This window comes from Quercus robur, chromosome 12 (genome assembly GCF_932294415.1).
Source record: "Quercus robur chromosome 12, dhQueRobu3.1, whole genome shotgun sequence".
NCBI classification, from domain to species: Eukaryota; Viridiplantae; Streptophyta; class Magnoliopsida; order Fagales; family Fagaceae; genus Quercus; species Quercus robur.
Window position 1 is genome coordinate 41,425,109 of NC_065545.1, and position 144,179 is coordinate 41,569,287.

Consider the following 144,179-nt stretch of genomic DNA (forward strand, 5'->3'; position numbering starts at 1 on the left):
TCCTTTCCACACCTAAATTCTCACCATGCTTATGTATCAACTTTTAATTAGATTTTAGCTTTTTTAAGTAAATGTGGTGGACCCATGTGAAGAGTTGACACATAAGCAAGATGTGAATTTGGGTGTAGGAAGTGGTGTGCCCCTACTCCCTAGTTAGCATTACTCGTATACATATTCCTAGATCAAATAATATCAATTACCCTTAACACAGGCATAATAAGAGCCTCTCAAGTCAACTATCTTAGCGTATATATAGGGTGCCTCTACACAATTGAAATACACAGACGTCATATACAGATTCTTTTTTCTTAATCTCAACATAGTGTCAAAGCCACGACTTTGTGGCCTTCAATAGTTTTTGCTTGTCATTGTGCAACTTTGCTCATCACGGGTCAAAATATCAGTTCCTTGTCCTAAGATTGACCAAAGAAAGCAAACCAGAGTCAATTTCGTGCCCTCACGTGCCTCCAACAGCCTTGGTGAGTCATGTCACGTCTCCTCTCGTAGCCTCTCTTTTATTGTCAAAATGACAAAGCCCTAAACTACTTAATCTGATTACCTAAATACCCTTATATTAAATATGAAAAACCCAAACTACCCTTAAATTTAGTAATAAATAATAGTCCAACTTTCACATGCATTAAAAAAAAAAGTTCAAAATATAATTAAATTATTTTCAAAAATAACAATTTTCATTACAAGAATCCCATTAAATGCTCAAATTAAATCTGTTATCAATTTTTTTTTTTTGTTAATTACAAAAAATTAATTTTTCATGGGTAAAATACACAAATTACACTCACTATCAAAAAAATTTATTAAATTATATGGGTCCAAAAAAATCATAAAAATTACTTTTTTAGCAATGGAAAGCATAATTTTTTGTGCGTGTGAAAGAAGACATAGAGTCGTTTACTAACAATTTTTTAAATTTCCCCTCAAAAAAAAAAAAAAACAATTTTTTAAATATGAACTCACTCTAATGCAGAGAAGTTGACTTGACAAATGGCCAAATCAAAGAGTGAATTGTTGTCAAGCTAACATTGGTTATCGATCTAGTTAGTAGTAGGTTAGTCTTTTTCAACTCAGTGAACCTGACCAAGATGCTCTTGCAAAGCGATAAGCTTTTGTCAAATGGGAAATGATATGTTTATAATATTTTCAAAACTTTTTATCAACAAATCTTAAATGACAAGTTGTTACTGGTGGGTAAAAAATTAATTCAGTGATGGGCTCAAATTAGAACTAATAACAATTTACCGCCTAAGATTTGTTATGAAAATGTTGTGAATATAACAGTTCTCTTATCGAATTGATTGATATGATAGGTTTGGTCTTTGTCTTTGAGCGAAAAAGTAGCGAGGGTGGTGGAGGTGCAAGTCCCCACTTGAGCTGCATTCATTCGTGAGAGAGAAAATAGTGAAAAAGATGTGAGCTATGAGGTAGCGGAGGCTCAAGCTATGTGCCAACAATGGAGGTGTGAGCAAGTTCAAGTTGGAGAGAGAGAGGGAGAGTAAAAGCAGGAATTATTAAGTATTTTCAGAGTACAGTAACATGGTGCTTCCTCTTTTTACATTTATGGTAGGGTTCATCATGAATGTGAGAAGAGAGAGCACATGTCATCATAATCTGAGAGTAACTAAAAATTACTCATGTAAAAAATAGAAATGAGAAAAGAAGATATAAGATAGAAAGGGGAAAAGGTGGTAGGATTTGATGAAAAATGTATGGGAACATCAAACAACATCATTTTCTACTTAAAAGCTAATATCCACTAGGCTACATGCTTTTGTTGGTAAAAAAATGGACAATTAATATATTTAAATACAATTAGGAACTATATTTGTTGTTGATGATGGAATTAGGAACTAGATTTATTAAAAAATGTTCATGATATCATCATGGTTCAAACCTTGAAACCTTTCCCTTTTTGGTTCTTTGAACGATTCAAAACTATGAATTTTATAAATTCAAATCAGAAAACAATACAAGAAGTTCAGATGGAGAAATTATTCAATGTATTGGAGGTCAATAAATACGTACTCCCCTCATTCACATAAATAATGGGTCTCACTACGAATAGACAAGAGATTCTCCATCCAAACATTTAATAATGACCTTCTAAAGCTCTTCTAATCAGAACATGTGCTTAAGGCATTTTCTTGACACTTTAAATAATGAGTAAATTTATGCCAAAATCACGCTTTTACACCAGATTGTGTCTTTGTCATAAGATATTCATTAATAGTAAATCTTGGTGTAGGATCATTTAGTATTTCCACCCACAGCACATAAGGACAACAAATTAATAACAATTCATAATAAGAGAGTTAAAGTCATAACTTACAAAAATTAAAATATTTTTAATTTCTTATAATAATCAGTGGCAACTCCAGGAATTTTTTTCAAATTGTTCCTTAAGAAGCATAAATTATACAATCTAATAAAAAGAGAAATTCATATATTAACAATAACAAAAATAAAAAACATACAAATACATAAAGTTTACAATTGCCTTCTATAAGTTTTCATATTTTAAAATCGTTGCATGATAATCTCATTATCAATACTACAAACTGCATCTCTTTCAATGTACACAACCAAGCAATCATTCATCCAATGAAAATAAAACAAATTATGAAACAAAATTTAATTTTATTGGCATAAAAAAATTAAATAGTAAAAAAACTGAGGGTATTCCTAAATTTTTTTTTTAAAGAGTAGACAAATAAAATTTTTTAAATTATTATATATATTTATATAATTCACAATATTAAGAACCACCCTAGCCTTAAGGACCACCTTAAGGTCAAGGTGGTCCTTAAGGCCAGGACCACCCTAACCTTAAGGTGGCCCCGCCCTAATAATAATAGTATTATTTTTTTTTTTTTTTTTTATGCGAATAATAGTATTATTAGTTGTATATAATTTGCACAAAATCATAAATACACATTGAAAATACAATCCAATCATATACCATATCAATATTTAGCTTTCAAAATCAATTTGTTTTGCCTCAAGTTGAAACAAGGTGAGATTGTCATTGTAATGGCTATTGCCCTTAATGGCAGGCTCCTATATTGTCTCCGCTTCCCTCGTAGCAGCCGCCAGCCACCAGCCGCAGCACAAAGGTCAGATTTGCTCTGAAAATATTAAATACCTCGAAACTTCGAATTTCGTGACTGCCCTCAAATTTTGGAAACCGCCAACTTGGAATTGGTTACGAACACGATCTTCATTATTTATTGGTCTTTACTCGTATTCTTGAGTTCCAAGCAAACTTGACTTGGTCCCCAAGAACTTGCCTACTTTTCTTGACGTCTTGATTCTCTCTCTCCTCACAATTACCAACCTACCCTAACCCCCACTTCACAACGTTAAATAGGCCAAGGGTAAATGAGTCAATACAGTTAAATCCTACACCAGCATCAACTGTCTAGCAACTTCAAAATGTCATTCGGCTGACAATATGACACGTGCTGTGATAATAACCGTACACGTGTCCCTCTTCCCCTACGAACTAACCTATAATTCGCTTAAACCCTCGTGAACTAACAAACCCCAGAAAAAAAAAAAGCAAACACAGACAAAGAAACAAAACCAAAAAAAAAAACAACCTAAAACCTCTCCAAGAATCTTGGTTCGGTTTCTAGAGTGACGGTGACGATGATGATGATGAGGCAAAGTGGGAGCAGGATGGCGGGTGTGGCGGGTTTGGGGTCGAGGCTTTTTTCTACGTCAGTTATTAAGGGTGTGCATGAGTCGAGTCGAATCGCCAAACCATCTTTGTTGGCGAAAGAAGTTGTGGATACGTTTGTGAGGGCTAGGCCTGCGGCGGCGGTGTTTCGCGGCGTTAGGCAGTACTCTAGTACGGTGACGCTGCAAGGAGAGGCCGAGAAGGAGAAGAACAAGGAGGAGGAGGAGAAGAAAGTGCAGAATGTTAATACTGCTGCTGACTCTGAGAAACAGAAAGGAAATATTGTGAGTTATTGGGGCGTGCCGCCTAGCAAAGCTGCTAACAAGGATGGCACCGATTGGAAGTGGACTTGCTTTAGGGTATCTACATCTTTCTCTCTCTATACACGATCTTTTTTAATATTTGATTATTTCTTATTTAGTCTTACATCACATGGCTCCACGATAGTAATCAGTAGTTTTGAATCCAAAATCTCATAGATCTTATAATATAAAAAACCAAGTTATTTTAGGGTTTTTCTTTGTTGTTGTTGTTGTTTTTTTTTTTGTGATATTGTTATTAATTGTTCATTACCTTACACACGCGTATTCCCATTTGGCTGGTCTTGAGTCTTGACCAGCAAGTAGGTGTGGTCTTGAGTACTCCACACGTTCCACGCCGTCACGGGCGTTTAGCTTTAAGAAAGCTCCAATATTTGCTGTCTATATGAAATATAGTGATAGGAGTAATAAATTTTAAAGGGTAAAAAAATATTACTTTTATTATATAATAATAGGAGTAATAAAAAAAAAAATTTAAAACCCACAATAACCAGAATAAACATGTTTATTTTAGAGAATTTTGTCATTATTAATAATATTTTATTTAACATAACATTATGATTCTTTTTTTTTTTTTTTTGTAGAATAAATTTCAGTTTCTTTTATAGATTTGTTAATTTTATCGAGAAAAAAGAAATTGGTATTGATTTGAGAATGGTATTGTGTTTTGATGATGATGGAAGCCATGGGAGACATACCAAGCCGATCTTTCAATTGATCTGAATAAGCATCATGTGCCCATAACATTCTTGGACAAATTGGCTTATTGGACCGTCAAATCCCTCAGATGGCCCACTGACTTGTTCTTTCAGGTATCATTTCCTCTTTCTTTCTTTTTTCTTTCTTTTTTTTTATAGAAAGTTAATTATAAACCATATGTTGTTGTTTGTGACGTGCTAGAACTGGAAGCCAATTATTCTTTTCTGGCTAAAACTTTGGTGCTATTGTGTTTGGTTATCCTTAGGAACTAAGGAAAATTAGGTTTTTTTTTTTTTTTCAATTTTTATATCCTAAAGTTTGGGATTAATGCATGATAGATCGCAACGTTTTGTAATTCAATATATAGCCATTTTCTTAAAAAATCAATAATCTACTACTCTTTAAAATTTTAATTGTTTCTTCAATCTTTTTTGTCATGGACAATCTGGCTTTTTTTTTTCCCTATGTTTTTGGATCTTAACCGGGATGTTCAATTGTTACTTACAAATGGCTGATGGGAAATTTAAACTTTGATTTTTTTTATAAAAAAGATGTGATAAGGTTACTAAATTACAAATCTTTAGCCGTTATTAACAATTTAACATGAACATAATTGGGTGTGCTAGTAACACCGATTGAATCCAAAATTTTGAACTTTGGTATACTTCTAAAGCAGTTTAACTTAACAAATTGCGTAAATAAATTATATCTGAGGTAGGCTGATCTAACATGATAAAAGGACATGTTAGCAATGATTATGTTAACGAGGAAGAGTATAGGAATTGTTTTTCCCAGCCTAATTTTTCTAATTTTATCTCACAATCAAAAAAGATTTAATTGAGTTTTGATGTATCCTGCTTCTGATGCATCTTCTCATGCGTTTATGGCTTAAATTTTTCTGGAGTTGAAAATTGAAACAGGGGAGTCGAATATACTTCTTGTATTTATGCATATTTGTGTATGTTACAGAGAAGATATGGATGCCGGGCAATGATGCTTGAAACAGTGGCAGCAGTACCTGGCATGGTGGGAGGTATGCTATTGCACTGCAAGTCACTGAGGCGATTTGAGCATAGTGGTGGATGGATCAAAGCACTGCTGGAAGAAGCCGAGAATGAGCGTATGCACCTCATGACCTTCATGGAGGTAGCCAATCCTAGGTGGTATGAGCGTGCCCTTGTGTTTACTGTCCAAGGTGTTTTCTTCAATGCTTACTTCTTAGGCTACTTGATATCCCCCAAATTCGCTCATCGTGTGGTGGGTTACCTTGAGGAGGAAGCAATTCACTCATACACCGAGTTCCTCAAGGAATTGGACAAGGGTAACATTGAAAACGTTCCTGCTCCAGCCATTGCTATTGATTACTGGCAGCTGCCTGCTGGCTCAAACTTACGCGATGTTGTCATGGTTGTAAGAGCAGATGAGGCTCACCACCGTGATGTTAACCACTTTGCATCGGTAAGAAAATCATCTTAGTAATTACCACTTGTTACTGATTTGATAAATTAATCATTAGCTAGCTTACATAATGATTTTATTCTATTGGGTTATTCTTAATGTTTATGGTCTTTTTGTTATAATGATTTGCAGGACATACATTATCAGGGACGTGAGCTGAGGGAGTCACCAGCTCCAGTTGGTTATCATTGATCAGCTTTCTACAATTTGGGAGATGAGAAAGTCCAACAATTATCAAACATAAAATCAAGTTCTTTTTTGAAGTGATAATGGTATCTGCTTATGGTCTGTTACCAAATATAATTTTGTTGTAAGTACATTATGGAGTTCCTTGTTTACTAAGGTTGTGGAGTTGTGATATATATTAGTAAGCCTTTCTTTGTTTTCTTCTCTTTTCTTTTTCTTTTTGTTTTTGACTCTTAAGGAATTCTAACTGTTCTCTCTTGCATATTGTGTCATGTTCTTCCCTTCCAGTTATCTTCTAGAAATGTAATCGGCAACTCAATTGCGAAGGGCACAACCATCATATGATCCACAACGCAATCAACAAGAAGAGTTGCCGTTTAGTGAGAAAATTTTTTGTGATTTGACAACTAAACAATGAAAGTGCTATCTTTATGTGCCCTTAATAAATATATATACAGTTAATTCTCCGGATGATACTGCAAGTCTATGTGTTATAAGAGACAGAGACTCCAGTTCTTGAGTCCACATACGTGCAGGTTGCCTTTAAGCCAAGGGACTAATGGCTGGGGAGTTGAGAGGTGTTGAAAAGGATTATTAACAACCAACTGATAAGAGTAACAAACTTGTATTAATCTATATATTGAAGGATATAGGAATAGGAGCATATATATCAAAAGCTATTTTCACACAAGGCTTCAACTTGGCAATGAACTCCAAATTAATACAATTATTGTATGGACCTGAAAGGGAATTGTTACAAGACAGAAGGTATCAAGAACTTAGATTAGGGATGAGGAAACCACAACTTTTTTTTGTCTTTCCTCACGAGGGTTGAAAATCAGCCTATTCTGTTGGAGATTGAAAATGGGAAATGAAGTATTAATTTTGATTGACCCCTGGCCATAAGTTAAAGCTAAGTGAGCAGACGAGCTTGACCTGACCCCTTGCCTTGGACAACATGTCTTATTTCAGGTTCAGCGACTTTTTTTCAAACCACGAATAAGGAATAAGGAATATCCATGAACAAAGGGCATTAGGCTACGGAATTAATATTTAATCTTAGTCAAGCCCATGGACAATTCGTAGGGGAGAAGTGGTCTGGCTGGCAGAGTAGTGTATGAAATCATTGGTTTGGCAACCATGTCTTTACTTTAGTTAAGTATGGATCAAGGCATTAGCTATTGCTTAATAGTCCACCGTTTCATTAAAAGAATCATATATTTGAGTTAACTAAGTCAAATAATAATAATAATAATTATTATTATTATTATTATTAATATTATTATATATAACCAAAACCTTTTGACTTTTGGTTGACCTCTCTACAATTTTTCATATCAGAATTTTTTATTTGATTTAGGACTTTTAAGATGTATTCAAACACAAACACCTCATCTCTCATATAGTTTTCTATTTTGTTTTGGACTTTTCCTTCTCTAATTCTCTGGTCACTATATCACTATTAGGGTTTTTTAATTATATTTTTACTGTATTCTTTATGCAAACACCTCCTCTCTCATTCGATTTTTTTTTTTTTTTCTCTTCCTTCTCTCCTTCTCTAATTCTTCGGTCACTAGATCACTATTAGAGTTTTTTAATTATAGTTTTTTGTTGATAAGAATTGTCAATTTTTTCTATTATGTAGTCATATGTTTTTATTTTTTTTGTTTTGTTTCAAATAATTTTTAGGCACTGAATCTTCTGGTTCTGTACTCTTTCTTTTGGCTTTTTAAAAGTTCTAACATCTAAATTTTGGGTTTATATTTTGCAATATATGAAATTGTCTGAAAAAATTTCAATTGCTATAATCATGGGTTATTCTTTTGAAGTAACCTATCTTTCTCTTATATTTTTTCTATTATGTAGTCATATATTTTTACTTACCATTTTAATTAATGTGATTTAAGAATTATAAATTACTGTTATTTTAAAAAAATTAATTTTCATATATATATATGACCCTTTTTGCATTTTTACTCTTTTTTTTTTTTTATGTTACTACTTACTAGGTCTTGAATCTTGATGAAGAAGCTTAGGTTTAACCTCATAAATTTGTCCTTTAAATTTTTATTATTTAAGAACCAAAAAGGGTGTTGATATGTTTCTTGCGGCATTTTTCTCAATTATATTACCTGAAGGCAAGAGCCTCTTTCTCTCGCCAAGAATAAAAGTTGGAATCATAAGTAGATGAGAGGCAAGAAGGTGGCAGCCTAGGCTATGAGATAATGGGAGTATTCCAAGTGTTTCCTAGATTGGTCATCTTCTATCTTGATTAAAACTCTATGGCCTTTCAACTGGTACTTCCTTCTTCTTCTTTTTACATTCATATATTCTGAATTCTATTCTTTTTAGTGCATTTATTTGTCTTCATTCTCTAACGAAGTCAATTTATTCATCTAATACGTCTTTTTATTGTTCTTCTTCTACGTGTTAAAATATTATAACTGTTGCCTACAACACTAAATTAGCTTTTCCAATTCTTTTATATATATATATATATATATATATATCTTTTCCAAAACCTATTGCTCTAGATTAATGACTCTTTCTGAGTGTCAATGCCATTTATGGGTATAATTAATTATTGTTTTCTATGTAAAACTTCTATAGTTTTTATTTTCTTATTTTTAGGTTTTTTGGTTGCATTTTATATAGCAAGAAAAAACTCAGGATTTTGCAAACAAATTGAGCAATGGGAAGAACTATATTATATTAAAAAAATGATTGAGACCTTAATTTTTATTAAAGAAAGGATGCCATTGATAATAGACATGACATGCTAACATTATTGGTGTTAGTATTTTTTTTATCCCTCTTAAATTGTAACTTATATCATTTATGCTTGCGAAATTTCAAAAAAATCAAAGATCAATAACTATGTCATCAATGATATGTTTAGATTTCAAATTTTTGTGATAAAAAATTATGCATGTGTTAAAAATATAAAGAACATACAATTGAACGATTAGATTTTCAAAATTCATATTCAATAAAAAAATATATATATCAGAGAAGTTTGAAGGATTTCTCTTCAAACATTGTCAATTAAATAAGGACTTCCTTCCTCCTTTTGAAATTAGGGTTTTTTTTTTTATTTATTCGATCTGATCGATGATACTGCAAGTCTCGTATTGTGCTTCTTGTTTCTTCCTTGCACTGTGCGGATAGAGACTCGTGGAAAATTGCTAACAGAGTTAAGTTTTTCCTTTGACTTTGTGTAAAAATCGTATTATTTTTTATATCTTTGATGCGTTGTCATGTCATTATCATTCCAAGTTCTTTGTTGGTGCAGTACAAGGCAGAAAAAAAAAAAAGTGTGTTTTGATTGAATAAAAAAAATTGTGTTTTCACCCTATCTTCACACAGGGTTTTCTCTCTTTATTTTATTTTTAGTATAATTTGACTCAATCAACTTAAACACATGTGAGAATGTGAGTCTTTTAATGAAATAGTAAACCATTAGGCAAGAGTGACATGGTCTATCATGAGAATAGTATAATTTCTCCATTAGTCCCTTTCATTTTCAGCATAATTTTGTGTCAAAAATGCATCATAATTCATATTTTTTCTTTCTTTCTTTCTTAAGGCAGCTAAATTACTTTCTTATGTGGCTAAAATTAAATGAACTTAGCCTAATTGAGAATTCAAATCAGGAATAAAACGCAACCATCTCTTACACCAACAAAATACAACTATCCTAAGTATGAAACTTCTGACTATTACCCATTAACCAAAGCAGATCGAGGTGTTCAGCCATTATAAAAGGACAAGACATGTACAAGGAGAGAAATAAAGAGAACAATCAGAAGGCATCAATATCTTGACTCTCCACAAAGACATCCATTTCCATGATTCCATCACTTCTTCTATCAACCAACTATCAAAACCATTCTCATACAATCATTGGCATTCATTGTTCAAACCCTATTCTCTCCCTTCCTAACTCATCCCCCCTTGTTTATTTTTTTTTTTTTGGAAAAGATCCTTCATTGTATTTTGATTCTCAACTTTGAGATTACTAACTGTAAGGACACGATTTGTGATGACCCCTAATAATGTTGGATTCGCACGTAAAAAGGCCCAAACAATATCATTTATAGAGCGTGGGTTTGAAAAGTTAGGCCTTGGTCACAAGACGGTGGGTATTTCGTGGGGTTCGTACATAATTAAATCGTGTTCGCCCTAGGAATCTTTCTCCTGGAGGCGGGCTGGGAGGCTCTGGATTTTGGCCATTTTTCCCAGCCTCTTTTCCTGGATTGCTTACTTTTCCTTTTATACTAGCCCGCATCCCTTATCTAACGTCCACGTGTGGGTTTGATTTTCCAGGACTGATACTTGTCCCATCAGCCCATACCCAGAGTGGTTGGGGATGGTTGTAAAAGCTGAAGAGTATGGCTCTATCAGGTGTAGAGTATTGAATGGCAGTAAGGGCAGCTTTCCCTTTGTCCTTGGTCTTTATACTATCCAGCGTACCCTTCTTCGTTGACCCAGATATTTTAGATTTTTTCCCAAACTGTTCCTATACCGTTTTTGCCCTTCCTTCCAGGGAGACCTCGGATATGCCAAGGACAGAATCATCCTCAGTTGTGTCTCAAGACTATTTGGACTTTTATTACCTATCCTCGGCTATAACCTTCCTCGGCTCGGGCCTTGGGCCCTAATGTAAAAATGGGCCAGGGCCACAAATTATTGGACCCCACAATAGCCCCTCGAAATCTTGCTGTCCGACCTCTTGGTCGGAGAGGAGGGTTTCGGTAATGCCACGCCTTTATTGCAGTCTGCCTAGATCTGCCCTTCATTAATGTGAGTGTCTCTTCATCTATCCAGGAAACATACCAGACCACGAGACATTCCTTTGAATTCATTCATGATGCGTTCCTACCGCTTCATTATCCGAAACACGCCTTTAATGATTTCCTTTTACGAGACCATTTAAATTCGACGGTTATTGATGGCGTGGGGAAGTGGAGTGGGCATATTCTCGTTTACAGATTTTCTTGGAAATTTGGACAGATTAAATGCCTCCCGTTTCGCCCTTCATATAAGAAGGAAAGTAAGAGGTTACCTCCCTTACACAGAGACCTTTTAATCCCTTTAAAAATCTGAAAACCCTTAGTTTCCCCCAGAGTTTCCCTTATCCGCTAGTTTATACCTTGAATTGTGATGTGTTCGAGAGAGGAGCGGGAATGAAGAGACCATACCCTTCCCAGACATGCTACGTTCTTGCGAAGCTCAAAATGGCTCGAGCTGACGCAGGGGCTTGTCGCGTCAAACTTTTGGCACGACTAAGCTGGGGTCACCCATTATCAGTATCAGCCGCTCTCTTATGAGCATAGCTAACATGGCACCAGCGTGTTAGGAGTCAGGACTGACGCAGGGACAAAGTATCCATGCTTCTTCCTCTCTTCCTTCACTGGTGCCTCCTTTTGCCTCCCCTTCTTCTTCTTTCCCATCACCAGATCCATCCTAGTGCTTTTCCTTCTTCCTCTTCTTCTCCTCCCCCACCAAGGAAGGTCCTCCTCTCAATATGGGTGCTACTGTGGCAGAATTTGGAAAGACTTGGGAGCAGAGCTTAACAAGATTTCTGGCTGTTTGTTTGTTTTTTTTTTTTTTTTTTATTGTTTTTGTAACTCGTTTTCTATATAGGCTTATTTAAGCCCTTCATTGTACGCTGTAATACCTCTTTATATTAATAAAAGTCATCATTGCTTTATTTCGTAGACTCTATCTCTTCTTTTTGAAATGGTTATGTCGTGAATAGACGTACTACTTTGTGACTTCTTTTTTGATTTCTATACTTTGAACGATGCTTAGAGCCAAAATCCCAGTTAATAAAAATATCTTGCTCTGTGCTTATTGAAACTATCCGACATAATAATACTGAATTGAACAAATGATACTTAGGACTGAAATCCTTACTAAGAAGAAAAGGAAAAGATATTATGATGAGCTTATTAAGGCTGTCTGGCAAAATAACGCCGACCTGAAAAAACAATACTTAGGGCCGAAGTCCCTTACTAAGAAAAAAGATGCTATTATGAACTTATTAGAGATATCGTGTACAATAAGATTGACCTGAAAATGGGTTGTATACCCCAAATTTGAACGAGGTGATGGTTGAATGCTCGATGCCATGTAGGAAGTAATCATCCGAGGATATGTAACCCAAAAATGTACAGCCCCTGTAGGCTGCTGAGTAATAAGGCATTTCGCCATCTTCCTAATAACTTTCATAGCCTTAACCTTTTCTGGTATTTGGTCCGAGAACTGAAAGACTTAGAATTCTTCTTAAGTAGCTGACTTCCCCATAGGTTTGAGTCCGAAGACCATGCAATACCTTGGTTCTGTCCAAAACTTGATTTCTAAGTAGTTGGGGGAATTAACCCCTCGGTTATGGCATGGGACCTTGGTTTAAGGGGAATTAGCTTCTCGGCCAAGCCCCTAAAACCATCCGTGTTGCTAACGACACGAAGCGCCGCCCTTAGTAAAGAAACATAGCCCCTAGTGGAACTTTACGCTAGAACGCTACAACCGGCTGTTTAGAAATAACAAGGGGACTGTCTCGACCTACCGCCTGTGCCAACACACAAGCCTTCCCCACAGACGGCGCCAATTATAAGGACATGATTTGTGACGACCCCTAATAATGTTGGGTTCGCACGTAAAAAGGCTCAAACAATATCATTTATAGAGCGTAGGTTTGAAAGGTTAGGCCTTGGTCACAAAACGGTGGGTATTTCGTGGGGTTCGTACATAATTAAATCGTGTTCGCCCTAGGAATCTTTCTCCTGGAGGCGGGCTGAGAGGCTCTGGTTTTTGGCCATTTTTCCCAGCCTCTTTTCCCGAATTGCTTACTTTTCCTTTTATACTAGCCCGCATCCCTTATCCAACGTCCACGTGTGGGTTCGATTTTTCAAGACTGATACTTGTCCCATCAGCCCATACGCAAAGTGGTTGGGAGTGGTTGTAAAAGCTGAAGAGTATGACTCTGTCAGGTACAGAGTATTGAAGGGCAGTAAGGGCAACTTTCCCTTTGTCCTTGGTCGTTATACTATCCAACATACCCTTCTTCGCTGACCTAGATATTTTAGATTTTTTCCCAAACTGTTCCTATACCGTTTTTGCCCTTCCTTCCAGGGAGACCTCAGATATGCCGAGGACAAAATCATCCTCGGTTGTGTCTCAAGACTATTTGGACTTTTATTACCTATCCTCGGCTATAACCTTCCTCGGCTCGGGGCTTGGGCCCTAATGTAAAAATGGGCCAAGGCCACAAATTATTGGACCCCACACTAACTTTGTTATAAACCTCATTCTATTTTCATGAATGACAGTATCACACTCCATTCCTTGGAGACCTTGAATATATATATATAATCTCTTATAACCAATTGTGTCCATTACAAACATATTTCAAATTAGATTCTCATCTACAAAAACCTCAAAATAGTGCTTACTAATAAGATTAATAAGATTCTCATCAGCCCATACCCAAAGTGGTTGGGAGTGGTTGTAAAAGCTGAAGAGTATGACTCTGTCAGGTACAGAGTATTGAAGGGCAGTAAGGGCAACTTTCCCTTTGTCCTTGGTCGTTATACTATCCAACATACCCTTCTTCGCTGACCTAGATATTTTAGATTTTTTCCCAAACTGTTCCTATACCGTTTTTGCCCTTCCTTCCAGGGAGACCTTAGATATGCCGAGGACAAAATCATCATCGGCTGTGTCTCAAGACTATTTGGACTTTTATTACCTATCCTCGGCTATAACCTTCCTCGGCTCGGGGCTTGGGCCCTAATGTAAAAATGGGCCAAGGCCACAAATTATTGGACCCCACACTAACTTTGTTATAAACCTCATTCTATTTTCATGAATGACAGTATCACACTCCATTCCTTGGAGACCTTGAATATATATATATATAATCTCTTATAACCAATTGTGTCCATTACAAACATATTTCAAATTAGATTCTCATCTACAAAAACCTCAAAATAGTGCTTACTAATAAGATTAATTAGAGGGTAAGAAAAAGAAATAAAATAAAATATAAACTTGAAGGGAAGGCTTAAGTGTAATTTTTAAAAATGGGACAGGGTTTCTGATATTATCCCAAAAATCTCGAGAAGTTAGTGTAATTTACTCAAATTTATCTCTCCTTTCTTATTGTTGAAAACTATTTCTTGTTTTTAAACATAAAACTTTTCACGTGCTGAACATATAAAACAAAATTTCCGTCCATTTGAATATGGAATATTTGCATAGCTGAATATTGCATTTTAGTCATGCTAAACAAGTTTTTTCTTGCTTTGATGAATACATTATTTTTTTTCTTACCTTAATACATTATTTTAGCTTTGCTAAAAATATTAGACAGTTGCTTAATATACTAATCTTTTATCGTTGAATATGTTTATCTCACCTTGCTGAAAGCATACCAATGTACTTTCACAAATCTTGTTATACTTTGTTTGGGAGCATTTCCAATTTATACAGATGTCATTTACACTAAATTTGGAGGAACAATCCTAGAGGAGACTACAGATTTTAAGAAATGGGAAAAGAAATTGTGTTGAAATCCATTCGCATCCATGCAAAATGAGCAGTGCAAGTAGCCAAATGCACCATGATGACTAACAAAAAGCTCAGTTGGTCTAGTGGACACAGATGATGCAGCACGCCTAATTCTTCAAAATCTGCAGAAAGAATGAACAAATATTATGCAGTAGTCAAGCTTTGCTGATTTTGATCCCTTTGAGCTGCTGCATTACTTTCCATAACTCACAGTAAAGAAATGGACGTGAACTCCACACCACCATCTATGCACAAGTCTTTCAATCAGAGTTGGAATCATAGAAGTCACTTGGGCACAGGGTCATAACCTCTGATTCAAGCGACTGGACCACCCTGTGCAATGTGGGGGTGATCATCTGGAAAAGAAGAAACACACTGAATGGCAACTGAGAGCACATCAAGACTATCTGCCTGCAGCCCCTCACACTGTAACAATCTCTCTTTGCCTACTCCTGTGACCAGAAATAGTGGGTTAGCAGAGCAGCTTGAAGAGAAGAAATGTGCAATTGCCCGAAATTGCGGCAATAATTGGTACAAATGAAATATTTTGAATACGAACACGTTTCTCGCGAAAAGTCTCAGGGTCAATTACAACATATTCAGTTTCTTTCCAAATCTTTAGAGATCCAGAAATATTTCATGGGATAGAATTAAACCATGCTTGTTGAAGCCATCGAAAAGCGCATATTTATTTGACACAACAAGAGGTTTATTCCAGGATTTATGCGCTCCATGCTCTTTTATCACCCATATGCATGTGAACTTATTTTCATCAACCCTCACAAATCTAATCAAAGTTAGTTTCCCCCTAAATAACAAAAGACGTCTCCCAAGATCCTCTCCATCTAAACAATGATCAGGCGGCACTAGCTCTTCGAATGTCTCATTATAGATATCAAATGACAAAATCGTTTCACTCTTGCAACGCCCTTGATTAGGTATGTTATCTACCAACCAATGCAAAGCTTCACCAAAATATGGGGTTGGCAAGAAGTGATTAGAATAAACGTTAAACGCAGAATGAGGTCTCAATGAAACCCCAACCCTTCTTCAAGAATCTGAACTTTTTGTGTACACCTCAAGCTCAACGGGTTTCAAATAAGAAGAATTTGGAATTTTGACAACCTTATAAATTTTCAACCTTATACTAGTCTCAGCCTCATCAAACATTATGCCCCAAAAAAAAATCCAGTTAATCTTTGGTATAAATTAAGAACTACTCTCGAATTAAATAAATTTTACAATTTATAATAGTCTCAGTCTCATCAAACATTATGTTCAAAATAAAAATAAACCAGTTATATTTGGTATAAAATTAAAAACTACTCTTGAATTAGTAACTTATACTAGTCTCAGCCTCATCAAACATTATTAGGGGGAAACAAATTTAACTTTGGTATAAAATTAACAACTAGCGTTGAATTAACAACATTATACAAGAAATCAACAGCTTACATACACTACTCTCTACACTCTACAAAGACTAAGAGAAGCCATCCAAAAGACTATTGGGACCCAAAATAAAACACTCATTCAGATTAAATTGTCCTCACAAAATTCACTTATTACATTCAGACTCAGCTACCACTGCATGTTATCCTGCATGTCAAAACGCACTGTTGGGGTTCCTGTTCGATCTGAGATGCAAACACAGAGAAAGAGAGAGAAATGCAAATTGAACTGTTAAAAAAAGGGGGAGCTAGATAACAACAGAATAAAACCGCCCCCCTCTCTCTAGTAGTAGAAGTGTTTGAGTATCATTGTGCGAAAATATGAAGGAAAAGAAATAAAATCTGTAAACAAAATTTAGCTGAACAAACCATATATATAGGATTTTATTAACTTATTATAAGCTCACAAAGATACACATAGCAGTGATTTATTTGAGTAGATACACTGCTAAGCATTGATTATTTATGAGAAGAGCCTTGCAACCTCACAAAAAGCGAAACTACGAGTCGGCTTGATACACTTTCGACACAGTTACATTAGATTTTTCATCAAAGCTATAGCCCTCCTCTGAGAAGAAGATCTAGAGGGTTTTACCATAGTGATCTCTTGCTGTTCCAAATTAGATTTCAGTTCTGAAACATCTTCTCGGCTAAGTTGGAAGGCGTTGGCTAGTACGTCCGCTGGAATGGCCCTGAGGATAGAGGTTTGTCCCGCAAGAGGAGAAATCTGGGCATTGTCATTTGTCTTGAAGGCCACCCACTCGAAACCCTCACTACTACTAGCTCGTTTCACCACAGCAAAGTTCTGTGGTACGGTTAAGATTTGATGTTGCTGCAGCTCATCATGGAACACAGTTTGACCAAAGTCGTCAACCACTTGAACCTGGGCACGACCCTTTACCACATAGATCACGCTGTGTGCATTCCTATTCCAGTGTGGAACATAAATAGCATCCTGCTTGTAACATGTATGACCTCTAAATTAATTAATAAATCTAAATATCAAAAAAGCAAATAATATTTGTTAAATTTAATCGCAGCTTTCATTAACATTACCGTTTGGAGTCTTCCAAACTCAGCACTGAGTTGAAGCCAGCGAAGGACTGGGAGGTTGTGGCTGTTGAGGGTACTGATTCGACCAGCTTGGGGGTTGTAAATATCAGCTCGTGAGGAGTCATGGATGTTCTCCCTGAGCCTCAAGGTGCATAGAGTCTCCTCAATGCCATTGTCATGTCCATGTCCACCTCGGCGGCTCTGGCTCTCACGTTGTTCCCTTTCATCTTCTCTCTCTTGCTCTCTCTCTTGTCTTTCCAATCGCTCGCGCTCTTCACGTGACCTTGGCGGCCTGGCCACTTGAAGCCTACCCTTCACTTTCACTATGTTTTTCCTGTCTTCATGGAAGCCTTGAAGGTTTCTAATGGTCTCCTTATCCATGTTGAAAGCATCAGCCAAATCTTCAGTACGGAAGCCACTGAAGAGATTGTTGCCCTGTCCCTGTTGCTGCTGATGACCACGCTCGCGACGGCCTTGGCCTTGTTGTTGCTGGTGGCGTCGTTGCCCTCGTGGGCTTCGACCTTGTAGCTGAAATTCATCTTCTGGGTTTCCGGCGAGATAGAAGTGCTACATATGTATTCAAAGCCAGCCATGTAATAAGATGCATATATCATCGTCACTTTAATTATACCAGTTGGATTAATTGTTATTACATATTAATCGGAAATAATATTTGGATTTCTATTTTAGTTCTTACTCTGGGGTTCTCGTCAAGCTGGTTGGCTTGGTTGTTAGTGTCAAGGAGTGAGAGTGCGACAACCTCCGAATCGCCATCATTGTACAACCAATGGGCTACTCCGGCGGGCACTGCTATGATGTCACCCTGTCGGAAGTTTCGGATCTTCTGGTGCTGGTCTCGCTGCTGTCCTTCTCGTTGTTGTTGCTGTTGTTGAGATTCTTGGTATGTGTTGGGGCAGCCGGGAAGTACGCCACCAAAGATACCATAACCTGGTGTATAACATTACGCAAATTAATTAAATTACACAGTTTGCACTTGCAACTTGTACATGCACAGAACTAAATTCAGTGTAGCTTACCTCTCTCAATGTAAATGAGTTGAGCAGTATTGGCGTACTGAGGCAAGAGAAGGCCATTAGGCTCAATGGTACGGCGAACTACGGCCACTCCGACGCACTGGAATTGCTTGTCGTTGGGGTCCCAAGACTCGATCACACCGGCTTCCGCCTCAATGCGGTGGTTTGGTTCGAGGGCATCTAGCCTATCCAGTTGGCACTGGTTGAACCGTTGTTGCTGCCTGCTTGTTTGAGTAGCTAGGCATCCATTGAAGAGCACAAGAAGCTGCAGGCACAGAGAAGTATAGAGCAAAATAGGCTTAGCCATGGTTTTGGTTTTGGTTTTGAGGTAGTACTGAATGAAGTGGCGACTCGGAGATGCTGGTATTTATAGGAGAGATATGTTGGTAAGGGACAGACACGTATATAATATTATACATATGGCATGCATTGGTTAAGGAATCTTTAGCCATTCTTCAGTTTGCATGGCTATTGTTTTGCTATTGTTTTACACCTCAATATTTTTGTTGGGGCAGGTGTCTATAGATGCCTCAGAGAAAGAGACAAACACCTTACCCAACCTGAGATAGGATAGGATCGTTTATTTTGCCGATGCTAAAAATACGGTATATAAAAGTAAAAGTTAGTTGAAATAATATAGTGGGAATTTTGAATAATACCAAAAAGTACAGTAGGGACTATAAATAGTAGCAAAAATAAACTGAATAGTAAAATAAACTGACTTTTTAGAAGAAGGACTGTCTTAGAATTCCTTTGATAACAACTTATTTAGCTTAAATTTTTTATAAAAAAAAAAATTACTAAAAATACTATAAATAAAACTAAAAAGTAGCTGAAATAATACAATGAGATTTATAAATAATACAAAAAAGTGCAATGAGACCCATAAATAATAACAAAAATAAGCTAAATAGTATTTTTTTTAAAATAAAAATAAAAATAAAATTGGACATTACTTTCTGTTGGAATGGCTTGAATTGTCAAAATTGGTGGCTTGACATTAGCCAACAAACCATCAGAAAGTTGCATGATTTTATGCATGAAGAAGTCAAGAAGTTGTATTAAATGTTGCATCGACTCATGGCCGAATTTATTGACTTCTTTGTTGATAGAAGTCTTGCATTATTGACATGCATACATACTTTACCTTTTTGGCCGAAATGTATGACTCCATTGGCATTCATGAATTGTCAAGAAAGGGCAAGGAACTACACCTGAAGTTACCAAATACATGCTAGCCAAAATGTATGACTCCATTGGCAATAAATGCTAGCTATTTTTGTTGACTTGATATGTTTCATGTTGGTGATATTTCGGCTGAAGTTTAGCTATAAATAGAGGTGGAGCAAATGATATTCATGCATGAGCTACAGAGATAACAATTAGAACTTCTTCTGTGTGTGTGCACCAGAGTATAGGAAGTTAGTGTCTTGCAACTTTTGTCTAAATACAATAGGGTGTTCTCTATTCATTTGTGAGAGAACCAATGGTGTATTTGGGGTTTGGGATTGTGTGAGAGTGTCTTCAAGTCATTGTTGTAATCTTCGCAGTTATAGTGAAATTTTATTCTGTCGCCTCCGGTGGACGTAGGGATATTGCTGAACCACATAAATTCCTTGTGTCATATTTTTTCTTCTCTCTCTTCTTAAAACTTGTGTTAACAGATTATTTCAACCAATTTTCAAAACACTTTCCATAACTCACAATAAAGACATGGACGTGAACTCCACACCACCATCTATGCACAAGTCTTTCAATCAAAGTTGGAATCATAGAAGTCACTTGGGCACAGGTAGAGTAGGGTGTGAAATCATTGGTTTGGCAACCATATCTTTACTTTAGTCAAGTATGGATCAGGGCATTAGCTCTTACTTAATAGTCCACCATTTCATTAAAAGACTATCATATATTTGAGTTAACTAAGTCAAGTAATTATTACTATTAATAGCCCACCCATGACCTTTGGTTGACCTCTACACAATTTTCCATATCAGTATTTTTTATTTATATTTTTTAATTTGATTTAGGACTTTTAAGATGTATTCAAATACAAGAAAAAACTTATCGTCGAAGTAAGTCGGAGCAATCCAAAAGGGAAGAAAATGAGTTTTGGGAGTGAGGAGTGTTTTCATCTGTTTGGGATTTTGTTTCTGACATATTATGTGTTAGAATAACGACTAAAGGAGAGGTGGGTTACGGATTAGTAACGGAGGGAATCACAGGTGGGTAAAATCTCAAAATTAAAACCACGGATAGGCAAGTCAAATTATAGGCAAACTACAGATGGGTAAAGTGTAATTATCCCACACTTTATAGATTTCTATTTTGTTTTGGGCTTGTCCTTCTCTAATTCTCTGGTCACTACATCATAATTAGGGTTTTTTAATTATATTTTTACTGTGTTCTTTATGCAAACACCTCCTCTCTCATTCGATTTTTTTTTTTTTTTTTTTTTTTACTCTTTCTTCTCGCCTTCTCTAATTCTTCGATCACTAGATCACTATTAGGGTTTTTTAATTATAGTTTTTTGTTGATAAGAATTGTCAATTTTTTCTATTATGTAGTCATTTTTTTTTTTCAAATAATTTATAGGCACTGAATTTTTTGGTTCTTTACTCTTTCTTTTGGCTTTTTAGAAGTTCTAACATCTAAATTTTGGGTTCATATTTTAGCAATATATGAAATTGTCTTGAAAAAATTCATGGGTTATTCTTTTGAGGTAACCTATCTTTCTCTTATATTTTTTCTATTATGTAGTCATATATTTTGCCTTACCATTTAAATTAATGTGATTTAAGAATTATAAATTACTATTATTTTTAAAAAATTAATTTTCATGTATATGACCCTTTTTGCATTTTTACTCTATTTTTTATATTGTTTTTTACGTTACTAGGTCTTGAATCTTGATGAACAAGCTTAGGTTATGCGTTAACCTCATAAATTTGTTCTTTAAATTTTTATTATTTAAGAACCAAAAAGGGTGTTGATATGTTTCTTGTGGCATTTTTCTCAATTATATTACCTGAAGGCAAGAGCCTCTTTCTCTCGCCAAGAATAAAAGTTGGAATCATAAGTAGATGAGAGGCAAGAAGGTGGCAGCCTAGGCGATGTAGATAATAGGAGCATTCCAAGTGCTTCCTAGATTGGTCATCTTCTATCTCAATTAAAAGTCTATGGCCTTTCAACTGGTACTTCCTTCTTCTTTTTTCTACATTCATATATTCCGAAACTTCATTCTCTAACGAAGTCAATTTATTCATCTAATACACCTTTTTGTTGTTCTTCTTCTACGTGTTAAAATATTATAACTATTGCCTATAACACTAAATTAGCTTTTCCAATTCTCAAAAAAAAAAAAAAAAAAAAAAAAAACTTTTCCAAAACCTATTGCTCTAGATTAATGACTCTTTCTGAGTGTCAATGCCATTTCTGAGTATAATTAATTACTCTCTCTATATAAAAACTTCTATAGTTTTTATTTTCTTATTTTTGGGTTTTTTGGTTGCATTTTATATAGCAAGAAAAAAGGAGATCAAAAGGCACTGTTGGTTCCGGTTCGATCTGAGATGCAAATTGAACCGTAAAAAAAGGGGGGAGCTAGATAACAACAGAATAAAACCGCCCCCTCTCTCTCTCTAGTAGTACAAGTGTTTGAGTATCATTGTGCGAAAATATGAAGGAAAAGAAATAAAATCTGTAAACAAAATTTAGCCGAACAAACCATATATATAGGATTTTATTAACTTATTATAAGCTCACAAAGATACACATAGCAGTGATTTATTTGAGTAGGTACACTGCTAAGCATTGATTATTTATGAGAAGAGCCTTGCAACCTTACAAAAAGCAAAACTACGTGTCGGCATGACACAGTTTCGACACAGTTACATTAGATTTTTCATCTAGGCTATAGCCCTCCTCTGAGAAGAAGATCTAGAGGATGTTACTATAGTGATCTCTTGCTGTTCCAAATTAGATTTCAGTTCTGATACATCTTCTCGGCTAAGTTGGAAGGCGTTGGCTAGTACGTCCGCTGGTATGGCCCTGAGGACAGAGGTCTGTCCCGCAAGAGGAGAAATCTGGGCATTGTCATTTGTCTTGAAGGCCACCCACTCGAAACCCTCACTACTACTAGCTCGTTTCACCACAGCAAAGTTTTGTGGTACGGTTAAGATTTGATGTTGCTGCAGCTCATCTTGGAACACAGTTTGACCAAAGTCGTCAACCACTTGAACTTGGGCACGACCTTTTACTACATAGATCACGCTGTGTGCATTCCTATTCCAGTGTGGAACATAAATAGCATCCTGCGTGTAACATGTATGACCTCTAAATTAATTAAACCTAAAATTCAAAAAAGCAAATAATATTTGTTAAATTTAATCGCTGCTTTCATTAACATTACCCTTTGGAGCCTTCCAAACTCAGCACTGAGTTGAAGCCAGCGAAGGACTGGGAGGTTGTGGCTGTTGAGGGTACTGATTCGACCGGCTTGGGGGTTGTAAATATCAGCTCGTGAAGGGTCGTGGATGTTCTCCCTGAGCCTCAAGGTGCACAGAGTCTCCTCAATGCCATTGTCACGTCCACCTCGGTGGCTCTCACGTTGTTCCCTCTCGTCTTCTCTCTCTTGCTCTCTCTCTTGTCTTTCCAATCGCTCGCGCTCTTCACGTGACCTTGGCGGCCTGGCCACTTGAAGCCTACCCTTCACTTTCACTATGTTTTTCCTGTCTTCATGGAAGCCTTGAAGGTTTCTAATGGTCTCCTTATCCACGTTGAATGCATCAGCCAAATCTTCAGTACGGAAGCCACTGAAGAGATTGTTGCCCTGTCCCTGTTGCTGCTGATGACCACGCTCGCGACGGCCTTGGCCTTGTTGTTGCTGGTGGCGTCGTTGCCCTCGTGGGCTTCGACCTTGTAGCTGAAATTCATCTTCTGGGTTTCCGGCAAGGTAGAAGTGCTACATATGCATACAAAGCCAGCCATGTAATAAGATGCATATATCATCGTCACTTTAATTATACCAGTTGGATTAATTGTATTACATATTAATCGGAAATAATATTTGGATTTCTATTTTAGTTCTTACTCTGGGGTTTTGGTCAAGCTGGTTGGCTTGGTTGTTAGTGTCAAGGAGAGAGAGTGCGACAACCTCCGAATCGCCATCATTGTACAACCAATGGGCTACTCCGGCGGGCAATGCTATGATGTCACCCTGTCGGAAGTTTCGGATCTTCTGGTGCTGGTCTCGCTGCTGTCCTTCTCGTTGTTGTTGCTGTTGTTGAGATTCTTGGTATGTGTTGGGGCAGCCGGGAAGTACGGCACCAAAGATACCATAACCTGGTGTATAACATTACGCAAATTAATTAAATTACACAGTTTGCACTTGCAACTTGTACATGCACAGAACTAAATTCAGTGTAGCTTACCTCTCTCAATGTAAATGAGTTGAGCAGTATTGGCGTACTGAGGCAAGAGAAGGCCATTAGGCTCAATGGTACGGCGAACTACGGCCACTCCGACGCACTGGAATTGCTTGTCGTTGGGGTCCCAAGACTCGATCACACCGGCTTCCGCCTCAATGCGGTGGTTTGGTTCGAGGGCATCTAGCCTGTCCAGTTGGCACTGGTTGAACCGTTGTTGCTGCCTGCTTGTTTGAGTAGCCAGGCATCCATTGAAGAGCACAAGAAGCAGGCACAGAGAAGTATAGAGCAAGATAGGCTTAGCCATGGTTTTGGTTTTGAGGTAGTACTGAATGAAGTGGAGACTCGGAGATGCTGGTATTTATAGGAGAGATATGTTGGTAAGGGACAGACACGTATATAATATTATACATATGTCATGGATTGGTTAAGGAATCTTTAGCCATTCTTCAGTTTGCATGGCTATTGTTTTGCTATTGTTTTACACCTCAATATTTTTGTTGGGGCAGGTGTCTATAGATGCCTCAGAGAAAGAGACAAACACCGTACCCAAACTGAGATAGGGTAGGATCGCTTATTTTGCAGATGCTGAAAATACATTATATAAAAGTAAAAGTTAGTTGAAATAATACGGTAGGACTCTTGAATAATACCAAAAAGTACAGTAGGGTCTATGAATAATAGCAAAAATAAACTGACTTTTTAGAAGAATGACTATCTTAGAATTCCTTTGGTAACAACTTATTTAGTTTAAATTAAAAAAAAAATTACTAAAAATACTATAAATAAAGCTAAAAAGTACCTGAAATAATACAGTGAGATCTATAAATAATACAAAAAAGTGCAATGAGACCCATAAATAATAATAAAAATAAACTAAACAGTATTTAAAAAAATAAAAATAAAACTAGACATTACTTTAATTTCATTGGAATGGCTTGAATTGTCAAAATTTGTGGCTTAACATTAGCTATCAAACCATCAAAAAGTTGCATGATTTTATACATGAAGAAGTCAAGAAGTTGTATTAAATGTTGCATGGACTCATGGCCGAATTTATTGACTTCTCTGTTGATAGAAGTCTTGCATTATTGACATGCATACATACTTTACCTTTTTGGCCAAAATGTATGACTCCATTGGCATTCATGAATTGTCAAGAAAGGGCAAGAAACTACACCTGAAGTTACCAAATACATGCTAACCAAAATGTATGACTCCATTGGCAATAAATGCTAGCTATTTTTGTTGACTTGATATGTTTCATGTTGGTGATATTTCGGCTGAAGTTTAGCTATAAATAGAGGTGGAGCAAATGATATTCATGCATGAGCTATAGAGATAACAATTAGATCTTCTTCAGTGTGTGTGCACCAGAGTATAGGAAGTTAGTGTCTTGCAACTTTTGTCTAAATACAATAGGGTGTTCTCTATTCATTTGTGAGAGAAACAAGGGTGTATTTGGGGTTTGGGTTTGTGTGAGAGTGTCTTCAAGTCATTGTTGTAATCTCTACAGTTATAGTGAAATTTTATTCTGTCGCCTCCGGTGGACGTAGGGATATTGCTGAACCACGTAAATTCCTTGTGTCATATTTTTTCTTCTCTCTCTTCTTAAAACTTGTGTTAACAGATTATTTCAACCAATTTTCACAACACTTTCCATAACTCACAATAAAGACATGGATGTGAACTCCACACCACCATCTATGCACAAGTCTTTCAATCAGAGTTGGAATCATAGAAGTCACTTGGGCACAAGTAGAGTAGGGTGTGAAATCATTGGTTTGGCAACCATATCTTTACTTTAGTCAAGTATGGATCAAGGCATTAGCTCTTGCTTAATAGTCCACCATTTCATTAAAAGACTATCATATATTTGAGTTAACTAAGTCAAATAATTATTATTATTATTAATAGCCCACCCATGACCTTTGGTTGACCTCTACACAATTTTCCATATCAGTATTTTTTATTTATATTTTTTAATTTGATTTAGGACTTTTAAGATGTATTCAGATACAAGAAAAAACTTATCGTCGAAGTAAGTCGGAGCAATCCAAAAGGGAAGAAAATGAGTTTTGGGAGTGAGGAGTGTTTTGATCTGTTTGGGATTTTGTTTTTGACATATTATGTGTTGGAATAACAGCTGAAGAAGAGGTGGGTTATGGATTAGTAACGAAAGGAATCACAAGTGAGTAAAGTATCAAAATTAAAACCACGGATAGGAAAGTCAAATTAGAGGCAAACTACAGATGGGTAAAGTGTAATTATCCCACACTTTACAGATTTCTATTTTGTTTTGGGCTTGTCCTTCTCTAATTCTCTGGTCACTACATCACTATTAGGGTTTTTTTAATTATATTTTTACTGTGTTCTTTATGCAAACACCTCCTCTCTCATTCGAATTTTTTTTTTTTTAACTCTTTCTTCTCTCCTTCTCTAATTCTCCAATCACTAGATCACTATTAGGGTTTTTTAATTATAGTTTTTTGTTGATAAGAATTGTCAATTTTTTCTATTATGTAGTCATATGTTTTTTTTTTTTTTCAAATAATTTATAGGCACTGAATTTTTTGGTTCTTTACTCTTTCTTTTGGCTTTTTAGAAGTTCTAACATCTAAATTTTGGGTTCATATTTTGCAATATATGAAATTGCCTTGAAAAAATTCATGGGTTATTCTTTTGAGGTAACCTATCTTTCTCTTATATTTTTTCTATTATGTAGTCATATATTTTGCCTTACCATTTAAATTAATGTGATTTAAGAATTATAAATTACTATTATTTTAAAAAAATTAATTTTCATATATATGACCCTTTTTGCATTTTTACTCTATTTTTTATATTGTTTTTTACGTTACTAGGTCTTGAATCTTGATGAACAAGCTTAGGTTATGCGTTAACCTCATAAATTTGTTCTTTAAATTTTTATTATTTAAGAACCAAAAAGGGTGTTGATATATTTCTTGTGGCATTTTTCTCAATTATATTACCTGAAGGCAAGAGCCTCTTTCTCTCGCCAAGAATAAAAGTTGGAATCATAAGTAGATGAGAGGCAAGAAGGTGGCAGCCTAGGCTATGTAGATAATATATAGGAGCATTCCAAGTGTTTCCTAGATTGGTCATCTTCTATCTCGATTAAAAGTCTATGGCCTTTCAACTGGTACTTCCTTCTTCTTTTTTCTACATTCATATATTCCGAAATCTATTCTTTCAAGTGCATTTATTTGTCTTCATTCTCTAACAAAGTCAATTTATTCATCTAATACACCTTTTTGTTGTTCTTCTTCTACGTGTTAAAATATTATAACTATTGCCTATAACACTAAATTAGCTTTTCCAATTCTCAAAAAAAAAAAAAAAAAAAAAACTTTTCCAAAACCTATTGCTCTAGATTAATGACTCTTTCTGAGTGTCAATGTCATTTCTGAGTATAATTAATTACTCTCTCTATATAAAAACTTCTATAGTTTTTATTTTCTTATTTTTGGGTTTTTTGGTTGCATTTTATATAGCAAGAAAAAACTCAGGATTTTGCAAACAAATTGAGCAATGGGAAGAATTATATTATATTAAAAAAATGATTGAGACCTTAATTTTTATTGAAGAAAGGATGCCATTGATAATAGACATGACATGCCTAACATTATTGGTGTTAGTATTTTTTTTTTTTCCCCTCTTAAATTGTAACTTATTTTTTCAAGTGATCATAACTTTAGGCAAATTTAAATTTTAAAATTTTTGTTCAAGTAATCTGTGCATTGCACGGGTTAGTGACTAGTAATAATAATAAATATGGAAAAGGATTTTCTCTAGTTTAGAGATAAACTCTTTAAACCAAACTCCTCATATCTTTTTATTGCATTTGAATTTTAAAAATCTAACTGTTAAGATTGTATGTTTTTATTATATCATTTATGCTTGCGAAATTTCAAAAAGATCAAAGATTAATAACTATATCATCAATGACATGTTTAAATTTCAAATTTTTGTGATAAAAAATTATGTATGTGTTAAAAATATAAATAACATGCAATTGAACAATTAAATTTTAAAAATTCATATTCAATAAAAATATATATATCAAAGAAGTTTGAAGAATTTCTCTTCAAACATTGTCAATTAAATAAGGACTTTCTTCCTCCTTTTGAAATTAGGGTTTTTTTTTTTATATTCGATCGGATGATATTGCAAGTCCCATATTGTACTTCTTGTTAATTTCTTCCTTGCACTGTGCGGATAGAGACTCGTGGAAAATGGCTAATAGAGGTAAGTTTTTCCTTTGACTTTGTGTAAAAATCGTATTATTTTTTATATCTTTGATGTGTTGTCATGTCATTATCATTCCAAGTTCTTTGTTGGTGCAGTACAAGGAAGAAAAAAAAAAGTGTGTTTTGATTGAATAAAAAAAATTGTGTTTTCACCCTAACTTCACACAGGATTTTCTCTCTTTATTTTATTTTTATTATAATTTGACTCAATCAACTTAAACACATGTGACAGTGTGAGTCTTTTAATGAAATAGTAGACCATTAGACAAGAGTGACATGGTCTATCATGATAATAGTATAATTTCTCCATAAGTCCCTTTCATTTTCAGCATAATTTTGTGTAAAAAATGCACCATAATTCTTTTTTTTTTTCTTTCTTTCTTTCTTAAGGCAGCTAAATTACTTTCTTATGTGGCTAAAATTAAATAAACTTAGCCTGATTGAGAATCCAAATCCGGAATAAAACGGAACCAGCTCTTACACCAACAAAATACAACTATCCTAAGTATGAAACTTCTGACTATTACCCATTAACCAAAGCAGAGGTATTCAGCCATTATAAAAGGACAATAAATGTACAAGGAGAGAAATAAAGAGAACAATCAGAAGGCATCAATATCTTGACTCTCCACAAAGACATCCATTTCCATGATTCCATCACTTCTTCTATCAACCAACTATCAAAACCATTCTCATACAATCATTGACATTCATTGTTCAAACCCTATTCTCTCCCTTCCTAACTCATCCCCCCTTGTTTTTTTTTTTTTTTTTTTTTTGGATAATTAAGATCCTTCATTGTATTTTGATTCTCAACTTTGAGATTAGTAACTTTGTTATAAACCTCATTCTATTTTTATGAATGACAGTATGACACTCCATTCCTTGGAGACCTTGAATATAAATATATATATATATATATATATATATATATAATCTCTTATAACCATTTGTGTCCATTACAAGCATATTTCAAATTAGATTCTCATCTACAAAAACCTCAAAATAGTGCTTACTAATAAGATTAATTAGAGGGTAAGAAAAAGAAATAAAATAAAATATAAACTTGAAGGGAAGGCTTAAGTGTAATTTTTAAAAATGGGACTAGGTTTCTAATATTATCCCAAAAATCTCTAGAAATTAGTGTAGTTTACTCAAATTTCTCTCCTTTCTTATTGTTGAAAACTATTTCTTGTTTTTAAACAAAAAACTTTCACGTTGCTGAACATATAAAACAAAATTTCCGTCCCTTTGAATAAGGAATATTTGCATAGCATAATATTGCATTTTAGTCATGCTAAACAAGTTTTTTCCTGCTTTGATGAATACATTATTTTTTTTCTTACCTTAATACAATATTTTAGCTTTGCTAAAAATATTAGACAGTTGCTAAATATACTAATCTTTTATTGTTGAATATGTTTATCTCACCTTGCTGAAAGCATACCAATGTACTTTCACAAATCTTGTTGTACTTTCACAAATCTTGTTATACTTTCTTTGGGAGCATTTCCAATTTATACAGATGTCATTTACACTTAATTTGGAGGAACAATCCTAGAGGAGACTACAGATTTTAAGAAATGGGAAAAGAAATTGTGCTGAAATCCATTCGCATCCCATGCAAAATGAGCAGTGTAAGTAGCCAAATGCACCACGATGACTAACAAAAAGCTCAGTTGGTCTAGTGGACACAGATGATGCAGCACGCCTAATTCTTCAAAATCTGCAGAAAGAATGAACAAATATTATGCAGTAGTCAAGCTTTGCTGATTTTGATCCCTTTGAGCTGCTGCATTACTTTCCATAACTCACAATAAAGACATGGACGTGAACTCCACACCATCATCTATGCACAAGTCTTTCAATCAGAGTTGGAATCATAGAAGTCACTTGGGCACAGGGTCATAACCTCTGATTCAAGCAACTGGACCACCCTGTGCAATGTGGGGGTGATCCTCTGGAAAAGAAGAAACACACTGAATGGCAACTGAGAGCACATCAAGACTTTCTGCCTGCAGCCCCTCACAGTGTAACAATCTCTCTTTGCCTATTCCTGGGACCAGAAATAGTGGGTTAGCAGAGCAGCTTCAGTTTCTTTCCGAATCTTTAATTCACCATTGGCAGAGATCCAGAAATATTTCATGTGATAGAATTAAACCACGCTTGGTGAAGCCATCGAAAAGCACATATTTATTTGACAAAACAAGAGGTTTATTCCAGGATTTATGCGCTCCATGCTCTTTTTATCACCCTTATGCATGTGAACTTAATTTCATCAACCCTCACAAATCTAATCAAAGTTAGTTTCCCCCTAAATAACAAAAGACGTCTCCCAAGATCCTCTCCATCTAAGCAATGATCAGGCGGCACTAGCTCTTCGAATGTCTCATTGTTGATATCAAATGACAAAATCATTTCACTCTTGCATCTCCCTTGAATAGGTATGTTATCTACCAACCAATGCAAAGCTTCACCAAAAAATGGGGTTGGCAAGAAGTGATTAGAATAAACGTTAAACGCAGCATAAGGTCTCAATGAAACCCCAACCCTTCTCCAAGAATCTGAACTTTTTGTGTACACCTCAAGCTCAACGGGTTTCAAATAAAAAGAATCTGGAATTTTGACAACCTTATAAATTTTCAACTTATACTAGTCTCTGCCTCATCAAACATTTTGCCAAAAAAAAAAAAAATCAGTTATCTTTGGTATAAATTAACAACTACTCTTGACTTAAATAAATTTTACAATTTATAATAGTCTCAGTCTCATCAAACATTATGTTTAAAATAAAAATAAACCAGTTAAATTTGGTATAAAATTAAAAACTACTCTTGAATTAGTAACTTATACTAGTCTCAGCCTCATCAAACATTATTAGGGGGAAAAAATTTAACTTCGGTATAAAATTAACAACTAGCATTGAATTAACAACATTATCCAAGAAATCAACAGCTTACATTAACTACTCTCTACACTTTACAAAGACTAGGGGTGTGTTTGAATACCACTTATTTTGTTGAAATTAAAAAATTATTGCTGAAAGTACTGTAAATAAAAGTAAAAATTAGTTGAAATAGTACAGTGATGCCTATGAATAATGCCAAAAAATATAGTGAGGTTCATAAATAGTAACAAAAACAAACTGAATAATGAAATAATTTTCATTTTTAATCTCTACCCAAACGCACACTGATAGAAGCCATCCACAAGATTATTGGGAACCGAAATAAAACACTCGTTCAGATTAAATTGTCCTCACAAAATTCACTTATTACATACACTACACTACTGCTTAAAGCCTTAAACTTCAGACTCAGCTACCAAAAAATAACAAGTGGTACAAAATTGGTGGAATTGAGCTAAAATCTAAGTGAAACAAGTAAGGAGATCAAAACGCGCTGTTGGGGTTCCGGTTCGATCTGAGATGCAAACACAGAGAAAGAGAGAGAAATGCAAATTGAACTGTAAAAATAAAAAAAAAAATAAAAATAAAAAGGAGAGCTAGATAACAACAGAACAAAACCGCCCCCTCTCTCTCTAGTAGTAGAAGTATTTTGAGTATCATTGTGCGAAAATATGAAGGAAAAGAAATAAAATCTGTAAACAAAATTTAGCCGAACAAACCATATATATAGGATTTTATTAACTTATTATAAGCTCACAAAGATACACATAGCAGTGATTTATTTGAGTAGGTACGCTGCTAAGCATTGATTATTTATGAGAAGAGCCTTGCAACCTTACAAAAAGCAAAACTACGTGTCGGCATGATACAGTTTCGACACAGTTACGTTAGATTTTTCATCTAGGCTATAGCCCTCCTCTGAGAAGAAGATCTAGAGGATGTTACTATAGTGATCTCTTGCTGTTCCAAATTAGATTTCAGTTCTGAAACATCTTCTGGGCTAAGTTGGAAGGCGTTGGCTAGTACGTCCGCTGGAATGGCCCTGAGGATAGAGGTTTGTCCCGCAAGAGGAGAAATCTGGGCATTGTCATTTGTCTTGAAGGCCACCCACTCGAAACCCTCACTACTACTAGCTCGTTTCACCACAGCAAAGTTTTGTGGTACGGTTAAGATTTGATGTTGCTGCAGCTCATCTTGGAACACAGTTTGACCAAAGTCGTCAACCACTTGAACTTGGGCACGACCTTTTACTACATAGATCACGCTGTGTGCATTCCTATTCCAGTGTGGAACATAAATAGCATCCTGCGTGTAACATGTATGACCTCTAAATTAATTAAACCTAAAATTCAAAAAAGCAAATAATATTTGTTAAATTTAATCGCTGCTTTCATTAACATTACCCTTTGGAGCCTTCCAAACTCAGCACTGAGTTGAAGCCAGCGAAGGACTGGGAGGTTGTGGCTGTTGAGGGTACTGATTCGACCGGCTTGGGGGTTGTAAATATCAGCTCGTGAAGGGTCGTGGATGTTCTCCCTGAGCCTCAAGGTGCACAGAGTCTCCTCAATGCCATTGTCACGTCCACCTCGGTGGCTCTCACGTGGTTCCCTCTCGTCTTCTCTCTCTTGCTCTCTCTCTTGTCTTTCCAATCGCTCGCGCTCTTCACGCGACCTTGGCGGCCTGGCCACTTGAAGCCTACCCTTCACTTTCACTATGTTTTTCCTGTCTTCTTGGAAGCCTTGAAGGTTTCTAATGGTATCCTCATTCACGTTGAAAGCATCAGCCAAATCCTCAGTACGGAAGCCACTGAAGAGATTGTTGCCCTGTCCCTGTTGCTGCTGATGACCACGCTCGCGACGGCCTTGGCCTTGCTGTTGCTGGCGTCGTTGTCCTCGTGGGCTTCGACCTTGTAGCTGAAATTCATCTTCTGGGTTTCCGGCAAGGTAGAAGTGCTACATATGTATACAAAGCCAGCCATATAAGATGCATATATCGTCACTTTAATTGGAACTGATATTTGGATTTCTAATTAGTTCTTACTCTGGGGTTCTCGTCAAGCTGGTTGGCTTGGTTGTTAGTGTCAAGGAGAGAGAGTGCGACAACCTCCGAATCGCCATCATTGTACAACCAATGGGCTACTCCGGCGGGCAATGCTATGATGTCACCCTGTCGGAAGTTTCGGATCTTCTGGTGCTGGTCTGGCTGCTGTCCTTTTCGTTGTTGTTGCTGTTGTTGAGATTCTTGGTATGTGTTGGGGCAGCCAGGAAGTACGCCACCAAAGATACCATAACCTGTTATTACATAAATTAATTAAATTATACAGTTTGCACTTGCAACTTGTACATGCACAGAACTAAATTCAGTGTAGCTTACCTCTCTCAATGTAAATGAGTTGAGGAGCACTGGCGTACTGAGGCAAGAGAAGGCCATTAGGCTCAATGGTACGGCGAACGACGGCCACTCCGACGCACTGGAATTGCTGGTCGTTGGGGTCCCAAGACTCGATCACACCGGCTTCCGCCTCAATGCGGTGGTTTGGTTCGAGGGCATCTAGCCTGTCCAGTTGGCACTGGTTGAACTGTCGTTGCTGCCTGCTTGTTTGAGTAGCTAGGCATCCATTGAAGAGCACAAGAAGCTGCAGGCACAGAGAAGTATAGAGCAAGATAGGCTTAGCCATGGTTTTGGTTTTGGTTTTGGTTTGGAGGTAGTACTGAATGAAGTGGCGACTCGAAGATGCTGGTATTTATAGGAGAGATATGTTGGTAAGGGACAGACACGTATATAATATTATACATATGGCATGCATTGGTTAAGGAATCTTCAGCCATTCTTCAGTTTGCATGGCTATTGTTTTGCTATTGTTTTACACCTCAATATTTTTGTTGGGGCAGGTGTCTATAGATGCCTCAGAGAAAGAGACAAACACCGTACCCACCCTATCTTAGTAAAATAAGCTGGCATTTTAGAAGAAGGGTTGTCTTAGAGTATCTTTGTTAACAACTTATTTAGCTTAAATTGGAAAAAATTTTACTAAAAATATTGTAAATAAAACTAAAAAGTAACTGAAATAATATAATAAGATCCATAAATAATACCAAAAAATACAATAGGACTCATAAATTGTAGCAAAAATAAATTAAATAATAAAAAAATGACTTTTTTAAGTCAATACCAAACGCAACCTTAATCTTTTCTACTTTGTTTTTGTTTTTGAGGTCTCTACTCATGAATAACGGTGATACCACGAAGAACAAACTAAGGTCCTTCAGGGATTACATGGAAATTAGATAAAATGCAATCTGTTTTGGGCTAATTATCCGTTAACTAAAGAAAGAAACAATTAATAATTATGCATTAAAAAAAAAAACAAAACAAAAAACAATATGCTTAGTGGCGGATCTATCATTAAGCATGAATATAAAGAAAATTTCGGCCCTTGCTGCCCGTAGCATGCAACTCATTGTGGTTGCTCACTTGAACCTCCCTAAAAAGATTAATTCACTTGAAAATGTTTTTTCATAAAATGAAATATTTTCTTATGTCAAATATTTCTTAGACATTTTTTGTAGTCCAAGTTAAAGATAAAAAATAATCAAAATCAACATTAAAACTTTGTAGCATAAAACTATATATTTCATTTAAATGCAAAAATGTCTTCTCAAATCCTCTTTAGTTTGCCAAGTTTGCTAAATGGGAGGGTGGATATATAATTATATTTATAGGATATTACCTAAAGTGTTTTAAAATGTCCATTAACAATTTGGAAAAATATTTATAAGAAGGTGGAGTAGGTGAAGAAGAAAGATCGGCAACAATTGAATTCTTCTTTTTAGTTTTAATTTGACTTGGTTCATCCTTGAAAATTCAAATGAAACATAGATATAAACTTCTATTAAGTAATGCATTTCATTAAATAGACACCATAAATTTATGTAACTATTATCAATAAAAAATGATGATACTCAATATATTTCTTAGGAAATTTACGTACAAAAAATGTATAGCAGTCATCTAATGACTAATAATTACAAATTTTGAAATAAAATAAAATCCCGTTGCAAAGCCCCTAGTCTATCCTTTGATAAACTATTTTACCTCTCTTGTGGAAGCTTAACCAAAATATAATCCAACTCGAAATAACAATCAGCCACAAGATGCAAGTTTTTACGCTTTCACTAAATAATTACGTGGAGAAAGCAGGGTTAAAGAGCAGACAAATGACTTGCTCTTTGGACCCTCTTCAGATGAGGTCTCAGAGTTAACAGAATTTTCTTCAATTCCAATGAAAACCTGACTGGCAATGATGAAAAACGTTCCTAGTCTATTCAGTTTTTGTACCAACTTGTAGGATTTGAACCATCATAACAAATACATGTCGACTATGCCTTATTACCAAATAATATTATGACTACGGCTTATCACCTGACTAATACACTGGTTAGTCATAACACGTACGTACTCAAATCTGTTCAGAGCAAACTAGGCCAGAAAAGAAAAAGAAGAGGAAGAACAAAATTTAAGGCTTTAACAGATCTGCGAGAGAGTAACACCTAGTGGGTATGTATATCAGAGAACTAACTATTGTATTGAAAACATATTTTACAAAAATGGCATAAACAAGAATCATTTGCAAGGGGGAGCCCTTTTCAATTTATACAGATTTCATTTACACTTAATTTCGAGGAACAAATGCTAGAGGAGATTACAGATTAGGAAATGGGAAAAGAAGAAGGGGGGGAAGCTGGGGAAAGCATGAATAAATAACTCAATCGTGTTGAAATCCATTCACGTGAAGAAAGAAAAGTCTTCGCGCATCCATGCAAAATGAGCAGTGTAAGTGACCAAATGCACCCTGATGACTGACGAAATGCTCAGAAGGTCAAACGGACATAGATGATGCAGCACGCCCAATGACTCAAAATCTGCAGAAAGAATGAACAAATATTATAAAGAAGTGACGCTTTGCTGATCCTGATCCCTTTGACCTGCTGCATTACTTCTGTAACTCGCAAGAAATACATGGACGCAAACTCCACACCTCCATCTATGCACAAGACTTTCAATCAGAGTTGGAATCATAGAAGTCACTTGGGCATGGGGTCATGACCTCTGATTCAAGCAACTGGACCACCCTATGCATTGTGGGGCGATCCTCTGGATTAGAAGAAACACACTGAATGGCAACTGAGAGCAGTGCATCAAGACTTTCTGCCTGCACCCCCTCACACTGTGGGTCAACAATCTCTCTTTGCCTATTCTCTGTGACCAGAAAATTTAACTGCATAAAGGAAAAAAGCAGGTTAGCAAAGCTGCTTGAAAAGAAAAGTTATGCAATTGCCCAAAATTGTGGCAATTATGTGGGTGGGTGTGGTTCTTTATGCATACAGGAGGCCACCGGCCTATCTTGCAAGGAAAGCTCCATTGTCAAAAATGGGATACGTGGCTATAGATCCAGTGAAATTAAACATACATCCAAAATCAGTTGTTCCAAAACTGGAAGACAAATAGGATATCTCAATTAACTTTAAAATATTTTATATCCGGATTTTTTTTTTCTCTATTACAACATCTTTTAAATAACAGATTGTAAGAAACTGATAAAATAAGAATTCATGAAGTCCAAAGAGGGGAGTTGAATTTTGGGAAAGCAAAGTACAGATTATTTGTCTATTGCCAGGGGTAATTAGGTGCATTGTTGGAGATCCCCTCCCCACCCCCATCCCCCCCCCCCCCCCCCTTTCCCTCTCTTGGGGCGGGGGCAACAGTGAATTGCAAGGGCTATCAGGCTCTAGACAGATTCCTGTCTGCTTTTTTTCAAACATAGCTCCATTGGAGTTAAGGGGGATGCTAGGACATGACATAATATATGCAGCAGAAAACTCAAAATTAACAACACAAAATTTATATATAACTTTTGGTAAAATACAATCGGCACCCTGGAGTTTTAGGCTAATGCCAAGCAGGTCCAAGATATTTCAAAAATAACCAATATGGTCCCTAAACCATGTGCTCTTGGAAATGAAATTATTGTATTTTAGCATATGGTTTAGGGACCAAATCGGTTAATTCTGAAATATCTTAGACCTGCTTGGTATTAGCCCAAACCTAAGGAGTGCTGACTATATTTTACCCTATAACTTACATGAGATATAAAAACATGCAACATTGTAAGCACAAGAGAGATTTCCATTTCTAAATCTTTAAGACTGGTTTAGTGATTGATTTAAAGAGTCTTTTGACTGCAAGCACAAGTGTAGGGACGAGACATACCCAACCAACAACATTGAGGCCCTTCTCAATAAATGATGCATCTGTTGGTCGCTTTCCACTCAACACTTCCAGCACCAGGACCCCAAAACTATATACATCAGTCCTCTCAGTTGCTCTCCCGCTTTGCATATACTCTGCCAGTGGGGTCAAACACAGACTTAAAAATAGATGGTAACGGAAAACAACATATGATCCATATTATATTTCACAAAGGAGAACAGGCCAGCATATGCATGCCAAGAACCTCTCTTGTCCTTGGTCCAATCATAATGTAAATATCAAAAAAGAAGAACTTATTCTTTTTTTTTTTTTGGTTTCCCAAGGTGTCCCCAGGTTTTTATCCCAGGACTAATCCTTCAAGGTACTGTTGGGCGCCAAGGCGGGGACCTCTCCCAAGAAAGTTTGCTGCATCCACAAGGGCTCGAAACCGAGACCACTTGCTTAAGCGACCAGAGCCCCTTCCACTCAGGCCAACCTTCGTGGGTAGAAAAACTTATTCTAGGCATCACATTAGCACAACCACACACTTACAAGACACATTATGAAAGGAGTTGCAAGTCAAATTTATCAAATATTGTACTAGACAATAACAGAACTGTTACATTTAAAGCCTTGTACACATGGAGTTCCCACTTTATGAAAGTCAGGTCTGAATCAGTAGCTATTTATTATTCCAAGTAAATCCTCCAAGTCAGTTCTATATATACATATATGTATTCAGATATTTATTATTCCAATTAAATCCTCCAAGTCAGCTCTATATATACATATATGTATTCAGATCTTCATTTCTTTCTTGAAGCAAATTCTGTATAACTGTAAGGAAAAGGATGGAATTGGTTCACTTGGATAGAAGCATTTAAAACAAAATATTTGGAGTTAAATTTTAAGTTAAATGACTTGAATTGAGTATGAAATGGTAAATTTTTTTCTATTGATGAAATATATGGGTGGTTTTGAGCTTTATTAATATGCTCGCTTGAACGTGAACCTGAAATGACTAGGTATAAGACATTATTTCAAATCCACAATAAAAGTGTTTTTTGTTTGAGCAAAATCTTCGAAGCTCAAATAATCATATGTTAAATTTCTATAGCAATTGTTCTTCAAATCCCTTTATTTTAGATCGTCAAATAAAAAAGCAGCCAATAAGTAAAGCTGATATTCACACCAGTTGATACATCATATTGTATATCTAAAAATTTTGGGGGCATGTGAAAGTCTGACATAGTTCGACGTCAAATCAATGATCTTCCACACTGGTTTGGGGTCATTGGGTAGAAACCTATAAAGAGCCATTTATGCTCAAAAAACTTAAAATTAAAGGTCTAGTTGTGGTTTCACTAGACATTGCATACCTGGAGCCAGATAACCAAAAGTTCCAGCAACAATGGTCGTTTTATGGGTTTCTTCGTCCTCCAATAGTTTTGCAAGTCCAAAGTCCGAGACTCGAGCTTCAAGATTACCATCAAGCAAAATATTGCTTGACTTTATATCTCTATGTATGATCCTGGGTGAACAATCATGGTGCAAGTAGGCCAGTCCTTTTGCAGCACCCATTATGATATTCAAGCGTGCATCCCAGTCTAGCAGATCAGATCTATCTGTACAACGGATTATGAAACATTGTTAGTATCAGGACCTAAGGGATTCATTTTTTGCAACAATTTAATACAATGCAAAGTATAAAATTAAAATTATTTAAAATAAAATAAAATAATAAAAAACCTGTGGTAAATGAGAGTAATGTTACAAAAATCAAGATACAAATATTTATCCTATGGTGTATAGCTATAACTAGAATTTGATGGAATTATAAAATACTTTTTGGATAATCTGGATTCTTAGTAATGCATGATGACCACCCATAAATTTTATATAAACCTATACATCTTCCTTCACTATTGAGCACAATCAGATTATAGTCATATTTATATTTGAACTTGTGTGGACATCAACTAAAGATCTATGTAATTTTATTGACCCATTGAAATTTTAATTACATATGTTGCAGGCTTGCAGCCAACATATGAATATGATTCCTTGCAGAACAGGAAGCAACAGAATGAAAGCTCAGCCCTAAGCAGTCAACACCATAAGTAAATCAAGCAACATTGTTTTAGGGTTACACTTGTTGCACACATTACTTTACATAGTTTTACACACACGAAAAAACAACTTAAGTCACAATTTCCAAGTGACTTCAAGTCACAATTTAGTTGGTTTTTCAGGTGTATAACTGTGTAAAATAACTTGTGTGAAAAGAACACTGCTCTCGATGTAATCAAGCAACATTGTGCCAATTTCTGGAATGGACTTGATCTAATTTTCTTCAAAGGCCTCATAAATTTCATCTCAATGAATATTATGTGTTTCTAGGTGATTGTGTAGTTAAAAATTAAGTAGAGGGATACCCTGCATACAAGCATTGAGCCTGACAAGAGCTATATGTCAGGCCCACCAATAAAAGATTAATATAAGAGAATATCTTACCGTGAAGAGCTTCGTCAAGGCTACCACCAGGGAGGAAATCATAAATTAAATATTTTGATGTAGGAGAGTTGCAATAACCTCGCAAATTCACTAGGTACCGGTGTTTTATGCTTCCAAGAATTTCTAGCTCTCTCTCAAAAAAACGATCAAAGCCCTCATTCATCTTTACAATTCTCTTCAACGCAAATATATTGCCATCATCCATTGCAAGCTTGTACACTGTTCCAAAGCCCCCCAAACCTATAATGTGTTCCTCATTTAAACTTTCCAGTTTCTTTATGATGTCTTTTGAAGAGTATGGCAAGTCTCCATGAAACATTACAATTGATGCACCTGACATGATAAGACTCTGTAAATAAAGATCCTGAATTCTAGGAACTCCTACACATGGATGCAGATGAAGAATAACACAAACAGATTTTTAATGGAACAGATATTAGCTATGAAAAGAGTACCTCCACTGACATCCATTGCAAGACTTTGACCATCATTTTTACCGAACTTTTTGTACAGAAAGCAACCCCAAAAACACATAAGTGCAACCAGAAGTAGGGCACCAACTGTTGCTGAGGCACTTATAAGCAGCCGCCCGGAGTATTTCTTTTTAACACCCAGACCTTGGGCTTCAAAAAGTCAAATTCAAGAGAGTATAAGTCATCACAATTAATCCAGTATTGAATACAATAATGTCAAATATAAATCTTTTAACATAAAAATCATTGAGTGCCATCAAGAGTACCAACTCTGCCAATTTTTTTTTTTTAATGAATTCTGCCAATTAGCAAGACAACCATAATAGTAGTAAAGTTTTCAGTCCAATAAATGGAATCTGAATGCTCTATAATCCCAAAATTGCATCCATAACACAAGCCAATCAAGTTCCTATGCATGCTACTTTACCTGAGGTTGGAGATTGGGAATTTGTTCCAGGTCCTCCAGCATCATCCTTGCATGTCACATTGATTTGCTTCCCACACAAACCACGGTTGCCAACAAAACTGCAAGATAGCGTTTTCAAATTAATGTATTTGTTCAGCTTAATGTAATGTTAAGTGACAAAGGCAAGTTACGGATCATAAAGAAATTTTTGTCAAGAGTAGAGTAGCAAAAGGAATCTGTTGCATTCCCTTTCATCAATAATAATTTGTAATATTTCATTGATAGACTTGTTTATTAACAGCAATGAAAACTTTATTAAAAGAAAATATATGTGGAATAGATAGAGAAGACTCCCTAGAAGCTATCCTTAATTATTAGCCACTAAGCGGCTTGATGATCAAAAAACACATAACAGAACATATTATTATGAACATAACAGATGAGGATAAGCTGTACTTACGAACTTCCTGTAAAGGTGAGAAGCACACCATCAGAGGGTATTGGTCCCATAAGAAAATTGGTTGACACATTGCTTCAAAATGTCCAAAAAGACCACAATAATAATGAGTTTCAATGTAACAAATTCAAGCAACATGTCAATAAAACACCATTTTAAAGCACCAATATGACCAAAGGATCTACTCACAAATTAACAAGCTTATTCAACTTCCCAAGTGATGCAGGGATATATCCACTCAGAGAGTTGCTTGAAATGTCTCTGTAATATCAGAAAACACAATATTAACTCACATTTGTAGAACACAAAATGACCTGAATGTAATAATTTGGAATAAATAAATCCACTTGTGTCTATGCTTAGTGTCAAATATATTGTTCACAACTAGTCCCAAGCCCGGTAAAAGGACAGCATAAAATTTAGTCACTTTATTAGAAATGGTTCCATTACAGATACATATTGGGACGTATATGGCCAACCCTGACTAGTTTGTTGTTGTTGTCTAATAGTTTTGATAAAAATGATGAAACTTCTTAAGAATATAGTGTCACTATAACTCAGGTTCATTCATTCAAAATTAATATTTGATAGGCATAATTTAAGTTCCTTTGTTTTTGGAAAGTAAATCCTCATTAATAAAATAAAAGGGGGTACTGAAAGTGCACAGGTTTTATACTAGATGCTCCCAAAAAATATAAATTATAAATGTAAAGAATCCATAATCTCCCAAAGAGGACTACACTATCTAGAGACATTCAATGAAAAAGTGAAATCAAAATTGATACTTCACTGTCTAAAGGAAGCTCAATCCCATCAAAAGTCCGAGAATTTCTCTTTTACACCATAATATCCAGATCAGATATAACAACACCAAGTTCCAGATTTTATTTCTGTACCAGTCTGATCTAGAAAAGTAGCATTGTTTGGGTGGACTCTCCGCTTGGAGAAATCTTATAAGGCATCACAAACAGAAATTTCTTGAATTAAGGCATTTCTTGAGTTGAGATTAGAGAATCTTTATCTAATCTCATTATTTTATACTTTCCAGAATTATTTGAGTATCCTTCTTGTTTTGGGTAAGTTAACTAGAAAAGGAGGATTTTTTTTTTTTTTTTTTTGATAGGTAAACAGAAATCTATTATAAATGAGTAAAAAAGGAAAAGTACAAGTTGTTCATGATGATGAACAACAAGAAATAAAAGAACAAACAGCACAACAAAAAGAGAAATCAGGAAACTAAGCTAAGGGAAGCCATAAACTCAGAGAGAGTAGAGCAATCCGTAAAACCCCAACAATGAGACCACTCAAATAGACTACGTTAGCATAACACCTTTAGCTCATCCAACGTCTTCTCATTATCCTCAAAGGAACGACGATTCCGTTCCAACCACACAATCCACATTAAGCATCCTAGAATCAAATTCCAAATGTCTGAATTAAGATTCCCAAGCCACTGATGCCAACAAGATAACAAACCCGCCACTGATCCTGGCATAATCCAATGAATACCAAAAGCCTGAATCATAAAAGTCCATAGGGAATGAGTAACAGGACAATGAAGAAGAAGGTGGTCTACCAACTCTCCATCACAACAACACATCAACACCAAGAAGCCAAAGGGCGACCCCTAAGCATTAGATTATCCAAAGTGAGGATCCGACCATGAGCAGCTGTCCACAAAAAGAACGCCACTCGCCTAGGAATCTTCGGTTTCCAAACACCCTTCCAAGGAAACAAAGAATTCGAAGCACCCCGAATCGCATGATAATAAGACCGGGTGTCAAACTTACCATCACCTTTTAGCTGCCAACAAAGGGTATCACTCCTATCACCCCGAGGAACACGAGATTGGATAAGCTGGAGAAGAGAATAAGATGCAGTTAACTCCCAATCTTCAAAAGCTCTATAAAACCTTAAATCCCAAACTCTAACAATACCCCCTTATGGAAACCACAAAACCTCAGAGATACAAGCATCCTTAGTCGCTGAACACACAAAAAGCTCAAGATAGAGATCTTTTAGAGTATTATCACCAATCCACCTATCATGCCAAAAGCGGATACGAGTGCCTTCACCTACTACAAAAGACAGATGCTTAGAGAAGCTCACCCACCCTTCATTGATGCTTCTCCACAGGCCACACCCATGAGTCTTCCTGCACACTTTAGTACACCACCCCCCTTGACCCTCACCATATTTTGTGGAGATAACTCGCCGCCAAAGGTGGGTAATTTCATGACCATATCTCCACAACCATTTTCCTAATAAAGCTTGATTAAATGACACCACACTTCTTATCCCCAAACCACCCATCTCGATGGGTAAACACACATTTTTCCAAGCCACCAAAGGATATTTGAAACTCCCCTCAGAAGACCCCCAAAGAAAATTCCTTTGAATACTTTCCATTCTAGCAGCCACAGATTTAGGAATAGTAAAAAGAGATAAAAAGTACGTTGGAAGGCTTGAAAGCGTACTCTTTAGTAACATAAGCCTACCACCCTTAGATAAATAGAGACACTTCAACCCAGATAGCTTCTTCTCCATTTTCTCCAAAATAGGATTATAAATCAAAGCAGTCTTAAAAGAAGTCCCCAACGGCATCCCCAAATATTTCATAGGCAAACTGCCCACTCTACATTGAAGAATATTAGCTAGTGCATCTAGATTATTCACCTCCCCAATAGGGACAATCTCACTTTTCCTAACATTGACCTTCAAACCCATAAAAGCCTGAAAACAAGACAACACCAACCTAATGGACAGTAGTTGTTCCCTAGAGGCATCACAAAATAAGATAGTGTCATCAGCAAATAACAGATGGGAGATACGCACACCAACAGAGTTCACAGAGCCCACATGAAACCCCCGAATAAGATTACACTCCTCTGACTTCTTCAAAAGTCTACTCAAAACCTCCATTATCAAAAACGAGACCAATCAAACAGAGTCCATATTTGTAAGGAATTAAAATGATCTATAGGACTCTCAACATCCTCAAAGGTTAACTCTACATTCAACATTTTGAATAACTATAGACTCAGCAATAAAGTGTTTATGTGAGTGTAAGGCCTGGCTACCTTGAATTAGCCATAAACTTTCTTCTATCTTTTCTCTTCTCTACTACTTTGTCATGGGTGGATCTCTCTTTTTCTTCATTGAGTCAAAATCTTTTGAATTTTCTGTTGAAGAAGGGGGTACTTTTTTCTTATTACGCATTTTTGAGAGAGGCAGAGATTCTTTACGATCTGTGTTCATGGGCAAAGAGAGTGCTAAGAGAATGTTATACATGATGGAAGACTTTATTTCCACTAAGCCCCCTGGTCATTTTGCGCGATCTGTTAGAGATGGAGAGACGGTTTTTATTCTACAACTGGGTTCAAATGCGCATGGCTCTTTTCTTATGATTTCAGAACTTCTCCATGGCCGTCGGAAAGGCTTCTTAATTGTGTCGGAAGGAAAATCGGGTAGTGGTTGGAGAGGATTTAGTTTGCACCTAAGGAAGGCTATAGCTCCAGGGACCCTTGCCATCAATCTGCCTCCAAAGTTTTTACCTGGGTCTATCATTAAAGACTCCAAATCTTTTGCGGAAGCGGTGGTGCAAGGCTGACGTCGTGAACCCAAAACACACAGACAGGCAGCGGTGGAGAATGCTTTGAACCAGGATACTCGTGACGTTGCGAATCCTTTGCATTTAATGTTGGATTCTCGAAACTCTAACTTACCAAATCCGGGTGTTCAGACCCAGGATTCTCGCGAGAGCTGTCTTGGGAAGGAGAATGCTCTGTTCGGGGCTGTCTTTTCAGATGATGCTGAAGGTGGGGTGCTTTTGAACCTGTATATTAGGCTGGATCGTGGGCCTCATGGTAAGTGGAGGATTAGCTGGTCCAATGTTTCTGAGGTGGACCCTCCGGTTGACCAAGCCCCTAACCCAAAGCCCATTGATTTTATTAAGCCCAAACCTTCTTCAGCCCCTTCGGTTGGCCTTAATCCAAATCCAAAGCCCACTGACCCTTTTAAACCCAAAATTTATTCTGCCCCTTCGGTCAGACAAAATCCAAAGCCCACTGACTTTTTTAAACCCAAACCTTTTTCTGCCTCTTCGATCAGCCAAATTCCAAAGCCCATTGACATTTTTAAACCCAAACTTTATTCAATTCCAAAGCCTTCTGCCCCTTCAGTCAGCCAAAATCCAAACCCAAAGCCCAGTGACCATTTTATACCCAAACTTAAACGTGCTTTTAAATGGAAACCCAAACCTTCCCAGCCCTCTTTGACTCAATCTCAGACTCACCCACGGTCTTTGTTCTCCTCGCCTGTCCCTCCCTCGCACCTTATCTCCCCGACACCTGCAATAGCTGATAGCGTTCAGTCCAACGCTATGCTATCGCTGACCCACATGGCGCCGACATGCACAGAGAAGTGTTTCTCAGTGCTCGACAGCTCTGAGGCCTCTGTGACTGAGTCTTTGAGTTCCGATGATTCCGTGGATGAGTCCCTGTGCTCCGATGGTGATGTGGCCTTGCAACGTGACATTCAACGGATCATCCATGAGCACACAGATAATGTCATCAAAAAATGGGGAAATTCAGAGCAATGGGTTCTTGAATTACGAGATGGGAAGAGGGTGGCTGTCCCGATCCAATTTTCTTTGCCACCGGGAGAGGTCGTTGCCGGAGTGGACGACTCGAACCAGTTGCCGACGGCACCGGGGGTGTCATCGGAATGTAAGGAGCTAAATTCAGAATTGGAAAAAGGGGCTGATGTTACCTTGGAGGATTGGGTTTCAGATTTTTGTTCCGATGATGCTTCCCAGTTTACTGATTCTTCACCTCCTCTAAATGTCGAACCACTGGCTTTCTCTTTGCCTATGGGCGTCATGGATATTTCTGAAGGGTCAGCATCTCTGGATGAGGAGAAATTGCTGGGTAAGGACAATTACTCAGATTGGTTTCAGGAAAAATTCAGTGGCTTTGATGATTTTCTTGGGACATCCCTCAAAGGTTTGGAAGAGCCAGCAACCAAATTTCTGTTGGCTGTAGAAGCTGAGTTACAGCAGAGAGCCATTAAGGAACAAACTGATAAAGTTGTGAAGAGCTCAGGGAGGAAAGGAATTAGGGAATTGAGGGGTTTATTTAGCTCTGTCAATTATGGTTCAGCTTCTTCAAGGCGCATTGGTAATGGTAAGGACAAGGCTCTAATCACTTTCCAATGAATTTGAAGATCATATCTTGGAATGTTAGAGGTTTGAATGAGAAGGAAAAACGGCTCAAGGTTTGTAATTTTTTACGTTCTTGGAGGGCTAATATCGTTTGTTTGCAAGAGACTAAGTTGGAATGGGTTACAAGAGGAATTGTTAGAAGCATATGGAGCTGTCCTTACATAGATTGGTTATATTTGGGTTCTGAGGGTGCTTCTGGTGGAATTCTTCTCATGTGGGACAGAAGGGTGGTTGAAGAGATAGAGGAAGCAGTGGGGTTTTATTCAATTTCGTGTAGGTTCAAAAATGTCAGTGACCAATTTGAGTGGGCTTTCACAGGTATATATGGTCCAAATTTGAACAGGAATCGTCAATTTATGTGGGAGGAACTAGCAGGCTTGAACAGTTGGTGGAATTTGCCATGGTGTTTGGGAGGAGACTTTAATGTCATCCGCTTTCCTTCGGAGAGGTTAGGGGCAGGAAGATTTACTCGCTGCATGTATGATTTTTCGGATTTTATATCTCTTCATGGGCTTATGGACAATCCTCTGGAGGAAGGCTTTTACACATGGTCTAACTCCACATCAGCTTCTAGAATAGATCGGTTTCTCCTCTCTCCGGTTTTGGCTGATTACCTCTCTCATTTTTCCCAAAAAAGGCTTCCTAGAGTGCTTTCCGATCACTTCCCTATTCTTTTGGAGAGTGGGAGTCACCGCAGAGGGCGTATTCCTTTTCGTTTTGAAAATATGTGGTTGAAGGCGGAGGGGTTTCTAGAGAAGGTGAAGTCTTGGTGGGAAAATTACCATTTTCAAGGGACTCCTAGTTTCATTCTTGTCAAGAAGTTGAATGCTCTAAAAACGGACCTAAAGAAGTGGAATGAAACAGATTTTGGCAATATCTCAGTCAAGAAACAGCAATTATGGAGCAAGTTGAATGCTCTAGATGTAAAAGAGGACAATCAACCTCTAACTGAGGAGGAGAAATTGGAAAAAGCATCCTTACGCGCCAATCTTGAGAAGACAGCCTTGTTAGAGGAGATTAGTTGGAGGCAAAAGTCCAAAGTGTTGTTTTTAAAGGAGGGTGATTCCAATACGAGGTTTTTTCATAGGATGGCTAATTCTAATAGAAGAAATAATTGTATTGATAACCTTATGATTGAAGGGGCTTTGTCTTCCAACCAGGATAGGATTTCTGACCATATTGTTCAATTCTATATGAACCTATACACTGAGCAGCAAGAGCAGCATCCTTTCCAGGATGTATTAGACTTTCCAAGGATTTCAGGGGATAATGTGGATTGGTTAGAAAGACCTTTTGAGGAATCTGAGATTTTTGAAGTCATTAAGGAGTTTAATGGGGACAAATCTCCTGGGCCTGACGGTTTTTCGATGGCTTTCTTTCAAGCCTGCTGGGGGATTCTTAAATCCGACCTCATGGCTGTGTTTCACCATTTCCATGTTACAGGTCAGTTTGAAAAAAGCTTGAATGCAACCTTCATTGCTCTCATTCCAAAAAAAGCTTCAGCAGTGGAGGTAAAGGACTTCCGGCCTATCAGCCTTGTTGGGGGGGTTTATAAAATTCTTGCTAAAGTTTTGGCTACTCGTCTTCGCTTGGTTTTAGGAGAGATCATCTCAGCTCCCCAGAATGCCTTTATTCTAAATAGGCAGATTCTTGATTCCGTTCTTATTGCTAACGAATGTCTTGATAGTAGATTGAAGTCTGGTCAACCAGGGTTGTTATGTAAATTGGATATTGAAAAAGCCTTTGATCACGTGAACTGGGGATTTCTTTCTAACTTGCTTGAGCGTTGTGGTTTTTCTAATAAGTGGAGGCAATGGATTTCTTTTTGTTTATCTACCGTTCGTTTTTCTATCCTCATTAATGGTACTCCTCATGGGTTTTTTGGAAGTTCTAGGGGGCTGCGGCAAGGTGATCCTTTGTCCCCATTGTTATTTGTGTTGGTTATGGAAGCCATCGGTAGAATGTTGAATAAGGCTGTCCATGAAGGCCGTTTGTCAGGTTTTAGTGTAGGTGCTTCTTCTGGAAGATCTTTGATGGTTTCCCATCTCCTTTTCGCTGATGATACTCTGATTTTTTGTGATGCTAATATTGATCAAATTTTGATTCTCCGTATGGTGCTCATTTGGTTTGAGGCTGTGTCTGGTCTAAAGGTAAATTTGGATAAGTCTGAACTAGTGGCTGTGGGGGAAGTTCATAACATGGATCTTTTGGTGGCTGTCTTAGGCTGCAAGCAAGGGTCTCTCCCAATGAAATATTTGGGTCTTCCTTTGGGGGCAAAATTTAAGGACAAGTCTATTTGGAATCCTATTCTAGAGAAGATGGAAAGAAAATTAGCAAGTTGGAAAAAATCATACTTATCCAAGGGAGGTAGAGTCACTTTAATTAAAAGTACTCTTTCTAATCTCCCTACTTATTTTCTTTCTTTATTCCCTATTCCTGCTTCTGTGGCTAACCGAATTGCTAGACTTCAGCGGGACTTTTTATAGGGTGGCCTAGGAGATGAGCCCAAATTTCATTTGGTTAATTGGTCTTCAGTGTGTACTCCGCTTTCTTCAGGTGGGTTGGGGATTAGGAACCTGAGAACCTTCAATGTAGCTTTATTAGGGAAGTGGTTATGGAGATTTGGGCAAGAGAGGGATGCTCTATGGCGTCAAGTGATAGAGGTGAAGTATGGTTGTGATTGGGGTGGTTGGTGTTCTAGCTCTTTCTCTGGTCCTTATGGAGTTAGTTTGTGGAAAAATATTAGAAGGGGGTGGCATTCTTTATCTCGGTTTATTATGTATGAAATTGGAGATGGATCAAAAGTGCAGTTTTGGCTAGATCGTTGGTGTGGATCTTCTCCTCTCGCAAACCACTATCCTGATTTATATAGGATTTGTTGTAACAAAGAGGCAAGTGTGGCGGATCTAATGAGGTTCACCAATGGAGTCCTCCATTGGGATTTTCAGTTTTGTAGGGAGGTGCATAATCGTGAATTGGAAGCCTTCAGAAGCTTCATCAATTCCATTTATTGCACTCCTGTAAGGGGGAACGGGGAAGATAAGAGATGTTGGCTGCCTTGTAAGAGTAAGGGGTTCACGGTCAGTGCTTATTACCATCTTCTAGTTGGCCATAGTGAGCAGTTTTTCCCTTGGAAAAGCATTTGGAAGCAAAAAATTCCCTCTAGAGTGGCTTTCTTTGTATGGACAGCAGCCTTGGGGAAATGCCTGACAATTGATAACTTAAGGAAAAGAAAGGTTTGCATTGTGGATTGGTGTTATATGTGCAAGTGTAATAGTGAAACTATTGACCATCTTTTCCTTCATTGCCCGGTTGCTTCGGAGTTGTGGGATATGGTTTTTGGGTTATTTGGAGTTTGCTGGGTTATGCCATTTTCTGTTGTTGGGCTTTTGGCTTGCTGGCAAGGTCATTTTGGCCACCATCGTAATGGAGATATTTGGATGGTTGTTCCTCATTGTTTGATGTGGTGTATTTGGAAGGAGAGAAATAGTAGGTGTTTTGAAGACAATGAGCGTTCCATGCCCGATCTCAAGCTTCTTTTCTTTAGAACCTTACTTGATTGGTTCTCTATGTGGAGAAACCATCAGTTTTCTTCTATTTTGGATTTTCTTGATTTTTGTAATGTTCATTTTTGATTTGTTCTCCCCTGTATACCCCCGGTGTACTTGGGTGTCTTTCTCTTTTTGATATCAATGAATTTTTATTACTTATCAAAAAAAAAAAAAAGAAACAGAAGCGGGGATAGTGGATCCCCTTGTCTCAATCCACGAGAACTACCAAAGAAACCTTCTAGGGAACCATTTACCAGGACTGAAAAACGGACAGAAGTAATACAAACCTTAATCCACCCCCTCCATTTCAACCCAAAACCCATCCAGCCCAACAAATAAAACAAGGCCTCTCGGTTCACATGGTCGTAAGCTTTTTCAATATCAAGCTTGCAAACCACACTCGGTAATCTACTCTTCAACCTGCTATCCAGACATTCATTTGCAATAAGCACTGAATCCAGGATTTACCTTCCGCCAACAAATGAATTTTGAGACTCAGAGATAAGATTATCCAAAACCGCCCTTAACCTATTAGCCAACACCTTGGATAGCAACTTGTACACACTACCCACCAAACTGATGGGGCAAAAGTCCTTAATGTTAACAGCATTACACTTCTTGGGAACTAAAGTGAGAAACGAAGCATTCATAGACCATTCAAACACAGAGTGCCGATGAAAGTAATCAAAGAAATCCATGACATCCTTTTCCACAACACTCCAACATTTGTGAAAAAAAGCCATGGTGAAGCCATCAAGACCAGGGGCTTTATCACCCTCCATCTCCCTTAAAACCTGGATGACTTCCTCCTTCGAGAAGTCCTTCTCTAAGGATAACCTCTCTTCCTCTCCAATGCTAACCCATCCATAGTAGGACGCCACACCTCATTTTCCTCAAACAACCCTTGGTAGAAGAGAACTAACTGAGAGCGCACATTAGCCTCATCCTCATAAAGAACACCATCCACCTCTAACCTCTTAATTAGATTAGCATTTCTATGGGAATTTGCTAATCTATGAAAGAAACGAGTATTATTATCTCCCTCCTTCACAAACAAAGCACGAGACTTTTGTCTCCAGAAAAGGAGGATTAGATGAAGAAATTATAAGTGTGAACTCCAAGCCCATCTCAAACGAAGCATTTTAAATCCTAGGATAGCTTACAAATGTGTATATGTATATATTGATAAGTAAAAAAATTCATTGATAAAGATATGAGAAAATACAATAAAAACAAGGCAAACAGGCAGTGTGCTATGGAAACAGCAGAATATCTAAACTAACTAGCAGCGAAAGTGCAAAAATCATGCGCATATATAAAGCATCATCAAACTCACTCCTTAGCAATGTGGGACACCGCCCAAAGGCAAACCCCATGTTGAGTTGGGCTTTTAGCATTAAAAAAATATTTTTTAATAGTTAACAAAGTAATTGGACGGAAGGATCAACATTAACAACAAATATAAACTTTAAGGACTAAAACAATTAAAAACAAAACTTAAGGGACCAAAATGACAAATCACCAAACTTAAAGGGTGTAATCTAATCTGTATTTTAACCATGTATATATCACAGCTCAGAATTTTTTTTTTTTGTTGTATGTTGATAATATACTCCTTACAGTTAAGTAATTAATTGTGATATACAAGTTGAAGGCTCAGTTATATAGTGAGTTTGAGATGAAAATTTTGGATGTGGCTAACAAGAATATTTAGGAATTGGAAATTCAAAGGGATTGACAAGCAAGTTATTTTTGTCATTAAAGAAGTAAATTATAGAATGCTTGAATGCTTTCATATAAGCCTGCTAGTACTTCATTTGCTTTTACTTTTAAGTTTTACTATTGTCACCAAAATCTGAGTAGTAGCACATCTCGTGTTCCTTATTAGTACTATTTTGCACTGGTCCAAATATTTCACAGGTTTTTGGTACTAATAACAAATACATGGCTAACCTTAGTATAGAGCATAGCCAAATTGTAAAGTGGGTCTTTTGGTATTTGAGAATACTAGAGACATTGACTTGGTATATTACAAGGCATCATCTAGTGATAACACTACGGTTGTTAGATTTGTGAATTCTGAATATGCCAGTGATTTGGATAAGAAGAGTGGCTTGACGAGCTAATTTTCACTTTCTAGTTGTGACATCAATTGGAAGGCACCTACAGTTGAGAGTCGCTATCTACTACAAAATCAGAGTATATGGTAGCAAAAGACAATAAAGGATGCAATTTGGCTAAGACTTTTCTTGGTGATTTGGGTTTGCAGCAAAGTGAGATTTTTATGCTTTGCAGTATCTTAAGTGCTAATACACTGACTAAAAAAACAAATATCATGATAGGACCAAATTTGTTGTTAAAATTCACTTCATTTGAGAGATTGTTTCTCAGGATATATTGCAGTGAAACAATTGTTATGATAAATGATCCAACACATATGATTAAATTTACACCTTTGTTCACATTCAAACATTGCTTAGATTTTATTGATGCATCCAATTTATGATTGCTCTTAAGGGCTTTGGTAGAGGAGATGGAGGAGTTTCATTGGTGAGGCATGATCTAATTCAATCTAAGATGGAAATTTTTTCAGGTGGCTTTTAAATTGGCCAAGTTCTAGAGTCTTTAGGAAAGCCCACCCAATTATCAATATTGGGTGATATTTGGATGCCACATCGCCAACTCCTAAAGGGATTACAACACCCTTATATTCCTTGCGCCATATTTCCAAGTTTGGTTCATTGTTGCAATCTTCTCCTTTGTGCTGGTAAGGAAAAAGAGATTTATAATTTCCTTGCTGTGTTGTGGTGTGGTATTTGCATTTAGTACATAGATAAATCTTTGGGCGTATTTGAGTTTTGAAATCAGTGAAGATTTTGTACCAATATTTGAATCGCTCTACATTGACAGTGAAAATTACTCCTCAATGTTGCCTGTAGATTGCAGGCTTAGAGGTCAAGTCACATCAATCCTATGTTCCCTTGTGATTACTGTATTCTATTTTTTTTTTTTTTTTCCAAAATCCAATATAAATGACTACACTCAAAGATATTCAATACTTTAAATATATTATAATTAAGGCAATAAAAACCATGAGAAACATAACTTACAAATGTTCAAGCTCTGAAATGTTTCCCAGTTCGCTGGGAATAGTTCCGCTCATGTAATTTCCCTGCAAGAATCTGTAGAAGACAGATCAACGTTACTACTCTCAATAATAAACAAACAGGATTAGTGAGTTATAAAATACAAGATATCAATGTAACCACTTCATTTGTAATCTATGTCACCAACTTGATATGTAAATCAAATACAATGTGATCACATCTTACTCATGCACCGGTGATTAACAAGGGCCATAAGCCGCAACAGGAAGCTTTAATACAAACTACAAAGTGCAAGCTAGCATTGTCTGCTATTAACTATTTAATTAGCAAAAAGTAAACCGCCTAAGGGTTAGACAAATCTATACAGTTTAAGCAGAGGCTCTCATGTTTGAATTATGAACCCATTGATCACACATGGTTCTCAATGGTATCCAAGGGCACTGTACTCAGTATTCTACAGAAGCAATGGAAAGAAATAGCAAGGTATTCTCCCAGTACTAATCAATCCATGTAAGTGTGACTATTCTCAGTACTTCGAATTTCTATTTGAACAATCAACTTTGTAAGGGGCTAAATCCCAAGAACCTGTGATCAAGTTCTAGTATTCTGCCAAACAAGGAATACATTTGATTAAATCTGCATTGCTGAACCTTTTCAGTATTCAAAAGTAGAAAACTATGAAGTTAACTATAAACCACAAACTATGAAAACACCCTGAGCAAAAATATCAACTATGAAAGCATTATCGACAGAAGACAAAGTGATGCAGAACAGAAGCCTTAATGAGCTCTTATACCAATTAAGACATAGGATCTTTAGAAATTCAGCACTAAATTTTTTCTTTTCTTTTTTTAAATAAGATCTTGAAGGGTTCTTGAATAGGGATTGATGTTTAAGTGTTTAGGTAGCTTTAGGGAATAAAAGAGTGGACCTTTAATGAATTTGATGCTTGTTTGGTGTCAAAACAGTAAATAGAAAGAGAAACAAAGAAAGATAAACCCTAGGCAATAACACCCACATTACCTAAGCGATAACACTTAGATAGGAGTAGACAATCACACTTATGTGTTGTAGACAGGGGAGGTAGACTAACTCCCAATCGCACTTGGGGGCTCACTCCATTTGAAAATATGTGGTTGAAGACTGCTGGTTTTGTAGACAGGGTAATAGCTTGATGGCAGAGTTATCAGGTTATGGGTACTCCAAGCTTCATTCGTTCCTAGAAGCTAAGAGCCTTATAGGAGGACTTAACAAAATGGAACAAGGAGGAATTGGTGATGTGGGCATCGAGAAGAAAGAGTTATTAGCAGGAAAACAGTACCAGGATGAGAGGGATGGGAATGGGAATCTCTCTGTGGAGGAATGTTCAAGAAGGACTGAGGCTAAGGTGCAGTTGGGGGACATATTGCTGTTTGAGGAAATTTCATGGTGACCAAAATAAAGGGCGTTATGACTGAAAGAGGGTGATAAACACGCGAAATTCTTCCATTGATTGGCAAATTCTCATCGGTGGAATAATTGTATCCAAAAATTATCCAATGGAGCAAACAGTTGGGAGAATCAAGAGGTAATACAGGAATAAATAGTCCACTTTTACAAGCAGCTATATTCTGAATCTGAAATTTGAAAGCCTCGCTTGGATGGTTTAAATTTCAACTTGCTTGATAAAAAAGATGTGAATTGGCTGGAGAGATCTTTTGAGGAAGTGGAAGTTCTTGAGGCACTAAAAGATTTGAATGGCAACAAAGCTCCGGGATTGGATGGTTTCTCAATTGCTTTTTTTCAAAGCTGTTGGGATGTGGTGAAAGCCAATGTAATGTGTACTTTTCATTCTTTTCACGAAGCTGGTTTGTTTGAGCAAAGCATGAATGCCACTTTCATTGCATTAATTCCCAAGCTGGTTTTTTTGTTTTTTGTTTTTTGTTTTTTCGATAAATAATTAGCTTCATTGAAATATAATGACAGAATACAAAAATCCAAAGCACACAGGCAGTGTGCTAAGGAAACAGGAAAACAACAAAACTAAGATGCATGGAAAGTACATCTATCAATCAGATCAGAAAAAGAAATAAAGTGAAAAACACCCAATGCATTTGTCCATTCAAATAAAGTCTGGAAAAAGGAAAGCATGAGGTCATGAATCTCTCCCACCAAATGCACCACATAAGACATTGAGGGATCATTTCTGTGTCTACTAAACTTGCTTGGCCAGCTAGCTAGAAGCTCCACAACCCAAATAGTGAAAACACTATATTCCACAGCTCTCTAGCTACAGAGAGTAATGTAAGAGCAAATGATTACTTGTCTTCCCAGCCCTTTTACACATACAACACCACCTCAATAACAATAATCCCATGCCTTTACAAATTATCAATAGTTAAAATTCTTCGCTACGCCACTGTCCACAGGAAGAAACTAACCTTTGTTGGCACTTTTGGTTTCCAGACAATAGTCCATGGAAAAGACATCTGAGAATTGGAATGTAAGACCTCATAGTAGGATTGGACTTCAAAAACTTCCTGAGAAGAAGGTTTCCAGCAAGGTTTATCTATTCCACCCCCTCTCCACACTCCAAAATAAATCGAATCCATAAAGGAGGTAATTGACTCTTAACTCCCAGTCTTGAACCAATTGAATAAAATTGACATTCCAATGATAGCTATCCCCTGAGAAAGATATTCGCTTAACCACTGAAGCATCCTCATCACATGCAATGCCATACAATTCTGGAAAAATATCTTTCAAAGGTGGTCCCACGCACCAGGAATCATGCAAGAATTTAATAGAAGAATCATCACCCACCTTGAAGCTAATAAAACAATGAAAAGTATCCCGCCCTTTCTTGATACTCTTCTAAGAACACCAACCCCACCACAAACTGCCATACTTTGTGTCTACTACCCTTCTCAACAAAGCATCCTCTTCATATGAAGTGTCCCTTCAAGAAGGGCATTTTTACCATTACCTCTTCTTGATTGGTATGGAGCTAATAGACTTAAATGGCATACAGAAGGTTACTTTTCTCTAATCACACTATGGATGTGGCATATTATGTACCATTCTAATGCACTAGCAAGCAAATTTAATATGTACATGCACAAAGTTTGCATATATTGAGGAAACTTTCTATCTTCAGTTCATGATTTTTAACAACTAATTAACACCATTTCTTTAACATTCAGGAAGAAAATATCACATATCATTAGTTAACAAACATGAGAACATATCATTTAGTTAACAAACATGAGAACACATATTAGTCATAAGATAACCATTGGTAGTGCTTACATTGCCTGCAACTGTGTGCAGTTTCCCAATTCTGAAGGAATTGTCCCATAAAAATTGTTGTCATGCAGAGCTCTACAACATGATACATCATAATACCATCAGCTGCAGCATCACATTTTAACATAGCAAATAAAACAAAAAAGGTCAACAAAAAAAATACATACAAAAACTTCAACTGGTCTAGCTTCCCAAGATCAGGTGATAGAGAACCACTCAATTTGTGATAAGGAAGACGCCTGGAAGATTATTAAGAACAAACAGAGTTAGTATCATAATTTCAAAGACAATACATTTCACAGTTGGTAAATTGTGTCCAATCATGTTTCCATTCCCACTTCTCCATCCCATGCATCATGCATTATATGATACACATTTTTCACAAAATAAAAATGCAAAAAGGGAAAGTTAACTAAAAAAGAATAGGATACATGCTACTTTCAAAAAATATTTTTAAAAAGTGCATAATTTTTCACCATCAAAAGGAAGAATAAAGTTTTTTTTAATAGATCTGAAGCCGGAGTGAGAGATTCCAATCCTAGACACCTCGTTGGAAACACCGGGGAGTGCTAGTAAGGTCATTGGCTTGAAAGGAATAATAAAGTACCCGTTGCCTGATCCAAAATATGAAATCTTTATCCTCAAACTCAATAAAATTAGCACTTAAGAACGTAAAACAAGTGCACATCACTTTAGGTCCCATTCGCCAAGTTAGGAATTTATAATTCCACAAAATTTCCTGTGATGGAACAAGACTTTTATAGGAGAATTTCCTTATGTAATCTAGTATGACTGTTTTAAATTGTTATGAATGTTATAAAAACCATTTGTCAGGATTTGGAAAGAATACTTGAAGTTCTTGGAGTTTCTTATTCCAATTTGGTGGGAAATTTTGGTACCCAATTTTTGGAACAGTTTGTGCAACTGCAACCCAATGAGGGAGTTGGATGTATGTTATGAAGAACAAAGGTCCCTTCAGGACCACATGGAAATTAGATAAAATGCAATATGTTTTGGGTTAATTATCAGTAACTACAGAAAGAAACAATCAACAATTATGCATTAAAAAAAAAGCAACAGAGGAAAATGATGATACAAGCATATTTAGAGGTTATTCTGGAAACTTACAAGTATGTTACCCTCATTGTTTTCATATCACATTTCACCCCCTTCCAATTACATGGGTCAGGATCTTCTGGTCTCCATTGTTGAAGGACTCCATCTGAACTAACAACTGCTGTCCTGAACCTTAGAAGTGCCTCACCTACAAACCACAAAGGGAACTTGACACATTAAAAGTGAGAGAGAGAAATAAAAGAACATGTCCGTCTTTCTTGCTTGAAGCATAAACTAAGCAAACAAGGTGAACATCCACCTAGAATTTCAATTGGTGCCCAACCTAGTGAGGTGAAAAAAAAAAGGCAATATTTATCATTATCTAGATCATATCATAATGGAGAATATATATATTCACTTTTTTTAATATCTAAATGATGGAATTGTCAAAGAAAAATACTACGGCTGAGCTATAACTTATAAGAATGATAACTTCCAACCAACCTCAACAAGTGGCTTATGCAAGAACAAGCAACAATTTGAAGAGAACCATTTCCATTATTAGTACCAAGGTTTTGATAAAATGTATATATAATAATGAAAAATATATAAATCATCAGCACTGTACCACTTTGAGATATCAAGAATAATTGGGAAGTTTAAAAAGAAAAAGAAAAAGAATTACAAATTCATAAATATATCACCATACCATCAGGACTGAGAGCTCTACTGTTGCTCATTAGGATATAAATCAGTAGAATGCAAAGAAGCGACAGTTTTTGCCATTTCATCAGACAGATGCCCATAGTGGCCCTGGTGGTTGAGTATACAGCTACTATAAATCATCTGACGCACGAAGCTCTGGAATGCCTCCTCTGAACATATTGTTATTTGGGTGGTAATAACATCTAAAGGCTGCAGAAGAAAGAAAAGATATACCTGAAAACAAAGAAACTTTAGTCACAATAGCAACAAGAAACCTACTCAAGAAGATATACTAGGCAAATGCGTGATAATAAGTCATCTATACTGTCAGTTACTCTATTATACCATCAATTTCCAAGGACGCATTACCACATAAAAAAGAGGAAACTTCTTCAGAACAATAAGAGAGGTGCTACGTCCACAACATTTTCACAACAAATCATAAGTGGTTAGTTGTTATTGGTCCTAATTTGAACCTACCACTGAAATTACTTTTTTACTCCACCAATAACAACCTGCCACATAAGATTTTTTGTGAAAATGTTGTAAAAATGTTGTGGACAGCATTTCTCAAACATAAAGTCACTAGAATAGCTGCCAATACAATCATGTACACCCCAACTTCATCCTGTAAAAAGAGAACACCACACCACACTACCTACATCTTTTTCCTTTTTGTGGTTGGACACAACAGTAACTTTTTTTTTTTTTTTTTTTTTTGATAAGTAAAGTTTATTGACAAATTTAAAACAGGTGCTACCCAAGAATACGGCTATAGTACCTATCAAAAAAAAAGAATACGGCTATATACAAGTACAGCACAAAAACAGAAAAGAAGAATACACAAAGATAAGAAAAAATAAAAAGTAGGACACAAAGCTAGAAAAAAAACTCAAGGAATTCAGGAATTCTAGGAGTGCAGTGAGTCGCCACAGAAAATGCAATAGACAACAAAGTTCAATCAAATGCTTCAAAAATAAATATTTCAGCTTCACCAAACTTAGCTCTTGCCCCTCAAAAAGCATTCTGTTCTCTCCAAAGACACCATATCAGACGCAAAGGAGCCAATTTCAATATGACCTATTCTGCCAAAGCAACCCTTTCAACACGCAAGCAACTCTTGCAACGAATTCGGCATCACCTAGGAAGCTCCAAATAAACAAAATATCATAGCCATTGTGGCACAGCATAAATATATAATCCTCCCATGAATTTTACGCATGAAACAGCATTCTGTAATAATTCTGGCCCTCTTACTTAAATTCTCAACTATCAAAATCCTCCCTGACACCACACCATGAATAGAAAGCCCCCCTTGGTGGGACACAATCTTTCTAAATGCTTTTCTACAGAAAACTTGCTCCCCCTTCCCCCCTCCCTTCAAAATGTTGTAGTAGCTCTTCAAGTGGAAGCCTTTGCTTTGCGAAGGGAGCCACACCAATTTATCAACATTGCCATACCAAATCTTTATTTCATAAAGATCCTCCAATAACTTTGCCAAGAAATCTACTTCCCAATCTTGAACTGCACGAATGAACAAAGGATTCCAATAAAAAAGTTCGTGTCACAACTCTAAATAATCTGCCACTATAACTTCACTATCTATTGCTATTAGAGACAAATTGTGCATCTCTCCTTAAGGGTGGTCTCCCACTGCCACAAATCGTGCCAAAATCTAACTTTCATGCCATCTCCAAAATCATATCTAATGAATCCCACCCCACGCAGCCCACTTACCTCACCCAAACACTAATACTCACCAGAGGAGCCATATTTTATCCCTATTACCCTCCTCCATAAAGCCATGTCTTCAATTGCATTACATGACAACCACTTTCCCAACAAAAGTTTGATTAAATAGCAATAGCTTCTTGATTCCCAAGCCACCATGGTAAACTGATTCCAACGAGTATTCCAATTAACTAATTGAAACTTAAACTCATGACCCAATAACAGGTAAATTAGAGCATTCAAAACGGAGTGTTTCCAGTTGAATTACTTATTCCCAACAAAATCATCTACAGTCAGATTAAAGAAATCTAAACAACAGTAAGATTTTCTAAATCACAATTTTAGAGGGAAAAGGCCTAAAATCAAACCAACATCTAAAATTACAGACTCATCAAACATTAGAAATTAAAAAGAAACCTATACAATTAGAAAAATAAAAAAATTAACAACTAATATTGAATTTAATAACTTTTACAATTTATACTAGTCTCAGCCTCATCAAACATTATTAAAAAAAAAAAAAAATTTTAAAAGTTCATATTTGGTATAAAATTATCAACTACTCTTGAATTCGTAACTTCTACAGCTTATACTAGTCCCAGTCTCATCAAACATTATGCCATAAAAATTTTAATTTTAATTTTTTTTTTTTTTTAAATCAGTTTTCTTTGGTTTTAACAGCTACTCTTGAATTAGTAACTTATACAACTAATACTAGTCTAAACCTCATCAAACATTATGCCAACAAAAAAAATTCCAGTTATCTTAGGTACAAAATTAACAACTGCTCATCAAACATTATGAAGAAAAAAAAAAAAAAAAAACCAGTTATCTTTGGTATAAAATTAACAACTACTCTTGATTTAGTAACATATACTAGTCTTGAATATTATTGGGGGAAAAAAAAAACCCATTTAACTTTGGAATAAAACTAACAACTAGTGTTGAATTAACAACATTATTCAAGAAACCAACAGCTTACATATACTACTTTCTTCAAAGAAAAAAAATACACCTATTTATGCTTATACATACACTACACAACAGCTAAAACTACAAAACTCAGCTAAAAAATTATCAAGTGGTATAGAATTGGTGGAATTGAGTTAAAATCTAAGAGGAAAAAACAGTGAAGAGATCAAAACGCACCGTTGGGGTTCGGGATCTGAGATGCAAACACAGAGAAAGAAAGAGAGAGAAATGCAGATTGAGCTGTAAAAAAAAGGAGAGATAGCAACAAAACGAAACAAAAACCACCCTCTCTCTCTCTCTCTCTCTAGTAGAATTGTCTGTTGAAGTATCTGAGATTTGTGTGATTACAAAGAGAGAGAGAGAAAGAGAGTGTGTGTATAGTGAAGTGGTACTAGTGTGTGTAATAAGATGAGGGAATAGATGAAGTGGTACTAGTGTGTGTAATAAGATGAGGGAATAGATGCTTGTGGTGGTGGGACCCACATGCCATTTACTTTCACTCGTGCCTATGCCGACCTTGCGCACGTGCGACCGACGCCTCTCCACACTCACAAATTACCATTCATTTTTTTTTTTTTTTTTCCCATTTCCATGATATAGATATAGACAATAAAAGTAGTGGACTTGGTACAGTCTACAGTAACCAACTCAAGTCAAGTCAAGTTAAGAACCGTGCCAGCCCTTTTGCGGCCCCCATCCCATATGCCAGCTTTGCGTTTCTCAACTCAACTCTCAACGCCCATACTTTTTAAAAGTACATAGGTTCCGTTTGGATTGAGCTTATTTTTGTTGAAACTGAAAATACTGTAACAAAATAATTTTTAAATATATGAATAGTATCGTGGGACTCATTTTTAATAAAAAAGTTGCTGAAAAGTGGAATTTATGAGTCCATGAACAGTGCACGAATGCACTGTTCACAGTTGATTTAGTCAAAATATGCGGCTAAAGTAAAAAAAAAAAAATTTCAGAAAACGCAGCTTGGATTCAGCGGAAAACGCTGAATCCAAACGGCCTCATAGAGGCAATTTTCAAACTTGACTCCGTCTAAAAGTTTGAACTATGTCAAGCTTGAACATTATCAAATGAAGTACATTATCAAATCAATATCAAGCCAATTTGGTTTAAACGATTGGTCTCAGCTCTCAATTAATTAAAATCTTGGTAAGATATAAGTTTATTTGTCAAGCTTGTATCAAGTTTGTTACCAGGTCTATAACAAGCATAGGCTTTTATCGAGTCCTATTATTTACAAGGTTGTTCAAGAACAAATTTTTCAGTTGATTTTGGCTCGTTTATTAAACAAGCCTAAATTTAAGATTTAAGTTTGGCTTGTTTATAAACAAACAAATATGAGCGAATTTCTTATCAAACTAAACCCGAGTTGTTTATAAACAATTTGGTTTATTTACAATTGTAACGACGATACTCTACTCTATATTTCAAATCTTTTTTCTTACATCTATTTCATGGATGTTATTTTATGAATTTAACAATGTACATGTTATCTATACTACTATTTAAGGGGTTTTTCCTATTAGGGATCCTCATTTTTTTTGTTCAAAAATGCCCCTACTCCCCTGTATTTAAGTATAAACAAAATTAAAGGATAATCTTGTAAAAATACAACTCTAACTCCCACTAAAACATTACATAAAAAATAGAGTTACTCTTCGTTGATTTTTAAATTTCTTTTTCTACTTATAAATTAGATTCTCAAAATAAAAATTATATATATGTATATAATAAAAACACATGTTTTTTTCTACAAAATAGAACCACTAAGGCCAACATTTTCACTTTTTTTCTCCTTATCAAGACTGTAACATTTCTCTCTCTTTTTTCGGTTTTTTTTTTTTTCTTCTAAATTCTAATATCACTTTTTTTTTTCAAGATAGAATGAATAAAAAATTATGACACAAAAACAAAAAAGTTTCATTGCACGCGTGAAGCGCATGTGATGAGACTAATTCAAATATTTAAAGTTTTAAATGATGTGATAATATATACACAAAATTATCATTTTCTAATGTGTACTTAGCTGCTTCAATATGATTTTTTGCCCTTCTTCCAATTTACCTCTTTTAGCTTCACTAAGCAATACATGGAGAAATTGAACTCGAAACATATTCATATTCTCTGCTTTTGTAATGGGAAAACAGAAAAATAAAGACATCTAGAATTTTTTGTTTTGATATGGGTAACTTTGTTATCTAAAATTCACTGGATTTTACATATCATCACCAATGTGGTTGAATAATAAGGTGTGAGGAATCCTTTCACTTAAAAACTTAAGTCATTCAAAAATAACACAACCTAGAACAATGTACGGATCCAAAATGAACAATTTTTTTTTTATTTTTTATAAATCAATAGTTGGAGGTGGTGGTGATGAAAAAGCTATGTTAGGACAAGGGGACATGTACCCCTTGACCCTAACACCAGCCCCTATATATGTTGCTTGCCATCTCAAAATGAATTGTTTTTTATAAATATTTAAAATTTTGATCTCAAAACATATCTAAATCTTAACAATTTAATTGACCCAAATAGGTCCTAGAATGACTTTTTAACATAATTTAAAAATATATATATTTTTGGTTTTTCATGATGTAAAAAGTTTTAGTAAAAAAATATCATTTCCTAATAAAATATATATATATATATATATGTAGGGTCACGTTCCGCGACGAACCGCAGTAGTATTGGGTTCGCACGTGAATGGGCCCAAACAATATCATTTGTAGAGAGTGGGTTCGAAAGGCTAGGCCTTGGCTACCCAGCGGTGGGTTTTTGTGGTGTTCATATGTGATTAAAGTACCTTCACCCTTGGAGTCTTTCTCCTAGAGGTGGACTGGAAGCCCTTCCTTTTTGGCCAGTCTTCCCAGCCCCCTCTTCCAGATTACTTACTTTTTTTTTATACTAACCTGCGTTCGCTTTCCTTCGTCCACGTGTAGGGTCGACATTTCCAAGACTGATACTTGTCCCGTCAATCCAAACCCAAAGTCGTTGGGGATGGTTGATAAAGCTGACGAATATGACTCTGTTAGGTCAGAACCTTGCATGGGAAGGGCAGCTTTTCCTAGATATTTTGGATTTTCTTTCAAACTTGTTCCTATACCGTTTTTGCCCTTCTTCTCGGTGGAATTTTGGGTCTGCCGAGGACTGAACTGTCCTCGGCAACATCTCTGGGCCCTTTTGGGCTTTATGTTATTGAGTTTGGATTGTAACCCTCTTCGGCTTGGGCCTTAAGGCTCCCCATGAATAAATGGGTTCGGCCCATAAATTGCTGGGCCCCACAATAGCCCCTCAAAACCCTACTGTCCGACTTCCTGGTCAGAGAGGGGGGTTTTGATAATACCGAGCATTTATTATGGCTCATTTAATTCAGCCCTTGACTGACGCAGGCCACTCTTCACCTGCCTAGGGAATGTACCGGTCTACAAGATATTCCCCTTGATTTGCGCACGATGCGTTTCTGCCGTTTGGTTATCTGAAGCGCGCCTTTATTATCTTCCCTTTACGAGACCTCTCAGGTTCAACGGTTTTTGATGACGTGGGGGAATAAAACGGGCGTATTCATGTCTGTAGATTTCCTTGGAGATCTGAACTCATTAAGTACTATTTTCTTCGTCCCCTATATAAAGAGAAGAAATAAGAGTGGTTTCTCCCACAAATGAATCCCTTTACTCCTACCAAAATTTGAAACTCTTAGATTCCTTCCGGAGTTTACTCTTATTCTCCGGTTATACCTTAACCTGAAACACACTCACCGTAGTAATAAGCAATGAAAAAACTATTCTCCTCCTAGAAATACCATGTTCTAACGAAGCTCGAAATGGCTCGATCAGGGCAAAGATGGCGGAGACTCAAGATTTGTCTCGCCTTTCTTTCAGCCAAAATCCGAAGCAGGGACTCGTCATGTCACATTTTTGGCGTGACTGAGCCGAGGACACATATCATCAGTACTATCCGCTCTCTCATGAGCATATCTAATATGGCGCCAGCGTGTTAGGAGTCAGGACTGAGGCAGGGACTAAGTGCCCCTGCTTCTTCCTCTCTTCGTTCACTGGCGCCTCCTTCCGCCTCTCTTTCTTCCTTCTCATCTTTTCCCTCTTCTTCTCCTCTTTCTTTTACTCATCTCCTCCATCTTCCTCATTCATCTCCTCCATCTTCCTCATTCATCTCCTCCATCCTCTTCTTCCTTGTCCTTCATTTTCTTCTTCCTTCTCCTTCAACTTTTTCTAAAGAAATTTCTTCTCTCAATAGGAGCAATACTGAGGCAGAGATTGGAGAGACTTTGAAGACGAGTTTAAAAGACACCTGACTGTTTACTTATCTGTATTGCGAATATTATTGTTGCTTCGGTAGTTTACCTTTTGTATAGGCTTGTTTAACCCCCTCTTTGTACGTTGTAATAATTTTTCATATTAATAAAAATTGTTGTTATTTTACTTCGCATATTCTGTTTCTATGTTTTTACAAGTTTATAAGCGCTGCTCGGCACAATAATATAGCATTTGAATCAATGACAATTAAGGCCGAAATACTTGCTGATAAAAAGATGTCACCATAACTTTAATAGCATTATTTGACACAGCAATGCCTATCTGTGAATAACGATACTTACCCAAAACAATGCCGACATTAGAACTGGATGCTCTATGTGATGTAGGAAGTAATCATCTGAAGACATATTTCCCGCAAGAATGAACAACCCCCGTAGGCTACCAAATAGTGGGGCGTCTCGCCATCATCCTAACACTTTTATCGGCCTCAACATTTTAAAGTATTTGAGCCGAGGGCTTTCCCCATTTGAGTAGTGGGCGTCCCAATAGGTTTGAGTCTGAGGACTTCACAACGCCTTGAGTTCGCCGAGGTAGTTGGTTTCCCCACAGGCTTGAGTTCGAAGGCTGTAGTTCAGTTTCTCCCTTTCCTCAGGTATTTCGCGAGGTGCCGAGCAGGAGGTTGTCCTCGGCATCGGCTATTCCTCGGCGTGGGCCATTGTCCCTGGGCCCCCATACAGAACGGGCCTGGGCCGCGAATTCACTAGGCCCACAACTTAAAGGGTATTTATGTAGTTTTTGGTCACGCAGTACTTTTTGGCGTCCCAATGTTCGAGGTGCACCTTCCCGATACTCCTTTAATCCCATGGTTGCAGGTGGCGTTGGAGATTGAGCCAGAACCATCTTGTCTGTAGCGTTCCTTGGGACGCTGCGTGAATCAAATGCCACCACCTTATCTCTTTAAATAAATAGGAGAGAAAGTTGCTTCACCTACGCACCAATTCTTCAGTTTCCTCCCAAATCACAACTCCCATATCCAGTGCTATCCCCCCTTAGCATAACATGTTTGAGGCGAGGGTTAGGGAGAAGAAACTCTCTCCGCCACAGAGGCGTCGTGTCCTCCTGAGACTCAGAATAGTGAGGTACGGGCAAAGGAAGCATAAATTTAAGAGAATACTCCACTTCGATAGAGGGGAAAGGGTGTTTCTCCCTCTTTTAATCAAAATCCGAAGCAGGTTCTGTTCATGCCAGAATTTTGGTGTGTCAGAAGAAAGATTCTCCGCCATCAGCATCTCTGCCCTGTCGCAGGCAAATTTTTGGTGAAGGCTTCTCAACTTCCGGCTCCCTGCACCTTTCCTTCAGCGGTGTGAGGCTCAAGTTGGGTTCCCTTTGCTGCCTGAGTTATGGGCATGTAAAGGCATTGAGGAAGAACAAGGTCTTGGAGCAGTAGCCAACCTCTCCTCTGATTTACTTCCTCGGCTTTATCTTATTCTCTTGTATCTTTCTTTCTTTTTGGTTATGTGGTTAGCTTTAGAATCCAACCTCTCGTCTGTACTGCCTCTTCTGCTTTGTGTTATTCTCTTGTATCTTCCTTTCCGATTATGTAGTGAGCTCTGACATAAGCTGATTCCAGCTTTTCATTGTACGCTGTACTGTTTCTTTGTTTTAGTAAAAATGGAAACTCACTTACTTGTTTTGAATACTGTTCTTTTGGCAACACCACTTTGTGAATGGGTGTGCTCCATGTGTTTGTTTCTTCTCGGCGATATTTAAAGCAAGAACCCGTGAAATACAATCCAACTAATTCTAATTTGCCGACACTACCAGGCATAATAATAACAATTCGTAGTAAGTTGGACTTAGGAAACTAACCTAGATAATGGTTGAACGTTCTGTAATAAGCGCGAGAATACTGTTTGAGAACGACAAATTCTAAATAATTCATCTGAGGGGATGACCCAGCATTGAATGACTTCGCTTATACTTTCGGAAACATGTTGCTCCATTCCGTACTAGTCCCTTTGGTGTTGAGGATCCGAGGGCAAACTAGAGAATCCATGTAATTCAAGAATTAACCCAATTGTTAATGGAGAGTTTACCTCGGGGAGATTCTAAGGTCCACGTAACGTAGTTTTTCCTTTTAAATAGTTGGTTTCCCCAGAGGCTTAGGTCCGAATACCACACAAGGCCTTGGTTCTGTCCAAAACTTGTATTGTCTTTGTAAGTAGTTGGTTTCCCCAGAGGTTTGGGTCCGAGGACCATACAAGGCCTTGGTTCTATCCAAAACTTGTATTTTCTTTGTAAGTAGTTGGTTTCTCCAGAGGCTTGGGTCCGAGGACCATACAAGGCCTTGGTTCTGTCCAAAACTTGTATTCTCTTTGTAAGTAGTTGGTTTCCCCAGAGGCTTGACTCCGAGGACCATACAAGGCCTTGGTTCTGTCCAAAACTTGTATTGTCTTTGTAAGTAGTTGGTTTCCCCAGAGGCTTGGGTCCGAGGACCATACAAGGCCTTGGTTCTGTCCAAAACTTGTATTCTCTTTGTAAGTAGTTGGTTTCCCCAGAGGCTTAGGTCCGAGGACCATACAAGGCCTTGGTTCTGTCCAAAACTTGTATTCTCTTTGTAAGTAGTTGGTTTCCCCATAGGCTTGGGTCCGAGGACCATACAAGGCCTTGGTTCTGTCCAAAACTTGTATTCTCTTTGTAAGTAGTTGGTTTCCCCAGAAGCTTGGGTCCGAGGACCATACAAGACCTTGGTTCTGTCCAAAACTTGTATTCTCTTTGTAAGTAGTTGGTTTCCCCAGAGACTTGGGTCCGAGGACCATACAAGGCCTTGGTTCTGTCCAAAACTTGTATTCTGTTTCTTAATTTATCTACTTCCTGAAGGTTAGCTCCTCGAATAAGGTGGGGGAAACTAGCTTGATGTTTAAAGCCCCTAGACTTGCCATGCAACTGGCATTACAAGGCGTAGCCCCTAGTGGGAACTTGTGTCAAAACAACAACAACGTGTCGCCAGTCGTAAAGGCATCTTAGTAGACCCTTGTTCGACAGAAGCTCAACCCCACCTCCGCTCGAGCTAACGCGCAAGCCCCTTCCCACAGACGGCGCCAATTGTAGGGTCACGTTCCGCGACGAACCGCAGTAGTGTTGGGTTCGCACGTGAATGGGCCCAAACAATATCATTTGTAGAGAGTGGGTTCGAAAGGCTAGGCCTTGGCTACCCAGCGGTGGGTTTTTGTGGTGTTCATATGTGATTAAAGTACCTTTACCCTTGGAGTCTTTCTCTTGGAGGTGGACTGGAAGCCCTTCCTTTTTGGCCAGTCTTCCCAGCCCCCTCTTCCAGATTACTTACTTTTCTTTTATACTAACCTGCGTTCGCTTTCCTTCGTCCACGTGTAGGGTCGACATTTCCAAGACTGATACTTGTCCCGTCAATCCAAACCCAAAGTCGTTGGGGATGGTTGATAAAGCTGACGAATACGACTCTGTTAGGTCAGAACCTTGCATGGGAAGGGCAGTTTTTCCTAGATATTTTGGATTTTCTTTCAGGCTTGTTCCTATACCGTTTTTGCCCTTCTTCTCGGTGGAATTTTGGGTCTGCCGAGGACTGAATTGTCCTCGGCAACATCTCTGGGCCATTTTGGACTTTATGTTATTGAGTTTTGATTGTAACCCTCTTTGGCTTGAGCCTTAGGGCTCCCCATGAATAAATGGGTTCGGCCCATAAATTGCTGGGCCCCACAATATATATATATATATATATATATAGATCTCGTGCTAGAGAGTATGGCAGCATTTGGATTGCGCGTTTGCACGTCCAGCATCTGCGTTTCCCTTTTTTTTTTTTTTGTTTTAGCCGCAATATTTGACTTTTCAGCAACTCCAGTAGGTCTCATGCACTGTTCATGGGACCCATAAACTTCACTTTTCAGCAACCTTTTCATTAAAAGTGGGTTCCATGCCACTCTTTATACATTTAAAATTTTTTTTTTTTTTTTTTGAGAAAGCATTTAAAAATTATTTTGTTACAGTGTTTTCAGTTTTTTGTTTTCAGCAAAATAAGTTGTATTCAAACAGACCCTATAAGGTTGTGCCATGTGACGCATTCCTTAAAGTTCTCTTTATTTAGTTTCCTACTTCAACAAAGTTTGCATTTATATTAAAGTATTAGTTTATTGAATTAACCAATGAAGTAAATGCATATATTAATTATCTATTGTTATGCATTAATTATTTATATTAAATGAAATTATATGATTATTTTAATAAAATCTACATAGAAAATAATTTTTAGTTGGAATAATAATAATAAATTTAGAATATGACATTCTTACTCATGTTCAGTTGATTTGATAACAATTGTCACAAAAGCCATAAAATATATATATATATATATATATATATATATATATTTGTGAATTCACTAAAATTAATCTTAATCCTTTAAATTTCCTAACTCGTTTGTGAGTGTGTGTGTGTGTGTGTGAGCCCATGCGTGTATGTGTGTGTGTGGAAATAACACTGTAAAATGTATTCTATGTAATTAGAAAGATTACTAATATAATAAATATGTTTATTTTGTTATATTAGTTATTTTAAGCATAATGAAATTTTAATATCATTTTTCTAAGATTTATATGATAAACAATTGGTTTTTTATGTGAGAAACAATTTATTTGAAATATGACATTTTTATTTTTTACTCAAATTTAGTTGTTTTTGCAACAATTGAAACCATGTCCAACAAAAAGGAGAATTTTTTTTTTAGTAACACAAAATCAAGAATGTAATAAAAAATAATAATTGAAAGATATATGCATTTTTTAGTAGGCATAAAACATGCCTATCTATATTAGCTATTATATCGTGCAATTTTCAATTTGTAACCACATATATATAGTATGGTTAAATCACTATACTATTCTTAAGGTCCGTTTGATTTGAGGAGTGGAAAAGTGGGAGGATGGAAAATTAGTGGAATGATGGAAAAGTGGGAGGATAGAAAATATTTAATTTTCCCTCGTGTGTGTTTGGTTGGAGGAGTGGAAAAGTGAGAGGATGAAAAACTCTTTTGTTTGGTTGAAAAGAAAAGTGGGAGGATAGAAAATGTAGTTTATATAATTTGACTATTATACCCTTATTACATAATAAGTAATAAATAGATTTATTTGTACTCATTAAATAATATAAAATTTACCAATAATCATATATTTCAATAAGAAGTGTTACGTCTACAACATTTTTCGCAATACTTTCACAACAAAATTTATGTGAAAAGCTGTTACTAATTCTAATTTGAATCCACCACTGAAATTATTTTTTTACTCACCAATATTAACTAATAACAATCTATTACTTAAAATTTATTGTGAAAATATTGTGATAACATTTCTCAATTAGGATTTTTTATTCTTTATATTATTTCTCCTTTCTCTCATTTCATTTCATCCATACGTTTTGTTTTTTTTTTTCCTTGTTTTTCTCCTCCACAAATGTTGTCTTGTCTCTATCCCCCCTTCTTTTATTTTCTTTTTCTCCTTCATTCAAGAACATTCTAGCACTAGCAACTCTCATTCTCTCTCTTTTTTCTCCAACTCGCTCTCTCTATTTTTTTTTTTTTTTTACTTGATTCCAAAACAGTCGTCCCCAACGCAGTCCAAATGGGTCATCTTCGTCCCAAAGCATTTGGCCTAGCCTGGAGCCATTGCTCATCTTCATCCCCAACGCAGTCTAGATGGGTTAGATGGCTTCTGTCTTCTATCTTCTGTCTTTTATCTTTTTTTTTTTTTTTTTTTTTTTTTTTGCTTTTATTGTTATGATTTGATTAATTTTAAAATTGTTTTTTTGAGTTTGTATTCTGATAATCTAATTATACTTGAGTTTAGAGATGTTTGAGAGAAAGATTGTTGTATTTGTAGCCATTGTGTTTGTAGCTATGAAAGGATGGAGAAACGGGGTATTTGTGTAAAAGTGCTTTCACAGCACTTTTCTCTCCACATTTTCCTCCCAATTTGGGAGGATAAAAAATGTGGGCCTGGGAGAGAAAACTTTCTCCCGAATTTTATGTCTTCCCCATTTTCCTTCCCCAACCGAACAGTGAAAAACAGCATTTTCTACCATATTTTTCTCCTTTTATTTTCTATCCTCCATGTTTTCACTCCAACTAAACACAGTCTTAGTGTATTTCTATTTTGTCTATATATAAAATAACTAAAGATTACAATTTTTTACAATAAAATTTATTGAAATATCTTTTTTTATACATTGATAGTTGAGGGGTAGGGATTTTGAATCCTAAATGTTTCTATTGGAAATTGAGATGTCAATTAGTTAAATTACAAGATTTTTGGTATAACTTATTGAAATATTGAAGAAAACTAATAATAAGTTGCACTGTACATTGTGCGGAAACTTAACTAGTTATAATAAATTAAGAACAAACCAAGAAATAAGAAACAATGTTCCTCTTTTATTCATATTTTAAGGCAATTCCTTTTTTATTTTTTTATTTTTTTTGGAGATAGATAGAGTTATACTTTAACATAATCTAAGTGTATATATGTGTGAATCTCCATTCTAAAGACTTGAACCTCGATCTTTGCCCTCACATTTCACAAGCACTTATACTTGTGAAGTGACCACCACACCAAGAGTGCACGGTGGTCTTTGTTTTTGAATATGCATGTGTGTCCTTTTATTCATCCCCAGACACAACCCAAACCCTCACATTCTCATCTTCATTCTTTGTATCTTCTATACTACTAATAACATTATTCTTTGTTTAAGTTTTATCATTTTGTATACTAAAATATTTTCACACAAATTCTTAAACTCTCTAAAATACCCTATATTTTAGTTAAATAATTTTAAATAAAAAAATAAATGGATTAAAATAGTAATTTATTGTTCCTAAGATTTAGGCTTTTTTCTTTCTTTTCTCTATATGAATTACCACTTTTTTATTTTAAATTCAAAATTTTCAAACTTTAAACCCATTTATAAATAACTTTTTTTTAAAAATCACATAGAAAAATATCCTAAAATGATGACATTATATTTATCTCAGTTTTAAACATTACGATACTAAAAAAAATATATATATATATATATATATTTTTTTTAAAAGCTCAATTGCATGCACAAAGTATGTGTGATGAGGTCATTAGAGAAAACAAAAATGGTGATGAAGTGAGGGAAAATATTGTGGAAATCAAAGGAACCATGGAAATAGAGTTAAATAGGGCCAAAATGGCTATATACCACTGTTTACCGAAATATATATCAATCTACTACTATTTCAGAAATATATAGGGATCTATAATTTTTTGAGTACTCAAGTTTGGGGAACTCGAGTTCCATAAACTCGAATTCTTTAAAAAAATAGCCTTTAAATTAGCCAAAAAAAATTTTATGGAACTCGAATACCATGGGTAACTTGAGGGCTCCCAAAAAAAAAAAAAAATTCCAATATATTTCCGAAACCGTATTAGACCAATATATATCTTGATAAATAGTGTCATTGTGTCATTTTTAGATAAAGAATTGACTGGGCTGTGGAGCATGTGGCCCAAACTTTCAAAATGGTGACTAGGATAGTGTAGCAGTAGTATGCTGAACACTAGTACACTAACTTTCAAAAAAAAACAAACAAAAGCAAAAGCATGAGAGAGGGTTAAAAGAAGCAAGAAAAGAAGAAGAAACGGCAGAGAGAGACCCTAAAAATTAAATTAAATTAAATTCTGTCGAATGAAAATGGCTGCTCCATCTCCATCTCCATCTCCTCCTCCTCCTAATGATCCTCTTATTTTTGGGTCCTCATCCTCATCCTCATCCTCAAATCAAAGAGCCAAACTGATTCCCAAAAGAAAAAGGCATCAGCAAATGGATCAGAAACAGAATATTATAGATGTTGTCGAAGTTAACGATGATGATGATGATGATGTTGTTGTTTTGAAAACAACGACCTCGGACAAAGGCGTTAAGGGAACCAACAAGTTCAACGCTATCTCTGTTGAACGCTACTCTGAGAACAGAGACCTTCAACTTGCTATCATGGCTTCTCTGCTCCAATCATCACCTAATTCTCAATCCTGCATCAACCTCGATGATCATCGTGATGACGGTGATGATGAACTCCGAGTTCTTATGTTCAAACCCAAAATTCAAAACTGGCGAAGAACAACTTCTTCTGGTCCTCTTTTGGAAACTGGGCAGTCTTCTTCTTCAAAACCCAGCAATCAAAATGGCTCCGTTGAGTTTATCTGTGAAATTTGCACGGAAACCAAGAGTGGGAATGAGAGTTTTAGCATCAAGGGTTGTGATCATGCGTATTGTACAGAGTGTATGGCCATGTACGTGGCTTCCAAGCTTCAAGACAATATTACATCTATACGTTGTCCTGTACCAGAATGTGTAGAAGGATTGTTGGAGCCAGAGCAGTGTCGTTCTATTCTTCCCAAGGATGTTTTTGACAGGTGGGGTAACGCTTTGTGTGAGGCTCTTATTCCTGGTTCACAAAAGTTTTATTGTCCCTTTAAGGATTGCTCGGCTTTGTTGCTTGATGACACCAGTGAGAGTGGAGAAAGCATAAGGGAGTCTCAATGTCCCAATTGTTTGAGAATGTTTTGTGCACAGTGTAAGGTTCCTTGGCATTCAGGGATTGACTGTGCCCAGTTCCAGAAATTGCATCAGAATGAGAGAGAAAGGGAGGATATCATGTTATTGAACCTTGCCCAGAACAAGAGTTGGAGTAGGTGTCCAAGTTGCAGATTCTATGTTGATAAAAATCAAGGCTGCATGTTTATCAAATGCAGGTCCTCATTTCTTTCTTTATATTGCTAATTCCTTCAGATGTTCCAGCATACTTAATCTAGGACTTTGAATAGATATAGATGAATTAGACTTGTTAATTAGTATGTTTGGGTTGCTTTGCCACTTCCTGCATATTCAATATTGTCTACCATATGCCAATTTTCATTCCATAATCTAGAATTCTAGATAAATATTTCAGCTGATGCTTACCCAGAGATTAATCAAGGCAACAAATCCAACTTATATCCCATTGCAAGCCTAGTGAAACTTACCACAAAAAAAAAAAAAAAAAAAAAAAAAAAAAAAAAAAAACACTGATGCACAAATAGTTTGGATTTCTAGAAATATGATTTTGTGCAGAGGTTTGTGGTTGGACTTTGGAGTATCATTTGTCGCTTAAAATGAGGAGTAATAGCCTTTCTTGAACCATTTTCCTGGTTAACAATAGTGTTTATGTCAAAACTTTTATGTCTTTGTTCCTCAAAATGTCTATTTAGGAGCATGGTTCTTTAATTTTTTATAGGGAAAAACTTAGGTTCAATTACTAAGTGTTAAATCTTAGGTTTCCAAATTAAATTCAACCTCAGGGTTGATTGATCAATGCAGCGGTATTATCTTCTCCCATGACCAGTTGACAGTGTAGTTCATTGGCCAATGTAACCATGTAATTAAATTTAATTGGGTAACCTATGGTACAGCACCTAAGGAACTATACCTAGGTACCCCCCCCACACACACACACATATAATTTCCTTTATGATTGATAAAATTTTAGTTAGGTGCAGATTTTGTATATCATGTGTAATTGATGAGTTAATGTTCTTGTCCACCTACATGCTCAATCTATAGATTAAATTCCTACCTTACTCTATAAACGATAAAGTTGTTATTTAATTAAGGACCTTAGGCATGTGTTGACCCTATTCTTGATGTATTACCTGCACAATCACTACAATTATTTTCAACTGGTATTTTTCTATGAAGTCTTGGATGCTGTAATAACTTTCTTTTTGTGTATTATCACAGGTGTGGAATCGAATTCTGTTACAGATGTGGAACTGCAACAACTCGCTCTCATTTTTGTTCAAAGTGTAAATGTTAGTGGTTAGGAGACAAATTCCACAATGGTCTTTGTATAGATACATTGGGTATTGTCATTTAGTGGATGGCGAAAAGTTAGATCTTTTTTGCCTGAAAATATTATAATTAGTTATGCCGGATAATATTTGAATATTATTTATCTTTTCTAAAGGACCTCAAAGATGATATCTTGACCTTCTTGAAGGACATCTAGATTATCTTACTACCAAACCAAGTATACAAATCTCTTTTCTTTTTCTTTTTCTTTTTTTTTTGGTGGCTTGTAATTGCTTGTTTGTTGAGAATTTATAAGCAACCCGATACTCACAATGGATGTTGTCTGGGACTAGTTTATCCACGTTGGCACTCACAATTCCAATTTATCTACCTGGTTCAAGTTCTAGTTTCAGATTATGTGCCAAATTGGTCTTATTTGAGATAAAGGAATTTTGAGTTCCTCCACAAACTTGGCATTGAAGTCTGCACCACTTAGATTCCCCACCATCTATGAATCAGTATTATCAACCACAACCACAGGATCATTACTTCTGAACTGCACAATGTTCATTTGCAACAATAACAGAGGCTGCTGCCCAGGAGACGCGTTAGTCATTATGTTTTCCTATTGACAGGTAATTAAATACAAGAACAGGAAATTATTTGTCTTTGTTTTAGACCAGGAGCGAAAGAATAGTCCTTATACTTCTTTGTGTCCTTCTGTTTGAAGGAATAGATTATCTAGTACACATTTCTTGTCTCTTAACCCCTATCTTACTCCTTCCTGGTGATGATTGCATTCTTGGGATTGGTTTTCCACCTATGCTTATTTTAATTTCATGTTCTCACCAGTGTGTGTGTGTGTGTGACATGTGTTGTTGGTTGAAGTCCACTTATTTATAAGGCCACTGATTAGTCTGTGAGGTAATGGTCATCACATATCAGGCTGAGGACAACTTCATGTTTGGCTGGACATTTTAAGTGTTGCTTGTGATGCATGCTTTTTGATGGTCCTTCCTGATGAATTGCTTTAAAGAAATGGTTGCCAACATTTAATTGTGATTGTTGGGCTCTTCTTTACAAAGGTTCCATAAGTTATCACATACATATATAACTGTGATTGTAATTAGCAAGCTGAAGTCTTTTCTCATTTATAATTATCATTTTACTTATCAAAAAAAAAATATATATATATATATATATATTAGCAAGCTGAAGTCTAAGTGGCTCTTGATTCTGACTTCTGAGTCAGTTGTTAAGTTGATCCAGACTTTGCTTTGAAATGCTTATGTTTCAAGAAAAAAAATACAGAAGTATGATGTTACTTACAAAATTCAAGTTGACTTCGTATTGGGCACTTTTGCACTTTAAGTATCCGCAAAATGCCAGCGTCTGGCATTTTGCGATTTCCTTCTTTTTTATTTATTTATTTATTTTTAATTGAGAAGCACGTGAAGATGTTGTCTGTCACTGTTCACGGGACAGTGATAGACATTTGACCAGAGAATAAACAGTGGACGGTGCACACCAGTGGGTCCCGTGCACTGTTCACAGGACCCACAAACCTCTTTTTTCAGCAATTTTTTCCTTAAAAATGGGTTCCATGGTACTATTCACACATTTAAAAATTATTTTGCTACAGTGTTTTCAGCAAAATAAGCGGTATCCAAATGGACCCTAAGTATGCGTTTGGATTGAGCTTATCAACCCTGCGTCTGCATTTTTTTTTTTTGGGAGAAGCGCGTTTCTGAGTAACCAGTGGTTTCCTTTGCTCTGAACCTAGGAAATATGACGTTTGTTATGCAAGTCCATGGACTTCTTTGATTATGCTAGGGTATTCGTGTGGTATCAGTTTGATGGAGGCTGGTTTGAGATTGGAATGCTTGGACAATGTAAGTTACTTAGAGTAGTTTAGGAAATGCAAACTCTTCAAGAGACACACTCTTGGTATGATACCTCTCATGTAAGTGTTCATTTAATGCTCCAAAAACTGATTATAAAGTAGTAGGCTTGGTACATTTATAGCCATCAAGGCAGGCTGCTATTGGTTGGCTGGTTTGTTGCACTTGTTGCTCTTTGATTGGCTTACAATAAAAACTTTCTAACTAACCGGCCCTAACTGACTGATCTTACCACTGCCTTATCACTAACTGTTTTATTTCATGGATACACTATCAATCAGTTACAAGAGATCTAATACTAAGAATGCATTATATTACAAGCGCTGCAGGGCAAAGCAACCACATAATGAACAATAGTCCAGCACTGTTATATATCTTGACTGCACTGCATCATGACTTAGCTGCATTAGCTTCATAGCTACAGCAGCATGCTCAGTAGCCACTTGCAAACACTAGGAATGCACTGCAAGTCTGCATCACAGTCCCCTGTCATACGTAATCATTCTTTTCCCTGAAATCATTGTAACAGAATGAGTCAAACTTGGTCTCCAAAGGTGCATAATAATACAAAAGAAATGGCAAGTACTTCTCTGAATGTTGATAAACATGCAATCTGTGGGCTGCATGTCATTGATTGGACCTTTTTTTACAAAATGGAAACCTTGAGTTCCTTGACATTCAAAATAATGGTATCGATTATTTTATTGTGGTATGTTTGCTCTTTTATGTTAGTTTATTATGGGTATTCCTTTGGTACTGTCTATATTTGTATCATGATTAATACTTAAAAAGTATGTTAGGAAGTGGTTGATTTTTTAGGATAGAAATACCTTGTGCTTGTGGTTTAGTAGTCTAATCAACTGGTTGTGATGTGTATAATTGGTTCTATAACCAGTGCTTATACTATTCTGATTATTATTTTTTCTTGGTTTTGTAGCATTTAGATATCTTTTGTATTTCAAGGCTCTGAATTTTAAGCTCAATATCTTTTAGATCATTGTTCAATAGCTGTAAAGTAAGTGATTTAAAATATGTCTTTTCATTTTGGGGTTTTTTTTTTTTTTTTGGACGAACTTTTTGGGGTTTCTAAATGAAAGTGAGTTGATTCATTTTGGTGTGCATTTGGGATTGCTTAAAAAACTAGTTTTTTTTATTATTCAGCTTATTTTTGCTACTATTCATGGATTCTATTGCACTTTTTGGTACTATTTATGGTCCTACTGTACTATTCATGGTCCCACTATACTATTTCAGCTACCTTTTAGCTTTATCTACAGTATTTTCAGCAAAAAGTTTTCAGTTTCAGCTAAATAAGTCGTTCCTAAATAGACACTTGAGTTGAAACTTAAGAATAGATCATTTGATTTTATTTTTTTAGCTGAAGAGTAAGTTGTAATTGTCAAGTTAATGTAAGTACAGGATACAAGATGATAGTGAGCCTAGGCTTAACATCAACCCAATCAGTAACCACTAGGCTGATCCTGTTCTATTCTCCATAGGATTCATTTGTTGAGCTTGAGTTGGGTCAAGACTTCAAATGTGAAAAGCACACATCAAAGATGGTACTAATGATTTTGAGGCATGAGAATGCCTTTTGTCCTGTGGGTCACATAAATTTTAATTTCAAATCCAATTCTGGCATTCTTAAAGATTTCATCAGCTAAAAATGGAGCTATGTCAGTTTCTTGAAAATTAGTATGAAATTCTTTTTGGACTCCTCACCCATGCCTTCTGTTCTAGTCCCCAATATTTCGCACAATTCACTGATTCAGTCCCTGAGGTATCTTCAAACTGTGTAAGGCCACTTCCCTTCTTTTTGTTTAACCTTCACTCTCTCCCTCTCTCTCTCTTAAATATATATCTTAAATTAATGGAATTTTCTTCTTTTTGCAGGGCTTGCTTAAACCAAGTTATATTTTGTCAATATAATGTTATGGTATTCACTTAATTTGACACAATTACCGAAACTGTATTAACTATCATCAACTTGAAAATTGTGTCTGTTCTCCATAGTTCTATGTTCTATTCTTAGCTAATGCAGGTTCCCCCCCCCCCCCCCCCCCCCCAAAAACTCAACTCTCTTTTCTTTCTTCCTTTGTACTTTTGACTAGTTTGTGTTTGTCGGACCATGACCCATGCCATTTCACCTCAAAACCAATTGGTGATGAGAAAAACACATTGAAATCTTTTATGGCATTCGACATTGCGCCCCATGAGCCTACTTTTAAAGTGGTTGTAGTGAGTCAAATTTTGATCCCCCCAACAATTTCTCCCTCACAGTGACACTCTCGCGACTAGAACCCATGTCCTTGGCTCTAATATCATTTGTCGGATCGCGAGTTGTGCCATTCATCCTCAAAACCAATTGGTGATGAGAAAAGAGACTCTCAAATCTTTTATAGCATTTGACATCGCACTTCGTGAGTCTATTTTTAGAGTGGTTGTAGGGAGTTAAATTGTGGTCCTCCCAACAGTGCTCCTTTGCACAAAGTAGTTTTTTTTTTTTTAATTTATTTTTATTTTTTATAATTTATATAGATCCTTCTTATTTATCGAAGAAAAAAAAAAAGAAAAAAAAAAGATAATCGCTACAAAGATGTATAGATCAAAAGCCTATATGTAAGAGACTCAAAAGAAGTTTAATTTTGTAATGGTGAAGCAACTTCCTTGAAATGGACCAGCTGATTTTAAAACACAGAGAGAGATACATAGGCGAGCAAAGAAAGACAAGGAAAATGTTTCAAAAGCAAATGAGGCAATTACAAGAGAGAAAAGAACTAATGAACATAGAGAGAGATTTACTAGATGTGAATCCCCAAGTGCAAGACCAGTCAAACAAAAAGCCACTAAAAGAAGCAAGCAACTGATTATCCGAACTATCCACATCCTCAAACGTCTGCCTATTACTCTTCCCCTAAGTACAACACATCAAACACAATGGAACTAAAACCCAGATGTCTGAAGAATGCTTCCCCAACCAATCCCACCAACCAAAAATAAAAGAGCAGGTATCATCTTTGTTCAGTGCATTCTGATTGTTGTTCTTTAGAATTTCAAATGAGTTATTACAAATTTAATGAATCTCAAAGAGAACAAACTGTGTTAAAGAGGCTGAAGCAGGGTGAGATTGTGGCATTGATAAGTGATGCGGGGACACTTTGCGTTAGTGATCCTGGTATGGATTTGGTGAGTTTTGTAGTACATTCTGGTTTGCTGTTTGACTCTTGTTATTTTTTCATGCCCTCTAGTTTGAAAGATCAGTCATAATAAAACCTCGTTACCCTTTGGTGGGACGCATATTGTGGTAAAATGATCTTGATTGCAATTTTTAGTGGATGTAATACCTTCATTTTTCCACTTGAATTGAGTCAAATTAAAATGGGGTAGAATGATGTGGAAGTACTTCAGCAGTAATTTGGATGTGGTACATGGATATAGATATATAGTTAGGGTTGAGTACTCTTGTTTGTTTATCTTCCCTATTTATCCTCTTGTTCAGTCTTAGCATAAAGGTTAATTGTTTTTATATTATATGTCATTATTTCATAAATGTTGATTGTGTAGAATGCTCATTTTTGCAACAAACAAGAGTTGTATTTATTTCTTCTTTCACTACAAAGTAGGCCAGCATGGTATGAATTTGGCTGGCTTTTAAACTAGGTTCTCTCTCTCTCTCTCTCTCTCTCTCTCTCTCTCTGTGGCTAAGGATACTTTGAGAAGGAGAGGAGGGGAGGGGAGTAGGAGGCCTGAATGCCCCCCCCCCCCCCCCCCCCCCCCCCGCCCCCCTCCCCCCCCCCCCCTGGTTAGCCACTTTGCTGGATGTTTGCAGTTGAGTTTTCGCTGTTGATTTATTTTGAGAATTGAAATGAATACATATTTGAAATCTTAGTGCAGGAAAGGTTATGTGTGGATGAGAATATTATTGTTATTCCCATTCCTAGGCCTTCCACTTTGATTGCTACTCTTTCTGACTCTTGTTTGGTCACTGATGGCATTGCATTTGGTAATTTTCTTACTCATAATGTGGGATAGCATGCTTATTGTAGGATTCAGTGTCCAAAATTTTAAGATGTTGAAAAACATTTTTTTTGTAAATTACTGTAACGACCCAAGGAAAAACGCTAGTCACACTATACCTTAAAAAGACTAGTCACAATTGAGGCTCTTTGTAATTGTTAATAAACCCCAGATCTACCGAGTATATGCCCGATGTGGGACTCATCACACACCCATGCACATCACACAATCAATAAAATTGGGGCATCACAATTACAAACACATCTTGTGAGTTATGAGCCCACAACTTCACCCTTCCTCTTGTTTTTATAAGAGTGGAGGTGCCATTTGTGCACTGGGTACAACTTTTTTTTAGGAGGTTCCATTTGTACTAGAGCTCATTGGCATTAGGATTTTAAACCTTATATTATATATACTGCAGCAATTGGATTCCTAAACATGCTAGATCAAGAAGAGAGAGACTGATGGTTTCTGCAAATGAGTTGGTGACTCAAATATTCTATGTTCCTCCACACAAGCTTCATCAGTTTCTTAAAGAAACTTCTTTGCATTTCAGTGACTCCAGGTAAATTCCTTATCCACCTAAATGTACATATATCCTATTTGCTACTATGGAAATCTCTTTATCTGTTATATAATAGATGCAGGAAAACATATCAACAGTTTACTGGGAAGTGACAAAATTGTAAAATTCTTGCTTTGTCTGTCTGATTAGTAAACTTCTTCTTAACTTGCTTATTGGCAATATGAGCTATGTTCTTTCTTTTTCCTTTTAGTTTGCCCCTCCTTTTCTTGGAAATGTCATATTTGTTTTAAGGGAGTGCTGGAAGTATACACCCAATGTCACTGGATCAACATCAGTAACCTTTTGTTCCTGGGTGAGGATGGGTAACTTATTGATACTATAGCCTCTTGCTTTTAATTAATTCCTAGGTTATTAATTATTGTATGCAGCCAAATTTTGGTTTCTTGATACAATTAGGAGATTATCCTCAGGACTCCTGGTACAATGAGCAGTTTTACATCAATTAGAGGGAGGCGAAATTATACGAGCTTTCACTCCTTTGAAGTTCTAATTATGGTTCATTTCATGTGACGATGGATTACAAAATGAAATTGTATTAGTAAATTCATGTGTAATAGCTGATTTGCTGTGGATATTTACTCTTTTATAAGTAGATATACAGTTCCTTAGAATCAGCTTTGACAATTCATCATAACAATTGTATTGCAGACGATGTTTCATAGCTCGAGAGATGACAATATGCACGAAGAGGTAGGTCCTACATTTTTACATCTTCTTCATGTTGCTTCAGTGAGTGAGAATGTGGATTGTAATGCTGTCTGGACTTCGGAGACTAATTTATCTGCGCTATAATATTTCCTTACCAAATTTGTGTTGAATATAATTATATTAGGCCAAATAGGCACCACAATATTGTGATGGTGACCTATTTGTGGATTGCAATGAGATCTTACTTTATCAACTGCAATAGACAAAGTCATTTATTCATTTGGTTGGGTATATGGGGCACTATGGAGAGGTTTCTGATGCCATCAAGGCACTCAAGAATGATTTCTCTCTCTCTCTCTCATATCTTCTGTTTTTAGTACTCTTCAAGCACCCTCTCCCTTGGTCTGATTTTTATTAAAATGATGAAAACAAATACCTAAAGAGTACTTGCTGAGAACTACACTTGCTATGTCAAAGAAGGACGTTAAAGTTGTTTCAGTACTACATTTATCTTATTTTATGATGCAGCAAAAAGACCGTACCTTCATAGCCATCTGACAGTAATAGGGCTTAAGAGGAGCATCCAACAGAAAAGGCAACAAGAGATAGCAAAAGTATTGAACTTGAAACTCAAATGTTTCTAGGCTCAAGAAACCTAGGATATATTCGAGATATAAATTCATAAATGTCAAAAGACTGCTTAGGGAACTCTTAAATGACTACTGAAATGAGGCTTATTGTAATATTACAGTATAATTCTTAACTACATATGAATTTATAAACAAAAAAAAATTAACCATATATGAATTCTTTTAATTGAAGCTAACCAAGCTCATCAAAAGTCATATTCTAATCCCATAAAGTTACATAAAGAATATGAACATAAGTATTAATTGGTTTGAATTTGAAATTTCTCTTTCAAATTGTAATTAATTTGGTTCAAGTGCTAAATGTGATAGCCATGTAGGGATATATTTGTGTCTATGCATGTATTTGTGCACAATTGTATTTTATCATATTAGTAATACTAGGGAAGTTTGTGAAAAGTAAAGGGTATGTGATTTTAATTAGGAAATTATACTGTGAGTGTGTGATTTTAACAAAAAAACATAAAAAGGATTTGGTAATATTGTGCCTTTTGGAGCAATTAAGTTAAAATGAGTGTGTCCTTTAAAGTGGCCTTGGAGTCTAGAGGTAGAGCCTCCATGAATTTAGAAAAGTCACATGGTGAATAGTAGATATCCTTTAGTATTGTAATTCTTAAGATTTTGTTATATTAACTTCATATTACTTGTTAGACTTTACTTAATTTCAATTAACAGCTATTGGCTTTGGTATTTGCAATCTGTAGATACCTGGATAAACTTTTCAATCAGTATGTCACAATTGTTTGCTCCTTAACTTCCATTCTGGCTTTGGGGGAGGTATGCTTGTTTTACTAAATTTCATGATTTTGCTGGTTTAGCTGAGATGTTTGAAGCTACTACATTTGATGGATTTAAATGGGATTGATTGTCCTGTTGTCATTCATTTGTCAGGTCATTCTACAAGCAATATGCACAAGATATGGACTTACTATCGGGGCCAAGTTCATATGGCTTGTGGGAGTTGTAATGATAATTTTCTATCCTATAGCTTGGGTGAGTTTATTTTGTTCTGTTCACTTGTGAATTTAGACTGATGCATGGCACTTTATGAATTATCCTTGTGTAAATCTTGGACATAATATTTTTTTTATCCCTTTCATTTTACTGAGAAATTGATTTTTTTACTATGGGAGGTTGATAAAGAAAAAAAGCTTCCATTTATTCTTATTATTTCATGGAGAAGCAATCAACTTAATCCTTCTTCTATACTTTGCAGGATTAAACATCAGTCCATGCTTTGTCTGCCAAAAGGTCTGACTCTTTAGCAGAACCTTTAGATTGATATTCTTCCCTTAATCATAGAATATTTAATTTTTATGTACCTTGTGCATGCTATGCTGAATCATTTATTATTTCATTTTTCTTATTAGGTAGAGAATCACATTGTTGGAGCTCCATGTGGTGTGATGGATCAGAACTTAAAGCATGTGGTGAAGCCAACACACTTCTTGCAGTGATGTTCCAGGTATGCATATTAGCTCTGTAGAAAACTACTTGACTACAGTTTTTTCACAGATCAAAAAATGATGTCTAAATTTGAATCTATGCAACCTGCTGAGATATATCAAATTGCTTTCTTAGCTAGACATATTGACCATAGCCCAGTGCTTTTGTTGGTGCTGATTAACGTCATATGTGCTTACTCTAAGTAGCGATAACTTAGACTCATATTCCTTGTTATGGTACTGTCAGTTCATAAATATATTCTTGCTTTAAATTTCCATCTATGGTTTCTTTTTTGAGTACATTTTGTGGACTTCATTGCTATAAGACATTAAAGATTTGAGAGATAATGTGCAGCAGAGATACCTTGTCTGTCTTAATTTTTTATTACTATAATTACATGTCTGCTGAGTTAGTTTGCTTAATTACTTGTCTCACAGGCTTTCAAAGCACTTATAACATCGGCAACTTCAGATGAGCAACATATGGGATCTTGGAGAACTATTGTATGAGGTATATTTAAATTTTTAGTATTGATAAATTGTTAAGCGTGTTGTGTGTTTTGAAATCCGCTTATGCATATATGTAGGTAGGCCTCAGACGGAAATAAAGCAATGGAGACTAGTGACATCTGGAGTATCAGCCCCTTGTATTCCTTGCATGGCTAGCAATAAAAAATTCTAATGATTTTTTTATATTCTATAATGCATGATTTTAAATTCATTCTATGAACGTATGTTGTCTTTTAGTAGGCTTGTAACAGGGACTGGAAAGTTATTTCTAACACTAACGATTTGTTCTAAGGCTTTGCAGAGCACCTATTGAATTTTTCTGATTTTCTAATTGTTTTTGTGATTTAGGATTTTTGAAATGCAATGGGGACAGATTGAAGATAGCTTTTGTTGAGGACATTACACATATAGCAGGATTCAGGCCAAAAAGAAAAGGAAAGACCAATTAATTTCACTATCAAAAGTTTTTGCTTCCATCATGCAAAATTTGTACTAAGCCCATGGTTTTCAAACCACATCAATGTTTCTAATTCAATTATCATTATGTTACTCTATAACAGGATAATCATCATGAATGAGGTTTGTAGCTTTTATATGTCCTAGTTATGGGCATGCATGGTCAAGTTGTTTAGCTAGTTTTATATGGCCTAATAATTATGGGCATGTATGATCACCATTTTAGTCATTGTTGATAGCTGGGAAATACACTTCATATTTGGCCAAAATTTTTTCCATTTATGCTTTGCCCAACACCTGGCTGCTACCTGGTCGGTCAAATTAGGCAATGCTCATAGGAAAGAGTTTTCCTCCAAACCGGTTTAGAGGAAAGTTCCTTCAATTCACTATGTGGCAACTTGCAAAACTATCCGCATGTACTTTTTGAGTCACATGACTACTTGTTTAAATGATTTAATAAATCATGTGATTTAATTCTTGTGGATGGTCTTATGAACAGCCATGTAATAGGTGATCTGGTTTTGAGGAGAATTTTGTCCATGCTTATATGGGTGGCTTAAATTAGTCATGGGAGCTGCCTACGTTCATAATAAAAATGAATCCTTATCATATGAAAATGTGGGTTGTTTACTGCTTTAGTTATGTTGGAAGTGCTCTTACTGTGTCAGTCAGAGGTAGCAACAAAAAATATGGCAATAGGAAGTCAGTGGAAGGAGTTTCTTGCGAAAAGGATGTTATTTGTGAAGGCAACCCATAAATAGGTTGTGTTTGCCTTGTGGCTAAAATATGTCAAAATCAGGGTCAGTCTGTCAGATGTGTACTAATGTAGAAAATTATGTCTTAGTATGGCCTGCACGGTCTGTAATTTGTTTAAGAGTATCAGTTAACATAGTTTTGTGACTTTTGTCTCAGAAAAATCTTAGCATAGGTGAATTAGCAAAGAATGAACACTCATGTATGAATGAACAAGTCCAACTATTCAGGGAAAGTCCCAGAGTGCATCAGTGCAGATGAGTCAAACTTCTGCTCATTAAATGGGATGGAGACAATGACACAACCATATCATTCTGGTGATGGATACTCAAGGTTATCTCGAGCTCTTACATCTCAATTGTAGGAGGAATCTGTCTGTCCATGACTACCAGTGCAGGTGAGATCACCTGTTGGATGTGATCTTCCTATATGATCTTATCTCAGTTGCTTGAATATTTTTTTGTTATATATCCAATATGTGATATACAGATATATTTTATCTGGTTATCGTGATAACAGTGCAGCGCAATGACAATTGTGTATTTGTGTAAGACCTTATGAAGTTATACTTAACTTTTAAAATTTTTTGAAACTTTTGTTAATTGAGTTTTTAATCAGAGTGGTGTTTAAATTTCTTGAAACTGTGATAATAAAGTTTACCCAATAGTAAATTATCTTAACAATTTTAAGAGCAAAATGCAAAAACATCCTTCCAACTTCAAGTGTATTGCAAACTTCAATTTTTGAAAATTTAAATCATAAGGTTCCACAAAGTGTGAAATTGATCCTTCCATTTCATTAGTGGATAAAAATTATACATATAAATATAATTTGGAAGTTGGAAGAAGCAAATTAATTTATCCTTGGAGAGAGACGCGCTCTAAGAGTCTGTTTGGGAATAGCTAATTTAGCTGAAACTGAAAATTTTTTGCTAAAAATATTGTAGATAAAGCTAAAAACTAGCTAATATAGTACGGTGGAACCCATAAATAATAATAAAAAGTGCAATAGGACTCATGAATAGTAATAAAAATAAGTTGAACGGTAGTAAAAATAAGCTAAATAGTAAAAAAAACAGCATTTTCCAGCCAAGCCAAACGCAATAAAGAAAGCCACAATTTTTTTTTAACATGCTTATAATAAGTTTGCTTGATTTTATTTTGTTTGGTTTCTAAGAAAATAGATGTTGAAGAAATTGACGAGTTCGATCAAACTAAATTGTGGCTTTTTTATTTATTTTTATATAAGATAGAAATTCTACTCTACACCTTACAAGCACTTATATTTGTAGAGTGACCATCGCATCAAAGGTGTGCGGTGGTAAAAAACATAAAGAGATTGAATTGTGGCTTTCTTTCTTTTTTCTTTTTTTGATACAAGATAGAATTTCTACTTTAGCCTAATTTAAGTGTATATGTGTGTGAAGCTCCCTCCTAGAAACTTGAACCCTGACCCTTGCTCCCCACACTCCATAAGCATTTATATTTGTGGAGTGACCATCGCATCAGGGTGTGCGATGGTGAATTGTGACTTTCTTAATTGGTACAATATTGTTCTATATGGGTGCATCTATTAATGAACACTTACATTTTAGAAATGGACATTTTAGTATTAATAAGGCACAATTAATTAATTATTTTTAAAGGATTCCCTATTGAATTTTTTGAATTTAATAAGGGGGGACAATTTGTAGATTATCAATTAAGGGGACATTAATCACTTTTGTAATATAGAGGAAGATTGACATTGATCCGATAACTTAGAGCTAAAGTGCAATTATCCATTATAATTTAATATGTAAGCACTAATAATTATCTATTACTCTCAAATTACATGTTTTCAAACAAATGCTGAGCCCCACAAATTGAATTCATTGTGTGATCCACCGTTTATTTTTATTTCTTAATTTTTAATGAAAAAAAAATATAGTTTAATTAATATGCAAACACAATAATAACAAATAATAAATGCCTATTAGTAACTATAGGGACACGATTTGCAGCCCAAGCCCTAAAATGTATGAGATTTTGGCCCAGTAAGCTCAGTACAATAAATTTGTAGAAAGTGGGTCAAAGAACTAGGTTTTAGTGAATTATACAACGACTAATATGGATGAACTCCTTGTCCGAGGAGGCAAGTGCTCATATAAATCAAGTAAACATAGTACAAGTGCAATTCTAATTGCTACAGTGTTCTTTCCCTCTTTTCCGATCCCCTTCCTCTAAGGTCTCTATTCTCATTTATACTACATCTCTTCCTTCACCTTTACCCTACACGTGGATAGTTGATGGCTTAGGCTGATACTTGTCCCATCAGCCTCCTCTAGAAGTCTTTGGAGGATGGTTATAAGGCTGGATAAGTACTGTTCAGAGGTCACTTCCTCATTAATGCGGCCATGAAATTAGTTACAGAGCATTTAATGTTGTGGTAGCAGTTTTCCCTTAGATATTTTTGGGTTCCCATATTTCTTGTACGTTTATGGTGCACGTCCCTATCACTAGAACTTTTTGAAAGGTCACTTTGATCATTAGGATCTATACTCGATCTGCGTTTAGCTTATCCGAGGAGATATTCCTCCTCGGATTCGAACTTCTCACGCTCTCAGCCAAAGCCCCACACTCTCGGCCAAAGCTCAAAACCCAATTGTATGATTTGGGCCCATGACCTCACATGTTAGTAAACCATTTTAGAAATTTTTTTTATGAGAAAGCAAAAAAGTGATTAACTGTTTTGACAGTTTTTTTAATTTCTTATAAAAAAAATTCTAAAATGAATAATTAATGTGTGTCTTAAGGGAACATATTAACCGGATCCTATATATAATACAGAAAAATTTAACATATATATTTTTCCTCTCTTTCTTTTTTTGAAATATAAAATTCAATAATTATACATTTAGAATCTTTAACAAAAGGCTAATGATAGTTACTGTGGGGTCATGGGCCCAAATCATACAATTGGGTTTTAGGCTTTGGCCGAGAGTGTGGGGCTTTGGCCGAAAGCGTGAGAAGTCCGAATCCGAGGAGGAATATCTCCTCGGATAAGCTAAACGCGGATCGAGTATAGATCCTAATGATCAAAGTGACATTTCAAAAAGCTTTAGTGATAGGGATGTGCACCATAAACGTGTAAGAAAGATGAGAACCTAAAAATATCTAAGGGAAAATTGCTACCACAGCATTGAATGCTCTGTAACTAATTCCCTAGCCACATTAATGAGGAAGTGACCTCTGAACAGTACTTTTCTAGCCTTATAACCATCCTCCAAAGACTTCTAGAGGAGGCTGATGGGACAAGTATTAGCCTAAGCCATCAACTATCCACGTGTAGGGTAAAGGTGAAGGAAGAGATGTAGTATAGATGAGAATAGAGACCTTAGAGGAAGGGAATCGGAAAACAGAGAAAGAACACTATAGCAATCACAATTGCACTTATACTCTGTTTACTTGATTTATATGAGCACTTGCCTCCTCGGATAAGGAGTTCATCCATATTAGCTTTTGTCCAATTCACTAAAACCTAGTTATTTGACCCACTCTCTACAAATTTATTGTACTAGACTTACTTGACCAAGACCTCATACATTTTGGGGCTTAGGCTGCAAATTGTATCCCTACGTAACATTTGCCCCAAACATACATTAGTAAGACCCTTGTATATAAATTATGTAGTATCGATATAAAAATAAAACACACACATATATATATATAAACCATCTAGTCTTTAGGAGTCAATTCTCTATAATAAAGTCATACTCATACAGTGATAGATAGATACCCATAGAATTAAGAAAGGGAAAAGAGAGAGAAAGAAGAGAGAAGAAGAAAGGGATGACTCGGGGAAAGCAGAAGATCGAAGCGCAGAAACGAAATGCGGAGAAGAATCAGAAGGCAAAAGGGTCTCAGTTTGAGGCCAGAGCCGTTGCTCTCAAAGTCACCTGTCCTATCTGTAAGGTATCCTCTCTCCGACGACCCAGATCTGCCTTAATCAACTATTCTTATTCTTATGTTTGAGATTATTTATTTTCACTTTCTGCCCCCCCAAACAGCCTTGTACCTCAATTGCCACTACTTAGTCTTGCTTGCTTGAGAAATTTGGCCTCACTTGATTGAGAAATCAATAACTGACACAAAAAACTAAAAATATTATGAGGTGACAAGTTGTTAATGCTAAATAAATATAAAAAAAATAATGTTAGTGGTGGAACCAAACGAGAACCAGTAAAAACTTGACAATTTAGCAGTGTTGTTTATGTAGCGTTACTCTGTTTAATCAATTCTTATTTTTGAAGAGACCCCATATGAATGGACTTCGACATTTGATACTTTTTGTACTGTTGGATACCTTGAGTTTTTGTTAGTCTTTCTTTGTATTTTTTTGCAGTAGCCGTATTGTGCAAGTGAAGTTGTCAAGTAGGTGCATTTAAATTGTAAAAGGAAACCACAGTGCGATTGTAAATGCCGAGCTAAAAGCTTATATGTGGAACTGAAACGCTAGGATTACCACATCAAGTGTACCCAGATCAAGTGTACCCATAAGCCTTTTCCGCATCAAGTGTACCCAGAAACGCTATGAGGAACCTCATCGTCTTGATTAAATGCATTTTGTGTGTCACACAATGTCTCCCAATACCCCTTTAATCTATTTGCCAAAATTTTGGCCAGAATTTCATTGATACTACTAGCAAACTAATAGGGTGGGTTCTAGTTAGCTTAACTGGTAAAATCTTTTATCGTCAAATAAGAAATCTAGGGTTTGAACCCAGCCTACACCATAAAATCAATTGGTGTTACTTATCAAAAAAAAAAGAAAAAAGAACTAATAGGCCTAAAACCCTTCACTCCAAGTGCTCCTGCTTTGACAACTAGAGATTGATGTCAGCAGTTAGGCCAATACAGAGATATGGTCATATTGTTGATACTACAAGAATATGGTGTGAAAGGGGTAGTGTGAATGAAGTACAAGGTTCATATGTGACAATCCGGTAAATTTGTTTGCTGTTGCAGGAGTTAGATATGAAGTAGGGTCATAATACTTGAAATTTGAAAAGTTGGTTAATACTTTACAATCTGTGGACGCAGAAATGAGTGTCATATTTTGCAGGAAGCAGGAAGCAGGAAGGTGGCAAATACAACCCCGTAATATATTAATTTATTCAGATATTAGGAACATGTCTATGTATGTTGGACGAACATATTAAAACATTGATGTGGACATTAACTATGTTATAAATTCATTAAAAAGGCATGACTATATGTTTAAGTGTGTAAATGTGACCACTTTGATATGTCTGTAAAAAAGTGGGGCAATGAGGCAAGAGTCTTCCAAGCTGGGAGAAGCTCTTAGAATAGCAAGTTTGAAGACGAAATGTTTTCAAATTTTTACCCCAATATAATAAGGGGCCTTGTTGTAACGGTATGAATTTGGCTGGTTAGTTATGTCTTATTTCTATGTTTTGGCCACCTGGAACCCTATGAATTTGTCTAGTTAGTTGGGCCTTATTTCTATGTTTCTTAGCATCAGACTACAGGGATTATCTTAATTAAGCTTTGTCAAATATTGCTCAGTAAGGGGAATTCTGGCAATTCTGAATATGCTGGAATGGGTTGTACCACATGTAAATGAGTATCATTTCAGTTTTAGAAGTCTCCTCCATAGCTGGTTTCCTAATTACTTTTCTTTTTAAGTTTGCATACCAACCACCTCTCTAAAAAATTGGGGTAAGACTGCCCTTTTAACCACTTTTCTTAGACCCTGAAGAAACAGGAGCTATCTGCACAGGGTATAATTTTTTATTTAGTTTATAATCCTGTTCTTGTAGCAATAAGATTGGCAATAGGCTGGATAAAGCTATCTTGGTGATCTATCAAATTCAGGTAGAGAGTTTAATAAAGAGATTTTTCACAACTTTTAAAGCTTGATTTCCTTCTCCTTCCTAAGCTTACGTTTGGAAGGAGGGAGAGGATAAAAAGGAGAGAGGAAGAGAAGGGGGGTTGCAATCCTTTTTTGGATGATTCTTTTTGGTTTTTGGGAGAAGGGGATAGGATTTCAAGGGATACGGAGGGATAATATTATTACTTATGAAAAAAAGGTATAAATACATTATTGGTCCCTAAATTTACCTATAAAACATATATATATATATATATATATATGTGTGTGTGTACACACACATATATATATTGGTCCCTAAATTTTTGCTCATGAGCGATAGTCCTTGAAGTTTAGAGTGATCACGTACATAACAAATTTAAAATGATAGCTTTTAGTCTTTAAAAAACTTAAAGTGATTAATTTTATTACCTAAAAAAATTTATGTGATCATTTTTAGTCCCTATAGAGTGATAATATCTCAGTTTTTAATTTGGCCAAGTCATCTAAGGGATTAAAAGTGATCACTTCAAATTTTAGGGACTAAAATCGCTTATGTGCTAAACTTTAGGGACCAACAATGTATTTGAGCCAACAAGAATTACGCACAAGAATTGAAAATCAATTGTAACTCTCTGGCTTTTCACATGGTTGATACACATGTACACACCTTATCAAGGTCAAAGTCAAATCTGATTTCAGATCCAACTTTCCTCCTCTCTCTCTCTCTCTCTCTTGGCTCCTGATTTCACTCTTTTCTCTCAAAGTCCTTAATCCTCTCTTTCAAAATCAAACCTCCCTTTTTTTGGGGGGTGGGGGTGGGGGGAGGTGTTATGCCAGGCAGTATATGGTACTTTATGTTGGGCTATAAAGCAACAATGAGTGTAATTGAAATGAGAATGTTGAGATGGATAAGTCGAAAGGTGATTAAGGATTGATATGGTAGAACTATATACCTTAAACCCTTTGTACTACTTCCTACTAGTGTTATTTTAGGTCTTCTTATTTACCTAAAATGGATAGGACTACCTTAAAAATACTTAAGGTATGTTAAGGTGATTATACATATGTGACAGTCCTGTAACTAGTGTGAGAACAAATGGAGACATCACAAGTGAGTTTCCTCTTACAGTAAGTTTGCATCAAGGATCAACTTTCAGCCTATATTTCTTTGTACTGGTTGTGGATGAGCCTATATATATATATATATATATTTTTCCAAAGAATCAGGTGTCATAATATGTGTTCACATCTGTTGTCACATGGCTGCATATTTTCTACATTTCTTAGAATAAAGACTTAATTCTGATTGTGGTAAAGATAGTGCTGTTGTGTTCATCTGATTTTACAAATTTTTACAAGGGGTGGTGTTATTACACAAATTGTATTACACGAATTTTCACACTCCAAAAAAAAAAAAAAAAAAAACTGAAATCGTGACTTGAAAATCATGATTTAAAAACAATTGAAACCGTGACTTGAAGTCACGATTTTCAATTCATGTTTCAATTGTTTTTTGGGGTGTGTAAAATTGTGTAAAACAATTTGTGTGCAACAGCATTTTCCCTTGCACATATACTTGGGTTCTTTTATGTGATATGCTGAGCTACACTCTTGTGGTGAATTAAATTTTCAGGTGCAACTAGCAAATCAGAACCAACTTGGTGATCACTATTCCTCCAAACATCCAAAGGAAAAGCCTCCATCTGACTCGAGTTGATTTTATCTGTCATTGAAAAAAAAAAGCATAAAACTGAAAAAAATAAAAAAGAAAACTCCTGTGTGCTTCCAGAACTTGTGTCAGTTGTGTATTACATGAATCAAATGTCTGGACCTTTGTATGACCATAAATTGTAAAAACTAAAAAGTATTTCTAAAACATTACTAGTGCACGTGTGGAAATTGATCTTGAATTGTTATGGCCTAAAGCAGCTTGTATCATTCTGGTCAGGCCAAATATATAGATATTGGCCATTGTGTTGTATCTACTATCTGCTAAAGAGGCCATGCAACTCCACCATTCGGATTAGCTTTGGTTTAGTAATTCCACCATTGTGATTGTTATTGCAAGTTCTTGTAGCTTGATTGGTTGGCATTTCTTAGTGTTTTTATTAGAAACATTGAGAGTTCAAATCTCCTCGTTCCTAACTATCGAGTTAAAAAAAAAGGGGGTAAATTGCAAACCATACCCTGAAGTTTGGCGGTCTTTGAATTTTACACCTTAAAGTTCCATACTGTTGTGATAGTTGGCCCATTCGGTAGTTCTTTTGCTGACATTTCAAAAGAATACATAGCACTTGAGTAGGAAGTATCAAAAGTTGGACCAAAAAACTACTACGCACTCTTGGCATGATAGTCACCCCATAAGTACAAAGTTCTTATGAGGTGTGTGGAGAAAGGGTTAGGATTCAAGTTTCTATAAGGGAATTTTACATATACATCTAGATTAGGTTAGACTTGTTAGAGTAGAATTTCTATTTTGTGTGTATATATATATATATATATACATATATATATATATATATATATATATAAAGAGTTGGATCAAAAGGTACCCATATATATATATATTTTTTGACAATTGCTTAGTGGCATATTCTTAGTACTAGTAAAAAAGTTATATTGGTGGTGTTCCAATGTTGTGTAATTTTTTTGGATACGTAGCGGTAGCATTGCTTCTAAATTTATAGTGTTTTTATTTATTTATTATATAAGATAAAAATTTAACTTAAAAAAAAAATGTCATAGCCATTTGGCATTTATTTATTCTCTCTCTCTCCCCTCTAACAATGGCCTGGCAAACACTTCTCTATAAATCTCTTGAGAGAAAGATCTCCTAGTGAGGGTTTGAACTATTAAATCGAGGTCAAGATTGGTTTGAACTCAAACTTTAGTTTGAAAACATTTGCAAACTCACAAAGGTGAAATAGAGATGTCGCTGAGGATATCCCTGCAATTATGCATTTTATAATTCCTTCAAATCATCAACACCTCCATAGTCAAGAACCCACAACTCATCAACTAATAAACTTCTCGAGCGGTAGGGTAGGTAGATTATGATTTGGTGGGCTTGTGGTGGATGGGTCATGGGACTTTCACCTTTGGGTTTGTGAGGCCTACAATGATGGACTACTGTGAAGCGGGGTCAGGTTTCCGGGTATGGGCCTATCCTAAATATGAGCATGAGAGTACGCCATAAATCTCATGGGTCAAAGTAAAGAGAAGGAGTGGCCATTAAATTTTGTGTGGGTTGAGAACCACCGAACGGTTCAACCCCATGTGCAAAGGAACACTAGTTTAGGCTAAGTCCAAAGCCAGGGTACATCACTGGGTAGGTGTTAGGCAATTAGATTGTCTAGCCATATGGTTGGTCTTCACTTGTATTGTTGAACACATTATCTAAGTGGAATGAAGAATGATATTCCAACTAATACCTAGTTAAGTTTTGTTACAAAGTTAAATTATTTATTTATTTGATTTTTTAACAAAATGTGTCTGACTCATTTCATTTTTTTTCTTCTCCCCTTTTTTCTCTTATTTTTTATTTTATTGTTGTTATGTTTTATTTTTGAGAAAGTTAAGTTTTTTTTTTTTTTTTAATTAAATGTGGTTGGTAATTTTGAGCTGATTTAGTGTTTAAGAAATTTTAAAATATTTTATTTGATTTTGAATTAATATATTCTGCAATAAAGAATTATATTTATCTTTTTTTATGATAAATAAATAAATAGTAGTTACTTTGAAATAGTATGTCACCGGCGTCGAAATATTTTGTTCCAATAAACAAACTGAAATAGTTATTAAAATGAAATTCATAACATTTTTCCAACGTATGCCCCATGCATTGAATATCCAAACCCATGAAGGCGAATGATGGATTGGGCAAGGAATTCTTGGTGGCATGGCTTTTCTTAAGCGTATGCCTTAGGTGAAAGCTGCAAGCCTACACATGGTGGCCTAAAATCATACTAAGAACTCCATTTTACTTGTGATCCCAATGACATGTAGTCAAATGGGTATGCGTGACACCCTCCCATGCAGAATGCTATTGTATCAAACCTAGAATGTTGTTGGTATGCACCAGGTACATGGAACAATCCAACACTAAAGATTTATTGTGAAAATTTATGTGGATAACATTTCGTGGTATAAAATTAAAAAAACAATTAGAAGCTAATCTAAAATTAATTTGGATTATAATTGTGAATTAAATATAATACACACATATATATATATATATATAATGTGAATAATTGGCAGATATTTATCTATCTATCTATACTATTAATAACATAATTCATTGTTTGGTTTTCAACATTTTGTATACTAAAATACCCTTACACAAATTCTTAAACTCTCTAAAATACCCTTATTTTATAGTTAAATAATTTTAAATTAAAAAATACAAACTAGTTAAGAGAGTAATTTATTGTTCCTAAGTTTTAGGCTTTTTCCTTTATCTTCTCAATTCGACCTAAAACTTAGGACACTAGATCTATCTCATTTTTAAACATTATTCTATGTTACCTTACCTCTTCTCTCTCTTTTTTTTTTTTTTTAATTATTTTAAATACACACGATTATTTATATATCACTTTTAAACATTATAACTCTAAAAAAAACAAATAAATAAAAAAGAGCATTATTGCATGCGCAAAGCGCATGTAATGAGTCTAGTACTATTAATTTGGTTTTCAACATTTTGCGTACTAAAATACCTTTACACAAATTCTTAAACTCTCTAAAATACCCTTATTTTATAGTTAAACAATTTTAAATTAAAAAATACAAATTAATTAAGAGAGTAATTTATTGTTCCTAAGTTTTAGGCTTTTTCCTTCATCTTCTTAATTCGGCCTAAAATTTAAGACACTATCTCTATTTCATTTTAAACACTATTCTATGTTACCTTACCTCTTTAAAAAAAAAAAAAAAATACACATGATTATTTATTTATCACTTTTAAGCATTATAACTCTAAAAAAAATAAAAAAATAAAAAAGAGCGTTATTGCTAATCGTGTGTGATGAGTCTAGTACTATTAATAATAGGATTCCCATCACCACACATCCTTGGTGCGATGATCACTTCACAAGTATAGGTGCTTGTGAAGTGTGGGGGGTAAAGGCCGAGGTTCAAGTCTCCAGGAAGGAGTTTTACACACACACATATATATATATATATATATATATATATATACACTTAGATTAGACTAGAGTAGAATTTCTATTTTGTAAAAAAAAAAAAAAAAAAAAATTCTTTGTGAATTTTTCCTTTATCTTCTCTACTAGACCTAAAACTTAGGACATTATCATTATTTCATTTTTAAACATTATTCCTCGTTACCTTACATTTTTCTTTAAAAAACAAGCTAGAGTAGAATTTCTATCTTGTAAAAAAAAAAAAAAAAAAAAAAAAATCTCTGTGACTTTTTCCGTTATCTTCTCTATTCGGCCTAAAACTTAAGACATTATTTTTATTTCATTTTTAAATATTATTCCTCGTTACCTTATATTTTTCTTTAAAAAAAAAAAAAATACACACAGTTATTTATATATCACTTTCTAACACTATAATACTAAGTATGCGTTTGGGAAGCGCATTTTGCGCTAATGCGCTTCCCACATCTTGCATTTGCTTTTTTTTTTTTTTTTTCAACACCTCTTGCACTGTTCATGGGACATTTCTCATGAACAGTGCATTTAGATATGTGAATAGAGCAACGCGCGAAAACAATAACTTTTTTATTATTTTATTTTATTTTTATTGTTTTCAGTTTTTAGTTTTCAATAAAATAAGCAGTATCCAAACCGACATTAAACCAAAAAAATAAATAAGTAAAAATGAAAATTATTGCAAGTGCAAAGTGACGAGTGTAGATAAGTTATAACATCTTGTTTAGTGATATTTGTCTTGATATTGATTCTCAAACAGATTCTAAAAAAAAAAACAAAAAAAAAAATTATTGTCATTATCAGGTTGGGCCTTATCCATTAGAAGAGTTTAGAAGCCCATTTAACAAATTTCTAATAAACATCACCTTTTTATATAGTATATACAGACACTGTATAGCAAATTATTCCCTACAATAAAAATAGAAATTCCTTCAGGCAGTGCTCTTGGGCAAAAAATCTATCTTTCTTTCTCTCTCTGTCTCTCCTCTCCTAGGGTTTGCTTGGTTTTGCTTTTTAATGCGAAAAGCATAACAGCAGCAACTTAGTGTTTTTTCAAAACAAAAACTCCTTTTTGGCTCTCGGATCCCAATCACAATCCGAATTTCTTCTCATAATTCTTTACCTACTCTGCTCCTCTATCTGTTTCGGTTTTTTGCAAATCTATCATCAAATTCAGTATATAATGATTAAAAACTCAAAATCAAGGCTGTTCGTGTGCGTGAACGCCGTCGTAATCTGCCAGAATCTTCGTGTCTTAGGTCCTGGCTTGAATCCCTTTGCACCTTACTGCATAGCCAATCATTCTCGCTAATTCTCTTCTCTCTTCTTCTTGTTTCCTCTGTTTATCGATCTTTCCAATTATTTGCTGTGTTTTTTTTCAAGATCATGTAAGCAAAACTTCGGACCTCCTTTGTAATCCGAACAAATTTAATTGAATTATCGTTGTTGTTTTTCTTTTTCTATTATCGTGTGTGTGTGTGTGTGAGAGATTTGGTATGGTAAATATGCTCGAGGAGCTGCCTCAGCGACAGGAGCTTACATCTTTGTTTCGTCGAAGCTTGTTGAGACGTCGCTCCATAAGGTCTGGAGGAGGTGTTGATAGGGACGATCGAGGATGGACTCTGCTCCATATTGGTGCTCGCAAAGGCGATCTCAAAGAGGTTTCATTTCTTTCCTTATTTTTCATTTTAGGCCAATAATTTGTTTGAATTAATTGATTGATTTTGGTATCTCCATCTTGTTGAAGAATTGTCTGTTGAGTGTCGTGTTTGTGTTTTCAATTATACTTTTATCACCTGTTAATGCATTTTTTTGATATAATTGAACCTCAGCGGTGTTGAACTCACTATATTATGCTCATTTTTTTATGTTCTTAATTGTTTTTTTAGTTGCAGTCTATTGTGGTATTTGTGGGTTTCGATCTATTTGGGGTGTCGTGGAAGTTTTGATTTTGAGCTATCTATACCATTGCTTGTTGTTGTGGTTAAGAAACATATGGGTTTAATATTCACTTTTAAAATGTATGAAGGGTGTGAGAGGAAATAATATTTATATAAAAGAAAGAAAACTAGCCCTGAGAATGCTTTGTGAACAATTACCACCTATGCTGGAGTGTTCTTTTATTGTATGACTTAAACAACATAATGACTTAGAAATGTTTTGATGACTCGTATTCGATATTGTGTATGGATACTATGAAGATTTTAATGAGGAACATCACCTCTAGCAGAAGTGTTAGTCAATATATGTCATCGTTTCTAAGTAGGTGGCAATTGTTCTGATGTCTCAATAGTTTTTTGTATGACGTGTGTTATGGAAACTACGAAGATTTTAGTGAGGAGCCTCACCACTAGCCTATAAAAGAAGTCATTTCATCTTTTTATTCAGCTGCACACACCAACTGATCCTCAATCCGCCACATGCCGTATGTTCTATGAGTGGCATCATGAAAGAGGTCTTTTATGTCAGCGTTTGCATCCTCAAGACCACCTAAATTTAGGATCTCTTGCTTTGATACCACTTGATGTGGTAGGGAGAACTTAAGTCTAGTTTAGAAGAAGGGTTTTAGAAGAACTTACATAACAAAAAAGAAAAGAAAAAGATAATGGAATTGAAGTTTGGAACAATCAAATATCAATGTCTAGGCTCAAATAACAAAGGAAATATTCAAATATGAAATTTCATGTAGATAAGAAAAGACTGCCTACAATGATAAGAAAATACACTAGAATCTTAATCTTCCATCTTACATATAACAATTAAATCCTAAGTATCCACCTTCATTAAAAGTCACATACTAGACACATGACCTTTTGGTATATTATAGACATAATAATCAATAAAACATAATATAAATAAATAAAATAAAAATACTAATGGGCTTAAACTCTCCTACGTCACTCTCTGTGTGTGTGTATTTGTTGATCAAGTGATGTTTGGTATTTTGGTTATTTTAGGAATGCTTACCTTTATGTAATATTTCACACCCCCCCCCCCCCCCCCCCCCCCCAAACACACTGACACCTTTTCATTGTATTATTCACATCCATATTTCATGACCCTGAATACCTAAATATTTGCCAACTCATGGTTGTCAATTAATCTTCAACACCAACCTTAAACTCGATCTGCTGGAGAACATTGGAACCTTTTTATATTTATTTTAAAGGCTTTCTTGGGCTTTAATCATTTTTATTTTGAAATCATAATCAATTCATAAACTGTAGATTCTCTTGCAGTTCCAAACTCTAATATCACAAGTTTTTAAACCTTAAAGTCTACTACCAAATAGACTAGATCTGATTTAGAAACCTGCCTAGAATTGCTTATGTGATGGGCTTTTTAGGGTTTGAAGCTTTTGGTTTTAGGGAAGGGGTTTATGGTCCTTAGGTTAATTACTGTTTGGGAAAAGGAGGATATACGTGTAAAAAGTGGCTGTTCTTGAATGAAACAAGTTTACAAAAATTTCTGGCAGCAACAAGATTAGGTATTAAGTGGTTATTTGGTGGCAGCTATTTTAGGCTTTCAATGACATAAAAGGGGTTTGGTGCTGAAACTTGATTGTCAGTGCTGATCAGGGTATGAACAAAATAGATGATGTAAGAGGTGAAAAAAGGGGAAATGGAGGGAGAAGTGGGAAATCAAAAAGTGAGAAGTTTGAGGTCCGATCATTTTGTGGTGTTTTGAGGACAAATCACTTTTTCTTGGAGAAGTATTTTAAGTGTGAAGGTTCTTTCAGTAATTGCATGTGGACAGTTGTTTGAGGTAAAATATTCACTGTTGAGGATCTTATTAGATGCTAGTTATTGCATATCTAAGAATACTGGGTAAACAATTCATTATTTTCAATCTATGAATGGGAGTTGGACTTAGTGCCATTTATCTTCAAGACTAACCAATAAAGCCTTAAGGGAACAGAAGATATGAACTCCTGCCCAATTGAAATGGATAAGCAAAATGGGATACACGTTCTTGATTGAAAACAAGGAGGCAAGGAAAACAAGGTATCTGATGCTGTCTCAAGGAAGGAAGAATAGATCTTTGTAGAAACCTCTAGTCTCTTCTTCATTACATTCCTTTATAAGGGAAGGATTTACTTAGGTTAATCATTTTCCCTCAAGCCTAGAATTTTACAACACATCCATGACCACCCATGGCAGGCCATTCAGATAACCAAAAGTCCTTGTACAGAGCCAAGATGGATTTATTTTGGAAAGGCATGAAGGGAGTATCAAAAAGATACATTAGAGTGTGATGCAAGAGGAATAAGCTGGATAATGTGTCTCTTGCTAGTCTCCTACAGCTGTTTCCTATCCCTTAGTCATCCCTAAGTAGATGTTTCCATGGAATTCATAGAGGGGTTACCTTTCTCTGATGCTGAAGGTGGACAGGTTCCATGTACTCCCATTTCATTCCTATGTCTCATCCCTATACAGCAGCCAAGAAAGGGTTTATAGAGTTATGAATTAGTTGCTTGAGGGGTAGTTAGCCAATGAGTTGCAGGCAGTTTTAAGCCCAGCTAAACCTATATTTTCATTCATGTAATTACCTATCCATAGAAAAAAAATAATTCTTTCAACTAATCAATTATAAATCTCTCATTTCTTCCTTCTCTTTTCTTGGAGGCTAGCTACCTTGAATCAGTCAAGATCTCTCTAACTTCCCAAGAACCCAACCATTTGAACCATTTCAGAAACGTAGTCTTAACCTGATTAAGACATGGCATAGGTTTGTGGTTTATTGATTTATTTTTGGTGTTTTTTTTTTGGGGGGGGGGGGGGGGGGGGGAGTGGCATTAATTTATGTTTTTCACTGTCATATTGTAAATTACTTGATAACAGAATAAGAGGAAGTAGTTCTTGATGCTTCAAGGACATGTTAAAATTATGTGATGCTTCAAGGACAAGCTGTTTTTGTTTGCGTCATTTGAATGTTTTTTGTTCTCATAGCCTTTCCTTGGAATAGGTGAAGCGGCTTCTTGATGAAGGGATGGACGTAAATGTGGCTACATGGGGCCCCAAATCAAAAGGGGTCACCCCCCTCCACCTTGCTGCTCAAGGTGGCCACCTTGAAGTTATGGATGAATTGCTAGAGCGTGGTGCTGACATTGATGCTAGAACTAAGGGCGCTTGTGGCTGTAAGTATCTTCTCCCTATAGATGATGTTTCCCTTCAGTACTCCCCTTCCCTTTTTGCTTAAATGAATAAGCGAAGGGGAAAAAAAGGAATCTAATTTTTGGATACAGATGTTGATATTTATTTCTCCTCATGTTTTTGTTATACCCAGGGACACCACTACACAGTGCTGCGAAAGAAAGGAGGAAGGAAGCTGTGAAATTTCTGATAGAGAATGGTGCATTCATGCCAGATGACATGAATGACAGCAGATTTAACCCACCACTTCATTACTGCCCTGGTCTTGAGTGGGCTTATGAGGAGATGAAGCGTTTCAGGCAAGATAGCTCATCATCATCAGTAGGTGAGACTTCCTGCAGCTCAGAAAGCTAAAACCTTCTCATTGCTATGGCCTTGCAGTTGCAGATATCTGCTACTATCGGTGTTTGCGTCTGTTGAACCTGGACGTAGATCATGTAATCAATCTGTTCTTTGTTGTGTGCTTTGGCTTTTTATATACTACTTGTTTGTATCAGATATTTGACACCTGGGATGTTAATGATGACTCAACTCGAGAGTTATATTAGTACGTTGTTATGTAGTTGATCCTTGGAAGCTTTTTGTTAATCTTTATATATCCAAGAGTTGAAGTTTAAGAGAGATGAAAGAAAAAACTAGCTTTTAATGAGTAACAGGGCTTTCTTGTCAAAGTGCTACGGCAGTTTAAAGGGATTTGAGGTGAGGTTTGTCTGTCCTATTATTTATTTTTCGTGAATTACATTTCAGCCTCTCAACAACAGTGATGTTGTATCTGTCCTGAGACTTCCAATTGCAAATTTTAACTTTTAATTCTGCGATTAAAAAAAATGTTTTAATTATTACTTTAAATCCAAATTTGTTTGAATCAAGTTAACGAAACAATCACATGACCTGCCATTTTAGTATTTCTTTGTTTTGTATGATGCTTCTCTGCCCCTGAACCTATGTTTCTCCCTTTGTTTCGTTTTATGAATCTTTAATTTTTATTATAAATAAAAAGAAAAGAAAAGGAAAAAGAAATACTAAAATGGCAATGCCAGTATCACATAATATCATATACCACTTCACCAAATTGCAATTTTTTTTTAATAAAAATAATTAGTTATTTGTTCTTAGTAACTATTTTTTTTTCCTACTGCTTTATCAACCGTTCCTTTAGTTTTATCAATTTAGGATAGATATAAAAGTTTATTGTTATCGTTTTTTATTTTTATTTTTTGTGGAGAAATTACACTTTTACTCTAAATTATATCTCATTTTACATTTACCCTATGAACTACAAGAATACATAATTAGCCCCTTAATCTAATACTATATAAAAATTTTTTCTCATCACTTTCTCAAAATTTTTTTTGAGAAACGTCTCTTTCTCAATTAATAGCAGAATCTTCTCAAAAAAATAAAATAGAAATAAAGGTGTAACGGAATGTAGTATTAAAAGATCAATTTACCATTTACTATGTATTTTGAAGGGAGGGATAAATTGGTATTTTCCTTTAATGTTGAATTCAATTAGGCTTAATCTCAAAATAAATGAGAGTTATAACTTTGAAGGTCAATTGTGCATTTTGATAGTTCCAAGGAGTAAAGTGTTAAATGAAATATAGTTTAGATGGAAAAGTATCATTTTTTTTGTTTTTGTTTTTTCACCTTTTTTCTTCTTCTTCTATTAAGATTAATCTATCATTGAAGTTTATTAACTTTGGATTTTTTTCCTATAAAAAAATGTTTTTTTTTTGGATGTTTTTTTCATCTCCATTTGTTTTCGAAAAAAAAAAAAAAAACCATTAGTAGTCCATTCGTTTGTTAGATTGGCCTGGCCATACCAAGATGAAATTTTATCTAACCATAGTCCAACCGATGATTTTTACTGTAAAAAAAAAAATTAAAAAAAAAAATCATTAAAACTTCAATAGATTAAGAAGTTATATCCTTATTTTTCTCAAAAAAAAAAGGAAAAAAAAGAAAAAGAAAAAGAATAAGAAGTTATATCCTTGTCAAAAACAAAGATTTAACAAGGTCTAGAGCCCTTATTTAACTATTCTTTTACAGTAAAAATCAAAGAAACAAAACCCTCGAATCTCAATCATGAAACATCAAAAAGACAGAGTGAAGAACTACACAGATTTACAACCAAGTAACAGAGTAAAAACCACAAATATGAACCATGAATATCCAATAGTGAGTTCCTTATTTTCCTTTTCAGTTTTCAACACGTGCATACATTTTCTTCATTTTTTTTTTGTTTATAGAAATTTTAGTGACTATTTGTTCAAGATTTTGCTAGTTGGTGACTCCTTCGTAGGGACATCTTTCTTTCTCCTCAAATTTGTGGTGATTTTTTTTACGCTTTCTTTGAATTTCTAATTTTGTTTTGGAAAAAAAAAATGTTAATTTTAGCGACTTGGAAAATAATTCTGACGAAAATTAGTGAATATTGTTAGGGTTTTCAGATAGAAACAACTGTTTAATTGTCTTTATCAACTTTTACTTTAATACCTTATCAATTTTTTGGATAGACACCAAAATTTCAGTTGTTAGCAAAACTTTAGACAAATTTACTATTTTGAGAGAAGAAGGTAAAGACAATTTACAGTTTTTAAAAACACTGTTTTTTTTTTTTTTTTTTTTTTTAGTTTGAATTTAAGCAGAGTTAGTAAATTGTTTTGGATAAAATGTATTTTTTTCTCATTTTTTAATTCACTTTTTTTTTTTTTTTTTTTTTTTTTTTCTGAATATATATTTGTAGTTTTCTTGATCGCATGAAACTCATCCCAAATTGTTGATAATTACCTAATAAAGTAAGAATACCATTACACCAGTTGTACACGCCTACATGGCAACTACAAGCATTCTTCCTACTTGCGTTTTTATCTAGAATTATCCAAAAATTTAAAAAGTAAAAATAAAAAATCAACACATTTGATAGAGTTTAACTCAAACTCTATAATCATTAATGCAAAAATCAATAAAACGAAATAGAAACTATATAAGCAAAACTCAGTGTATTCCTCCGAGTGAGAACCTGTGTTAGAGAAGGAGAAAAGCATAGATACGACTTACAAGTAAGTTTTGGTACAAAATATGTTTTTTTTTTGCCTTCATATTCTTGTGATAATTTGTTTTTATTTAGTGTTCAACAATGTTGGAGATTCAAAATTTTTTTTTTTGAGTGCCTCATTGAATACTTTGTACTATAATTAATCACACCAAAATTTTTGACATAATAATGATAGGACCCTATCTATCACTATATGTCATAGATTCAAAATATGAAAATTTCAAAATTTTTGTGGTAATAGATTTCACGGGTAAGTTGTGATTTTCTTAAAAGTTTTAGGCAACAAGATGACACAGTCAATGTTTGATTCGCGTTTAAAGTTTCAATCGAAAGGTATTAACAGGGATATGTAAATTTTTCGTAGTTGCTCTTTGATTGCACATCTCTTGCATTTTTATCATTTTATTTAAATTTAATACTTACACCAAAAAAAGAGGTTATAATCTTCTTTTTTCTCCTCAATTTTTTAATGCACGCATTTTTTTTCTTAATGTTCTTGCACCAATGGAGGGTTTTTTTTTTTTTTTTTTTTTTTTTTTTTGTTGAGAAGGCATTGGAGTTCTTTTTGTGGTTATTAAAAGGGTTTTAGTTCTCAATTTTACAAATTATATGGATGGGTAACTATTAAGGTTCTTGCTAATTCACAGGATACCTTCCATGGTGCAAAGGGGTTCGGCTCCCAACTGGTGCATTAATTAGCGTGGATAGCTCAATTGAGAGAGCTTCAGACTAAAAAGCTAATAAGGTTAGAAATAGTTTTTATTTTTATTTTTATGAGAAGGGTAGAAATAGTTTATTTGTTTAATTATATTAATTCAAAAGAGCACGCGTGCACACACACATATATATTTGATAATTGAATAGTTAGGTTAGGGAAGATTTGAATATTGGATGCCTAGGTTGGAAACGCCAAGATATTCCAATTAATCGAATGATAAGGCTCTTAACATTACATTAATGGAAAACATATATTTTTTTTTTACATACTTGAGTTACATGTGCAATCTATTATGCATGGACATACTACTTGAGTTACGTGCTTGAAAAATATGTAGTTTATAATCAGCTTACAAATATTCCTAATAATTTTTTTTAAGAGAAAATATTTCTAATAATCGGATGCACTATTTGATGAACCTGTAAAAAAAAACCACTAAAATTCTTGTCATATAATATATATATTGTTAAGAGGATATCTTAAAATTGTTAAAGTGGATATTTTCTTTTCACTACTTTTTTTTTTCTTTATTAGTAATGAAATTGATCTAGTAGATTTTTTTTTTTTTTTTTGAAGCCAAGCTTACCGTTATAAAGTACAGCCAGTAGATGAAAGTTGGATGGTCAATAGTTAGACCATAACATATATCATACCAACAACAAGAATTTATGACACTAAAACCTAGTCCGTTTCTAGACTTATGTGATTAAATTACAATTAATTGAATGTATATAATCCGAATTGAACTACCTCCCAGATATCTAGGTTTATCTTTTCCAAAACATGTCTAGAGTTGAAGAATCCAAGCCATATGCAAAAGAAAAAGAAAAAGATCTATATCAAATTACTAAGGAAATAGTAAGAAGAGAATTCCAAAATTGTATAATAATCTTTCCTTTTTCTTTTAATGGAATAGTTTTTCATTAAGCTATTGTTTCACAAATTATATATTCTATAAGTTCTTTATAGATTTTCTATCTCTAATCTCTAGTCTATTTGCAGAGAATGATAAAAAATAAAAATAAAAATTTGTTAAATAAATAAGTACATATTAGTGCTTTGATCCTTTTAGTTCTAAAAGGATTTAAACTTTGGAACTCAGATGGAAGTACTTAGTAGTCTAACGTTAATCTGATTTGTAGTCCCACTCCCATCTGACTTCTTGTGGGTTTTAAAGTGTAATTATACTTTTACTTTGAACATGCACTTTGTGAGAGATCGCAAAAATTTGGGTGCTCTCAAAAGGAGATTTGGGTGCTTGTAAGGGCACCTTTCTTTTGGGTAGTGGTATGGAGTTGCCACTTATTTTTTATAAAAAAAAATAAGAAAAAATAAAATACAAATTACATGTTTAAAATACTCCGAATGTCATTGATTGAATAAAGAAAAATACAATTTTGGTAAATTAACCTTACAAGACTTTGGATCCTAGTTACAATCTATGCAAAAGAATACAAAGTTTTGGTCCTAGTTACAATCTACCAAAATTAAAAAGACAAAACACTAATCTACCTATCCAAAAATCCTAAGCTCGGGGGCTAGGTTATGGAATGTGAAGGTGTTAGGCACCCATTCTGTCCAGACAAAGTTTGGTCCTCTAGACTCTAATGACCCATATACCCTTTTTGCATTATGTTGAATGATATGTTGAACACACATGACAGATACTTGACAAAAATTAATTTAAATAAATCTGCCTTATGAATATTTCCTCTTTTTTTAAAGAAAGTTTAGATCTATTTTGAAAATTAAAAAAATAAGACTTGGTTTGTAAAAAAAATCAGATCTCCTTTTTGTAAAAGAAAAAAAGAAAAGAGATTTTGTTAAAAAGAATCAGATCTGTTTTTTTGTGTAAAGTTAAAAAAAGTGATTTTATTAAGAAAAATCAGATCTGTCTTTATAAAGGGTAAAAAGAGAGATTTTATCAAGAAAAATCAGATATGTTTTTAAAAGATAAAAAAATAAGATTTGATTTGTAAAAAAAAAAAAAAAAATCAGATTTGTTGTTGGAGACTAATAAAAAGACTTTTGAAAAAGGATTCACATTCATGAGACAAACTTATTATGTTTATGCATGTATCAAAAAAAAAAAAAAAAATTTAACCCAACTTTCAATCCCTTCTTTGAAATTTCAAAATTTGCACTTTTATAACAAAGAAAACTTTTCAGAATAATTTTTAGATCTGTATTTAATGAAAATACAGATCAGTTTTGAGTTTAGAAAAAAATCAAATCTGTACTTAATGAAAATATAGATCAGTTTTGAATTTAGAAAAAAATCAAATCCGTATTTAATGAAAATACAAATAAGTTTTGAAATTCATAAAAGAATTTTGTTAATCATTGCAGATTTTGAAGTAAAAAAAAAGAAAGAATTGAAATAAAAAATCATCTAATGTATCTAACCATGGCAATTACATATCAAGAACAAGACATAATAAAACATGCTAAACATATTCATGCATCAAACAATCACATACTAATTGATGGAAAAAGAAAAGAAAGAAAAATAGAATACCTCTTGCATGAGCGTGCTCTTCTAATGAAAGAATATTTTAGAAATTAAAGAAGTTTGTTCACCTCTTTGAAGTCTAAAATACTTTACTTACAAAAAAGAAGTTCCTAAAGCAAAAGCCTCCAGAACATCTTTAATGTAAGGGGAATTGAAAAGTCAGAAGAGAAGAGCCCTTAATTTTGATTTGTTTCCTCTATTTATAGAGGTTGAGATGCTTATAAGAATGAGATCATATACTATTGGAATGCGTCCTTATCTCTAAAAAGTCGAAAAAGATAGGTTTTATCTCAATCAGGGGGTCCCCAGGCTGGGCCAAAAGTTTAGGCCGATCGACACTTGGGGAGTGTTGAATGGCCCTCTTGGGTGCCAGGTCCATATTTGAATTTTGGTCCAATTTGGACTCCCTTTTGGAGGATTTTTGAGCCGGGAATTGCACCTAGACACATTTTTAATCCGTATTCTAAAAATTAAACCTTTTTTTTCTTGATATTCAGGTCTTTAAAGTGATAATTATCTTGTAGATAAATATTCCAAAAAGACTCGATTATCCACAACTTCTTTATTATCTGATTATCCATTTTATTCCCATGCAAGCAAGTCTATTTTTTGACATTAACCAACAACCAATCACAAAATTATTTAATTAATTTTAATTGTCTAACCAATCAGAACTAGTTTAAATTAATCATGTGTGATAAGCTAGACAATTAAAATTAATTAAATAATTTTGTGATTGGTTGCCGATTAGTGTCAAAAATAGACTTGCTTGCATGGGATTAAAGTAGATAATCAAATAATAAAGAAGTTGTGGATAATCAAGTCTTTTTGGAATATTTGTCTACAAGATAATTATCACTTTAAAGACTTGAATATCAAGAAAAAGTAATTGATTTTAGAATATGGATTTAAAATGCATCTAGGTGCAATTCCCGGCTAAAAAATCCTCAAAAAGGGAGTCCAAATTAGACCAAAACTCAAACGCGAACCTGGCACCCAAGAGGGCCATTCAGCACCCTTGGAGTGCTGATTGGCACATGGCAAGTGCCGATTGGCCCAAACTTTTGGCCTCGTTCGGGGACCCCCTGATTGAGATAAAACCTATCTTTTTCAACTTTTTAGACATAAGGACGAGTTCCAATTTGTACCTGATCTCATTCTTTTAAGCATCCGAACCTCTATAAATAGAGGAAACAAATTAGAATTAAGGGCTCTTCTTTTTAGACTTTTCAATTCCCCTTACGTTAAAGACGTTCTGGAGGCTTTTGCTTTAAGAACTTCTTTTTTGTAAGTGAAGTATTTTAGACTTCAAAGAGGTGAACAAACTTCTTTGATTTCTAAAATATTCTTTCATTAGAAGAGCACGCTCATGCAAGAGGTATTCTATTTTTCTTTCTTTTCTTTTTCCATCAATTAGTATGTGATTGTTTGATGCATGAATATGTTTAGCATGTTTTATTATGTCTTGTTCTTAATATGTAATTGCCATGCTTAGATACCTTAGATGGTTGTTTATTTCAATTCTTTCTTTTTGACTTCAAAATCTACAATGATCAACAAAATTCTTTTATGAACACTTAAAATTGATCTGTATTTTCAATTAAATATAGATCTCATTTTTTTTTCTAAATTCAAAATTGATCTGTATTTTCATTAAATATAGATCTGATTTTTTTCTAAACTCAAAACTGATCTGTATTTTCATTAAATACAGATCTGATTTTTTTTTCTAAACTCAAAATTGATTTGTATTTTCATTAAATACAGATTTGAAATTTTTTTTGAAGAGTTTTCTTTGTTATAAAAGTTTAGATTTTGAAATTTCAAAAAAGGGATTGAAAGTTAGGTTAAAGTTTTTTTTTTGGTGATACATACATAATAAGGTTGTCTCATGAATGTGAATCCTCTTTCAAAAGTCTTTTTTATTAGTTTCCAACAACGAATCTAATTTTTTTTACAAATCAAATCTTATTTTTTTATCTTTTAAAAACAGATATGATTTTTCTTGAAAAAATCTCTCTTTTTACCCTTTATAAAAACAAATCTGATTTTTCTTGATAAGATCACTTTTTTTTTTTAAACTTTACACAAAAAAAAAAAATCTGATTCTTCTTAACAAAATCTCATTTTTTTTCTTTTACAAAAAACAGATCTAACTTTTTTTTACAAACCAAGTCTTATTATTATTTTTTTTAATTTTCAAAACAAATCTGAATTTTCTTTAGAAAGAGGACACATCCATAAGGCAAATTTATTTAAATTGATTTTTGTCAAGTGTCTGTTATTTGTGTTCAACATATCATTCAACATCATGCAAAAAGGGTATATTGGTCATTAGAGTCTAGAAGACTAGACTCCGTCTGAGCGGAATGGGTGCCTAATACATTCCCATTTCGTAACCTAAACCCCCGAGCTTAGGATTTTTGGATAAGTAGATTCAGTGTTTTGTCTTTTAATTTGGTAGATTGTAACTAGGACCAAAGTTTTGTATTCTTTTGCATAGATTGTAATTAGGACCTAAAGCCTTGTAAGGTTAATTTACCAAAATTGTATTTTTCTTTATTCAATCAAGGACATTCAAAGTATTTGGAACATGTAATTATATTTATTTATTTATTCTTATTTTTTTGTATAAAAAATAAGTGGTGACTCTACACCACTACCCAAAAGAGAGGTGCCCTTACAAGCACCCAAATCTCTTTTTGGAGAGGCCCTAAATTTTTGCGGTCTCTCACACACTTTATGATAGATTTTTTGTTCATTGACTCAAATATTTATCCTCGTTATTGTTGTTGTTGTTGTTGTTATTATTATTATTATTTTAAATTAAAAAAACACGTACAAAGAAGAGGAAGAAGTAGATATGAAGTATGAACAAAATGTAAGTTATATGTTTTGTTAAAACACTAATTGTTAGTTTATCAAAGTAGTGATAAAGTATTAAAGAAAAAGTTGATAAGAACAAATAAGCTGTAATTTTTACCTAAAAAATTGTTGAATCTCAAGTGGTTATCTCGCTCTCATTAATTATTAAAATATTTTTTATTAATTATTTAGATATATTTTCTCGAATCAAGGGATAAGATTCAACAATCATTTAATTTAGGTAAAAACTTTATCATTTAATTTTCATGAAATTCAAAACACTGATTGTTAGTTTATCCAAAGTAGTGATAAAGTATTAAAGAAAATGTTGATAAGAACAAATAAGCTACAATTTTTACCTAAAAAATTGTTTAATCTCAAGTGGTTATCTTGCTCTCATTAATTATTAAATTACTTTTTATTAATTGTTTAGATATATTTTCTTGAATTAAGGGATAAGATTCAACAATGGTTTAATTTAGGTAAAACTTTATCATTTGATTTTCATGAAATTTAAATCCTACTCCCACTAAAAATCAATTATCAAAATTTTCAAAACTTTTATAGTCTTTTAGTGGGCATAGAATTTAAATTTCATGAAAATTAAATGATAAATTTTTACCTAAATTAAACCATTGTTGAATCTTATCCCTTGATTCGAGAAAATATATCTAAACAATTAATAAAAAGTAATTTAATAATTAATGAGAGTGTAGATATGTAATTGATAATTTTGTACAAATAAATCCATCTTATAGGGGTGTCAAATGGGTGGGTTTAGGGTGGGCATAATTGGGTTGGGTATATAAAACCCATTTACCCATCAAAACCCATTTAACTAATTGCTTCTAACCCAAATTCAACCAAACCCAATTATTATGGGTAAACCCTAACTCACCCAATTACTCAATTATCAAAATTACCAAAATGCCATTAAAGTGAAAATGACCATTTTGAAGCTGGAGACGCCTTCGTACCACTCTCCCAAGGCCTCCCCGGAGAAGCCGCCGCCGGACTACTTCGAAGCCGTTGTCGCCATCGACAAGTACACTCAGTTCTCTCCGCAACAGTCGATGCCGAAGAAGCCGAACCTCACTAACTACAACAACAACAACAATGCTGCAATGTAGATGGAGAAGTCGTCGTTGCCGTTGGTGGTGTTTAACAGGGCGATGAGGGAGGAGCCATCGATGTCGGTGACGAAGGTAGGTCCCTGCGGCAGCAGAGTAGGACATGGAGTTGAGGATGGTTGGACATCGGCACATCTTTCGATGTTGAGGAGGTCGAAGAGAGACATAATGGTGGAAAAAGCAGCATTAGGGTTTAGGTTCAGTGAGATTGTGCTCTATTTGATTTTGTTTTCGGTTATGGTCGCCGATAAAACTCAAGGTTGGAGCGGCAACTCCTTTGACCGTTACACGGAGTGCAAGTGCAGCGGTGTGAAGAGCTAGAGATAGAAAGAGAGAGAGCAAACATGAGAGAGAGAGAGAGAGAGAGAGAGAGAGAGAGAGAGAGAGAGAAGTGTTTGGAGACCGAGAAAATGAAGGAAAATGAAAACCCTCGTGAAACACTGAGGGTTGGGTTTTTTTTTTTTTTTAATTTTTTTTTATGGGACGGGTTAGGTTGAATTTGGGTACATTGTTTTTGGGTTAAATGAGGCTCAATGGGTTTTTAGTTAAAACCCAATAATCACTGGGTTTAATTGGGTTGATGCTTATTTAACCCAACTAATAATTGGGCAGGTTTGGGTTCAATTAGAGCGGGTGAGTTTAAGTGGGTAAATGGGTTTGGGCTTACTTTGTCACCCCTAATCTTATTATTGTTATTTGTTTCTAAAATTGCGTTCATGAATATTATGTTAAAGGGAGTTAAATATAAAGAAGCAAAACAAGAGACGCCTAAATATATTAGTTTTGAAATTTTTGATAATAGACTTTTAGAGGGAATAAAATTTAAATATCTTGAAACTTAAATAATAAAGTTTTACCAAAATTAAATGATTGTTGAATCTTATCCCTTCTTTTGAGAAAATATATTTAAAAATTTAATAAAAAGTAATTTAATAATTAATGAGAGTGAAGATATGTAATTGATAATTTTGAACAAATAAATCCATCTTATTATTGTTAATTTTTCTAAAATTGCGTGCATGAATATCATGTCAAAGGAAGTCAAATATAAAGAAGCAAAACAAGAGATGCCTATTTAAGTTCTTAGTTCCTCTCAGATAGATCTTCAATTTTTTTCACATTTTAAATTTCTCAATTTGTGACTCCCTTTTTCCCCCATTTTTGGGTGTGTGTTGATTGGGTCATGTTTTCTTTAGGGGTTTTGATTATTCTACTTATTTAATTTGTGGGTGTTTTGATTTTTCTTGTTGGACTATCACCATGGAAGAATCTAGTTTTGAGGAGTTGTTTGTTATTATTGTGCTGGCTAGGGCATTTACTCATGCCTTTTATGTGCTGTATCATTTTCAAATTTCATTTCTTTTGTGTTGCATTGCAATATGATTTGGGGTTTCTTATACTAATTGATTGTTTAGACTATATTAGTGTTTATTTATTTTTATATTTTAAATTCTATTTGTACTTTGTGTTAATTTCTTAGTCTAGATCTTGAATGAGTTGAATCACTCCTAATATTAATTTCACATTTTTAATCAAAATTTTATGTGTTATTTTTATTTGTGCATTATTAAATTAAAATAATTTTAATATATGGTGTGTGTATGTCACTTTAACAACAATTTAAAAAAAAAAAAAATGTAGTGCAATTGATTAAACTAAATTAAAATTTTTTTTTCTTTTAACTTTTTGGCTTATTTGCTTAAAGATTCATTTCTTCTAGGTATAGTTATACTTTAAACAACCCTTAGCAAATAAGTAAATAGAGCTACATTATGTATGCGTAGACACCCGATTTTGCACCCATAATTTAATTTTGGAATATGGCTAAAATGACCATTTCAAATATCCAAAAATCATAGTTGCATTTCATGCATTAAATCATTCATTACATATCATGAAATGATCTTGAGATTCTAACGATCGCGACGGTATGCCCGATTCCCAAATCGGACTGTTGGATTGAAAGGTGTCACTAGATCAAGTTTTCACGTTCTGCATGCATTGTATGTAGGTGAAATTGATCACGTGTGATTAATTAAAATTAATTTTGATTGGTCAAAAAATTAAAATTAATTAAATAATTTGTGTGATTTGTTGTTGGATTTTATCAGAAATAAGCTTGGTTGCATAGGAATAAAATAGATAATCAGATAATAAGGGGATTGTTAATAATTAAGTCTTTTAAGAATATTTATCTATCATATAATTATTATTTTAAGGACCTGATTATCAGAATAAAAGGGACTTATCTTGGAACATGAGTTGAAAATACATCCAGGTATAATTCCTGGCTTAGAAGACCCCTAGAAAAGAATCTAGATCGAACCAAAAGAGAGAATTGGGCTTGGCACTTAAGAGTGCCAATCCGCACATCAACACTTCCCTAGTGCTGATTGGCATAGCTTTGAGGCCCGGCCCAGAAATTATCAAATCAAGCCAAAGCACATCTATTTCGATTTTTTAGGGATAAGAATTAAACCTAATTCTTATCTAATCAAACTTAGCTTATTTTCTAAGCACCAAACCTCTATAAATGGAGAATTAAAATCAGAAATCTAGACCCCTTTTCTATCCTATCTCTTTCCCTTACGTTAAAGAAATTCTGGAAACTTTGCTTTAGGAATTTCTTTTCTGCTAAGTGGCCCTTACCTAGATCTTTAAAATTTCATTCTCCTTGATCTTTAGGATAATTCTCTGCTTGTGGGATACGTTCATGGAGGTAAGTTTCCATCTTTCTATCTCTGTGAAATTCAATTCTCCATGCTGTTAATAACATGCTCTTTCTTTTATTTGTGTTGATTTTTCTTTTTAATGATTATATAATGAATGTTTGTTTTTGCATATGTGTTTTGTCCATATAATTATGTAAGGCATATGATTGAATCATAGATTTGTTGCTTTGTATAACCAAAAATTAGATATGAAATATTTTTTCAAAAACTCCTTTGTTTTCCAAAAGCAACAATCAGATCTGAATTATTTTTCAAAACCTTATTTTTTCTTAGAACCAAAAGTCAAATCTGAATTATTTCTCAAATCTCCTTTAATTTCCAAAAACAAAAATCAAATCTGAAATTATTTTTCAAGTCTCCTTTGTTTCCCAAAACCACCATTCAAATCTGAATTTTATTTAAAAAACTCATTCTTTTTTTACTTTGAAAAAACCAGATCTAAATTTTATTCTAAAAACATTTCTTTTTTACTTTGAAAAACTAGATCTGAATTTGATTTTAAAAAATTCATTCTTTTTTTTTACTTCGAAAAATTAGATCTGCGATTTCTTTTGAAAACCATTCTATTTCTTAATTAGGATTTTCTTTTTGGAGATTCATTCTGTTATTTAATTAAGGAATCAAATTTGAGAACCCCTTTTTAAAAAATCTATTCCATGTTATAAAAAAAATCAGGTCTGAATTTTTATCAAAAAATTCATTTGGCTTAAGTTGAAACTTCTCTTAAAAATCCTTTGCCTACAAATAAAATTCAAATGTGATTTCTCCTTACATAAATGCAACAAATTTAGGATTTTGCACATTAACCAACTTTAGATCTAGGAATATTGACACAAAAATTTGAATGTAATTTTTTAATGGGTATTTAAAAGGTTATTTAAAGTCTAGAAGACCAAACTTTGTCTAGGTAGGATGGGTGCCTCACACCTTCTCATCCTGTAACCTAGCCCCTGAACCTTAGAATCTTAGGTTGGCAGATCTAATGTCTTATTTAATTTTGGGTAGATTGTAACTAGGAAACAAGGCCTTGTATTTTTTGTTACTAGATTGTAACTAGGAAACAGAGCCATGTAAAGTTCTTTCGACCAAGATATAATTGTTTCCAATTAATGAGAATTTGTATTATTCAAGACATGTTGTAATTTTTATTTATTTTTTTTACTTATAAAATAAGTGGCGACTCCATATGATCCTTAAAAGGAAGGTGCCGATGTCTAAACCCTTTTTTGAGAGCAACCAAATTTCTCAGTCTCTCATAGTGGTGACTCCATTGGGGATGTCAAAGGCTAAACATCACATTAGACCATTGTGAGAGACTGGGAAATTTGGTTGCTCTCAGAAAAGGGTTTAGGCATCAACACCTTCTCTTTTCAAGATCATATGGAGTCACCACTTATTTTATAAGTAAAATAAGAAAACTATACAAATTACAACATGTCTTGAATAATAGACATTCTCATTAATTGGAAATAATTACATCTTGATAGAACGAACTTTACATGGCTTTGTTTCCTAGTTACAATCTAGTAAAAATTTACAAGGCCTTGTTTCCTAGTTACAATCTACCAAAAAAAAAAAAAAGACACTCTTCTACGAACCTAAAATTCTCAAATCCGGAGGCTAAGTTATAGGATGGGAAGGTGTTAGGCACCCATCCTACCTAGACAAAGTCTGGTCTTCTAGACTTTTAAATGACCTTTTAAATACCCATTAAAAATGACTTGCAAATTATTGTGTCAATATTGAATATTCCTAGATTTAAAGTTGGTTGATGTGCAAAATACTAAATCCTTTTATTTATGCAAGGAGAAATCACATCTGAATTTTATTTATGAAAAGAAAAAAAATTTATGAGAAGTTTCAAATTAAGCAAAAATGAATTTTTTGATAAAAAATTCAGGTTTGGTCTTTGAACTAGCAAGGAATGGATTTTTAAAAAATTTCCAAATCTGATTTCTTAATTAAATAACAGGATGAATCTCCAAAAGGAAAACCTAAATTTGATTGTTTAATTAAGAAATAGAATGGTTTTTAAAAAAAAGAAAATTGCAGATCTGATTTTTCAAAATAAGAAAGAAAGAATTGTTAGAATAAAATTCAAATCTGATTTTTGTGTTTTAGAAAACAAAGTAGGTTTGAAAAATAAATTTAGATATGATTTTTGGTTTTGGAAAACAATGGAGATTTGAAAAATAAATTTAGATCTGATTTTTGGTTTTGGAAAATAAAGGAGATTTGAAAAATAAATTCAGATCTGATTTTTGTTTTTGGGAAACAATGGAGATTTGAAAAATAATTTCAAATCTAATTTTTGGTTTTGGAAAACAAAAGAGATTTGAGAAATAATTCAGATTTGATTTTTGGTTCTAAGAAAACAATGAGGTTTTGAAAAATAATTCATATCGAATTTTTGTTTAAAAAAAACAATGATATTTTGAAAAAATATTTCAAATTTGATTTCTGGTTCTAAAAAACAAAGGAGATTTGAAAAAATATTTCAGATTTGATTTTTGGTTACACAAAGCAACAAATCTAGGATTCAATCATATGCCTTACATAATTATATGGACAAAACACATATGCAAAAACAAACATTCATCATATAATCATTAAAAAGAAAAATCAACATAAATAAAAGAAAGAGCATGTTATAAAAAGCATGGAGAATTGAATTTCATGGAGATTGAAAGATGGAAACTTACCTACATGAACGTATTCCACAAGCAGAAAATTATCCTAGAGATCAAGGAGAATGAAATTTTAAAGATCTAGGTAAAGGCCACTTAGCAGAAAAGAAATTTCAAAAGCAAAGCTTCCAGAATTTATTTGACGTAAGGGGAGAGAAAGGGGTTAGAAAAGGGGGTCTAGATTTCTGATTTTAATTCCCTATTTATAGAGGTTTGGTGCTTAAAAAATAAGCTAGGTTTGATCAGATATGAATTAAGTCAAATTCTTATCCCTAAAAAATCGAAATGGATGTGCTTTGGCTTGTCTGATAATTCCTAGGTTGGGCCTCAAAGCTATGCCAATCAGCACTAGGGAAGTGTCGATCGCCGATCGGCACTCTCAAGTGCCGAGCCCAATTCTCTCTTTTGGTTCGATCTGGATTTTTTTTAGGGGTCTTTTAAGCCGGGAATTGTACTTGGATGTATTTTCAACTCTTGTTCCAATAGATAAATCCCTTTTATTTTGATAATCAAGTCCTTAAAATAATAATTATCTGATAGATAAATCTAAAAAGACTTAATTATCAACAATTCTCTTGTTATTTGATTATCCATTTTATTCCTATGCAACCAAGCTTATTTTTGATAAAATCCATTCGCCAATCACACAAATTATTTAATTAATTTTAATTGTTTGACCAATCAAAATTAATTTCAATTAATCACACATGATCAGCTTCACCCATATACAATGCATGCAGACCGTGAAAACTTAATCTTGTAACACCTTTCAATCCGACGGTCCGATTTGGGAATCGGGCATACTATTGCGATCGTTAGAATCTCAAGATCATTTTTATGATATATAATGAATGATTTAATGCATGAAATGCAACTATGATTTTTGGGTATTTGAAATGGTCATTTTAGTCATCTTCCAAAATTAAATTATAGGTGCAAAATTGAGTGTTTACAGTATGATTTGTGTAAGTGTGAATACAACACCCTTCCAATTAAAGGAATAATCCCCTAATTGCTTGATGAGTTATATATAATATTCTTTGGTTCACTTTTTTTTTTTTTTTTTTGATCTATGTGTGGCTGAATTTTAATTTTGAGCGAAAATAATATGTTAATTTTATTGAATTAATATCTTATTTGCTATACAGTGACAATTTTTTGATGAAACAATAATTTTTAAATTTTTTTTAGTAATAGTATGTAAGACTTTGTAGTATTGCAAAATTGTTCTAGGGTAAAGGTTTTTATGTAAATATATTGTGGGGGGAAAAAATAATATTCCACTAATTATACATTAAATTTATTAATATAATTTACTTTAAGTGAATCTCTAGTCACGAAGCCTATAAAATATTAAAATATTAATCTGATTAAAACTAGCAAAAATGTCATAATTTTTTTTTTTAAAATTGTGTTTTAATATAATTTAAATAATTAATAATTTACTATAATATTTGTTTATTGGTAATAACCTAGAGTTACATGATATGCATTTGTCATGTAACTTAAAATAATTTATTAATTATTTTATAATTCAATTTTAATTATATTTTATAAAATTATTTCGTTATATATTATATTGTTTGGTTTTTTATATAAATAATATTTGATTTTTTTTCTTAGGCAATATGCATTTTTCATGTAACTTAAAATAATTTTTTTAAACAATTTATATTATATCTCCTTTTAGTTGTATTTTTGAAAAATTATTTTATAATCTATATTATTTGGTTTTTACTAACAACTTGGGCTTACAAGATATGCATTTGTCGTATAACTTAAAGTAATTTTTGAAAATTATAATTAGTTTTTTTTTAAGTTATTATTATTATTTATTAAAATAATTTAGTTTTAATTATTTTTAAAATTTTTCTTTCTTACTTATAAATCTTCATTAAACCTAGCATCGCAAAGGAATAATACTAGTGTTATTGAAAAAGTTTGAAGCTTATATGAGTATTTGGCACCCAATATTTCAAAAATATGATATTTATGAGTCCCCTTCCAATGTGGTTCTTTTTCTATTCTCGCTATTTCTCACTTTGGTGATCTCATATGGAAGCGATGATAGTATTGGTCTTAGAGTACTCTATCTCTCTCCTTACGAATTTTTCTGTATTTAGTGAGTTCGTAGTGTCCCCTTCCCTTTGTTTGGTTGTTACCAAACTTAATACGAACGTTTACAATACCAAAATAAATTGGTATTTTTAATTTTTCTAACCACTCATTTTGTCATGTTATGTTGTTTCTATGTATTCTCAAAGAATTTGATTTAAATTTCTATTTGAATTTGTTGGGTTTGTGAATTTGAAAATAGTTTTGTTATTTTAAATTCATAGTTGTTGATCTCTAAAGTCTCTAAAGCCTAACCATGTTTGTCACCTCATCCTCACTTCCTGAGCATTAAACTTCCTATGAACGGGTTCAAGTTTTTAGTCTTTTAAGATTTAAACTTATTGGGAGTTATATACAAGTACTCTCCAAGTTTCCATGTCTCCCTCACTAGAAATCCCATAAAGATTGCTTCACAAAATTCAGATTTGTTTTCACAGCTAAGTCAGATCTCTCATTTAAATCGTGGAAAAATTTTAAATGCAAACTTTTTTATGGACTATTTTGTCTTACTCTACTCAAACATTTGTAGAAGTGATTCACTTGGTTTGTGTTAGCCTGGAAGTGACCAGTGTAAATCTGTTTAGGAGTTATGGAACTCCGTCATGTCATCTTATGAGGATGGATATGTTGATGTTAATCATGATTTCACCTTTTTTTTTCCTTATTAATATATCCATCCTCATAAGGTGACATGACGGAGCTTAACTCCTTAAAATATTTCCTATTATTCATTTTCACATTGACACAAGCCATGTGACTCATTTCTGCAAATGTTTCAGTTGCAAGACATAATAATCCATGATAGAGATTGCATTTAACAATTTTCCATGTTATGCATGAGAGAAAGAGATATCTAACTTACTTATGAAAAAATTTTTGAATTTTATGATGCAATCTCTCTGAGATTTCTAAAGAGGGAGATACAGAAACCCAAAAAGAACTTGCATAACTCCCAAGTTTAAACCTTGAGAGACCAAAAACTTAAACACGTTCGCAGGAAGCTGAATGCCTGGAAAGTGGGGATGTGGTGACAAACATGGCTGGGCTTCCGAGATTGACACCTTTGAATTTAAAATGATGAAATTATTTTCAAATTCACAAACAACCCCAACAAAACCCAATAGAAATGTAAATAAAATTCCCTTAGAATACATTGAAGCAACATAACATGACAAAATGAATAAAGGTTCATTAAAGAATACGCACGGGTGTTTGTATTGAAAAGTTGAGAATTTTGTTTTAGGAGCCAATCATTTCAATTAAAAATAAGGGGAGAAAAGTTTTCATGTCTCTCAAGTAAAAGGCTTTAAATTAAAAAAAAGTAAAAATACCAATTTATGAGTAACTCTAGTACTTCACAATTTTTCACAATTTTGTCACGTGGTGACTCATGAGTGGTGAAATCATGGACCCACCATTTTATTTTTACCACTTACATCTCATCACGTAGCAAAGTTGTAGTAAAATTGTGAAAATTGGTGTGGTGTTAGACTTACTCCCAATTTATTTTGGTATTGTAAACTTTCCTATCAAGTGTTGTTGGCAACCAAAAGGAGGGGCACTACTAAATCACCGAACACGGAGAGCAGTACTATCATTGCTTCCATATGAGATCACCAAATAGAGAGAAGAGAAAAAGAAAAGCACTGGAAGAGGAACTTATATATAAAATATTTGACATATGGGGTGTCAATTACTCATATATAGAAGTTTAAGAATATTTCAATAACACTAGTATTTGGAAGGTTTGTTGTTACAATGTTTGGTGATTAATCTCATATGCATAAGAGTAGAAGTTTAAGAAAGAAATGAAAGAAAGAAAAAAACTAGCTTTGAATGTCCGCTTTCTTCTCACAATGCTATGCGACTTTGAAGTTTGTCTTTTTGTTTGGGTCTGTTTTGTTTTTGTTTTTCTTATTTTTGTACGTAAATTACATTTCAGTCTCTCAACAATGATGTTAGTGCAACTTACACTTGGGCCCTTCAAGTTGTAGAACCCAAATGTCCCCCCCAATTATATGGTCCTTATAACACTTGTTCTCCCATGTGTTAATCAACCCCCAAGTGTTGAATCGAGATAACTACATGGAAGAAAGCAGAAATTGGAACAGGCATACAAAGGGTCATAAATTTGTCTGTTATATGAGTACCTTCAAGGGATTGCTATTGTCATTTTTAGGTAATATTATCATGGTTTCCTTGTCTCTTACACCTATATTGTTCACAAGTTTATTCATGAACAATTATTTATACTTGGACTTGGCTTATTCAACAAACAAGCCTAAAATTAAAGCTTAAATTTAGCTTTTTTTCGAGTTTATTTATTGAGCCAAGGTTGAGCTATTTATGAACAGCTTGGTTCATTTACAACCCTAAGTCCATGTTTAGAGTCATACTTTCACATAAAATAATATCATGGGGTTTATGTTGCACTAAAAATGTAAAAACCCTAGGAGATCAAGTGTTGCATAATTAATAGTTTACATATAAAACAATACAAAAATGATTTTAGTGTTATATTCAACACTTCAAAGGGTTCCGTACGTATGTTGTGCTACACAATGGGATTGATGTATCTTTTGCTATTTTTTTTAAAGATAAATTACATCAATCTCCCTTGAGGTTTCACAATATGACACTCCCCCCATTCTCCAAACGTTTCAAGAAATAACATTACTATCTTTGAGGTTTTATAAATGTCTCTCTCACATCGTTATATCTGTAACATAATATTATTTTATTTTTTTATTAAAAAAATCACTACACATTTATACAAGACCGTAGAGGGGTGGAGAATGTCATTCATCCACAAGCTTCACCATCAAGGGAGAAGTGTCATTTATTCTATAGTTTGGGTATGATTTCTTTTTTTATTTTTAAATGAAATATTCCATTAGAAAAGTAACAGTTTGAAAGGCACTAGCTTATATGTTGTATATATATAAATCCCAAGTGGCGGAGTGTTATTTTTTAAAACATTTAGGGAGTATTGTTTCATGCAATCTCAAAGGAAGTTGGTATAATTTACCCTATTTTTTTTATTACTTGTTATCATGTTTAAATCTCTCTCTTCCTTTTTTTTAAAAGAGATGAGTGAAAACAAAGTGATTAGTATTATTCCTATTAGAAATATGTGGTTAAATAATTACATTTACTATATTCCAATAACTTAAACTCTTGGTAGAATCGGTAATTTAAGTTTTTTAGAGAATTGGTAATTTAACATGGTATCAGAGTAATTTAACTTCTTATCATGTTTAAATCTCTCTCTTCCCTTTTTTTTAAAGAGATGAGTGAAAACAAAGTGATTAGTATTATTCCTGTTAGAAATATGTGGTTAAATGATTACATTTACTATATTCTAATAACTTAACCTCTTGGTAGAATCGGTAATTTAAGTTTTTGGGAGAATTGGTAATTTAACATAGTATCAGAGTAGGAGATCTAACTTAATCTTTTGGGAGAATCGGTAATCTAACAATGTCTAATGTTCTACCATTAAATCCATTTTTTAAAGCTTACTGGAATTTTGCATTTTGCTAGACTTTATTATATCAATTTTATGAGTTTAACCATAGCACATTTTGACTTCCATTTCATACTATTTAAAAGTGTGGATACTTTTTAAAAAATGTGGATATATGTCTTTGCAAAATGTGGACATTGGGTAAACTAAGAGAAATTATTGTGTACTCTTAGAATACCATAAATGCGTACTTTTTTCTCTCACACAAATAATGAGTTCCACTAATTAAATTTATTGTGAGACCTACCATTTATGTGAGATAAGAAATACGTATTTATAATCCTCCGATGTAGTTAATAATTTTCCATAAACTAATGGACACACCAAAAAAAAAAAGTGTAAAGCAACAGTTAGCTTTAAACCACTATTTAATTATTATACATTAACATTATCCAAGTTCTAACTTTCGAGACATCTTATTCGAAAGGCATGTGAAGGGATACAAGTTCCAACATCAATTAATATCCTACCTATTTATATCCCAATTTTTTTTTTAAAATATTTTACCTGCATTTTGCCAAGTATGTACTTCTTCATAAACCGACAAATTTTCACTTTAAGCTTCCTCGATAATAAAAAAGAAAGAAGAAAAAAAATCAAAAGATAAAAACATTGGGCTTGTTTAGTATCATTTTAAATATATATTTTTAATTTTTAAATAATATTGTACATATTTTTATACATTTTTTTTATCTATGTGTATTTAAAAAAAAAATAAAAACTGTTATTTAAATACATATAATGAATGTCCCCCGTTCACACAAAATTCAAGAATTTTGTTTAACCAAAAAAGAAAAGAAAAAATTCAATTCATTTGTCTCTTTTGTAAGAGCATTGCTACAGAGTCATGGGTTCCCTTATACTCGTGCAAGGCCCATAGTTCGGTTACCTGGGTTGGATTTTTTTTGATATCAACAATCTACAAACACAAAAATCTTAATAAAAATATGTCAAATTGTTATGAAAAATAAAAACTAGTAAGAGCATGCTAATTCAACTGTTGTAAAAAAATATTGTGAAATTTTTTTATCCGTAACATTACTCTAGATTCTCTTCGTTTCACATAAAGCACTTTTTCCCCCATCTATTAGGTAACGTAAAATCTCTCCCACTCCACAACTTTTAGGCTATGGAAAAAGAAAAATGCTCGTAAAACAATATGTAGTGTGTGCAGAATAATTTACTAACATAGGCCCAGAGCATACTTTTAGCAAAACCCAATTTTTATTTATATCCATGGTAAAGGTTAGTTCTTTATTATTCGTAAGTGAGATTGTGAGAGGCTTGTTTCCGTTATCATGAATTGGGATTTTGATAAGTTTGTAATGATTTCGGCGTGAGGGATAGCAATTATTGGTGCAAAAGATGCCAGAAGGTCCAGAACAATACTTAAAATTCAGATCCAACTCTACCTCACAATATATATATATATATATAGTGATGTGCTTTCTATGACTCTCTACTTCTAGACATATACTTATGTCACTTATTTGCATTTTTATTGGTCACGTGCATAGTTTTTTTAAAAATGAACAAAAAACGGGGAAAAAAAAAAAAAAACAAAAACAAAAGTTTTTTTTTTGAGGGACAACAAAAACAAAAGTTAAACCCTATTTTAAAGTAGGTCTCAAATTTTTAATTTTGTCGGTTAAATTTTAAATATTTTTAAATGATTGCAATGTGAGGTCTCTATCCATCTTCTAGCTATAAGATAATGCTAATGTAGAGTTTGGTTCATGAAATCTAATAATTAATATGCCTCCTCCTCACATCTAGATTTTTGAAAATGTGATGATTGAGAATATCATTTCACAAAAGTGTAATGCTCTTGGAGTACCTAAGAAATTTCATGTCTACACATGGTTTGATAAGATTTCGTAGTTTGATTTACCCCTAAGAATCTTAGAGGAATTATTTATTCTTCCTAAAATATCCTTAGGTTTATTAATTCAAAGTCAAGTCCATTATGATTCCATTGTTTGGTTTACTGTGGTAATTTGGGACCTTCTGGGAGTATTTCGATCATGTATTAATTTTAGATTTTTTTATGGCATTTTGGACATTCCGAGGCCATTATGGAGGTTCTAAGGATATTTTGGTCATTTTGGAGGTTTTAGAGTTATTTTGGTCTTTTGTAGGTTTTAATGGTATTTTCGGCCATTTTTGAGGTTTTGATGGACCTTTTGGTCATTTTCTAGGTTTAGGAATTTTTTTTGGCAATTTTAGAGAATTCTAGGGAATTTTAATCATTTAGGAGGTTTTATAAGTATTTCAATCATTTTTGAAGTTTTCAAAGTATTTTGATAATTTTTTAGGTCTAGGGGTATTTCCATTATTTAAAGGTTTTCATGGGGTATTTTGGTCATTTTGGAAGTTTTTGTGGGGAGATTTGGTTATTTTTGAAGTAAAGGAAAAATGTTTTCATTTTACAACTAAACAAACATCAAAAAATATTTTTCATAGTATTCTCAGATATGTAACAAAATATTAGAAAAGCAAACATTTTCTTGAAAATATTTTACATCGGAAAATATTTCACAATGGAACAACCAGAGCCTAAATGGATCACATCGGAAAATACTTAGTCATTTTGTATTTATTCCCGATTTTTTATTGTTAGTTTGTTCTATTGTGCTATTTGGAGCTTTCACCCTTGTCTTACTTTGATTTGACTAGCCTTGTTCTATTCCCCGCATGAGCACATCCCAAGAGAGGAGCGTCATTCTTATTTCCCTATTTTGAACCATGTACCTTGTTTTATCTGTAAAATTAGGTTAAGTTACCTATGGTGTAATTTTTATTAATATTACATCATTTAATAACTTTTTACTGTTTCTCAAACAAAAGAAAACTTTTTATTAGTTTATATTTTGAGAAATCCCTGTTGAATTACATTTTATTTTTATGTATTCCATGTTTGCAAAATTTTGAGATGATTAGAGATTGGTAATTATTTCATTTATAAAATGTTTATATTTCAAATTTTGTGCTTTTAATTTATACACAAAATATAGGTACATTGATCAAATAGTAGATAGTATTTGATTAACATGAAACTATGCAATCTAATGATTCAATATTTTAAAAAATAATACAATTAAAATTTATTAAGTGATATAACATTAACAAGGGTAAAATCTAGGTACATTTGTTTAGGTGATGTACTTAGGTTTTCTAATTAAATTTAACCGTGTGGTCTTGGAAACTATAACTATAAAAAAGGAATTGCATTGGCTAATAGGCCAATAAACCACATGGTTGTGCTGCATTGGCCAATAAGACATATGGTTGATTGTAATTGGAGAATCTAAGGTAAAATACCTAATGAATTATACTTAAGTTTAAGACATATGGTTGATTGTAATTGGAGAATCTAAGGTAAAATACCTAATGAATTATACTTAAGTTTTGTCCTAATAATAATATGTAACATCACAGACACACGAAATCCCCCCCCCCCCCCCCACTCCTACACACATACACACACACAAAACCCCTAAAATTTTGGATGTAACAGTTAACTCTTTGTGGGTATTATTATATATGTATGTAAGCCGTTAAACAATCAGGAAAATAAACGGTGAGCTCTAGGGTGATGCCATATGTCCATATTTAGAGTAGGATTTTCACATAAAACAATATCAAGGGGGTTTACGTTGCATTCAATAATCCTAGGAGGTTAAGTGTTGCATAATTAACAGTTTATGTATAAAATAATACTAAAAATAGAGTTTAGTATTATGTTCAAAACTTCAAATGGTTTTGTATTTTATACAACACAATGAGGTTGGTGTATCTTTTGCTAATCTTTTTTAAAGGTAAATTGCATCAACCTCTCTTAACGTTTCACACAATTACAGTCCTCCTCCCCCCTTCTCCAAATGTTTCAAGAAATAATATTATCATCTTTAAGGTATTATAAGAGCACTAGCATTGGTGTAAACACCCCCAATTGCTATTTTACAACCTAAGCCACCCAAAATCCACTCCATTCGGGTTTGTAAACTTAAAAAAATTTGCAACCTATAAATAGTGAGAAATTCTAGTACCAACCAACCACAACAAATAGTGATGGTAGGTCCATGTGGGGGACACACCCCTCTACCAACCACAAATCGCCATATGGGCGAGTTGTGGGCAAAGTTGTGTAATTGGGTGTGGCACCAAAATTTTTCATAAATAGTAAGGTTGCATAGGTTGTAAAAAAAAAAAATTATTTTAATATAGAGTTGTGTGTGAAGAAAAAAGAGAGAGAATAATATTTTATATTATTTTATTAGGTTGTATGTAAAAATAAAAATTAAGATGTAAGATAAGTTATAAAATAAGTTAGTAAAATAGATAAAGTAGTGTTTAAAAATGTAAAATAATATATATATATATATATATATATATATTTTTTTTTTTGGCATCCCGGATGCTAATGATATTTCCATCACTAGTTAACGTTATCCTGAGTCCTGGCCGTCGGGACATCTACACTCAAAGGGCATGTGAAGGAATTCAAGTTCCAACATCAATTAATATCCTACCTAAATGCTGCCAAGTATATGCTTTTTCAGAAACCGACAAATTTTCACTATAAGATACACAAAAAATAAGGAAAAAAAAAATCTGAAGAAGAAGACATTGAATATAGTCGCAACGTACCTCTTTCACACAAAATTCAAGAATTTTCTTTAACAAAAAAACAAAAAGAAAATAAATAAAAAATATCATTCCATGGATGTAGAAGGTACTGCCGGAAAATCAAAATCTGGGCGACTCATCCTTGGCAAGATATGAACTCTCAAAGCTTCAAAACCGATAGGCAAATCCACCACCCACAATCTCCCAGGAGAGGCCAACACATCTACAACCACAATCCCATTTTCACCACAAACTACACACAGTTTTCCAGCAGCAGCAGCAGCAGCAGCCACATGTTGTGCCCCTCTGAGCTTCTCTGACTCCATAATCTCCTCCCACAAATCCTTCTCATGGTCATACTTTCTCAAAGCACCCTTGGCTTCATCCACCACATACATCACATCTTCATCCATGGCTGCCACTGGTCCTCTCCACCCATAAAGCATACCATCCGGCATCTCCTCCCACTCATCTTTATCAACACTGTAAACAATTCCTTCTTTTGCTTTCACATTCACCATACAAAGCTTCCCTCTCCACCCAACTGCATCGATTGCATCTCTACTATATCTTGCATCTTTAAGCCTGCTTTTCTTTTTCCACTCGCCATGATCCCACTTCTCCAACGAACGAGCAGTGTCGTTGGAGAAGTGGGATCCCACTCCACTCGCCACATAGACCGCGCCGCGCACTGCGCCTGCACCGCACCAGCGGCGCGGTGTGGCGAGTGGGGGTCCGAAGGACCATGTCTTGGAGAGCGGGTTGAAGATGAGAGGGTGAGAGAGTGCAGGTGCGAAATTATGAGTGGTGGCGGCGAGGAGAACGAGGTTCTGAGAGAAAGAGACCGATTGAATCGAGAAGTTTCGGGATATGAAAGATGGGTGGTGGAGAATGACACAAAGTGGCGGTGGTGGTGGAGGAAGGATGTCCCAAGTGGATGAGATGGGATCGAAGTTGAAGAATTCTATTGAATTGGAATTGGAATTTGAAGGCTGGGAATGATGTAAAAGAGCGTATAAAGAGAAGAAAGGAGGGAAGGAAGGTGAATAGATTAGGCGCCGCCATGAGTGGCACACAGAGTAAAGAAGAGAAGGGTTGACGAAAGAAAGGCAGAGTTGGGCTATGTGGTCAGGTAGTCCTGGTAGCGATGCCTCATCTTGTTGCTGGTGATTGTGGGGTGTGAACTTTCTAAGTTTGGTAGATGGAGCTGTGCAAGAATTAGTACTGGTATTGAAAGTATTGGCCATGGACTATGAGAGAATGGAGATTAGAGAGTTTGGGGAGAATGAGTGGGATTTTTTTTTAAAATAACTATAAAAGTCAAACTATTTTATTAGTTAGCCAAGGTTTGAAATTATTTTGATATTTAACAAATTGAGTGTTATACTCTCGATTTTTTGTTATAAATCGTGTACATCATACTCAATTTTCCAGTTGCGCTAGCAGTTAAGTTGGAGAATCTGTCTACGTAAGCTTGGAAATTGAGTCTAGACTCAGTTTTTATTCTTAGAAATCGAGTCTATTGGACTCGGTTTTCGTTTATGGAAATCCAGTCTACTGGACTTGAGTTTCTAGTCTAGTCCCACCAGTGCTTTTCACGCTCTCTTTCTGGTCACATAGATAACTCGAATGGAAATCGAGTCTATCGGACTCGATTTTCATGAATGGTCCCCAGCCCACCAAATGTGGCATGTTTTCCTCCTTACCCGTCTCACCTAGTCTCTTTAGTTCTCACACCCTCTCTTCACTCACTCACAACTTTCCTAAGCTCTTACACAAAACTCATCTCACACAACACTCACCTTAACAACACTCATCTCACAATGTTTTTACAATATTGGGAATATTTTTTGTTAGTTAATATTGTGATTATTTGCTATTTTTTTTAAAGAAAAAATTAGAACATATTAGGAAAATTTTTGTTCTTTTTTTGTTAGTATATTGTGATTAATTTATTTGTTAGTAGTGATTAATTTATTTGTTAGTATATTGTGATTAGTTTATTTGTTAGTATCATGTGATTGTTTGCTAGTTTTTAAAAAAAAAAAATAATATTATGATTAATTATTGGGTACTAAATATTGTTTTTTTTTGTTAGTGTAAATATTGTGATTAAATTATTTGCTAAGTTTTTTTAAAAAATTAATATTGTGATCAATTATTGGGAATATTTAGTAGCAAATATTGTGATTAATTATGTTATTACAACATATGGGAATATTTGTTTATTTTTTGTTAGTGTAAATATTAAGATTATATTTTCTAGGTTTTTTTTAAAAAAAGTTAATATTGTGATTAATTATTGGGAATATCTAGTATTGGGAATATTTAGTACCAAATATTGTGATTAATTATGTTATTACAACATATTGGGATTTTTTTTTTGTTAGTGTAAATATTGTGATTAATAATATGCTAGGTTTAAAAAAAAAATTAATATTGTGATTAATTATTGGGAATATTTAGTACTAAATATTGTAATCAATTGTTAGGAATAATTAGTACTTTTAGGTCTTTATCTTGGGTATGAAATGGATTATGAGTTTGATACCTAAGATAGTATTTGTAGCCTTTTTACCATAAATTATTTCAAGATATATTTGTTTAAGATTTGTAACAGAGATTTCAATGGATAACTAGTTGGTATAATATTTTTGTTCACCATAACTTATTTGAATGGGTTTTGAAAGTCATGCCTCTAGAATGATTTGGAATTTTAAAAGAATATGAAATTGGTAATGACTATTTTTGTATGTGACCTAAGGTGAGTATATGCAAATTTGGTTGAGATTAGTATTGTTGGCATTTCATATGCCAAGTTTTGTGATTGATGTTGATTGAGAGTTATAAATTTGTCACCAACACAATTGCACTTGATGATATATAGGTTGACAATGATCCATATAAATATTTACTACGGTGGACCCTTAGCAATGCCAACCCTTATAACATATTCCCATTTCAAGGTTCGAGTATCCAGTGCTACTATATGATGATATGCCGTAAGCTAAAGACCCTGAATGATTTGAAAATAAAAATTATGAAAGAGCTGCAAGTGAACCTTACTTTGCATGACATACATATTACTTTCCGTTCTCTATATGAAGTCTTCAATCAATGCATTAATTACAGATAAATTAGTTTTTAAAAATGCAAAATAATAATAGGCCAAGATGTAAAACTCACCCTCTAAGTTTCACAACTTTTCATATCAGTCCTTTAAGTTTGTATTTAGTCATTTCAGTCCTCTAAGTTTCAAAAAATTTCAATTCAATCTTCCGTTAAATAGTCATCCATTTTTCTGTTTACAACATGAAAATGACCCGTTTTGAACTAATTATAAATTTTAATTTAATTATTTATTTCTTAATTTAAATAAATAAAACCAAACGGGCCAAACCCCAAACGTCTCTACCCAGCTCTCATCAATGGCTTCCATACCCAGTAAGTCAACAGTGAAAATCCTAACAAAATTTATATAGATCCCAACCATTTCTAACTGTTCTTCTAAACTAGGTTGCAGGGACACGCCATTTTTGGCGTCGTGTCCGCGTCCGACACGTGTCGGACACTGGAATAGGGACGACGCGCCAGATTCTGGTGTCCGGCAGTGTCCCTTTTCTTTTTCTTTTTTTCGCTTCTCCGACACGGCTCCGACACGGCGCCGACGCGGCTCCGACACGGCGCCGACGCGGTTCCGACGCCTCCGACACGCCACCAGTGAAAAAAAAAAGAAAAAAATCACAGATTTTGACCGGAACTTACCAATGCCGTTGATTTTGTGATAACCCTAAAATAATATAGCAAGTTTAGAGTCTCTTAGACTGAAAGTTGAAACCACATTTCAAGATCTTCTTAATCCACCCTCCCTCTGTCGCTGCCGCTGCCGCTACCCTCTGTCCCTCGCCGGAGTTAGATCGGACCGATCGGCGAGCTCCGACGTCGACGCCGTGCCATCTGTCCTCTGTCCCTTCCGATCTCTCTCGGCGCGGACCGATCTCTTCTCTGTTCTCTCTGTCTTTTTTTTTTTTTCTTCTTCTTTCTTTCTTTCTTTCCGATGTTAACTTGAATCTACTGTTACTTAGACATAATATATAACGCGTTTTGCTTTTGCTTTTGCTTTTGTTTTTGTTTTGTATTATTTATTTATTTATTATTATTTTTTTTTTACTGCTGCTGTGGCGTGTGGCCTGTGTGCCCTCCGTCGTTTTTTTTTTTTAATATATATATATATATATTTTTTTTTTTAATATTAGTTATAACTTATAAATTTGTTTTTGTGTGTCCTGCTATAGTTTTATTTATTTATTAAAGTTAAATATTGTAGGTAATTTTACTAAAATGAATACTAAAAGTGCTTGAAGATTTTGTGTATTATTGTAGTATTTTGGGTGTTAGTTTACTTATTTGTAGTTCTTACATAATTTAAATTCTAAACATAAATGTATTTTGTCTAAAAATATTAAAAAATATGCCTAAATATAAAATTTAATTAATTATTTAACCGCCGTGTCCCCGCCGTGTCGTGTCCTTATTTTTCAAAAATTGTCGTATCCCCGTGTCCGTGTCCGTGCAACATAGCTTCTAAATACTCCCACCACTGTGTATTTTCACTCTCACACTTCGGAAACCAAAACCCAGAATTCCTTTTTCATTTTCACCACCATGGCTATGAATATTTTCGACCACAAAGTGAACCAAGACACACACCCATGACCTCTTCAAAGTCGCACTCAACTCCGACCAAATGAAAACCTTCGTCACCCATACTCCCCACATAGTCGACTCCTAGCTCTCCAACATCTACCGCATCTACTGCCGCTGTCTCCACCGCCTCATCATTGGCCTCCAAACCCCGATTCACCAAAGCTATTCTGTTAATTTGTTTTACAATCGTCCTCTCACCTTCCTATGACTTCTTGGTTGTCATCCCCTTCTCTCCCCTCTCGATGGAAAAACTTTGGGGTTTGGTTTTATTTTTAATTTTTGGTTTTTTATTAATTAATTTTTTAAAAAAATTAAGAAATAAATAAATAAAATTTAAAATCAATCCAAAACAATGTCATTTTGGGGTGTTAACGCAAAAATGGATGACTGTTTAACGGAATGACTAAATTGAGAAGTTTTAAAACTTAAAGGATAACCGAATACAAATTTAGAGGACTGAAATGAAAAATAATAAAACTTAAAAGGATGAGTTTTACATTTTGGACATAATAATAAATTTTTTTTTTCTTTTTTTTGACATCCCGGATACTAATGATATTTCCATCACTAGTTAACGTTATCCTGAGTCCTGGCCGTCGGGACATCTTTACTCAAAGGGTATGGGAAGGAATTCAAGTTCCAACATCAATTAATATCCTACCCAAATGCTGCCAAGTATATGCTTTTTCAGAAACCGACGAATTTTCACTTTAAGATACACAAAAAATAAGGAAAAAAAAAAATCAGAAGAAGAAGACATTGAATCTAGTCGCAACGTACCTCATTCACACAAAATTCAAGAATTTTCTTTAACAAAAAAACAAAAAGAAAATAAATAAAAAATATCATTCCATGGATGTAGAAGGTACTGCCGGAAAATCAAAATCTGGGCGACTCATCCTTGGCAAGATATGAACTCTCAAAGCTTCAAAACCGATAGGCAAATCCACCACCCACAATCTCCCAGGAGAGGCCAACACATCTACAACCACAATCCCATTTTCACCACAAACTACACACAGTTTTCCAGCAGCAGCTGCTACATGTTGTGCGCCTCTGAGCTTCTCTGACTCCATAATCTCCTCCCACAAATCCTTCTCATGGTCATACTTTCTCAAAGCACCCTTGGCTTCATCCACCACATACATCACATCTTCATCCATGGCTGCCACTGGTCCTCTCCACCCATAAAGCATGCCTTCGGGCATCTCCTCCCACTCATCTTTATCAACATTGTAAACAATTCCTTCTTTTGCTTTCACATTCACCATACAAAGCTTCCCTCTCCACCCAACTGCATCGATTGCATCTCTACTATATCTTGCATCTTTAAGCCTGCTCTTCTTTTTCCACTCGCCATGGTGCGCATGATCCCACTTCTCCAATGAACGAGCAGTGTCGTTGGAGAAGTGGGATCCCACTCCACTCGCCACATATACCGCGCCGCGCACTGCGCCTGCACTGCACCAGCGGCGCGGCGTGGCGAGTGGGGGTCCGAAGGACCATGTCTTGGAGAGCGGGTTGAAGATGAGAGGGTGAGAGAGTGCAGGTGCGAAATTATGAGTGGTGGCGGCGAGGAGAACGAGGTTCTGAGAGAAAGAGACCGATTGAATCGAGAAGTTTCGGGATATGAAAGATGGGTGGTGGAGAATGACACAAAGTGGCGGTGGTGGTGGAGAAAGGAGGTCCCAAGTGGATGAGATGGGATCGAAGTTGAAGAATTCTATTGAATTGGAATTGGAATTTGAAGGCTGGGAATGATGTAAAAGAGCGTATAAAGAGAAGAAAGGAGGGAAGGAAGGTGAATAGATTAGGCGCCGCCATGAGTGGCACACAGAGTAAAGAAGAGAAGGGCTAACGAAAGAAATGCAGAGTTGGGCTATGTGGTCAGGTAGCCCTGGTAGCGATGCCTCATCTTCTTGCTGATGATTGTGGGGTGTGAACTTTTTAAGTTTGGTAGATGGAGCTGTGCAAGAATTAGTACTGGTATTGAAAGTATTGGCCATGGACTATGGGAGAATGGTGATTAGAGGGTTTGGGGAGAAAGAGAGCGGTGGTGGGGTTTTGTTTTGTCTTTTAAAAGGCTTGCAAATTGCCAAGTTGGATTGAAGCATTTATGGTTATGGACTGGGGTCTGCTGTCTTTCTCTGCTTTTCATTTTTAAAATAATATTAAAAAATAGAAGTCTATCATTGCCATTGGCGGTGAAATCACAAGTGCCAACTAACAATATCAGGCCAGAAATAAAAATGAGCTTAAGGGGTTGTTTAGATACGCTTATATATTATTTATTGAAAATTTATTACTAAAAATATTATAATAAAATAATTTTTAAACTATAAATAGTGTCGGAGATTCAGGATTTACTGTTTATTGCTATGTTTTCAGTACTTAGTTGATTTGTGAACAATACCATGAGACCTAGCAAAAAATTGCAAAACGCAAAATCATTGCTAGGCAAACTCACACTAAATCTTCTTACACAATCAACATTGCGTGTCTGGTACACATGATAATTTATTTATTTTTGGGTACACATGGTAATGTGGTATGTAATTATATCACCCCTCTAAATATTATAGGCGTAAATGCACTTTTAGTCCTTACATTTTGACGTTTTTCTATTTTAGTCCCTACATTTTATTTTTTCCACTTTTAGTCCCTAAAATCAATTAACGCGTTCCATTTTGGTCATTTCCGTTAGCCCACTACCGGAATTTGCTTAGGTGGCAGCCGTAGGGATTAAAATAATAATTAAAATGCCACATCACCAATGACATATCAGCATAAAAATTTTAAAAATTAATTTATTAATTTTAACAAAATTAAAAAACATAAAAACAAAATTTAAAACATAAAAATACATCAGAAAATCAAACCAAGAACATCTGTCATCAGCCATCAACTTACAACCCAGAAAATCATCTTCTCTCACTCTTCTTTCTTCTTTATTCTTTCTTGGACTCTCTCTCTCAATTTTTTGGCAGTGGATTGGAGGGGCTGTGGATCAGTGGGTCTTGTGATTTGGGTGTACTGGGTTAAGATTTTGGCCAGTGGGTTAAGATTTTGGTTAGTGGGTTGCGATTTGGGTTTCGATGGTGGTGGCTGGCCGATTTGGGTGGTAGTTGGGTTGGTGATTTTCGGTTTGCGATCTGGGTTTTAGAGTGTTGGTCTTGTGTTTCAGTGGTTGCGATCTGGGTTGGTGGTTTTCGGTTTGCTTGTCGTTTGCATGTATTTTGCTCGTCGTTTGCTCGCTATTGGTTTGTCGTGGGTTTGCTCGCCGTGGGTCTGGGTTTTATTTGTTGTGGGTTTGGGTTTTGCTTGGTAGACCATGGGTTGCTTTTTCAGAAACTGCCAACCAAACCCAGAAACCGCCACCACACCACCGCCACACAACCCACCTCTACCATATCCAAACCCAGAAACTGCCACCATGCCACCGCCACACAAGCCACCTCTACCATATGACCCACACATCCCAAAACTTCCACCACACAACCCACACGACCCATAACCTCCACAACCCGCCGATCTCCACCATGCCGACGCTGATCTGCACGCCCTATAGAAATCCTAAACGCCGATCTCCACTACTGCAAAGGCAGATCTCCACGCCTCAAAAGTCGATCTTCAAACAACCAAACCCTAAACACCAATCTCGACACCATCCGCTGATTTGTAATGAGAGAGAGAAGGAAGAGAGAGAAGAGAAATAATAAGAGTGGGTGGTGGCTTGCAGTGGACTATGACAGTGGGTCCAGCCATGGGTGGCTCTAGTGATGGTGTTCATGACCATGGGTTTCAGCCTTGAAGAGAATGGGTTTGAAGAGAAGAGAGAGCAACATGAGAGAGAGAGAGAGAGCAGATGAGAGAATGAAGAGAGAGAAAAAAAGTCACCACAATTCTGGGTTTTTTGTGTGTTTGATTCAAATTGATGTATTTTTATGTTTTAAATTTTGTTTTTATGTTTTTAAATTTTTTTAAAATTAACAAATTAATTTTTTAAATTTATATGCTGAAGTGTCATGGTGATGTGGCATTTTAATTATTATTTTAATCCCTCCGGCTGCCACCTAAGCAAATTCCGGTAGTGGGCTAACGGAAAGGACCAAAATGGAACGCATTAATTGATTTTAGGGACTAAAAGTGGAAAAAATAAAATGTAGGGACTAAAATGGAAAAACGTCAAAATGTAGGGACTAAAAGTGCATTTACGCCAATATTATATCTACCTTATATATTCTTTGTTGATATATATGGACATGATAAGTCTATTACTGTAGCAATTTTCATAACTTTGTTTACAACTCACTTACGTGATAAATTGTAAGTGATAGAAAAAAAAAAATGGTAGAACCATGTGAGTCCACAGTTTCAACACTCACAAATCGTCACGTGTACAAGTTGTGGAAATAATTGTGATACCTGACTTACTCATATGATAGAATTTAAATCTATAATGTCCAATTCATGATAAATAACTTATATTTATCTCGTTTCTAAGCTATGGAAATATTTATGGTTGGACCAAATACATGAGATTGAATTATATAGTGGGTGAAAGTTAGCTCAACTGGTAAAGTGTTTGATAGTTGAACAAGAGATTGGAGGATCAATCCCCGCCTACACTCAAAATCGATTGGTGTCTTAGTTTGATAATAAAAAACTATCACTAGAAATGGACGTCATAGGTTGAAACTCTCTAAAAAAAAAAAAAAGTTGTTCGGCCAAGATCGAGTTCGGGCAGACATCCAAAAAAGTTAATGGCCCAACCCATAATGTATGAAAGGCCCATAACGAGGTTATCACGTGAGCAACCATGCTAGGGTCCAAACAAATCACTTTTGTTCTCCAAGGAGGGGAAGTAACGTCAAGGAGAAATAATGTCTTGGGGAGTCCACTGTCCGAGCAAGGGCCTCGATGCATGGTTCAAATTACAAATGAATCATCACAATGGTAGAGTTAGGAGGACCCACTTCTTGGTACGAGATTAGACATGTTGGAACAGTACTCTAGACTCAAGGGGCCACCCAAATCCTGTAGGTGGTGAGGCCCATGCACAAGCAGAATATTCCCATCATTATCGACCCACTAATGGAAGAGTAGAAAATGAACAAAATTTGAAAGGAGAGGGGTTTGATAATTTGGGGGGAAAGAAACACGAGAGAACGAGAGTACAACATAGAATTTTTTGGGTGAAGGTAAACTGGATAGGAACACTAGTAAGGTACCTCAACCATTGGAGAATCTCCTTGAATGGCCTAATAGATAGTCCCAAACCACCATACAATAGTCTCTAATCATCAGCCACCTACCTAATCCTTTATGGGACCTCCCATGTGAGCTATATTCCTAATTATATACAAATTAATTGTGATCCAAGCCCAAATATTGCTACGTAATTGGACCCGACCCCCACAATCTTCATTTCACATAAAAGCTAACTCCCTCTCTCTCTCTCTCTCTCTCTATTAGGTAATGTAAAAATCTCTTCCACTCCACAACTTTTAGGCTATAAAAAAAATATGCACGTAAAACAATATTCTATGCAGAATGATTTATATTTATAACCGTGGGAAAGGTTAGTTCTTTATTATTGATCAGTGAGAATTGTTTCCACTGTCATGAATTGGGATTTTGATAAGTTTGTAATGAATTTGGCATGAGGGAGAGCAATGATTGATGCAAAGATGCCATAAGGCCCAGATCAATACTAAAATCAGATCCTGTTTATCCCAAAAAAAACTTAAATCAGATCCAACTCCACTTCACAATATATATACACACACCAGAAATGTGAAGACATGCTAGTGATGTTCTTTTTATGACTTTCTACTTCTAGACATATACTTTTGTAGTAATTTATTTGCATTCTTTATCGGTCACGTACATAGTTATAAAAATTAAAAAAAAAAAAAAAAAAACAAAAGTTAAACCCTATTTTAAATTGGCTCTTAAATTTTTAATTTTGTCAATTAAGTTTTTAATATTTTTAAACGATTGCAATATGTGGTCTCCATACACCTTTAGTATGTTAATGGCAACGTAGAGTTTGATTGTACCTCCCAAGTCCCAACATCTAGATTCTTGAAAACAAGATGCCTGAGAATTTGATTTCATATAAGTGTAAGTGTGTAACTATATTTACACATGATTTGATTAAGAATTTGATAAAATTTTATTGTTTGGTTTACTTCTAACAATCAATTAGAGGAATTATTTATTTTTCCCAAAATATTCTTAGATTTATTAATTCCATGCCAAGTCTATTACCCATAACTTTTTGTGTTTTTCTACTAATAGAAACATAATATGAACCATGAATTAAGTCAACTCTACTTAAGGAATAACCTAAGATTGTCAAACAACTTTATTATCTTAAAAAACAAACAACTCTAATTAGAAGATAAAAATCAAAGTAATAGATAATCCCTAAAGGTGAATGTTGATGCAGTTGATCCAATTGTCAATAAACACCTACACAGAGGACTGAAATGACACCAGAGGATCGTCAGATTGTTCCAACAGGGGACTCATCATCATCAATACTTAAGTTAGCAAAAATTAGGATTAAATTATGAACTCACGTAGTGGTGTGAGGATCCTTTTTTTTTTTTTTTTTGGCTAATTTAGGTTTAGGAAAATCTTAGGAGAATGTGTTAAGTGTGCAAGTGTGTGGAGTTGACACTTATTTTATTGTGGAAAAAATAAGAAAATTAAACTTTCATAAATATGTCTCTTTATTGAATAATGGAAAGAATTACATTCAAAAATAAAGCCAAGACTAAGAATTAAGGGGACGGAAGTATAAATAAAAAATAATAATAATAAAACATAGTATAAAAAAAATCATTATGAAACTCCAAATAAGCATCCATTTTCCTCTTTAAAAAAAAAAATCATTTAGTATTAACAAAACATTAACGAAGACAAAGATACAAAATTATTGTTTTTTAATACATTATACAATGTGATTATTTATGAAAATGGAACTCAATGTGTGTCTACTATTGGGTTTTTTTTTTTTTTAATTATTTTATTTATGCATGCGTTTATTACTGGATAAGGACAAAAATATTTTGTTAAAATCTTTTAAATGTTCAGGTTGTTTGTTTTGAATAAAATTAGTTAAATGAGCTTAATTATTTTTAGTTTTGCTATTCGTCATTTTTGTTGTTGGGCTAATTTTTTTAAGCTTGTTAATTATGTTCTAGATTTTAGATCTATAACTTTTTTTTATGGCCTTTAAAAGGATCAATACTATTGTTAAAGGGGACTACGAATAATTTTATTGAACAAATTGCTAAAGTCAGTACATAAATATATACTAGTATTTAAAAAAAAAAAAAAAAAATTTGTGGGGTGTGGGGAGAGCCCGAGAATAGCTCGTCCATGATTACATCAATCTCTCCCCCTTTTGGGCATGGGTATTGTATGCTTTACACCATGTTTGGCTTGGAAGAGAAAAGAAAATAAAACGAAAGGGAAATAAATGCTTGCATATGAAATGTAATGAAAGAATAATTATAATAAATTATTTTTCCCTTTTATCCCTATTAATTATAAGCTTATATATTATGAGTCTATAAAACTAGTTTTACATAAGGGGTAACATTTTCCTTTATTATTTTTAAAAAATTAGATGGAAGTTCAACTAACATTTATTTGTGTTTTTAACAGTGGCGTTTAAGATTTAAATATTTTTATTTCATCTGTCATTTTTTTTTTTTTTTTAAATTTAACAAAATATGAAAGATGTGGTGGGTCCCTTAGTAACTCTCTCAAATTTCTTTTTTCTCCTCTCTTCCACTGTATCCATTCTAAGGATTTTACATCATTTTTTCTTCCATCCCTTTTTTTTGTTTTCCCTTTCCTATCCACCAAAAGGAGCATTACACTATGTTTGGTTGGGAGAAAATGTGAATGGAAAACACATGTTTTCCGTTGTTTAATTCATAATGAAAAGTGAGAAGAAAAAGGTGGGTCCAAAATTTTCTATTCTAGCCCACTAAAATTTGATCTCTTCAAATGAATAGCTTAAGTCAAATGAGTCAACTACCATTTTTCTTACCTTTGGGTTGCTTAATTTATTTATTTATTTTTTTAATGGGCATGAATTTTTTTTTTTTTTTTTTGGTTGAATAAATTGTGTATGACTGCTGTTTGTTTTAAACTGGAGATGATTGAGCTTTGCTTTAAACGGGGCAAATTTTCTTTTCTTTTCTTTTTTTTAATAAATTGGGGCATGCTTTCTTCTAGCATAATTAAATGGTAGAAATATGGCCTTTCTCTAATATACACACAAATAATTTTTTTTAATTTAAATAAAAAAAACAAATATTCTATTGAAAAGTTACTGTTTATATATATTAGTTCTTATTAATAGAAAAATATTAATTCTTTTTATAACTTTTAACAAAAAAAAAAATCTTAGTTATTATATATAATAGGGGCATGATAGTAAATGTATATACACATTTTTCATACTATCACTTCTCTTATCAATCAAACAAAGTAAATTTATATATATATATTTCATCCTTCCATTTTTGTATCTTATATACCAAACAAATATAATACAAATGCTTTTTTAATCCTCCCAACTTTTTCTATTGTTCCATTTTTACTTTTCTCAATCAAACATCGCTTTATGATCACAAGGATAATGTGGACACATACATGTAAATTCAACCAACAGGGCCTAATATATAACAAAGAAAGGTTTGGCTGGACATCAGCACTAACTAACCCTATGTTTGGTTTGAAGGAAGAGAAGAGAAAATAAATTAGGGGAAAGGAAAAAATGTGGGCCCAAGTGATAGTTTTCTTAACAAATTTAGTTCATTTTCTTTTTTATCATGTTATCCAAACAGCGGAAAGGATTTAATTTCTCTTCCTTTCGCTCATTTTTCTCTCAAACCAAACAAGAGAGAAATATTTTGACAAAAGAATTCCACACTTACTGATATGTGAAATTGTTTAATACTAGTAAGTAAAAACTAATAATAATAAAAACTTACCATGAGAGAGAGAGAAGTTCTAATGTCAAGAAATATTTTGACAAAAGAACTCCACACTTACTGATATGTGAAATTGTTTAATACTAGTAAGTAAAAACTAATAATAATAAAAACTTACCATGAGAGAGAGAGAGAGAGAGAGAAAAACTTACCATGAGAGAGAGAGAGAGAGAGAGAGAGAGAGAGAGAGAGAGAGAGAGAGAGAGAGAGAGAGAGAGAGAGAGAGAGAGAGGTTCTAATGTCGCCTTGGGCGGTTGACACTTGACATAATAATAGCTTTGTAGTGGTTCTTAAAAGTAGCCTTTGCAGCACGCATTCAGCCTTTGTGAAAATGTCCCTTCAGCTATTCGAAAAGTCACTTTCTATTTTCAGCAAGCCATCTGTTTTTGGTCTTTTCCTAATATTTCTCTCTCTTACATTCTCACCCGAATTTGCTTATAATAATAACTAGTCGTTAACATGTATTATACACGAGAACTTACATATTTATAAAGTAGACTAAAATAATTTTATAAAATCTTAAATTGATTAAGAAACTATACCATTGCATGATTTACTCTTGTATGACTTCAATTTGTGTTATAATTTGATGAAAAAGTTATTGCTTGAACGTACAATGACTTACAAAAAAATTTTAGAAAATTTTAAATACTGCAAAAAAATAACTCAAAAATTCAAATATTAAAACTTCCAAAATAAATAATGTAACTTGAAATATTGTAATATTGTAAATGGAAATAATGTAAAGAGCTTGAAAGTAAATAACTTGAAAATAAATAACTTGAATGTAAGAACAATAATAAGGCGGTAGAACCAGCCAAGCAGTATATATCAAAATAATTCAAAGTAAATAAGAACAATAGTTCAAAATAAATGAAAGCAATTTAAAACCATCCGGTATGGCGGTAATCCGTCCAAGGTGGTGGTAGCAACAAGTAAAGTAATGAACATAGAACTGAAAATACTTGTTATTGAAAGTAGGATAAACACTTACAGTAGTAGTAGTGAATACAAGATTTCAACAGTTACAAAGCTTGAACTAGTCCTAGTTACAAGGTTTGTAGGATTACAAGGCTTGTAGTGAACAAGGATGAACAAGGTTGTAAACAAGGTAGTAGTAGTAGAAGCAAGTGGGTTCTCTCTCTAAGAAGGCTAGTTCTAAGGGATTTTTGTGTTGGGGTGGGGGTGGGGGTGGAATAAGAGGATATATATAAACTAGCAAAAAATAAGTACGTTAAAAACATGCAAAGGCCTTTCAAAAAAAAAAAAAAAAAAAACATGCAAAGGAACCACCACTTGGGGGGGGGGGGGGGGGGGGGGTGGTGTAATAAGAGGATATATATCTAGCAAAAAATAAGTATGTTAAAAGCATGCAAAGGAACCACCACAAGTAGTGGGTTATCAAATATAACAAAATCTAAAGTTTGAGTACAAGTACAATCTAACTTAATTGCTTCCTAATGATGCGAATGTGATTAAAGAACTGGTCTACATGGCCTATAGATTAAGAAAAAACCTACAAATCAAGAAAGGATAGACTATAATGGATTGGGCCCGTGAAAAAATTTTGAGCTTACAATGCATCAAACTTGGGCATCCAATATATAAGATCCACATGGGAAAAATGCCAAAACACCTTGTTGAACTTTAGGACAGTGGGACTTACACTCATGAATTTTCATTGTAGCCAATTTAGTAACGTCATGTACCCAACACTAGAAAAACGAAACAAAAAAAAATTCCAAACCTAGGAGAGAGAGGATCACCAAATCCTAGAGTAGACGAAACCAGTTAGGACACACCTCCAATATCAGTGCTTAGAAGTCAGAAGGGCACCATGAGATTGACGGCCCAAGCCTCTGGATCCAACGGCGAGAACAGATATCTAACCTTTAATTTTCTAATTGGCCATTTCAAAAATCATATTGGCAAATCATTGTTGTGATTGAAGGTCACATGAATCCACGAACATCAGAAAATTCTTAAGTACTTCCGAAGCATAGTAAAATGGTACTCCCCCTTCTCACATTCATAGTGAATCCACTATGAATTTAATGAGTAGAACTCACCATAAATGTGAGATGTTGAAATATCATTCATGTTGCTCTAAAAGCTATGATGCACAGATGCGGCAAAATGGGCGCCGCACCCGCATTTGACGGGGCCTGACGTGGGTTGCAGCGGGTGATGCCGTTGCCCGCGCGTCAGTGCCGTGTCTAGGTTTTTTTTTTTTTTTTTTTTTTTTTGTTTCCCGATACGCATTGATTTGGGCCGAATTGGTTTGTATTGGCCTAAACCGTCGAAACACACCGATTCAGGCCATACCCGCGCCAAACCAACCGAT

General features: G+C 34.7%; 9 protein-coding genes and 1 long non-coding RNA gene across 15 annotated transcripts; 5 read left to right on the forward strand and 5 right to left on the reverse strand.

The window, feature by feature from the left end:
• Positions 1-3,557: 3,557 nt before the first annotated feature.
• LOC126710584 (ubiquinol oxidase 2, mitochondrial-like) lies at positions 3,558-6,618 on the forward strand. Its single transcript, XM_050411118.1, has 4 exons — positions 3,558-4,056; positions 4,701-4,829; positions 5,686-6,174; positions 6,307-6,618. Exons 1-4 carry the CDS (start codon positions 3,667-3,669, stop codon positions 6,364-6,366), a joined length of 1,068 nt encoding a protein of 355 aa, XP_050267075.1. The 5' UTR covers positions 3,558-3,666; the 3' UTR covers positions 6,367-6,618.
• A 10,121-nt stretch (positions 6,619-16,739) lies between these two features.
• On the reverse strand, positions 16,740-24,211 carry LOC126710581 (11S globulin seed storage protein Jug r 4-like). 2 transcript variants are annotated; one of them, XM_050411112.1, is made up of 5 exons: positions 23,902-24,211; positions 23,562-23,812; positions 22,881-23,432; positions 22,711-22,782; positions 16,740-17,268 (listed from the first exon to the last, which is right to left on the reverse strand). In XM_050411112.1, the coding sequence occupies exons 1-5, from the start codon at positions 24,200-24,202 to the stop codon at positions 16,918-16,920; spliced, it is 1,527 nt and encodes a 508-aa protein (XP_050267069.1). In that variant the 5' UTR covers positions 24,203-24,211; the 3' UTR covers positions 16,740-16,917. The 2 variants fall into 2 exon arrangements, with proteins under 2 accessions (XP_050267069.1, XP_050267070.1); XM_050411113.1 differs by lacking the exon at positions 16,740-17,268 and having other exon boundaries at positions 22,194-22,782.
• A 7,574-nt stretch (positions 24,212-31,785) lies between these two features.
• Positions 31,786-33,770, reverse strand: LOC126710582 (11S globulin seed storage protein Jug r 4-like). 2 transcript variants are annotated; one of them, XM_050411116.1, is made up of 5 exons: positions 33,448-33,770; positions 33,115-33,365; positions 32,991-33,026; positions 32,478-32,948; positions 31,786-32,379 (listed from the first exon to the last, which is right to left on the reverse strand). In XM_050411116.1, the coding sequence occupies exons 1-5, from the start codon at positions 33,749-33,751 to the stop codon at positions 31,975-31,977; spliced, it is 1,467 nt and encodes a 488-aa protein (XP_050267073.1). In that variant the 5' UTR covers positions 33,752-33,770; the 3' UTR covers positions 31,786-31,974. The 2 variants fall into 2 exon arrangements, with proteins under 2 accessions (XP_050267073.1, XP_050267072.1); XM_050411115.1 differs by having other exon boundaries at positions 31,835-32,379; positions 32,478-33,026; positions 33,448-33,751.
• Positions 33,771-35,634: 1,864 nt separating this feature from the next.
• LOC126710579 (LRR receptor-like serine/threonine-protein kinase FEI 1) lies at positions 35,635-61,203 on the reverse strand. Of its 2 annotated transcripts, XM_050411111.1 has the most exons (15): positions 60,979-61,203; positions 58,103-58,332; positions 57,466-57,601; positions 56,505-56,576; positions 56,341-56,412; positions 53,056-53,127; positions 41,363-41,434; positions 41,177-41,248; positions 40,738-40,835; positions 40,293-40,460; positions 39,838-40,170; positions 38,703-38,948; positions 37,345-37,478; positions 36,113-36,352; positions 35,635-35,996 (listed from the first exon to the last, which is right to left on the reverse strand). In XM_050411111.1, the coding sequence occupies exons 2-14, from the start codon at positions 58,197-58,199 to the stop codon at positions 36,134-36,136; spliced, it is 1,791 nt and encodes a 596-aa protein (XP_050267068.1). In that variant the 5' UTR covers positions 58,200-58,332; positions 60,979-61,203; the 3' UTR covers positions 35,635-35,996; positions 36,113-36,133. The 2 variants fall into 2 exon arrangements, with proteins under 2 accessions (XP_050267068.1, XP_050267067.1); XM_050411110.1 differs by having other exon boundaries at positions 35,635-36,352.
• Positions 61,204-72,160: 10,957 nt separating this feature from the next.
• On the forward strand, positions 72,161-75,198 carry LOC126709147 (E3 ubiquitin-protein ligase RSL1). The gene is made up of 2 exons (XM_050409257.1): positions 72,161-73,897; positions 74,922-75,198. The coding sequence occupies exons 1-2, from the start codon at positions 72,831-72,833 to the stop codon at positions 74,995-74,997; spliced, it is 1,143 nt and encodes a 380-aa protein (XP_050265214.1). The 5' UTR covers positions 72,161-72,830; the 3' UTR covers positions 74,998-75,198.
• Positions 75,199-78,932: 3,734 nt separating this feature from the next.
• LOC126709148 (uncharacterized) lies at positions 78,933-85,342 on the forward strand. Of its 3 annotated transcripts, none has more exons than XR_007649325.1 (9): positions 78,933-79,881; positions 79,982-80,059; positions 81,312-82,166; positions 83,476-83,548; positions 83,663-83,764; positions 83,988-84,022; positions 84,142-84,236; positions 84,655-84,727; positions 84,804-85,342. XR_007649325.1 is itself a non-coding variant. In XM_050409259.1 (9 exons), the coding sequence occupies exons 1-6, from the start codon at positions 80,019-80,021 to the stop codon at positions 83,991-83,993; spliced, it is 408 nt and encodes a 135-aa protein (XP_050265216.1). In that variant the 5' UTR covers positions 79,428-80,018; the 3' UTR covers positions 83,994-84,022; positions 84,146-84,236; positions 84,655-84,727; positions 84,804-85,342. The 3 variants fall into 3 exon arrangements, 2 of the variants coding, with proteins under 2 accessions (XP_050265216.1, XP_050265215.1); XM_050409259.1 differs by having other exon boundaries at positions 79,428-80,059; positions 81,312-81,455; positions 82,125-82,166; positions 84,146-84,236; XM_050409258.1 differs by having other exon boundaries at positions 79,435-80,059; positions 81,312-81,455; positions 82,125-82,166.
• Positions 85,343-89,519: 4,177 nt separating this feature from the next.
• On the forward strand, positions 89,520-93,734 carry LOC126709281 (uncharacterized). The gene is made up of 2 exons (XR_007649358.1): positions 89,520-89,888; positions 93,443-93,734. It is a non-coding gene; the product is annotated as an uncharacterized LOC126709281 (long non-coding RNA).
• Positions 93,735-97,885: 4,151 nt separating this feature from the next.
• Positions 97,886-102,698, forward strand: LOC126708631 (phytochrome-interacting ankyrin-repeat protein 2-like). The gene is made up of 3 exons (XM_050408452.1): positions 97,886-98,641; positions 101,946-102,117; positions 102,267-102,698. The coding sequence occupies exons 1-3, from the start codon at positions 98,477-98,479 to the stop codon at positions 102,485-102,487; spliced, it is 558 nt and encodes a 185-aa protein (XP_050264409.1). The 5' UTR covers positions 97,886-98,476; the 3' UTR covers positions 102,488-102,698.
• Positions 102,699-128,094: 25,396 nt separating this feature from the next.
• On the reverse strand, positions 128,095-129,417 carry LOC126709733 (F-box/kelch-repeat protein SKIP25-like). Its single transcript, XM_050410067.1, has one exon. It carries the CDS (start codon positions 129,353-129,355, stop codon positions 128,195-128,197), a length of 1,161 nt encoding a protein of 386 aa, XP_050266024.1. The 5' UTR covers positions 129,356-129,417; the 3' UTR covers positions 128,095-128,194.
• Positions 129,418-133,436: 4,019 nt separating this feature from the next.
• LOC126709732 (F-box/kelch-repeat protein SKIP25-like) lies at positions 133,437-134,909 on the reverse strand. Its single transcript, XM_050410066.1, has one exon. The coding sequence runs from the start codon at positions 134,819-134,821 to the stop codon at positions 133,661-133,663; it is 1,161 nt and encodes a 386-aa protein (XP_050266023.1). The 5' UTR covers positions 134,822-134,909; the 3' UTR covers positions 133,437-133,660.
• Positions 134,910-144,179: the final 9,270 nt, after the last annotated feature.

Coding starts and splice junctions, on each gene's coding strand:
- LOC126710584 (XM_050411118.1), top strand. CDS start 3,667: ATGATGATGATGAGGCAAAGTGGGAGCAGGATGGCGGGTGTGGCGGGT. Junction 4,830..5,685: donor CCACTGACTTGTTCTTTCAG/GTATCATTTCCT, acceptor TGTATGTTACAG/AGAAGATATGGATGCCGGGC. Junction 6,175..6,306: donor ATGTTAACCACTTTGCATCG/GTAAGAAAATCA, acceptor AATGATTTGCAG/GACATACATTATCAGGGACG.
- LOC126710581 (XM_050411112.1), bottom strand. CDS start 24,202: ATGGCTAAGCCTATCTTGCTCTATACTTCTCTGTGCCTGCTTCTTGTG. Junction 23,813..23,901: donor ACTCATTTACATTGAGAGAG/GTAAGCTACACT, acceptor GTTATACACCAG/GTTATGGTATCTTTGGTGCC. Junction 22,783..22,880: donor AGTTTGGAAGGCTCCAAAGG/GTAATGTTAATG, acceptor TGTTACACGCAG/GATGCTATTTATGTTCCACA.
- LOC126710582 (XM_050411115.1), bottom strand. CDS start 33,751: ATGGCTAAGCCTATCTTGCTCTATACTTCTCTGTGCCTGCAGCTTCTT. Junction 33,027..33,114: donor AGCTTGACGAGAACCCCAGA/GTAAGAACTAAT, acceptor ATACATATGTAG/CACTTCTACCTTGCCGGAAA. Junction 32,380..32,477: donor AGTTTGGAAGGCTCCAAAGG/GTAATGTTAATG, acceptor TGTTACACGCAG/GATGCTATTTATGTTCCACA.
- LOC126710579 (XM_050411111.1), bottom strand. CDS start 58,199: ATGGGCATCTGTCTGATGAAATGGCAAAAACTGTCGCTTCTTTGCATT. Junction 41,435..53,055: donor ATTTCAGAGCTTGAACATTT/GTAAGTTATGTT, acceptor CTGATATTACAG/AGACATTTCAAGCAACTCTC. Junction 40,171..40,292: donor TGCAATGGATGTCAGTGGAG/GTACTCTTTTCA, acceptor TTATCATGTCAG/GTGCATCAATTGTAATGTTT.
- LOC126709147 (XM_050409257.1), top strand. CDS start 72,831: ATGAAAATGGCTGCTCCATCTCCATCTCCATCTCCTCCTCCTCCTAAT. Junction 73,898..74,921: donor TGCATGTTTATCAAATGCAG/GTCCTCATTTCT, acceptor GTATTATCACAG/GTGTGGAATCGAATTCTGTT.
- LOC126709148 (XM_050409259.1), top strand. CDS start 80,019: ATGCGGGGACACTTTGCGTTAGTGATCCTGGTATGGATTTG. Junction 81,456..82,124: donor TTGCATTTCAGTGACTCCAG/GTAAATTCCTTA, acceptor ATTGTATTGCAG/ACGATGTTTCATAGCTCGAG. Junction 83,549..83,662: donor CCATTCTGGCTTTGGGGGAG/GTATGCTTGTTT, acceptor TTCATTTGTCAG/GTCATTCTACAAGCAATATG.
- LOC126708631 (XM_050408452.1), top strand. CDS start 98,477: ATGGTAAATATGCTCGAGGAGCTGCCTCAGCGACAGGAGCTTACATCT. Junction 98,642..101,945: donor GCAAAGGCGATCTCAAAGAG/GTTTCATTTCTT, acceptor TCCTTGGAATAG/GTGAAGCGGCTTCTTGATGA. Junction 102,118..102,266: donor AACTAAGGGCGCTTGTGGCT/GTAAGTATCTTC, acceptor TGTTATACCCAG/GGACACCACTACACAGTGCT.
- LOC126709733 (XM_050410067.1), bottom strand. CDS start 129,355: ATGGCCAATACTTTCAATACCAGTACTAATTCTTGCACAGCTCCATCT.
- LOC126709732 (XM_050410066.1), bottom strand. CDS start 134,821: ATGGCCAATACTTTCAATACCAGTACTAATTCTTGCACAGCTCCATCT.